Source organism: Strix aluco, chromosome 7 (assembly GCF_031877795.1).
Source record: "Strix aluco isolate bStrAlu1 chromosome 7, bStrAlu1.hap1, whole genome shotgun sequence".
NCBI lineage: Eukaryota > Metazoa > Chordata > Aves > Strigiformes > Strigidae > Strix > Strix aluco.
The window spans coordinates 9199849-9344027 of NC_133937.1; the positions used below are offsets into that span (position 1 = coordinate 9199849).

General features: G+C 38.2%; 1 protein-coding gene across 6 annotated transcripts; it reads left to right on the top strand.

The window, feature by feature from the left end:
- Window positions 1-31982: 31982 nt before the first annotated feature.
- CCSER2 (coiled-coil serine rich protein 2) lies at window positions 31983-106324 on the top strand. Of its 6 annotated transcripts, none has more exons than XM_074830416.1 (12): window positions 31983-32102; window positions 45793-47263; window positions 48137-48339; window positions 68991-69081; window positions 72248-72410; window positions 73028-73223; window positions 80487-80570; window positions 82406-82492; window positions 84000-84098; window positions 92682-92766; window positions 97273-97312; window positions 101128-101328. In XM_074830416.1, exons 2-12 carry the CDS (start codon window positions 45832-45834, stop codon window positions 101189-101191), a joined length of 2544 nt encoding a protein of 847 aa, XP_074686517.1. In that variant the 5' UTR covers window positions 31983-32102; window positions 45793-45831; the 3' UTR covers window positions 101192-101328. The 6 variants fall into 6 exon arrangements, with proteins under 6 accessions (XP_074686517.1, XP_074686520.1, XP_074686519.1 ...); XM_074830419.1 differs by having other exon boundaries at window positions 48140-48339; XM_074830418.1 differs by lacking the exon at window positions 97273-97312 and having other exon boundaries at window positions 101128-101416.
- The last annotated feature ends 37855 nt before the right edge of the window (window positions 106325-144179 follow it).

Here is a 144179-nt window from a genome sequence, read left to right on the forward strand (position 1 = left end):
CCAGTTTTCCAGAGCCTGGACAAAGCAACCACCATGTGTGCAGAGAGAGGTCAAGCCCTGTTCTCAGCCTTCAGTGTAGGGAGTCAATACTCAGACACCATATTATGCTATACAGCATCCCATATCACACTGTATTTCTCCCCCAGCATCAACCAGAACTCCTCACAGAAGAGCCCTGGGCTCTGGAGACCCTCAGTAAGAGCTAGCACCAAGAGCAGAGTGATGGAGACAGTGCTGCAGCTGAGGTCAGCCTCCACAGCACCCAGCAGTGCCCTTAGGAATGGGTCCTTTTTTCCCCTCAGGGACAGTTAACTTCCTTGCTGTCAACCACTCCATAAATTAGAGTAGGGTTGTTGATTTTTTTAGTTTTATTTTTTTTAATGGCTCCCTCTTGTTGATCTAGCAGCAGAGAGAGCATTTAGAAATAGCATAGTAACTATGCTATGGGGGAGGCATCCTGGAGCTGCAACTAAGGCAGTGGGTATCTCTCAGCCCGGCCTCAGCAAAGCAGAGTAGAAGATACAGGAGGGTGGAGGTCAGTACATTGAACTACTGCTGTTCTTTGCCCCTCAGTGGATATAAGGAGCAGAGTAGGTGCTGAGAATGCCCCAAGCTGGTTCCAGTTTGTACTGGCTGTGCAGAATCTGGATTATGACCAGGTTTGTAAAAACAACTTCAAAGCACAAAGGTTTTACATGGCAACCTCTTCTCCCTGCTCCTTTCCCCATGTGGAGCCTGGAGAACTGGGATCTTGCATGCTGTTTTTCTACAGTCTTTGATACATGTACATAAAATGCTTTAGCTCTGGTTAGTGCCTCACAGGCATGTAAGAAAACAAGGGAACAAAAGACTTTTCAATTCTGTATAAAACTCAATAGAATAACTAAATCTCATGCCGCTGAGATGTATAAATAAAAAATGTAGGCTGTCACCTGTACTTTACATTTATTTTAAAATGTAAAATTATTAAGTAGAGCATATCGGTTTGTTAAATTATTTTACTATAGACATCTATGTACAATGTGAATTCAAATCAAAACAACCAGCTACTAAAGAGCCAGAAACAATGCAGTTCCTGTATGAGCTTCTGAAAAAAGCTAACTTTCATTTTTAATTTTAGATATGGCCCTGGAAACATCATAAAACTTAAATTGAATAGTATATAATGTGTAATGTCAGTCACACTGTAACTTTATCTAAAATTGAGGAGTTGTTTAAATATCTTTCCAGAGAAGAACACCCCATTCTTTTGTGAAAATGGGGTTTCAACAATAGCAATACATTAATGAAGGCCCTTATTAAGAATTGAAATTAATTACTCAACTGCATAAAAAGACTTATGATGAAATTAATACAGTAGAAATTTTGTAATGTTAATTCAAATCTAAATTGACTAGAAAAACAAAACCTTCAACGGAACTACTCCAATGGGAATCTTCCACTGCCTTCAGGAGGCATGGGTAGGGCTTGTAATTTTAGAAGAGTTGTAAGAAACGACTGAAAAAGACAAGCAAGAAAGGAGTACATCAGTGTGTACATCTCAATAAGTAGATTTCCTGAAAGTAATGTGGGAACGGGCTCCAGATGTTGTTCTTGTGCAGTGGCTGCATGGCCACCTGCACAAATTTCCCAGCCCAAGGTCTATGTGAGGCTGATGTGTTTGGCTCTCCACTGGGCCCCACAGCAGCTTCTCACACAGCTCCTGCAGGGCAGAACTGTCCACACATCAGCAGTGAGTCCCATGTGCCCAGGGTGTAAAGTGTCTATGAAGCGCAGCCCAGGTTCTGCCCCTGCTGTTGCAGGTGCCGTCTCTGTCTCAGGATATGCAGATTATAAGACTGCTTTGGCACTCTACTGTCATCTGTGTGCCAAGGATTTATACATCCTAGCATCCTTCTGCAGGTGAAGCCCATGACAGTGCCAGGTTATTGATGCAACTCTGTTACTTGAGGCAAAAATCCCTGTCATTGGGGTGCTTGCAACTGGAATAGAAAGAAGTGACTCATCCAGAAATCTCCAAAAGCTGATGCATCCCATCAGTACCCCAGCAAATACACTAGAAAGCCAACAGTAGTAGAGCATTTCTTCCACAGCTCTGCAGTATTCCCATGTTTGTAAGGCAGTCCATAAAAATGCCTTACATCAGCTCCTGCTGTTTGAGATCCAGATGGTCATTTAGGACTGTGCTATAGACTGCCTGCGTGCAAGGGGAAAGGGCTTGGATGCAATGGGAAGTGTTAATCTCACATCTCTAGGTACTGCCATGAATAGGCTTATGAGCTGGGAAGAAGCAGAGCTGGGTTAGATGCACATACCAACAGGAGTCTGTGGCATGGGGTACTTTAAAATCAAACTTTTTTCACTCACCTAATTAAAAATGGTTACGCTGTTCATTTAGTATCTCTGAGCTAGAATTTACATAATCTACTTCGGGTTATTATACAGCTTGAGACAGTTATAAAAGGAAGAAAATAGCTATTCTGAATAGAAAAAGCTCCTAAATTACAATTACAGCATCACTGTTTAGATATGGCAATTTAGGTACAAATGTCATTGCAGTAACTCAAGAGCAGATGCACAGCATACTCCGTTCAGTGTGCTAACTGTTGAAACTCGTTTTTCCTTTTCTCTTGGAATCTTTTCTCCCTTTATTTAGGCTGGATTTCGGTTTTGGGTATTGTCGTGGATGAAAGTATCTGACACAGTTATGATTTAATAGCAATTTAAGATTTATTAATGGTGTAAGGTGGATCAAAAGGTTTGAATTTTAGCAACACTTAATGACTGACCAATTTAAAGATTAACAAGGTGATTTGCTAGAATATATTATGATTAAAATAGCAACTTAAGTACAGATTTGAGAATGACAAGATTCACACTAACTTACTAGAAGGTATTCTAAATAAAAAAAAAATCTATATATGTATAAACACACAAAACCACACACAGTGTGGAAATATTTGGATATCCAGTGAAATACAGAGACATTCACACTCATGAAGGCAAATGTGCATATTCAAGCACATAGGTAGGTAAAGAGGTGGATGGAAGAGGCTAGCCTATAGTTAAAATTTCCCTCTTCTCGAGTTTGGAGCAAATACAATGCATTGGTATTTCTCAACGGGCAATAATTGAGATTCAAGAAGTCTGACTTCACCCTGGCCTTCTGTCAGCTTTGTGGGCAGATGATCTTCAAACTTGGAGAATTCTCAGGCTGAGAGTCATCCCAGCTCAGGGGAGATGCTGGTCACAGCCCGCTGTGATCCAGGAGAGTTCAAAGGATCTTGCTTAGGGTCGCTATTTGTAGGGTCCAAGATAATTGACTTTTGCCAGTTACTTTTCCATTTCAGCCAAACCAAGATGATGGAATATTCTGGTACATTCTACCAGTTGCACAGGCCCAGAACTTGCTAGATCTTGGAACTCTGATATCACCTGATTTCGGCCAAACCCAAGTACAGATGTACTAGGCTGTCAGGAGGTATTGATTGTTCCTATTGCTCTTTAAGTGGTAAGAGAGGGGGGCAGAAACCAGGTGGGCTAAGGGAGTGCCTTCACCCTCTGGTCCCCTGCCTTTGACATTGTTCTTGAACAGTAGGAGAGGAGGGGGCAGAAACCAGGTGGGTGAAGGGGGCACCTTAACATTCTCATCTACTGCCTTTCCCAAGCCATGTGAGCTGGCATGTGGTCCGTTCCCAAGCAGCAGGGGAGGTAGGAACCAGGAGTGTTAAGGGAGTGCCTTTATGCTCTGGTTCCCTGCCTTTCCCTATTCATCTTGGATTGGCACATGACCCAAGGTAGGGGAAATTGCCCTAAGCACTGAGTTGTCTACGAGAGGGGGGCTCCACCACCACAGGTATTTACAAGCAACTCCCATAAACTGTCATACATCTATGCAGAATTAACCCTGAAATGTATTCACCATACTGCGTGTAGCGGGCTTAAACTAATAAATGCTGCTATAAAGAAACAGGTTAGCTGCAGCATTAATCTGCTTTGTAGCCTAGGTTGAAGCAACACTAATGCTCTGTGCTCCTCCAGCCCTCCAGAGTTGCACATCACCCTTCGGAAGCGATGTTTGAGACTCTGAGTACCTTCACAAGATAAGAGTACATTCAGTACACACCCAGTTCTTGGGGCTACTGGGCAGCAACTGCCCTCCTTCAGATGGCCAGAAGGAAACCTCAGTATCCACTCTGGGCTCTTCTGAACATGGTACCTCAGCAAGGAAACCCCTCCACCACAGCAAGGTGAAGAAAGTAACACATATAATATTCTGAAGTGGCTAGGATTAGGCTTCTAGAACAAGAAGCCTGTTTCTGTGCTGGCTTGGAAGCTGCTAGACTGATAACAAATGACTAAGACAAGAAAATAAATGACCCTTGCTGTTTGGCTGTGACATGCACATTCAGTGCAGCTGGTCAGGTCCCTGGAGGACAGCCGTGTCCTTGCCTTTCTGCAGCCTGCCTTGTGAGTACTCCCATTTGAGGCCAAGGAGATTTTTAGATGCCACAGGATAAAGGCTTTGAAGAAATGACTGTTATTACTGTTCTGATTGTTCTTATTACTGTCATATTTAGGATGACGGTAAGAGCTGAAAGACTGAGAGATTAACTCGTTGATACAAGTTTAGGTAGCTTCTCGAATTTTCAAGCTATTTATATACAACAGACAAAAGTCAGAGTGAAAAAGAGAAGCTGGTTTATGAATTGCATTGGGCAGGAGTTGAGCTGAATGCATTCCAGCCTGCAGCCCAGAAAGTGGTCACAGACTGAAGGGGGGAAAAAAAAAATAAAATAGGTTTGATTAATTTTCCATCAAGGTCTTGTAACTGTTGTCCATTGTATTAAGCATAAGGAAAATTCCATAGAGTTTGCAAGTTAAACTTATATATCACTTGTGTGGTAAACATTTTGTTTATTGATGCAGAATTTGCTGGATGCCCTTACACAGGTCCATTTCAGTCTCATGAACACATTAAAATGTATTTTAGACACCTATCTACAGTACTCAGATACCAGGAAAATTCTTCTTGGATCCCTCGGGGTATGACTCCCTCATTTTGCAGTGTCATCATGCGATGCATCATTCTGCTATACTGCTGTGAAAAAATCAATTCCCTGGCCCACTCAGTTAACTCATGCAGCTCCAATACCTAGCTCTTCCTTAGCATGTGGAGAATTTTTTCCACTCTCATGACACTACAAGAGGAACTTCTGCTAAGGAAAAGACATAATGATGGTGAACAATGCACAGGCAGCACTGCAGAGCTGGATGGTGTGACATGGCATGTGAGATGTAAAAAGTAAAGTGAAAGTAAATGTATATCATGAAAGTAAAAAGTACATCGCTTCAGAAATGGGACCAAAGTGAGATCGGCCCCTGCATCACCCCCGTTGACACCATGTAACCCCACTGCCAGTTGACTAACATGTACTATAACTATACTCTGATAAGTAGCATGGTTGTTTTAAATGTTTTCAATACCATTGTGAGTGAGAGAAACAGGTCTTTACACCACAATAAGAGAGATTGGGTCCTGGCCCAATATCTCCTGGTGAACATTTAGTGTAAATTTTCCACTGCTTGTCTTTTCACCTACACTTTCCTGGCTCTGAGGGTGGGAGAACACTTTTGAACTCAGGCCTTCTGCAAAAAAAGTGTGTGCTCATCAGAGGTGTGTTTACATGGGAGAGCGAGCTAGGTTTCGTACACGTTAAGAATTTGGGCTTGTATACTTAAACTGTGTTTTCACATGCATAAGCAAATAGTACTGTGAATAATAGTTTAGACCTTCAGTAAACATTCATTGCTGTGGCCTAGAAAGAAAAGTTTGTGCTCTGTTTGCACTTTAATATGCAGCTATGTTAATTGAAAAGTGTGAAAATAAAGAATCTTACTGGAACTGACATTGTGGGAAATGTCAGGAATATTTCTGAAGCTGATGGAGGAAAAGGCTTTTGCAGTATAAGTGTGCTCCTGGATTTCCTTGCAAAATGTTTGTCCATGCTTATCCTAGACGTAATTGCTAACACTTGCAGCTCCATAGTATGCTAACAGTGCTTTTTAAGGTTATACATCAAACTTTCTGGAAATTAGTAGGGGAGAAACTGGGATAGGTTTTCTTACTTTTGCAGGAAGCTTTTCCTGATCTCATCTGAAGTTTTGGTTTTCCAAGGAATTTCAGCAAGTGTTCATAGGCCTGTTCCACTATGTTTTAGTTTCACAGGCTCCTTTGAAAATTGCAGCTCAGTGGCTACATTTTAGATAAAACATTAGAGCAACTGCTGTTACTGGCATTCTAACACCATGAGGACATACCCTGAAAGCTATTTCCATTCTGCTTTGGCAGCTTGAAACAATGTATCATGCAAATCCCTACCTCAAGACTGGATTGTAATCAGCCTGTTCAGTTACTGGTGCCAGAATATTTGTCAAAAGCAACCTGAAGCTTTTTCTCAAGAGTGACTAACTGAATTGGATTTACTCCATTCTATATGGCATTGCTGTCAAGCATCCCATTGACTGAAAAGTGTTTACTGACTTGGAGCTTCTAATCACTAAAGGAATGCAAAGAATTTAATTAAGTTAGTACATTTACATGTCTGTCAAGATGAATCAGATATATAACATAAGCATAGGTGCGTTACCGTTGATAAACAAGGGTAAGTAATGTGTGTGATAATTCCTATTACAATTAAGGTGAAATAACTCATTAATATTTTTCCAAACTAAAATCTAGAGAAACCACACATTGCTGCAAAGCATTTATTTTAATTCTTGTTAATGAAAAATTGTTCAAGACTTTACATATTTTGCTTAGTCTTAGGGAAAAAGAAATTAGAAGAAAATCTAAACATCTTAGAAAAATACTTAATCACTTTTTCAATATTATTTCTGTTACTGTATCTATTGATATGAAGCTGTACTGGGTTTGCGTGGCAAGGTTTTGGTAATGGGGGTGCTACAGGGGTGGCTTCCATGAGAAGCTGCTAGAAGCTTCCCCCACGTCTGACAGAGCCAATGCCAGCCGGCTCCAAGAGGGACCTGCCGCTGGCCCAGGCCGAGCCCATCAGCGACAGTGGTAGCGCCTCTGGGATAACATATTTAAGAAGGGGGGGAAAATGCACAATGGCAACTTCAGCCAAAGAGAAGAGTGAGAATATGTGAGAGAAACAACTCTGCAGACCCCAAGATCAGTGAAGAAGGAGGGGCAGGAGGTGCTCCAGGCGCTGGAGCAGATTCCCCTGCAGCCTGTGTTGCAGCCCATGGTGAGGCAGCTGTGCTCCTGCAGCCTGTGGAGGTAACAGTGGAGCAGAGACCCACCTGCAGCCTGTGGAGGACCCCACATTGGAGCAGGGGGATGCCCAAAGGAGGCTGTGACCCCGTGGGAAGCCCACTCTGGAGCAGGCTCCTGGCAGGACCTGTGGCCCCGTGGAGAGAGGAGCCCACGCTGGAGCAGGTTCACTGCAGGACTTGTGACCCTGTGGGGGACCCACGCGGGAGCAGTTTGTGAAGAACTTCAGCCCATGGGAAGGACTCACATTGGAGAAGTCCATGGAGGACTGTCTCCTGTGGGGGACCCATGCTGGGGCAGGGGAAGAGTGTGAGGAGCCCTCCCCCTGAGGAGGAAGGAGCAGCAGAGACACTGTGTGATGAACTGACCACAACCCCCATTCCCTGCCCCCCTGCGCTGCTGTGGGGGAGGAGGTAGAGAAATCAGGAGAGAAGTTGAGCCCAATAAGAAAGGAAGGGTGGGGGGAAGGTGTTTTAAGATTTATTTCTCATTACCCTACTCTGATTTGATTTGTAATAAATTAATTTCCCTCAGTTGAGTTTGTTTTGCCCATGACGGTAATTGGTGAGTGATCTCTCCCTGTCCTTATCTTGACCCACCAGCCTTTTGTTAGATTTTCTGTCCTCTGTCCAGCTGATGAAGGGGGGTGACAGAGTGGCTTTGGTGGATGCCTGGTGCCCAGCCAGGGCCAACCCACCCCAGAAGCTCAGATCTTGGGGTTTTTTTTGATGGTATTGGTACCATGTGGTAATTCTCTGCCTGAATTTGTCCTAATTATGATATCAAATAGTCGATAGGAAAAAAGATTTTGTCCCTACACAAAAGGTTAATTTTATGTAGAAGTATGAGAAGTATAAATACATGGATGTACAAGTACAATGAGATTTCTGTTGTATGATTAACTGAGTATAGGTCAAATTTTATTTTAAATCATATGATAATTATTCTGTGAACACGAATGTACTTCCTTAAGGTGCATTTAACAGAACTGGGTTTTTATGTAGTTAATAGTTAAGCACAAGTTCTCAATTTTAAAATCTCAGAGAAGCCAAGAAAAGAAAAAAAGTAACATAATATTCAAGTCCCAGGCTAAGTGTTCTTTTCAGTCATGTAAGAAGCAAACAGGCATCACCAAATGCTGGCCTGAAGTTGTATCATGGGATGTAATGTCATAATGAGATGTCACATCGCATTTTCCCGTTTAGCAGGCTCATCCTGTAGATGAGCACTGTCTCCATGGATCAATCCGTTCAGATGGAGTAAGGTTGTCCCCGATACCATCTTTTGTATCTGAATACAGCTACTGTGGTCCTGATCCAAATTCCACAGACCCAGGTCCTCTCAGGATTACTTTAGATATCCTTTACCACTACCCCCCCACCCCCCCCCCAAACTGCTATATGACCTTTACAACCCTTTCTAGACCAGTTTTCTGTGAAGCTTTACATCTGTGCTTATGTTGCTTACGGAAGACTGCTTATGCTCTCTCGTAAGGTCTCCACTCTTACTCCTCCCACATGCAGATGGAATAATGAAATACTTGCATTAATGGACTATTAGACCCATTTAATCCTTTCTTTGATCAAGCAAAAGTTTGCTAACAGAGTATGATATTTCAGGCCAAAAGCAGGCTAGCATGTGATATGAGACCATGAGGCTAGAAGTGATCTTTCCACCTATTCTGTCTATTCCCTGGTACTGCAAGCAACCATGTCATACAATCCCTATCCTCAATTGATACAGCTCCACAGATACACAGCATGTAGTCTTGCTTTTCTGTCCAAGGTGGTAGTTGTTGTGCTAATTCCAGACTAGAAGGAAAATAGTATACCAAGCTGTTACAAAGAAACATGTTAGTTTGATAATTAAAACTAATGGGACACTGGTGTTCCTGAAGCCATTTGGCTAGGGGGACCCAGGAGACCCTCCAGGCCAGCTGACAGCGAGTAGCTGGACAATACTGATCTAACATCCCTCCCTATAGAAATTCATCCCTGGTGCATCCCTTCTGTGAGAACTTGGTATGGAATCTGTCATTATGGATTTCCAGTTCTTCTGCATCAGTTTTATGCTGAGAAAATCTCTGGGGTTTGTTGCTGTATCTTTATTTTATTGGCAGATCACTGACTGTCAGTGGAGGAATCCAGAAACAAGCCTTTTGTTCTTCATGCTCCAGAAACAAATATCTGAATTCAGAAATTAAATTTGAGTATCTTGCCAAAATCTAGCAATTCAAATTTGATTGGAAAATGTCTCGCATCTCAAGCCAAATTTTCCTAAGCCTTTCCCTTGGGAAATGATAGAAATATCTAGGGTGGATTATGCTGGACATAAAAAGCTAGAAGCATCTCTTTTCACTTTTAAGCTGTACGTGAAGTAAGAAAAAATGTGTTTTAGCCAGAAGAATGTAACAATTTAATCAGTCCTTCCTCTCAGCCACTGGTATAATTGCAGGCCAACTCAAAGCAGACAGTCTTGAGAGATCAACTCTTTCTGCCAGTGTAACTAGGCTGCGTGTCAAAGAACACGCTCGTGAAGAAAGAGGATATTCCTACAAAGGTCTTGTGGGGCTGATCAAAGCAGATTTTTTCTGCCACTGTTGATATGCACAACTAAGCAACTTCTGTGCAGCTCTGCTGCTCCACTGTAACTCATCCAGACACCTGGGATCTGTTGTGAGTTAATGGATAAGGATTAGTATTTGCCAGCCTAAATTGTCTCAATCTATGAATCCTTTTCCCAGTGCAGGTTGCTTCTGTGATGAGCTATGGCCACTGTACAGTTTAACAGTAAAATACTACTTATGGGCAAAAATTAAAAAGTGTCTGTTTGAAGGATGGGTATACTTCCTTTGCCATCCTTTAGGCAAGCAAATGCAGGGCCAGTGGCTTGGGTTAGAGAAACATGGCCATAGTCTCCGTATTCCCTAAAACTCTGTCATTGCTGGCTGCTGATTATGTTCTAGTTCAAAATAATGGGGGCAAGCAGATCTCTGCACAGGGAGTCTGACCTCCCAGGTGAATTCAGCCTCTTGTAGTAAGTTCATGTATCACATAAATTGTTCCTAGCAATTTTGAATTGATTTTGTTAGTTCCTGAGCTTTTTTCCACACCTTGTCTTACTAAAGTAACAGTCAGTTGGGCATGAAAGCGAGAAGAAAAGCATGAAGAGAAAAAATGTAAGGCAATAAAGTGTATTGAATGTGCAGAATTACAGGGGGGAAAAATAGCAAATCTGTTCTCCCCCAAACTGTAGAGCTGTGACAACTGTTTTTAAGCCTGGTGCAATGTTAGTAATCTAACTACTGTTGTCCTCTTTTTCCTGCAAAACATTCCCATCTATGGCAGAATGGGCTGGAATCAGTAGTTAAATCCTCTTTAAATAAGCAGCAGTTTCTAAATTGTTTTTGAGCTTAACACATGGCACGTGGGCCATCCACGGCCCTCCTGCCTGGAAGGCATCTTTGGTAAGATAAAATGAACCGTTGCACTGGCGTTCCAGGACATCAACAGATCTGTGAGGGCTCCAAATATCACTTTGTAGTAGCTGCCAGGATCACATCTGTTACCTGTTGGGGTGATGCTCAAATGCCTCGGATCTAAACCAGGTGTCAAAGTCAGCAGAATTCAATCTATAATGTATGAACTCCTACCGGAGCTTAAAATTTGGTGCTTAAATGGAATGCATCTGTTCAGTGCTCTTTATCCGTGTCCTTTGCAAAAGGCCATCAAATCTCAGCTGAAGAACAGTGTCCATGCTTTTGTATTTTGTGTTTGGCTCCGCAGGCTGTCAAAGGTTCTCATGGGAATCACCTTACAAACTCTTCAGTAATAAAATTCTGCAGAAAATCACAGTGCGACCTGGAATAACTACTCAATTTACACTGCAATACATGGAGCAGCACTTCTGATTCCTAGCTTGGGTGCCATGGTGAATTCTTTTGATTCTGAGAGGTGAAGTGGCTGAGTATAAGCACAGCAAGGCAGATGGGATTGATTCATTAGAGTTCAATAGGTTATCATTACTGTAGGAATAGGTAATGACATATATTCTAATTAGAATAAATACTCAGTGGTTAGGGTGAATTAAAGGCTAGAGCTGATTTGACCCCAATCAGTACAAATGAGGATACAGTGCTTCATCATGCAGACAGCGCCAATAGCATCAGGGTTCAAAACCCATCTGTTCTTTCCAGCCTTTAAAAGAAATGTGCCCCAGGGTGTTTCTAGGACTGTTGTGTTTCAAACTTTGGTCTTTTCATGCAAATGAAACCAAGTCGGGCTTCTTGAGGGCAATCACTTTTATTCTTATTTAAGTCATTGTAATGTTTGGGAAAATTTTAGCATGATTTTAGTAGAATTGGTGCCAAGATGATGCCTACCTACTACTGGTGTCTGGCCTCAGAGTTGTAGATTATATATTAAAATATGAACTTCATCTCTTGGTCAGACTTACTTTAGGGACATGCATGGATTTGCAAATCGTAGTACAAAGAACTAATAAGCAATCGGGTTACTGGGCTGTTGTTTTTACTGTTTCTAAGATTCTTACATAACTCAAAGGAAACTACATTGAATGAAACGTTAATAATAAAAGATATCCAAGCATATCTCCCAGCACTATGGTGGAATTCAGGTTGCTATCTAGCAATTGCTACCTATGACCTACATATTTTTATACTAAAACCACTCAAATATAGTGGAATTATCTGAGTAGCATTTTGGATATCTGCAAACGTGGGGCAGGAAGCTCAAAACTGTCATAAATGTTTTAGCTGGAAACTTTAGCTAAGCATTTTTTTATATTCACTGGCAAGTAATAGACCTAGCAGTTCATTCGGATTGAACACACCAGTTGTAATTTCTCAAACTAATTGATTGTTTTGCGTGGTCTCGGACTTGAACAGGTATCAACATATTCGTTTCCCCTTTGACCTCATACTTCCGGTCATTTTTGCAAGTCTGAGGACTAGAAAAGTGTGTTTAAGCCATTTAAAAGGAGATGCTTAGGTTTTGGAGCATAAGTTCAAGGCAGTGGAAAAGTGAATGGAGGCTTTTCACATCAACTACAGCAGATGCAGAAAAGGGGAAGGCATGTCTAAAACAGCTGGATAAATAAGAGAAAGGGTTCACAACAGACCAGAGAAAACAGGGTACTTAAATTTTTACTCACCTCTGAGTTTATCCCGTTCACAGCTTTCAGGGGACAGTGTACTATTGGCACTCTGGTTCTACTAGTCTTTTAACAAAGAATAAAGCAGCCTGGGGATTTTTGTGTCTAGCTGTGAGAGGATGTAAGATCAGGTACGTGGTGATGAACTGTCACTAGGTATTCACAGCTTGAGTCCCATAGGGTCCTGAAAAAATGAAAGCGAGTATTAAAGTGCATTACGGTCTTGCAGTAGCTTTTGCAAGTTGAGCTTAGAGTATTTAACTTTCTTTTATTAAAATGGGCAATTAGCAGTCAAGGTCTTAGAGATAATTATAGCCTTTGTATTTAAAATATTTCACTTAGGGATTAAGTCCTTCATTTCTAATGGAAGTTATTTCAGGAAGAATATATATACAAAAGCCCGACTTAAACCTACTGTAAATTACTTGAGAAAGAAACTTCCATATAAGCTGAAATATGGTTTCTTTTAGGAATTTATATCCTAGTCTGGAGTATCAGGAAGCTCAAAAATATCAATCTTGCCCCTACTTAGCTCAAAAAATATTAATTCAATTAGTAAAAACATAATTTTACCCAAGTAAATATAGCATCCTAATTACCATCTATCCAGAAAAAAACCCCAAACCACTAATTATTTTAGTTCTTGTAATTCTTTCAGAGTCTTGGCATTCCAAGTGGCAGAAGACAAATCCCCTGCGACAGACTGCAGGAACTTCAGTAATCCTTTTGCATAAACATGTCTTTCCCCATGGTACTTGACCCACAGAGGAAGCAAGACACACCTGAGGAAAGCTGTGGTGGTGCCAGAGGTTTGCTGGAACATGAGCATCACATTGAAAGAGAGCACTAGCAGCATGCGATTCTTAGATTCTTACAGTGGTTGAACTGTGCAACTTTTAATGTATACATTCAGATCTTCTTGCTTTCAGTATAGCTTTGGATTTCTGGGTATCATGTTTGCATTGCAATTGTGAAGTGAGGGCTTATGCAAAATATAAGCACCGTATTCCAAATAAAATTAAAATTTCTAGTTATTTCTCTCCTGAAAACTGATTTAAAAAGAGGAATATATTATTATGCATATCCTACTTGTGTTGGAATGGAAAAATTAAATCAGATAAGGAAGACTTTGTCGTAAAGTCTAAATATGGAAGAGAATTTCTCAGGTAATGTATCATATGATGTACAGAATATTAAATATTACTAACAGACTTACTAATATTACTAATAGAATATTACTAATTAGACTTTATATGTTAGGAAGAGAATATAATATTTAAATTTGTTAAATATGACAACTTTGTAATTTTTGCTATTTTATAGTTGAAGAAACCTAACAGAAATACAAATAAGTAAAAATAGAACCAATACTCCACTAAAGAAATGAGAAGGTCCAAAATGCAAACTGAACAATATTTGCTTATTCTGTGCAAGAGAAACCTCTCACTGGTACAACACTTGTGTGGCTTTGATTCCAAAAATAGGAAAATAAACTTGGAATAAGCTTTCCATATTAAAGAAGCTTTCTTTAGTTGATAAATATTGGCAAAAAAGCCTTATGACAACCACAGTTTTAAAATTTAATAATATATAAGAATGCATAATGTATCCAACTTCAAAGTACATTGTAAACACATTTTGGAAAGACAGAGGATTCTCTTTTCTTGTGTGTTTTGTTTTTTTTTTTTTTTTCTTATTCAATACTACACTGTGCAACAGTTTACTCCTAAAAGGACAGCTAAAATGAAGTTTAGATTCCTTACCACTTAGTTTAGTTTTTTAACTTTATGGATTGATGATGCTTACCTCTTTTTGGTAGAGAGGTCTCTCTTCCTCAGCCAATTATTTTTCATACCCTTGGTCCCTGCCTTGCCTAGGCAGCTGTACAGAAACTCTTAAGAATCTACAAACAGTTGCTAAAGTTGGATCTGGATCCCTTCCAGTGAGGAAAAAACATTAAATTGAACTGGTTCTGTTTACTACAGCTGTCCCAAGGTCAAAATGCTCAAGAGAAGGGATGTTTCAGTTACAGTCACAGTTTAAAATAGATTAGAAATAAATAATACAATCTTATGTTTGGTAACTGTTTAAATTCCATTGGCTTACAATGATGTGGAGAACTAAAAGTTTGATGGGGCAATAGCAGGTTTCCCCTTGGCTTCTTACTTCACTCCTTCACCTCTGACTTCTACTATCTTGAGTATTTTAATGAAATAAAATTAAAAAGTCACTGTCTGCTACGGGCTTCAAACGTTAAAATAAAAATGCCACAGTTCTGTCTCTTTTTGCCTTGTCTGCAAGCAACTCAGACAATGTGCTATTAGTATGTGTCTAATATTTGGTAGCAACAGAAGACAGGAGTCAGGATTTTGGTAGTTTAGTTTTTACATCACGTTTTACTTTTTATTCATTGACATCTCAGTTATACTAATAAATAGGGCCTCAACACTGGGGAATTAATGTATCAGCCACAAAACCTCTGTGAAATGGGACATCATATCTGTATTTTCAAGAGACGCTTTAATGCTAAATGCTTCTATTTTGGCGTAAGCAGCTTGATAGACCTTGGTCTAGGGCTTCTTGGGTATAAAACACTCACATGTTCCAGTCACTTCCATTATTGCTATGGGTGTACCAGGCTCTTCTGCAAGAAAAATCTGGTGTCTAAAATTGATCATCCAGAAATGTAGAATGCTTTTGAAGATTTGACTTTGTGTCTTCATCAAGTTCATATAGCAATTTTATAGGAATCAGAATGCAAAATTCAGGACCCCAACTCTGTGGTCTTAATGCCAATGCACCACTTAATTAATTAAATGGGTCATTACTTTTAATACAAAAAGAATTTTTTTTTTCAAAGTGAAAAGAAATGCAACTAAACAGCAGTATTCTGTGTGCTGCTCGATCATATCTTGTTAATGGAGTATTATGTTGACACAACAGCTTTTATCCAGGATAGTAATTACCATATCGCATAACTGGTGGTGTCAACTGAGCACTGCAGTGAGTTCAATTCAGAATTATTCTGTCTCTGCTCTGAGCTAAAGAATCAGACTTTTAGTCTTACTTTTAGCCTTTCTTGAACTGCTTGGATTAGGGGTTTGACAGGAGCCTGTTGGCCTTTCTGTTCTGCTCTCAGGAGCATTGAAGTCACACGTGAAAGGGAACCACAGATTAATTGAGGGTAATCTTTAGTGTACTCTTTTCTGCTAGTCCTCCTTAAAGGCTATTGTGAGAGCACAGAAGCATTAACTTACAAAGTCTCAGGATCATTTTACACAGAGCCTTTTGTCATGGTTGCTTTTTGATCATAAACTCCATGTTGTATTCCACCGATGGATCTGAACACATCGGGAATAGCTTTATTGGCAGTTAAACATGTGTTCATGCAACTTCTACATACTAAAACTGGGAGGGCAGGAGCAAGGCAGAGAGAAAATTTCTGTTGCTTTCAAAAAACAAGAGTGATTTAACATCTTGTCAGATGAACAGATCAACAAAAGAGCTTAGTCTTGGAGTTTTTCTGATCAGATTAAAGGGTTTCCATGGTGGTAGGGAACTTTACAAATAGAATCAAATATCAGAAACTCTGTGGAAGAAGAATTCACTCAGAGGGAATGTCTGTTAAATTACAACTATTTAATTAAATAGGTCTTCAACAGCAGATGTCACTGAAGCCTTAAAATTTGAGGGAGGATTTCAGAAAGCAGAGGAACTGAAACAAATGAGCCTTGGTGTTACTTTAACCTTGAACATAGTATGTACATTACTTCTATTACTCTGAGAGTCTCAGCTATAGAAGATGCAACAAATTGATATTCTTTATTGCACTCATTATTGTTGTTAGTGATATATTTGACTCCAGCTTCACTAATTTATGCCTGTGTTTATTTTTTTTTCCTTAAAATTGACTTTTATATCGACAACTCAACTTTATCAGCAATAATATGTGTAGAAGGTATTAGGATAAAGATTATTCATATTAGCCTTCAATCTTCAGCCCCTGATTAGACTTGGCCTATTCCATACAACCCTCAGAATCTGTTGTTGTAGCCTTTTTAATATATTCACTTAACTACCAGTAGTGGTGTTTTTCTGTTCAGAGATCCTAGTGACAAACGATGCTTAAAATGCCAACTGCTCTCAAAAAGACAGGATCACTGAGAAACTGTGTTTGTTTGTGGGCCTTGGGGCATCTGTACTGATGGCTGGCTCAGCTGTGAGTCTGTCTGGGTCTCCTCTCTCTCCAATGTGGGTCAGCCAGCCGCTGTGATTTTGTCAGCAATGGTAGGCTCAGATGCCTGTGGTTTGCAGCCTTGTGATTATATCACGGGGGCTGGCTGCCCCAGTGACCTCAATCGCTCCGGGACACAGATCATCCCTTGCTGAGACAGGGTTGAGAGAAAGGGTCAGGGCAGAGAACCCAGAGAAGGAGCGTCCTGAATAAGGATATTGGAGATTAGTCTTCACATTGTGTTAGAATGATATTAAGCTGCTAAAGTGTCCCACTTTTCAGGTCTTTTTAATAATGCTGCTTCAAATGGAAGAAAGCTTAATATCTGTGTTTGTATCAGCCCTGATTGGTACAGCCCAAGACAAGGAGGGCATGCATAAGCAGAGTCAGACTGATTTTTCTGTGCCAGATTTTAACCTTTCCTTATATTCTGCCTTTTTCTTCATCCTCTATTAATATAATGCAAATGCAATTCAATTTTCTAAAGAGAAATTGACCCAGGCTCTCTGACTGCTCTAAAATAAAGTGAGCGGACAGTCACAGTCAACTAGGGCCAGTATGGGTAAGTCCAAAAAATCCATGTGGATGCAGTTATAAAATATCTATATCTGGTTATGCATCTTGGAAGCTTGCATTTTTAAACATCTTTTGATTAGGGTGTCAGACACAGAGTTATCCAAGCTGGCACCTTCATGGAGTAAGCTTAGGAGAATGAATCTACAACTTTTTGTTTCATACCCCGTTGAGATGATTTGCATAAGAGAAATTAGATGATGTTACAAATGTCACACTCTTTCCTGTTAAAATGTGTAATGTGAAAAAGGCTAAATTTTTTCCATTGGTTTCATCTGCTGGTATTGAGCCACTGAAAAGAAATCAGTAATGTTTCCCAGGCTCTTCTGTATAGTTTCCTAATACAAAATGTCTGAAAGCACCATTACTCATTAGAGTAATTCATTCCTGATGTCTAAAAATAATCTGGAGCAAGGTCAGATGCTAAAGTCCTAACCTTAAAGTGTAAGAATTGCAAGCTGTCCCATGAGATAGCAATTATAGTCTGAATCAACAGATAAATATGCTGGATTTAGGTGAGGTGAAGAGGAAAGGAAAAAAAGCAACAGAGGAGGCATAGATTTCCCCTTCTCCCATGTGAGCACAGTTGGATGTGGCACAAAAACTCCCACATCCTGTGATCCGTTTGCCATCACATGGTTGAGCAGATCTTCCCTCCTCTCTCCCTCTTCTCATCACCTCGCATGGCAGGGTTGGCTCTGACTTTGCCGATAATCACAGATATGTTGCTTTCTTGCCCAATGCAACACAAGAAGGCTGAGCTATGCTCAGCTAACACGGATGAATAATGAATACTGTGCTGAAGATGTTCAGGCTCAATCCCTAAACGCTTTGTAAATCATTGGAAGAGTTAGTAATACTCCTGCTTTATAATAAGAATTCACAAAAGGATACTCTTCACGATTCACCTCAGAAATTTCAGAGCTGCTTTGCTTTGAGAGAGAAAATCTCCCTGCACTGAGCTGACAAGATTTCCTGGCACACATACAGGCTGTGTTTCATACCTTTGGTTTTGGCTAAATAATTCCAAATAATGAAATCTATAACTATGACCGCCTGTTGCTTGTGAACAGACACAGGTCGAGAAGACTTCTCCTAATTCTTAGCTATGCTCTCCAGGGGCCACTGGGAGCATTCCTAGACAGACTCCATATAAACAAACAAGCAAAAAAATGTTAGCATTATACTGTAATATTGTCACAGGTCCTATAAGACATTGTTGAAGAGTCTCACCATCTCAATTTGTAGCTGTTTGCTTAATTGCTTCAGCTCTGAATTGCTCCAGAGGAAGAACTCTCAGGCACAGACATAAATGGGGTGGTATACAGATGCTGACAAACTATTTAAATGCATCTGTGGAGTAAAATACAACTTACATAAAGAAGTAACAGTCAATAAAGAGGCAGTAGGTTATAGTGAAAATAGAATTACTAAGGGGAATAAAGACACATCACAGGCTATACTGTAGTCACTGTATAGGATAACAATAAAAAAATCATACTATTTGAGTAACAGTACATGATGGTAAGTAAGTAAAGATTGGAGCACAATGTATGTACCCAGAAGAAGGTATGTGCAATCATATGCTTGGAGTTTCCTGAATAACGAATGGTCGGCCATTTAACTAGAGAATGTCTCAAAACCATTTTCATATGCGATGCATGTTAACTGGTTGGCAGCTACTGAAGAAAGAGAATTTGAAAACATTGTTTTGCCTTGCTGCTCTTATTCTGCACCTGTTTTCGGCAAAAGGCAATTTCAAGAATTTATTGATGTTTTCCAAATAAACAAAACAGAGTATCAAATAAAACACATACATTAAAATATGTATTGATTACTGACAAAGTACATTTCAGAACTGATCTGAGTGGTGTTATGCACACCTGCAACAGTTGTGCTGTAATGAAGGATTGTACCAACTTGCTAACGGGCCAAGAAGAGAAGCTGCGGTGGCCAGGACAGCCAACAGGGTCTTTTATGTTTGTTTTGAGACTCGCCTCAGTTCCCAGCATTGCAGAACACTTCTCCAAAGCAAGGATGCTTTGCCTGTCCTAAATTTAATCTAGTGGAAAAAATCTTCTAGATTATTACTGTGTTCTTTACTGACCCTCAGCTCTTACCAGTAGGTCTTGGTGCCAATATCTTAATTTTTCATTTTATGCTGCTTGCTTTAACAATGTGTTCTTTGGCAGTCAGCCATGTCTACAGCACTCTGCTGTTAAAATGTCTGCTCTCTACTGCAGCTGTCCATTTACTTTATGGACTGATCAGCCAGTAGAATGTAATTTAAGAGAATAGGAATAAGTCATAGTTGAGGGCACAAAGTATCAGCTGATTTGCTGTATGCGTATCTGTCCTTCAGAGATTTTTGAACCTAATTTGTCATACTACATGCTTATTTTTTAATTAGTGCATAATGAGAAAAGAGTGACTCGACAAGCTGCACATAGTGGGTGAATAAAACCAATGCGGCCCTTGTGGAAATACTCTTGGTACCAGGAGCACCCAGGAATGACGCAGTTGTCAAAGTGAATACAAAGCATAATAGTTCTCTTACTTAAATGTTATTACAGGTCTACAGGGCAGAAAAATTTGAATTTGTAATGGCATTAGCTTTAACATTTAAATAGCGCAAAGATGATCAATTCTTAGGAGACATTCACATACTAGATTTTCTCTTGTAATTGCTGAGGTCTTATCGGGCCAAACCAAACTGTAAGCTGGATTTTTAAGTGAGAGACATTTCATAAAATGTCCTATTTGCCTGTAACAATGGTTGTTGAGAGAGATGGTGGAGACGGTGGCTTACTGAACTAATGAAAACATTGACTGATACAATGCAGGGACTGGGTTGACATCATGTCTGGTAAACAAGGGAGGAATGGAATGAGAAATTAATGGATCATAATTGATGTGCTGGCAATTAGAACTAACTAGCAGACAGGGTAACGGGGAGCTGACTCTGCTCCTTGTGTTTTCTGAAGTCATTAAAAAGTGTGGGAAGTGGCTCTGGGGAAAGGCTGGGAGGATGGAAGGAATTTCACTGTTATCTTTGCCATCTTTAATATCCCTGGGATTTGGAGAAGCCCACCTGCTTCCCCCCACACCCTCTTCAAAACTGCATCATTACTGGGCCTGATCCAGGGATATACATTGATTAGATAAGCCAGAGATAAGGAATATTGAGATTGCAGTCTCATCTCCACCAGCAAACAAAACTTGGAAGACCTCTTTTTCCTTCTCTGCCTTATTTTTATTCTCTCATGTTTTACTTAATTCCAGCACTAGCAAGACATGACTTACTCTGTCTCAATATTTCCATAAGCCGATGGCCTGTAAAGCAGTTAAAAGCAATGACTGAAATGGCTCAGCGATGGTGTATATTTGCCAAGTCTCTGAGCAGCCAGTGGGACTGAGTGCTTGAATTCATTCCTCTAAGAACAAGGTGGCAAGTTATAAATAAAAGTATATATGATATGTATTTTTATATATATAAATAGATGTACAAAATTGAGGCAGGAAAATGAATGATAAGAATAAGCATAAAACCAAAATATGACTCTAGTTTATATTCTTAAATTTAAGTAAAAACAAGAAAGAACCACACCTGTAATAAAGGTAATTTTTTCCCCTCGGTAAGAAAATAAACATCTTTGTAGACAAAAGATCTCCAGTATATTCCTTCCTTCTCATTTTTCCTCCAGTTTATTTGTAAGCTAACCAATACAGAATTTACTATGCTACTCAAAATATAGTCTCCTGCTGTTGACTGTATTTTGATATGGAAATGTATTCTGACTTGCATATATTATTTTACAGAACTCAGTGTTGCAGAGCAAATGTAAAAACTATTCTCACTAATCTGTTTTTATGCTTTCTGTTTACTATACACATTGATGAACTTTTAGTGTTAACTTCATTCCCTCTTGGCAGTGACCGAAGACTATCCAATATAGAGCTTTAAACAAATTATTAGCTTTTGAATGAGTAAATTTCACACGAAATTGCATGCTCTATAAAGACAAAGGTAATGGATAATAGGATCTTTATCTCAAAGGAGTAGTAAAGGGAATATAGTGAGATTCAATTTGCAGTCACCAACTGGGTCACATCTCAGTGAAGATGATGTGTTATTTCTGACAGACAATATGGTCTGACGACTATTAAAAGACCAACAGAGTAAGTTTTAGTCCTAGTCTAGTCCTCTGTGATGAAACTTCCAGTGAAAACTGGTACTCTCCGTGGTTATCAGTATTTCTGGCTTGTGACCATGTGCTCTTTATTCTATGAAGTCGACTGCTATGTTAGTAGTTTTGGCAAAAAAGCCATAGACTAGTTAGACATGAATCCTGTAGTGTCTTCTCCTCTGAAGAGGATTTCATAGCTTAGAGGAGGGATATGTTGGCAGTGCAATATATTCCTTAAAGCTGTTTCTAAGTCTTGTATAAATATAGGATTTTGGCTTTCAGGTTTCTTAATCTGGTACCTTTATCATCATAGCTTTCTAAATCTGTAAGAGGCCCAAATCCTCCTCTGCTGAATTATTAATCATGGAAAGATCTGAAAAGATCCACTGATATATCTGTGGGTTGCTTTACTTCCAAATTAACTTTTACTCTTAGAGTTGATGTTTGCAATCAGCTGTGGATCTCTTTAGTAAGTCTTGGTGCATGTAAGCTGGTATCAACATATTTTTGGGCAACAACTTGGTGAAGTACCAGGCAGCTGAGTGTTTTTTATGATCTTTAACAGTATTAAGAGATTAGGTACATTTTTTAAAAATAAAGACCTGTTGAGGATGCAGGAAAAATGATAATGTCTTCCAATATGCCCTTAACTAAAATACTAATGTTTAAAATTTATTTATGGGACCACATTAGTTTAAGCAATAATTCTGTAGGTTTATTGTGCTTAAGCCAGAAGTTTATGAGGATGGGAAATGTTTGTATATCCCTCATGAACCTACAGAAAATATGTGTATAGAATAATTTAATTTAAATTATAATTGAAATAAAATACTACCCAAGCTGATATTGAATTTACAATGTGTACCTGGAGGAGCAGGGCAGAACTAGAAGTGTCATGGGACTGCAGATCCTTGCTCAAGCTTTTTTTAAAAGCCTGTAACCTGGGCTACTAATGCACTAAAATTGCCAGGTAAGCATTTCTGCATTTAAAATGGCAACGAACTTCCATGACTCATGAAATGGTACCTATTCATTCAGTGACAGAGAGATTCACATGTACCTATAAACACTGATTTAGAAAACAGATCTAAAGATCATTGTGCTTCTATCGGATGCATAGATTTTAATTCATTCATTGATTATGCAAAATATATTTAGCTAAGTACTTAAAATTGGCCTCAGGTGTAAAATTTTACAGATTGCAATTGTGTCTCCCCAGTGAAACTCGTATGTATCTATCTATCTGCGAGATGTCCCTGTATTAGCATCAGTAATTAAAAGCAGCATGAAGTGAGTGCAAAATAGGCGCTTCCACCACCCCAGGGAAAAATAGCAGGCCTATTTTTTTTACTTCAATATTCCAAGAGACCTGATTTCTTGCTAACAGGGTTGCCTTCTCTTTCTGATTTGGAAAACCTTTTTCTGTCTCATTTTGTATTTTTCTGTTTCCTCTTCTTTCTAGTCTCTTATTCCCCTCTGTCTTCTCCCATTTTGGACCACTCTGGGTCATCATAATATTCTTATCTGCAGCTGCTTCTATGCTTTCCACAAGCAGAAGACATCCAGGACACTGGAACTATAAGAGAATAACAACTCTGGGGAGAACTAAGGTTCATTTCTCCTAGCTTGAGTCTGCAATACTGCTCATGATTTAGATGCATCAGCAGCACATGCTACTATTTTCTTAGTATTGAAATATGTCACTTTAAATGTACACTATTACACTACCTCTGCCAGGATGAAGGGTACAGTTATTTATTTAGGTGATTATACCTTTAAAGAACTCTGTCCTAAAGAAAAGGAACACAAAAACTTTTTTTTTCATCTAATTTCTCTCTTGTGAAGTATTTTGGAATCAGTAAGAGAAATTCAGTTGCTGAATTTTCACATTAACGATAGTCATCTTTGAAGATTTTCACAGGACTAGTAAGGTCTCTTTTATAACAAAAATTCCTCCAAACCCCTTTTCCCTCTGGATACTATAGTGTGTCTTGAGTTAATTATGATTAGAAATTCTGACTCCAAAAGGAAAACTTTTTTCCCCTTAAGTGCTTTCTGATGAACACGAAGAAAATGATATTCCATGCAATGGTGTGTACATTGTATGCCACTTACACAGCAGCAGAATCTGGAGTCTTGGTAGGAATTAAGTACTATAAACATACAAAAATGCATGTCACTGCATGCATTGGAAAAGCCATAGTTCCGGTAGTACCATTTTCACTTTAGTAAGTGAATTATTCAGAAGAAGATTCCCCTTTCACCAAGATCCTCCTTTACCCATAGACACCATATTCAAACCCAGCAGCTGTCATTATATTACTGATTGAATTGTCTAAAATATTTGTCCTCATTTTTTTTTTGCAACTTAGAGAGTCATGGAGAGTATCATAACGTTCTTGAAAAAGGATTGCAATGGATTATAAAAATGTAGCATAAAAAAACCCCAACTGATGTCTAAAAAATGTTTCCAATCAAATACACAGTTTATATCAAAGGATGGAAGAAAGCCAGACATTCCCTAAAATCTTATCCACCTCTCTGTGCATTCTTTGTAGGTTTGTCATTTTCTAAGTGGTTATCTAATACAACTTTCATTATGTCCACCACTGCAGTTTGAGTTGGTTCTGCACTTTAACTGCATTCTCAGTAAAGAGATATCCTTCAGCTACTTTGTGTTGTCCTCTTTTTCCTCACCTGAGACTCTCTCAACCTCTGTTCCGAAGTTCTGTTTTTAACCATCAACATTTAGGTGAATATCCACAAATATTTCTTAATTTACTCTCAGTTGTTACTGTCAAAGCTTTTTTACACTCAGTGTATTGGATTTTATGCTCTATCTCTACACCAGTTTGGTATGGGATAGAGTTTCATACAGGGTATTGCACAGTTCAGTACTAAACGTACTGATCTGACAGAGATCAGTGGTGGATTCCAGCTTTGTCCCTGCCAGTAGCTTGCCAGTTTGATCCTGGTGCCTTTCTGTACCTGTTTATTTAAAATGAATTAGAAATAGCCTTAACTCTGTTACAGCATATTCTGAGGATGCATTCACATTTGCAGAGCAGCAGAAGTTCACGATTTCAAAGACCTAGAGCAAAAAATATTTTTCATCGCTATCTTTATAGTAAGACTGAAAGAGCAGAAGTTTTATTCACTTATAATTTTGCATGTAACTTTTTGTCTGCCAGCATTTTCTGTTTCACAATGTAGATTGAAGACATATTTTTAGCCATTAAAATGCCAGAGTCATGCTGTTTAGAATTTGTCCTTGAGCCTTGTGACAACCATTAAAGCATACCCATTATTATTTATTGCATGCATTTCTAAAATGGTTCAGTCTCTTTCAAACTTACTCCTATCTACAGTTAGTAATTTTTAACTCAGAGAATAAACCTTCAACATCTCCTGGTTTAAAAGTACAGCAGAACCTTGCTCAGTGCCTTACTAGATAGAGCAGTGATTGAACCTCTGGTGCCAGTATTTCAGGAAACTGTCAGAATCTCTTGGGCTAATGTCTTCAGAAGTCCATAAATCAGAGTCAGGTGCCAGCTTGTAAGAATAAAATTTCTGTTTTGTCTTTGCAAGAATCCAGCTTTCTTACTTGACAGGAAAGCAAGCGCTTAACACTAATTGCATCTGAACTATGTCTGACTTTGAAAACAGTTTCCAGAAAGATTCAGTGTTAAGGAAGGACCTTGGAGACAGACTGATAGCTTATCCTCCAGCCTACGCTGAGATGGGCTAACCAGCCCCACTCGGAGGAGCAACCACTAGTGACCTGTATAAATTATATCTCCAACTGCCCAGGGTTGCTATTTAGGTATCGTATAATTACCCATTTACATTCTCGACATGATTCCCAATGACTAGAACAACTTTGTTTATACACACACACACATATACACAAACATACATATATACATATATATGTACACATACGTGTGTATCAGGGTATATGTAAAAGTTACATTTTATATATTTTTATTTACACACACATGCATAGATAAGCATTGCTTTCCTGGGTAACTAGAGCTAATAAAAAAGGAGGGAGGAAGTATAAAATTAAAAAAAATCCTTATAAAATATTTTCTGAGATAGTATTTGATGATTTTTCCAAGCAACTATGATTTTGAGCATATAGTGTTACTGTCCTTGATGTTCCTGTGGAGCTCTGAAACATTCAGTTAATTACTGATTGGTCATGTACATAATTTTGGATAAGGTCAATGCTTTTCTCAGTGCATATTACTGCCATGTGCACAAGAGGAAAAGCAATTGCATCCTTTAATCTGCATCTTTGAGCTCTTTGTTTTTCATTGCCATTTAATACTGAAAATGTAATCTAATCACTGAAAAATGGAATTTCAGCTTTCATTTTTTATCTTCTGATGCTTTCACATGTTCAGACAAGAAAGGTTAGGGTCAAACATATAAATGGAATAAAACTATTTTTAAAGTCCTGAACTGTATTTTGAAAGTGCTCTTTGCTACTGGAACAGTCTGCTTTAAGTCTCTAAGTTAACTAAAACTAATTATTTGCATATAAAAAAATATGATTGAATTAGTATTCATGAAAACCATATCACTTTATTTAATTCCTTTCCGCAGTCTGCTTCAGCTATGAATCAAGACTCAGAAAAATGTATGATTCCTCTTAAAAGGATCCTCTCTGGCGTGAAAGAATGAGAATGAATTAATGTTTCATCTGAGGAAGTGGGAAGTATCCCCTGTGGCCATTTCTGGTAAACTGGAATCCTGCACAAAGTATAGCTCTCCCTAAAGGAATGCTCAGGCAAGGACTGTCCTGTGGTGCAGAGCCAGCAGGGACAGTGAGTGGGCTGAGAGATGAACCAAGCTCAGGGAGGTGCAATACGGTCCCCATCTATCAGGCGAGAGTCTGAGCTGTTCTTTCACCTCTCCGGGAGCATCTGTAGCCTCACCAGTTCAGGCTGGTGTGGCCAAAATCTCTGTGAAGGACAGCTACAGCACAGGATCACTTCGTCGTCTTTTCTGTGACCTCTGTTATCTATCTGCACTGCTAAGTAGATAATTAAATTGATCAGAGGACATATTTTAATCATTCATGCCTCCTTATAGTATGCATAAGCATTTCATTTAATACTTTCAGTTACTATATACTTTTTCATATAATTCCCTAGTCAGTGGGAATTTTCCCTAAGAAAGGAAGGTGGGATTAATCTATAATTCTGTCTTAGGTTTCTTATATAGTCTCTCACCATATTACAGAATATCTGTCATTGGTAAAAACAGTATCTAAAGAAACAAAACTATTAGCTCATAATGGTAATTTCATACACTCCTTAAACCTTCTAAAGCAAAATAACAAGTGTTACAATGAAACGGATGACGAGATAATGCAGGAATTTTATTTTAAAAGGGTTTTGATGGAACATCATATAATCAAATTATTGTTAGGACTGGTTAAAATTATTGGCAATCCTAGCAGAGGGGATAACACTGAGTTTGCCTGGAATCAAACTGGTGTGCTTCAGCTGTCTTGTCAGTTCAACATACAGACTTATCAGTGGGAGCATAAATGAACAACTGCACTTTGTATTGCATTTATTTGTGTGCTAACAGCATGCAGAAATCACCACACAATCCAGGTGTCTTTTGTCATTTTTTGAACAAGGCTCAAAAGGATCACGTTTAGTTCTTTGCCTCTAACTGCTGAGTGATGCCGACAGTCTTCCCTGTGGATGAATGTTAACGTGAATGCCGCACATTGAGCAGTCAAATGAAAACAAACACATAAATGTGAGATGCTCTTACTGTGTGTATTCTTTTCCTATATGGTTTCTTTCCTTTTACATTTTATTTCTTAATATGTATAGCTCTGATGCTACATCATCCACTGCATTCTGTGCTGACTATAAATAGATTACTACTTCTGCAAAGTTTGGGATTAAAAACTGTAATGATATTGTAAAATGGAGCACACTAGCAACATAAACAAAACAGGTTTCATATCATCTTTGTTAAACATTTTAAGGATTTTAGTATTTGAAATTTTATTAAATAACGAAATTAGCAAAAATACAAATTATCCACATCAGTTTAGGATTAGCATTCATTTAAAACAGGATCCTTTGTAACAATGTTTACATAAAAAGAAGACATATGATGCCAAATATATTTTAATGTTTTTACTGAATTCTACTGAGAATTGAATTCCAGTCAACTTTTCTAATTCTGTTAAATTTTGGAGGCCATTTGGATGCCATTATTAGAAATATAAGTCTGTTAATTTTTGTTGTGTAAGTGAATGGTGACTTCACAGATTACATAAAAAAATCCCAAACACACTAGATAAATTTCCATAACAATGTCAGTAGCAGAAGGCTATTTTTTGAGTTCTGAGATTATCAGTCAACCATTCAGTTATAAACACGATAAAAATGTTTATCTGGCCTGATTTAGAATAATTTATAATTATACAAAAGGAAATAATTTCCATACCTGTAAATCAAGGTAAAATAAGAGGTTTTATTTATGTTTCAGAATCCTCAAAAATCCCACTGACTTACTGGAAATGTTAGGCATTTGTATTCCTTTGGATATCCAGCCTTTGGGAATACAAATTAAGTTGCAGTGAAAAATAAAGAAACTGTATCATACTTACATGAAATATATTATACACTAATTCATTTTAACGGTTAGATACTGAGGAGCAGATGTTTAAAAAGAAATGAAAGACAGCGCATTTGGATTTTAGAAATGTGTAATATGATTTTAATCACTGTCTGGAAATGCTCTTCTGTGTAAAAATGCTATGTATTGTAGGAATATGGCTACTGAAAACACACAGGAAAAAATTGACAGTATTTTACAAAGTAGCTTAACTAGACGGCTTAAATAGTTTAACTAGTTTGTTTAAATAATTTAGACCTAAGTAGGTCTAAATTCTTTTGACTAACGTAGTGTTTTGAAGCATCACCCATGGTCAGCCCTTGAGAAGAAAGGGCAACAGCAGCAGCAAGGTGTAGATTGCCCGAGGCAGGTTTTAATGGCAGATTTTACTGAACTGGTCCAGGCTACTTCTGCCATAGCTCTGCCAGAGTAAAGACAGGATAACATCAAGCATGTGATCTTCATCTATGGGAGTTTAACTTACATTTGGTACACCTGCCTTGAGAGAGAGGGACAGAGACGAAAGCTTTCTGCCCACTTGTTCATTCACATGAGACATACTAAAAATAAGAGAGTTGTTTAGGCCTGTGTAACTTCACTGTTTTTCACAGCATGAATAGACAGCGTAATGCATTCTGAGCATCTCTGAACATCGGCAGTGCTAGCCCCAGAGTAACACACTATCGAGTTTTAAAAACAGACATCTTGAACTAGTATTTAAATATACTTTAAGCAATGTTCAGAAGAAGAATTTGACTTAAAAAAGACCAAAAAAACCTTTGCTGAAAGGAGAAGGGTGAGAAGGGTCAGTTTGTCATTCATTTGCCCAAACCATAAATACAGCAACATTGTCTTTGCATGTCCAAAGCAGACATCTGAAGCAACTATATAAATAAGGAAGCAGCTGCCAACTGGTAATGAACGTTCTGCACTTCCAGTTTGCAGAAATACATGAAATGGAAACCAATCCAAAGTTAAAAGAATGAACAGGGTTTCCCTTCAAACCAGTCTATGATATGGATACTGACTGGAAAATATTCTTATTTACCATAATCCACAAGGTTCATACTGTATGGCCAGTTATTTATACCTGTCTCAGTAACTATCAGCAAGTCAGCTGAAACTAAAGAAGCCAGCAAGGTTTTACGGCTGGATACTCTCAAAATACCTGTTCAACTATTACTAGGAAAGCTAGGCCTCCCTAACGCTCCCTGCACTGAACCTGCTCATACTTCAGCAAATCTGTGGGAAAGTGTGTCCTTGACTCATAAAGTCCCTGGCCTGCAAACTGCTGAGGGCTGGGAGAGTATTTGTGTGAATATCGCTATCTGCTCCTCCAGCTCTTCAACTCTTCTCTGGGTGGCTGGTGATATCCACTGCTGTGTCCCTGCTTTTTGGAGGCAGCACAGTGGCAGGTCAGTGAGTGAAGTGGATAAAACAATCTTCTAGTCCAGCTCCTAGGTAATATAAAGTCCATTTAAACCAATTTAGAATAAAATCAATGGAATGTAAAGTCCTCAAGCTGAAAATGTATCAAACATTAAAATTATAAGATACTGCACTTAATCATGGCTAGATCTTAGCTAGATCTTACTCTGTCAGTACACATATCAAGTCTATCTTTTGAGTTAAATAGTCAGAAGCTGGAGTTGTGTATGTAATGATTCCCTTTTTTGAAGTTATTTTTCAAAAACTGTGAATTCTGCTTAAAGACTGGATCTTAATCTTTAGGCTATATAAGCACTGTGGAAATCTGTTAAATGTCTAACAGATAGTGGAGGCCCTCAAATCTGTCCTAAAATATCTCCAGGTTGTTTTCTTCTTTTATATATGTAGTTTTCTTTTAGAGTTTTGTTTCATAATAATTTTCAGATAATAAAAGTATGAGCTGGAGTTAAAAAGGGTGGTTATACCACCACTTCTAGGTCAGTACGTATAGGTACTGCGCCTCCTTTGTGTTGGTTATGAGTCCTCCTAGTCTTCTGATCTAGCTGAAAAGTATGATGACAGGGTACGATTTGTTCCTTGATCTCGTTCACTGTGCATTTGGGTACCTGCCTAAGAGATGCACCATGGAAGCTCCACAACAGCTTTGTGAGCCAACGCTTGAAGTGTTGGGGCTGAACGAATACCTGCTAGTGCCCACAGAAAGGCAGTGGAAAATTTAAGACTCTCCCAGTGAGTCTCTAATACTATTTCACTCTTCCAGTGACTCTGTAATATAATTTACTTTACTTTTGGGAAGGAAATGGAGAAGAAAGGTAGCTAGAGGAAATTTCACTGGGAACAGCTAAGTCATTCTGATGAACAAAGTAGCAAAAAATCCAATCTATGCTAATGCAATTGATGTTTACATTAATGCTCAGAAGCTGAGAATGACTGAAAGAAAGGATGGTTGTGTGGTTAAAGCAATGACGCCTGACTCAGGAAATCTGAGTTCATTTCCTGGCTTTGCTATCTCTTTAGTTTTGCGCAAGAGATTTAATCTCTTTGCTTGCCTTTTTTTTTTTTTTTTTTTTTCCTTCCTGTACCACAGGGAATTATGCTCCAGATTGTTCTAAGAATAAATGCATTAATGTGGCTGGTACATTTAAGTTCAGGCAAAGAGACATTCAAAAGCTTCAGTTCTTGTTCCTGGCTTCTTAAAAAAGGACCTTCTACTCTCTGTGGGGCAAATGTCCTGGAGCCTTCACACCCTGTGTCTAGAAAGGTGGAGGCACTTGTAGTGCCTGGGCTGACATCTGTAAGCAGGTCTTACACCCTGGCAGCATGCCCAACTCTTAGGCAAGAGGCTACGGCAAATGATGCTTATCAATTACAGGTGGTGTGTTCTTTTTCTACATGAACATAGCTTGAAGCTACTGCACAGTTTTCTTCCTCTGGGAGGCCTGGTGAAGCAGGCAGACAAAAAATTTATAAGTACTGGCAGTCAAAACTTTTGAAAAAGATGAAACGTTGAAAATCTGAAGTTGAAGCACAACCACAGAGATGCTGAAATGGTACAATACATACACGAAGATCCCAAATCATGGGAGATGCAGAAACACAAGCCCCCAAAAGCACGCAGGCAGCTAGGAAAAGCATTGAGTATAAACGCTGAGTCAGTTAAATGACCCTGAACCATCTCACGTAACCACAGGCAAAGAACTTCCTGACCTTGCAGAAATTTTTGATATTGTCAGTGCCTTCTGATTCCCGGCACAGGCTGAAAATTTGAAGAAATCAAATTCGCATGTCCTTCCGCAAGCACCAGCATGGAGAAAGCCTCGTCTCCTGTGGGTTTGCATCTCACTGTTGACTCCAAGAGTCCTTCCAGGCTTTCCACGTAGCTGGGAGATTTGCGAGGCCTCTTTTCCATTTTGACAACCACATTTGTATTTGATTCGGCCAACCCGCTCACTAATTGTCAGGGCAGACGGGAAACCGTGGCCAGCGGGCCCGCAGGCCTCATGGCCTCGAGCCCGGCGTGACCCTGTGCCACGGCAGCCCCGCAGCCAGCCCCGCAGCCAGCCCCGCCGTTACCGCGGGCGGAGGGGACGCGGGGGCCGTGGCGGATGGCGTGGGCAGCCCACGGCCCGGCTGGAGGGCGCTGCGTGCTGGCGGGGGGGTGAAGGGGCTGGGCCGCCGCCATGAGGAGCCGCCGCGCCACAGCGGCGGTGGCGAGCCGAGCGCGCGCGCACGGCGCCTGACGGGCGAGTGGGGGGGGGGGGGGGGGGGGGGGGGGGGGGGGGGGCGGGTCCCACCGCTGGGCGCGTGCCGGCCGCGCTGACGTCAGGGTGAGCCGAGGGGCGCGGAGGGGCGTGGGGAGGCGGCTCGCGCCGCTGCCGGGGCATGCGCGGCGGGGCTGCGCGCGCCGGCCCTCCCACCGCGGGCCGGGCCCGGGCCGGGCGAGGCGGGGCCGGGCGGGGCGGCCGGTACCTGGGAGCGCAGAGCGGCGCGGCCCTGCCCGAGGAGGGGACAGCGCCGGCCTGCGCCCGTCCCGGCGGTGAGTGCGGTGGCGGCGGGGGTACCGCTGCTGCCATCCCCTTCCTCTCCCGCCTTCTCCCGGTGGGGCCCGCTGCTGGGGGTCTCCTTGCTGGCGGCGAGGGGGGAGCGGCCGGTGCCCCCTCCCTGTGCCGCCCCCGCCCTCCCGCCGGGGCTGGGGTCGTCGCCTCGTGCGGGGGATGCTGCGGCGTTACCGGCCGCGCAGGCCGCGGGAGGCCGGGGCAGGGCGGCGGAGGGCCCGGCGGGTGGGGCGGCCGCCTCCTGCGCGTCCCTGCCGGGCGCAGCCTCACCTCTGGGGCGGCCTGAATGTCGCGGAGGCTTCCGCAGCGCCGCTGGCTGCCGGCCGGGCCACCGGGGTGGCCCCGCAGCTGGCGGGGCGTTCGCAGCCGTGCCAGCTCGGCTGGCGGCGTCCGGGGCTTGCGCTCGGCTTAGTCAGCTGCGCGGCGCCCAGGGGTTAAAGGCAGTCTGGCACGGCAGGCCTGTCGCTCTGTTCCTCCGTCGGCTCCTGCTCAGCAGTGGTTTATGCGTCTTTTAATTCAGTGTTTGTTGAGATGTATCTGCAGGTATATTAGGAAACAGCTGCTGAAGGCCCTGGTCGCAAAAAGGGGAAGAAGCAGAAGTATCCAGTATGTGGTTGTTCAAAGACAACAGTTTAAAAAAAAAAAAATGTATGGTGGAATATCTACTTTAGCTATAATCAGATTTTGCTTACAACAACAAGGGAATATGATGCAGGTTATGGCAATTTTGCTTTAATGTCACTAGGACTTTGCTTTCATCATCCAGAGCCTGCTGTTAACACTGTGTTCTGTCAAATGTACTTTGACACACAATGAAACGTAGGCAACTTCAGCCTTTAACTTTGAGTTGGAGCAAGTCGAGGTGTTTATCTTCAGTTAAAGAAAGCAAATCTGAGTGGGAACTTGATGCTGTAGCAGAGCATTAGTGTCTAGGCCAGACACCAAATTAAGGTAAGGATTGTAGATCTGGTACGTCATATAAAGATGTTTACTGCTTTTCAGGGGAATTGGTTCACCTTGTAGGACTGGTGCTTCATATTTGTAGCAGGTTTGTGCCTGGTGTGTGTGGGCTCTGAGCCTTGATTTAATGCAGAATGGAATTTTTCATTATGAAGATATTAAAAGCGAAATGAAGTTGGATCTAAGGGCTTGTTATGTTCTTATAATTTGAGAACTACTTTACATATTCTCTGAAACTTTAAAAATATCTCTTCTGGAGTAGTCAAAAATACAAAACTCTTCATCATGTTAGTGTGAGGCAGTAAATATTTACATCTCTTGGTGATACTGAATGAAATTGGACAGGTATTTTCTCATTTATGTAATGATCACATAACTCCAAATTCTCTGGGCCCATTTTGAATTTAATGCCTCCAAGCTGAAGAGGTGAATGACTAACAAACAGAATATTAATAATAACCAGTTACCTAACTGATAACCAAGGATCTACATGAATATCCAATTTGCAGTAGAAAAAATGTTTTTAAAGTCAAAGTTTAATCTTTTCTTGCAGTTAGTACTTTTATAAAAATTTCAGTGTTTGGGCTCCAAAAACTCCTGAGTATTGTCTTCTAATTGTCAAGCTATTTAAACAATAGAAGTGTTTCAGGTTTAGAAGACTTCTGTATTTGATATTTTTGACCACTCTAACACCTTGGGTTTTTGAACTGAAGTAATAATATGTATGAATATAGAAAAAATTATTAGTAATGATCTCAACTAACAATGATCTTATTTAATGTATTGTTACACTAATGAGTTATCCCGTTTAATGGAACTGTTCATTTAAAAGTTTGCTGGAGTAAAACCTATTACTTTTGGACCTGATCATCGTTTAAGAGGGATTGGTTATTTGGAATAAACCACTTACAAACAAGTGTTGGCACTGGCTCTCTAGATAAAAACCCATCATGTCATCAGTCTTCAGATGAACATTGCTCGCCTAAAATTGTTAGAAAGTGTGGATCTCTGAAATTGGAAGAGATATGAAGGAATAAAAGGTAGCCAGTTGCAGCAGTGGTTGTGGTTTTCTCTTTTAGCCACTATTTGGAAGTGTAAACAGCAACACCATCTTAATTAGAAGCTTTTAGGCAGGGTTAAATTCTGTGCCAACAGGGATACTAAGAAGATCAAAATACTAATGGTGTTTTTGATAATTAGGTTTAAAATCCTATATTATATTTCAATTGAAGCAATTAAAAAAGCTTATGTAAATCTCTGGATACCTTAACACATGTATGTTACAATAAATTCCCAACAGCATTAAAATAATTACTCCGAAGTTGAAGTTTAGCTAGTCAGCGTAGGTCTTTGCATTTCTTTGTACCTCCGGGACACATAGTCCAGCTCACTTTTAAACTAATATCAAATAGGTGCTTTTTGGAGGACATTCTGAGAATATTGTTTCCTCGCTGATCACAAGTAGCTTGATTTGTAGAGATCTGGACTTTGCTCGCTAGCTATTCTGTATTCTAAAGGGAGGATTCAGCTGGAGCAAGTTCTGTGGGTAATATCCTACAGTAAGTGGAGCAAGAGAAGACTTTGTCAGGGTGGGGGATGCTTATCCCTGGTCACATGGGGAACTGGTGTCACAAGTTCTGAGTAAAATGCTTTTTTCACTACAGATTGTTGGGATTTTCATCAGCACTTAGTCTGTGATAAGCTGAGGTAGTTTTCTGCAGAGTGCATTCTAATGGCTTTGATTGAAGCAGAAGTATGGTTCATGTTGGCAAGATTCTCACTCCAAGGAAGCTTGGCTTCTTAGCCAGAGGAAAATGGCTGATAAGATTTTACTTTTATGTGGTGGTTGAATGAGTTATAGATCTGGAATAATCCTTAAATTGCAACCAATTTCTGAATTTATTCCCTGAAGCAAAAGAACTCCTATGCTTTTAGCCTAATTAGCTCAGATGGCTTGTGACACACACAGCACAAGTTATGGGAAGTGTCAAGGGAGAACCAAATATCCTGGGTTGTCCTGACTCAATAATATCATGTGTACTTTGAGCTGGAGATTCAAGAATCTCTTCTAGATGGATATAGAGATTCTTTCTCACTACAGTGTGAATTTGCATGATACTTCAACTCATGTTCTTTCTGTGAATCATATTAAAGATAGGTTTTATTTAAGTGCATTTTTTCTCGTATGCTGAAATTATTATACAGACATGTTGATCAGTATTTGTGGTGATGATTTGGGGGAAGCTATGGCTTTTAACTAACCATCGCAGTAAGGCAAACTTGCATAGATGGAACCTTGGCAAGCCAAAGCTACTGCTGTTAGTAGCAGGAGACTTGAGGATAGGACCAGAATCTTTCATCCTGCATAGCCTTGTCCATCAGTAAAGAGAGTTTAAAAAAAAAAAATCCTAATTCCTCTCTGTAATCTTTCAGTCTTGAAAGCTCTGTGAAATGCTAGTTTATAAAAATAACACTTTACCATGACTAAATTTGAGATCTTGATTAAGCAGAACAAATGATATGTATCAGCTTCCTTTATATTCAAGTAAAATATCAGCGTAGATGACTGTCTCTGTGTAACTCTGTAAACTAATGTGGGAGAAACTGCTCCTGTGGATAAACTGTCACTGGTAACTGAAGTTACACATGTCAGTTTCAGTTTCTTTGAGAATCTTTTTTTTTTTTTTTCCCCAGTTTCAAATGTATGAGATGTAACAAGTATCTGTAGAAAACTGACCTTGGTAGGTACCTTCAGAGATAACTGTGTTAGTGTATCGGATCGATACAAGTGGTATGTTTGGTAGCAAGGAGGGCAGAAATCAGTGACTGGTTCTTGCAGTTTAGGGAGTTTACAAGTAGTTTTCCTCAGGAGTCTGTACAAGGTGATGAATTAACCCTTAAAACAGTTATTAGTAGGTCTCTGGAACTCCTTACTTAAGGCAGTCATGGATGGAAAAAGTTTGGGGGCTCAAGGACAGGTTGGACAAAATACTGGAGGAGAGATCCGTGGAGGGTTCCTAAACAAACTACATCAAATTCAAGAAATCCTATGAATTGAAAGTAGTTGAAAGTTGAGGAAGTCCCATTCTATGCTTGCCCTGTTCATCCTGTTCCTGGTGCATTTCTTTAAGGCTACCACAGGAGACAATGTGACTTTTTATTCTTCACCTTTAAAATAAGATTGACTGCTGGAACTGTATGGCTGAGCTGGAGAATTGAATCTGGACATTGAATTGCCATGATCCAAACCCAGAGAAACATTATGATTTATATAATATTTCAAGCTTATCTGGGGTTCACTTGCTGTCTTTCATGGGAGAAGTTTTAAAGGTTTTCTTTGTCAGTCCTTTTTCTAGTGTGTTTTTTTAATCTATCAGTGACTGATTTAACAATATGTTTTTTTAAAAATCTGTAGCAATGGTTTGACATGTTCTTGATTCAGGATCGTGATTTTGTGGGGAAAAAAACCTATGTTGAAACAGCATTGGCAACATGTAGAAAAGAAATTCCCAGAACTATTTTCTTCTATCTTCCTTCTGCTTCATCTTGTCTAGTCTTGCTCAGTTATCACCTGTGAACCTCTTCATGCTTACTGAAGATATCTCAGTACCTATGAGTCTATGCATTACATGCAGTCTCCTTCAGTTATCTCTGCTTGTCATTCAGCTTAACCTATAAGTAGAATTCTTACTCAGGCAGCAGTAGGAAGAATGAGCATGTGTGGCTGGAGGGGAAAAAAAGATCTTATGTATTGGTGGTAAACACAATCTTGTCGCAGATTTAAACTAATGGGAATTCTTAAGGTACCTATGTAGATAAACTCTTCAGCAGTGGTTTGGATGGGTAGTATTGTTCCTGTCATTAGTCATCATATAATTGATACAAAAATATATTGAACAATATCTGTTTGTATCACCGTAACAGGATTTTAGCTCAAGATGGCTCAGTGTTCTTATATGGAGAAGATGCACCAGTTGAGTAAACAAGCTAGAGGAGTAGGATGGACAAGGAGGCAGTCTAAAAAGGGGTATTTCCATTTATAATCAGTTGTATTCAAAGTTTCACTTAGCTTCCAGCCTGCCTATTCTTATCAGCAAGAAAATCCTGCTCCAGGTAGCGTGCATTACGAAATAAGTAGCAGAAGAAAGTAACTGGAAGCTGACTCCTTAGGTTGTTACTGGTAGAGATTAGGTTGTTAATGGTAGAGTAAATCTTTCCTAGTGGAGTTAGAGATGGGAGTGGTGGTGTCAGTGGGTAGTTCTGAGGGAAAAGGGAGGCTCCTCTGTTTTTAAGTGAAATATGTGCCAGGCAACCGCAGGTAATCCTACTTGTTTGCAGAATGACATTGCTTTTGTGTCTGAACTTGGAGACAGATTAATCTGTTTTGTAAGAATAAATTCAGAAAGATTGAAATTACGAGCATGAAATGCTGTTGCTGAAGCAGTAATACCTTCAGCAAAACAGTGGCCTGTTTCTGCTATCAGTTGTTTCGTTACTGACATAATCACAACATTTTTGAAAGGAGAGACTGAGATGCACCATTTCACTTCTAGAAAGCTTGGATTCTAGACTGTGATTGATGTTTGGGGTTATTCAGTTGATTTTAACTACAGTACAAAATTTAATTTGCTGTATAAACTTTAATATAAACAGTGATGTCAGCTTTAAAACTTTTCTGAAAGGCAGCTGTCTACATCAAATGGGGAAGATCAGAGTCTTTCAAATATGTATGTACACGCGCAGATACATATACACAATTACGGGTTATCTTCCAGGATGGAAATCTTGGCAAATACAAGCAAGTGTTAAGACAGCATAGGAGAGTAACCTAGATATAGATGCCCTTTATAGTCACAGTACTTTTGCAGGGACAGTGCTTGAATAATATGATAGTTTCATTCTTTCTCTGTAGCTGTATGACTTTGTCTTTAGGTTGCAGAACAGCAGATCTTTAAGGCAGACAGATAGTGTATGTCTCTTCTCAGTTTGGTCCCCTTCGTGTTTATTATTCTTGCAAATTTGGTAACAATTTAAACTGAATAATGTCATCAAATAACTGAAGCAAATAAAGACTCTCATCTCCTCGTCAACAAAGGTTTTGAGAACAATGCATCTTTTGCAGTGCTGGTAAGCTACCGTACTGAAGAAGCGTGGTCTGTATGACTTGCTCACTAAGGTTGAATCTGTTGAATTGGTTCTGTTCACAGAAGGCTGTTCCTTGTGTAACATAAATGGAGTAATCCACATAATTTAATTCCTTCTAGCAGGAGTGTTTCTGCGTTGGAGCTAGGTATATCAGTCATGATTGTGTCAATTGTTTCTGCTTCTGATTTATTACAGTGTATCCCACCCATCTTTTACAATGCTTTGAAAGCTGTTCTTGGGGTCAGCACACCTAAACCACACCTTTTATCAGCTGCACCTTGTGTTCTCTGGGTTTCCAGCAAAAGCCTTGCTGTGTTCTGGATCTTTCAAGAGTAGGCTATGCAGGAAGTGCGTGGTGTTTACGTCTGCAGGTACGGAGTTGACATCATTAGTTCAGAGTTAACAAGGTATGAATCTGCTACATTTGGATGAGGGATTGGAAGAGTGTACAAAAGCAAACTTAAGGATAACCCAGTGTCTGAGCCACCTCTAGTTCTTACTAAAGGTGTTTTCCAAAATTCTGGAAAAGTCAGAATAGACCTATGTTTTGTCTCTGCTGTGGCAGGAAGAGATCTTTTGAAGAAGGGAATTGATGACTTCTTCCAAGAGGATGCATCAGATGATAGCTTAAGAGAGAAAATGTGCTTCTGCAATGCTTTATTCCAGTTGCACTAATGCAGAAGAGTAAGTGTCATTGCATTTCACGTCTCGTTTATGAATGAACTAAAATAACCTGTATCAACATTTAAGAGGAATGTGCAAGTGCACTGTTTCAAGTCCAGTTCTTCCTTTTTGCAGGACCTGATATTCTCCTTTATTGGGACTAATATATCCCTACGCCCAAGTATCTTATTCTGTCATCTTTTCTTTGTCCTGAAGCTGCTCCCTTACTGCAGCTGGCTAAGCATCTGGACCTTGACTGCCTTCTGCCTTATTAGTCACGTAAGAATGCGAAAAATCAGGGCAAATTTATCTATTTGAGAAACCTTAGCAAAGGTCTTACTTGTAGCTAAAATTCGCATGACTTTTTTTCCACTAAAGTCTTAAGGGTTTTATGATAACTCAAATCCTGTTTTATTTTAACCTGTTGATAAGGTTTGATGTAAAAATTTGGGGTTTAAAATGTATAGTCTCTATTTTACTAATATGCAAAGCACAAGTGGGCAAACTATTACAAAGCACATTTCTGGGCAGATAGCACTTAGCCCTGTTTTTTCCCTTCCTTGAGGTGCCTGATACTCAATGTAAATAGCATTAATGGCAGAGTGGATTGAGAGTGTGGCCCTGAGGGATATGAATGGAGGTTTTGATTCTTGAAGTATTCTGGTAGCTACAAAATAGAGCTGCATTTCCCTGTTTCTCTTTCTCCAGTAAGGGCTTGTGTCCTCTAGCCTTACAAAGCATTAAGAAACTGTATTCTGATGAATAACAATAACGCTTCTAAAGATTGCAAGGAATGTCATATCTTTTTACTGTATTGACTAAGATACTCTTCAGTTTAGAAATACAGAAGCCCTGCTCTCTTCGTGATATCCTTCTTCTGCTCTCCCTTTATCTCTATTCGTTATCATGCTCTGCTTATATTCCTTGACCTAGTGCATTCTGACCAACAGTAAATAAAATTAATCACAACAGCAGCTTGGCTAACTGATTTGCTTGGTGTTTGATAGATGAGACTTTCCAAGTGGATAGAACATCAGCACACCTGAGCATGAGGGAGGAAGAGTAGAAAAGGACTTAACTCTAAGCTCTCTGAGATCTGGGAACAGAGTCTCAACTTCGAACACAGAAGAACAAAATGATTTCAGAGAAATGGAACAATAAGCATTAAGTGTCTTGGAATTTCTTACCGTACTTCATGACTCTGGTACCTTCAAAAGGCAGACTGTCAAGGATGATAGTATTCATCACTATGCAGTTTGGACACAGGAGAGACAGTAAAATTCATGGATGCCTTCATAAAGCATTGGGAATTGATTCAAGGACAGATGTTTTGGAAACACTGAAGATAAGGAGGGAAGGCTTGGAGGGTTTTACTGCAGAGCTGATAAATCTTACTGGACCTTGGAGTTGAGAGAAGGTGGCTTTTTTGACTGAACTGGAGTCAGTCTGTGCAGGGTAAATAATACAAAAGAATATGTGACAGTTGTAAATAAATACTCAGAAGTTCCATCTTGGAGCCATCAGAATTTCTAGTTATGTTATGATTCAGTTCAATTCATACAACATGTACAATTTCCTTAGGATTCACCGCTGATTCCTCAGGGCTTGTCCTGCCCAGAGCAGGTGTTTGCTAGCTAGATCTCCTGCCTGTTTCTTTCATTCTGTTAAGCTCCCATGGTCCTCTTAAATCTGAAAATTGGCTTGCAGCCATGCTACCCATCATGGAGTGTTCCAAAGTACTTGCTAAAGAAGCCTTTTGTTGCATCTGTTGCAGGGGCCTCATGATTTTTCCCTTATGTCATTCAATACCTCCCTACGCTGATGGAAATAAGATATTTTCACATAACTGCCCTGATGCATTTTTAATTACATTCTTAAGAAAAATAGTTCTTAAGTTATGCCTAAGTTTCACCACAGATCAGTGGTGAAGAGATCTGCATACTGGGTGTCCTGAATAGAAAAATAAATAAGCAGAAGTTGTAGTGTTAAAACAGAGGTGTACAGAGGTTGTTTTTATAAGCTATGCACAGTGGACAGAGTTGAAATACACATGCACTTCAATTCACAAAGGCCATGTGGTGTATCTAGATTCAGCAGATGATAATTAGAAGTAAACTACAATCTTGTTTCAAATTGGCAAGTTTCTTTTGTGTGGAGGGCATCTTGGTTATCATGAAAACCAGTGGGAAGTTAGGGGCAGCTACCTTGAGGCATGTCCATAGCACCTTGAAGAGCTGGTCTTGTGTCTCAGGTTTCAGCAGGGCTCTCCTGTTAGAAGTGTGGTGCAGAAAACAGGATATAATTGTTACTTAAGGTAGTAGATTGTGCTTGCCTCAAGCCATCTGCTCCTTGCCTGCCGTTTGCTCTTCAGTTCCCAAGGGTGGGCTTCACTCATTTTCTGCATTGCTTGGGCAGTAGTTAACAGTTCTTTTCTCTGCCATAATGTAATGCTGCGGCCAAGTAAGCTTTTTGCTAGAGGAGATAATATAGGTTACCATTGAAGAAATGTTCTCACCTTCCTGTTCAAGCTGTTTGTATACTAGAAATGTGCTTCTGTTACCTAGGAAAAAGAATGAAGGTCCTTAGAAATTCTAGCACCGTAGAATTGGCAAGACCAATATACATGAATATTGGTAAACTGCTGCTTCAGATCACCTGTCACTGAGATAAACAAGTAGAATAAACAGATAGATTCTGAAGAAGGCAAATAATAGGAGTATAAGGTCTGGCTTGGCAAACGTCATCATTAAACTTCATTGGCTTCAGTATCATCCAGCACATGATGGCAGAAATATGAACAAGTCATTTATTCAGAGCTTCATAGCAGTTGTTCTGTCAGTCTGCTCACACTAATTACCAAAAAAATTGGCAGATTAATAATTGGTGTTTGCTGATATACGGACACTGATGGACATAATGTTTCTGGATAGGTAAGGAAGCTTGTGTACCGCTATAGCTTCCTGGCTTGTTACAGACCCAAAGGAAAGTACCATTTTTGTTATGTAGAAGCAGCAAGGAGGTGTTGACTGTCTTGGTTTTCCAGCACAATCCTGTTACACAAACTTGTGTGTGTTTCTGCCTCAAGAAAAAAGTTCTTCATGCTGGGAAGGAAGTTACTCTAAGAAAAGCATCTTAAGTTAGCTACTCAGTATTCCTGTTTAGGTGGTCTTCAAATTGAGAAGACTGCAGCTTGGCATAGCAATAGTTCTGCAGAATTGCTCTTGTCTGTCACCAGTCTGTCAGACATATTTCATCTGGCAGCTGTTTATTCCACACTGCTGTGACAGTGGGAGGGGAACTCTGTCCCCTCATAGTAATCTGTTTGGAACTTGAAAAGACTACTAGCTCTATGATGGCATGGATCATAGGAATTACAGTATTTTAAGGTGCCCAAATGTTGATATGTATGAACCTTAAACTGTCTTCTGCTGTAATAATCATTCCACAAGATGTAATGCAGAGTCTCAGATGCAAAACTGAACTTTGTTGAGAATCTAATATATAGGAAACTGCCTTCTTGGTGCTGTTGAAATGGACTGAATGAAGTTTAAAAGTGAATGTTGTGTTTGCTGGTTGAAACTAACACTGAAGAATCTTGTTGAGGTGTAAATAATCCTATACAGAAAGCACAAAGGAGAGTGAGAATGAATACCCTTTTGCTTATCACCAGGATCTTGAATATCCGTGAAGGTAAGGATGTAGCAGCTTTTCAGTTAATTCAGATTATACTTCAGAGAGGGTCTGTAAGTTTTAATTCCTTTTCCCTGGATCATTATGTATGACTAGGCTCTTTATAATTAGCTTACTTCACCATTAGGCTTGTGTGCAGTAGATAATGTATTTCCCAAGGTAAAGCATATAAGACTTGTTTGCCCAAATGTCTGTTTTAAAAAAATCCATAGATTGCTGAAGTCTTAAAAATACTTTGGCTTTCTTTACAGTACAGGAGAATACGACTTAAATTGTATTGAACCTGGGTTTTGTGGGATGCAGAAATCATACTATAGCTTGTAGGTACTGTTCTTCTTGATAAGGGAATTTCATTGTTAGGCTAATGTAATTTCTAGTAGTAAATATATGTCAAAATTAAGGATGCTTAAGAGAACTAAATAAGAAAATTTTCTGGGAAAAGTAACATCTGCCAGACATGATACTGTTAAGTTTTGGGTGGTTTTTTGATGGCATTGTTTTTCAACTAAACAAATGCAACCTGGAATTGAAAAGGTGACACAGTAGTTACAGTTATGTAGCTAATAAAACACAGGCAGGTATTGCTTGTCTTTTAATTATCTGAAGTGTTTTAAGCAATCAGTACAATTTTCTTGAAGATAATGTTTTGTCTTTCCCTAACTAAGGATAAATGAGCAAGCACCCTTCCTAGAGAACTGAAAGGTCTTCCTTTCAAGTTTAATTTGCAGCACTTGGTGGAGGATTAAAGTAATCTAATTAAATGGCTTCATTTAAATTTTGCAGTCACCTAAGAGATGGAGGACAGATGTGTAAGGGGAATTATCCATAAAGCATGAAAGTTAAATTAGCAGGTTTCTAATTTATAATTTAGAAGATTTCTTTGAGACTTAAACCTTTCTGTTAGAGTTGGGATATCTTTTGATGGATCTGCAGTATGATGCTTGCTGTGAATGAATTCATCATGATGTTAAAGGCCACTTTTTATGCATGGAGTTATTTTTTAAGAAAAAGTGTACTTTATTGCCTTTATATATGTGACATAAAGTAAATATCTTTGATGTTAACATTTGATATTAAAACATAATGATCTTTTCATTTCCAAGGTATACAGGTACACTGTAGGCAAGTTCCTTGTTTATGTGTACAGATACATGAATGAGATGCTGTGAATGCTTTTCTTAATAGATGATGTTGGTCAGAGTGTTTTTGAGATAAGTCTAACATGAGACACCTGAATCCACATACAGGCACATACTGTATACATAATGAGTTAAATGTTTTGCTGTTGCTGGGGGGAAATACCTGTGTGTTTCTTTACATGCCTAGGTGAGGATTATGTCTCTGGTGTGCAGGAATTCACTTAGTATTTGAAAACTCTGGATTTGTGTGTTTCTAAATGGAAATGCGCCCTACCAGTTGTAGGATGTGGATTCTGATACTTTCACTATGTTGAGAGCCCCTAAAAAGCCATGTCTCTGAGTATATTTCTCTGTATCTTCTTAATGTAGATCTACTTCCAGAAGTACAGCTCTGGGGCATCCTATTCATTTACAAAATCCTAAGGGTACTTTGGTTTGCATGAATTTAATGCCACTTTGATTTTTATCTTAAGTGTTTCTTAGTGAGGTCTTGTAGCTTGGGGAGTGACTCACTTTAATGCTTGCTGTGGTTACACAAGATATTTTCTGTACCTTGGATAGGTATAATGTTACTTGCTGTGTGTTGATTCTCATCATGATTGCCGTGGTTTAAAAATTTTCATGGGTTTTTCAGTCCTGCCAGCTATGTGTAAGTCTGTGAAAAGAGAAACGCAGGTAATAGTTTCAGGGAATAGCATATGAACAACTGCAATTCTGTGTCTTTACACCGTTGTAAGACCATTGGGTGGAACTGATGAAAACGTAAAATCCAGGCTAGCAAAAGCAAGATACCCTTTTACAACTGTCTTGGAAAAAAGAGAAACCTACTCTTGCAAATACAGAATTTAACACAAGAGTAAAACTTGTTTTAAGATACAACATTGAAAATTGGAGACTTCTCAAGGCCTTACTGTTTGTATTGCGAGTCTTTAATAATAGAATTTAGACAACTTGTTCATATTGTATAGCCAGGCAAAACAACAGACTAAGTGTGTACAAAAGGGTGATACAGACATAGTTGTCCAAATAGTAGGATGGATATGTAGATGAGTGTGGAAGAAACAGAAGACAGTATATAAAAGCAAGGAGACTGGAATTCTCAAGGCAAAAATTTCTGAGGCAAAGGTGTATCTCTAATGCAGATATGTCTTTATAAAATAAATGTGATATAAAATAGACCAAAGTGACATGACTGTAAATTGGGATACAACAAATCTTCATTAAAGACTGTAGTGGAGTGCCCGTATTCCAAATCAGGTGGATGGGAGCAAATTCAAGATACAAGGGAATGCATGAATGCTGTAATTATCTTTTTATCTCATGCTTCTGTAACTAGAGTGATGTGTTCATGTATCACTGCACAGAAGTAAAACTTCTGAATTCACTTAGTAATACTGGCCTGTACCTCAAGTCTTGTACATGAATAAGAAGATGACCAAAGTAGACTACAGTTTCCATAAAAAGAGGAAAAAGTGCCTGGGAATGTTCATCTTGAATTGGGGATATCTTATTGATCTGGAAAAAATGCTATGGTGAAGGTGAATGATGAGTGGTTATTTTGTATGTCATAACAGACATTGGGGAAACTGAAAAAACATTTTTGAAAAGTTAACTTTTAGTCAGACTTTACATTATAGTTTTTGCAGTTTTACATTGCTGACCACAGGTGTGTGCTATGTTCTATTTGTGGGATTTCTTAAATATAAAGTTTTAAGTATGTAATGTAATAATTGTAACACAGTTGAAAAATTCAGTTTGCTGCTCAAAATAGGTAAATAGAAAAAACCCAACCCCTTTTTGAGCTTATTTTCTAGAGTTCAAAAGGAAGTTAAAGGCAGTTTATCTAGAGAACAAAAATTGGTGGAGGAACATGTGACATGAATGACATATTACTGCCAAATAACTGCTGGCAATGGGTATTTCTCTGGAGTTTACAAAATTTGCATGGGTTACTTCGTATCACCACGCTATATTTACACACAGGAACGTAGTAAACGTATAGATGCAAATGTATATAAAATTATTGTTTAAGGTGTGGTTGATCCAGGTCTAACTTTTTTTTTCTTTTCCTTAGATTCAAGCACCATTTAAGGACCAATGTACCCAATAGCTCATGGAAGAAAAAAATCAAATCAGGACATCCTTGGTTTCCAGGCTACCGAAATATGGAACGAAAACTTTAGGAAGTGTTTTGCAACCTATGCCAAATGGGACAGCTGTTAGTTTAGCAGGGAATAATGGTGGCAAAAATTTCGGCAAGCACAATGGCACTGTTCGCATGTCTTCCTTTTCTTTCAACTGGAAAAAATCAAATCAATATCAACTTCATGATCAAAATGGGAAAGAGACCAACTCTAAACATAACTCTAATGAAAAATTAATTGATTCTGAGAAGTATTCTCAAGGAGCATTGGGTAATGATGTGCTCAGGGTGGGTTTGAACAATACTGCTTCAGTTGCATCAAAAGCAGCAAAGCAAACCAATATGTTTGTATCTTCTACTGAGGAATTAAACCCAAAGTCTTTGCCTGGACTTTCTAGTTCAGCAAAATTCGCCAAAGGTACCCTGTCAGGAAGGACCTCATACTCTGGACTCAGTGCTCCAAAATCACATTTAAATGGGTTTTATGGAAATAGGCCAGTGGTAGGTTTGCAGAGACCTAGAGCTAATTCCAGTGCCACAAGGACAAGTTCAGGAGAAAGCCTGGCACAATCTACAGACAATAGCAAGGCTTTTTCCTGTGAAAAAATGGTAAGATCACAAAGTTTTTCACATTCCATTCAGAATTCTTTCCTTCCCACTGCATCTTTAACCAGGTCACATTCCTTTAATAAAGCTGTGGATCTTACAGGGCCTTACCATAGTCAAAACCTAGCTGCCAGGACATCTCAGAGGTCGACTTTGTTGTCAAGAAATGCTCGTCAGTTGGATGTACCCAATGGAAATGAACCTATGAAGTATGGATTTACCAGGCCCTACTCTGGTATGTCGGCTCCTTGTTCAAAGAAGCCCCCACTGTCAAATGGATCTGGGTCAGCCCCTTCTTTTGGATATAGATTAAGTCGGCCTTCTCTGCTGAAGCCTACCAGGCAGCGATTTGCTGGAAATATCATTGTGGATGGCAGCAAAAGTACAACTTCTGACACGTGCATTGTGGAGAACTCTGAAATTTCAACAAATATTAATAGAGCAATTGAGAAAAACAGTATTATAGAGAGCAATGCTCAAAGAACAGAATCTGATGAGAGCCTACATGAAAGTGTGGGAAAACATGGGTCAAAAGTCATGTGTATGAGTGATGATGGAGATGAAATATCTATATCTTCTTTGTCATCCTCTGAAAAAAATGATTTGAGTGAAGACTTCAGTGATGATTTCATAGATATAGAAGACCCAAACAGAACTATACAAATACAGCAAAAGGAGAGCTGCCTTCAAGAATTGGAGCATGGGAGTATAACATCGATTGAGCCGTTCAGTTCTTTCAAGGGAAGTGAAGGATCTTGCTGTAATGCTGACGACTGGCTTGATATAAACGTGTCTGGTAAATACTTTCTGTTTAAAATTTTACGTACTAAATCAAGATTCTGTAACTGTAATTGAGTTGTTTTATATAATTGCCCATTGCTTGAGAATTGTTTCAGAATGGAACTTGGCTCTGTGCTGGACCATTTGTTTTCTTACAGTACTTTGCTGCATGATAGCTATCTTTCCTAAGCATGACTTTGAAGAGCTCTTTTTCTTTGGGATAAGAATAAATGATACCTAATTTAACCACGCTTGCAGTATGGTTGTAGGATTCCTCATATCCTTGCTTTTCCATGCATTTCTCTGGACTAGTGATCTTTTAAAATATTTTTCTCCCCCCCTTCCACCTGTGTAGGCAGAGAACAGCTATAACTGCTTCTAAGCAGTGGGAATATGTGTGGGGTGTCTAAATCAGTTAAATTATAAATAGGAATACCATTGTTCTTTTTGTTTCTTGTTTCTCCTGATGCATGATATAAGTTCTTTTAAAAGCCATATTATCAAGTCTCTGATGGGCTTCTCATATTACACACTTGTTTTGAGAGAAGAGGCAGTTGAAAGATTGGATCCAAAGGATATACTTTTGGACTCACCTTCTAATACGTTAAAAAACTACAGAATTCTAGAAAGTAGCTTCATGATGGGTGAATTAGTGCAGTATAAAAGGCTAGCAAAGATGAAGGTTGGAAGGGTACTTTAGTTGTAGCTACCAAACAAGCTTGAGCTTTTTTCCCCTCTAGGATGAGTGAACAATACTGTAGAAGGCTTTCAGATATTTCTGTTACAGTACACTTTCAGAAAAGTTAACACCCAATAATACACATCTTAATATTTATATTTGGAATATTGGATTGCTTTTGGAGTGTTAACTATTCCTGTTTTCTTTAAGCAGTGGATGACAACAGTGAAAGCACAAAGCATACTGCCGAGAACGTGATTTCTCCGGAGATGAATTACAGAGCTGGGTCCTCTTTTGAGCTTTCCCCATCTGACAGCTCTGATGGCACGTATATGTGGGATGAAGAAGGGTTGGAACCTATTGGAAGTGTCCATCCCTGTGGAAGTTACGAATCTTCAGAAATGAACAGCATAGTATGTATTTATATGCATAACTTGCATAATTATAGTGTTTTGCATTTACTGCTTAATAAGTATATTTTAAAAAGAATTAATGTATTTTTTTACTTCATAATTGTTTCTTCTTTCCTCTGTAGTTCATAGCTTTTTGAAACTTCTTGTTTAGGAACTCCTGTTTCTGGACAGGTGACCTTGATTAGACTGTTTACATTTTTTTTTTTTAAATTATTATCAAGCTAGGACAGAACAGATCTTTCCTTATGCGGTCTCATGGTAGTGCTCACAAAGAATAAAGGAATGAATTTCTGCAAATGATAGGTTAAATATCTCCTACCAATCTAAACCTGGGAGTGAAAATAGCTATTGCCTACCTGATACTTCCCATCGTTTTGTTTCTCTACTGTATATTTATAAGACCCTTTTGAACTGAAGTTTATTTTGATTTCTCAGTTTGTTCAAGCATAGAATCTTTAAGGTAGATACCTGACTGTAGCTCACTGTAGCGGGACTCTTTGTATGTCTCAAATGTGATACACAAGATGCATAACTACCTTTTTCTTGTTGCTAAACTTGTAACTGATCTGCAAGAAACATCGTTCAGTCTGAGGAATGGATGGCGAGTTGTTGCAGTGCGGTGATCCTCCACTGAGGTCAGGGAGCCAACCTTGGGATTGTCCGTTCTTCATTGCTTTTCACTGTTCATATTCTTTTATCCAAACAAACTTTTGAATTAAGCAACTCAGATGTTATTAACATGATAGTAGCAATCAGAACTTCTAACGAAAAGAATGTGGTGTAGTTGATGTGTCATGCTTCAGGTGTTTCAGGTGTATTGGATACTGTGTCACCACTGCCAATTTAGTAAGGTAGATACCAGTTTTGGACTTGGACAGGGTTTGTGGCACCTACTCAGACTTTGATTTGTAATTTTAGTAGGGTTGTCTGCTGTAGTCCAAGAGAAGAACAGCAGAGATTTCTCCTGAAAATTAGGTATAGCTGTGTAATTATGCTTTTATATGTAACTACACACAAATTCCTGATGTGTTTTCAGCTACTTGTGGTATTGTTTGCTTTCTGTCTTAAACTATGATGTTGGGATGTAGTGCTTAAAAGTTTAGAAATGTTTATTAACTTTTCATGGTAATTGTGGCCAGCTTGGAAAAGCAGTTTGAGACTTTTCTGGTACGTACCTTGTAGCTTTATTGCTGTTTATAGGGGACAAAAAAGTTTAACGGAGGCCACTGCAAAAACAAACACCCTTTTCCCCGGGCACATGCATGTACATGCCAGGAAAAAAAGTTATAAAACTTTGATCAATTTTACATATTTTTTGATACATACAGTATAATTTATCAAACAAATGAAAAACATTACTTTCCCATGCTTTTGGGCTGTGTATCTAGGTTTTCTATAAGTGTGACCTCCATGCATTAATTTGTGCACGTGTATGAATTGATAGTCAATCAGTGTTCTGACTGACAGAAGCTGTTGTAAGCCTTGTGGAGCAGAGGTACATTAGGAGCTTTTGATATTTTTGTTCACTATTTTGGTTTATTCCTTTATTGAAAGTAAATAGCTTTTAGAGAGGGCTTGAAAATGGCAGAATGTACTTCCTAGGTTTTGAGGATGTGGAGAAAGAGGGGGTTGTAAGTAATACTGTCGAATCTAGAAAATTTTATGTTTGTTCCACCATTTTGATTTTTATCCTGTTAGTGTTCCAGAATTACAGTGCTTACTCTACTGTGGATTTTTATCTTAAATGAGAGAAACATCAATAATACATCTTATTTTTACAAGGCAGAAATGTATTTTCAGTCAGCTTTGTTTTTGAGGGCAAATTGTAGCTCTCAAATATTTGTTGAATTGCCTTTTAGTGGTGGCTTTCTCCCCCTGTGCTTGTTGTTTTTTGTAGAAAACATGATATATTTGACTTCTTTAGCCTAAAGATTAAACACCAATTGTTTTTAATCTGAAGGTGCAGAAGAATTACTGATACAGTTTTTCATTATTTCTGAAGAATTATGTTCTTGAGTACGTTAGTGTAAGCTTTTGTTCCATGTTATTCCTTTTCTCTGCAGGCAATGAGTGTGAAGACAAGTTTAAAAAAAAAATAGAACTGAAGGCGTTGAGAATAATCATTGTGATTAGTCAGCATATCAGATGTTTTGATTGCTGGGAGATAGGTGATCAAATTATGCGGTTTCTATCCTTCAGTGTGGTGAGGGTAAAAGCAGTTAATATCTGTGTGTCAAAATCCAGTTGATAAGAGTCAGATTTAAGAATTTGGAGTGCTTGAGCTAATGCCAGCATGACAGCCCCTTGGAATTAATATTTCCAGGGAAATCTCCAAAGCAGCTAATCAGGTCTGGAGTTTCTGTGGCATCAGATTGGGGTGAGTAGAAGCAATGTAGCCAAATAACAATTCAGATAATTAGATGGTGAGTAATTGGTAGTGTTTAGTGGAATTCACCTTTTCTTTTAATTTCCATCCTGCTGTTGTATTGTTTGTCTTTTAAGCTGTATCACCCTTAGCATCAGCAAATATTAAACGTTTTTCCTAAACTTTTCTATAGATGGCAGCATAGCTCTTAATGGGTAATCTTAGATTAGAAGTGTTTTGACCATCTTTGAAAAGGCAATTTTTGCAGAGGGGATTTTAACTAGGCTTCTGAAATAGTGACCAGAGTAGGAAGATAATGGAAGGTGATTGCTGGCTACTAAATCATATTGTTCCTTTTTTGGGAGAAGAAAAGCAGATATCTTTGCTATTCTTGGTAGAGTTTAGTTTTAAGCATATAGTGGGAAAAAAAATAAAATAAATTTGGCCTCCTTCAGGACAATCCCTCTGTTCCTCACTGAGCCAACAGCTATGGAAGAAATGTGCAATCCAGTGTTGACGGTTTAAAAGTTATACAAATCTAAATAACCTCTCATAAGATGATGCCATGGGAGCTTACAGCTAAGTAGGACATGCATGGGGGTTTTGAGACGACGTCAGGATGAAAATAGGCTTATTCTTTAATTGTGTAACAGAAGATAACTTATTCCACTATCCCTACTTTTGTTTCATTTCCAGTTTTGAAGGCAACAAATCAATTGGTTAACATTCCAAGAATTGAACTCCCTTCAAGTTTTAGGAGCATTCATTTAATTGGTATTCTTTATACTCCTTTCAACAACTGGATTTTGCTGCTGAGAACCAGATCACTGATGCTATTTCTGCTCCATTCTGTGTGAGAAGACTGATGCTTAGCAGAGCAGTTGTGGTGGCTCTGTAAATTAGCAACATAGATAATACTTGTCCATATGTATTCTCAGTTAACGTTTAGCTGTACTGTTTGCTCATATCCTGCGTTTCAGCTACCTACTTCAATACCTAGCTGCTTTACCATTTCATGGCAGAAAACTGCTCAACAATGTGAGATACAACTTCTGCTGTGTTTTGTTTGTGGGTTTTTTGTTTTGGTGGGGTTTCTTTGTGTTTTTTAATACAGGCTTTCATCAATTCTGTTGCTAGCTAACTTTAGTCAGGGACCAAGTTAAGCGTTATAATGAAAATGTCTCTTCACTGCCACTGAGTGAGTAGTTATAATGAAGTTTAGATTACAATTATTTAAAAACAAAAAAGGCTTGCAAATGAAATTAAGAGTACAGAAAGGGGAAAAAAGCCAAAAAACCCCCTAACAAACCATAATGTGGATCTACACATTTGCTGTGTCTCTAGCTTTGAATTGTGCTTATGATCATAATGTACCAGTCTTCATTAAATAAAAAAACCTTACAGTTTACAGAGCAAAGCTGAAACCAAGATTTTTAAGAGTTCTTAGTTCCTGTAGATGAATTCTGTTTCATTGGAGGGTGAGACTGTGTTAGTATTTTGTTTGCTTGTGCCTACTCAGCAGCTGAGAGGGTTAGCATTCCCTCAGTAGAAGTCTGGTAGTTACACAACTGAAAGACTGAGTGTCTGATTTCTGTGATGATCTTTGAAATAGCTGCTTGGGACTGAAGTGATTTACTTCAGAGTGCAGGAAACAAATGGTTTTTCCTGTTTCTTGGAATGAGAACTTGGACTATAGTACATCAACCTTGCTGCACTTTTGCTTTCCTGAATTTTTGTCTGGAAATACTGTTCAACATAACATATAAGTAATGTAGCCTAAAACATGCATCCTACTGGAGTCTCATTGCTCCTTTGCTTAACTGATAATAAAGCACCCTTGCTGTAGCAAGGTTTCAGCTGTTTAGTTTTCTCCTGTCCATTGTATTAAGTAGACATACGAGAAACATAAGCTTTAATATGTGTTTGTTCAGAGTGAAGCTTTAAATATTTTTGGAAAGTCAAAGTGCTTATTTACATTAAGAAGAGGATAGATAATACAGTTGTTATTGTGTGTATTGTTCTGAGGTATGTGCTTTTTTTTAAAGACACTATGATATTCTAATGCACAATAGTCTGCAAGAAGTAGAAAGGCGAACTGAAAATATTCCACTAGCTTTGTCTTCTTTCTTTAGTACTCTAGAGAATAACTTAATGTGGTGTGTTTTTTTTTTTTTTTCTTTTAAAGCAATTTCATTTAGGCAAATAGGAAACTTTTATGAGCATTCTCTGATTATCAGGTCATATCAAGACTCTATCTTAAAGATAAGAGATTGAGTCCTCTGACCCCTTGTTACTGTAGGCTCTAGTAACAATATGAATGTTTGTGCTATGTTAATTTTTACTGAAATAAATAAAGCCAGTATTTTGGGTGTATATATAGAGTGGCTATCAATGTAATTATAAGGATATAGGATTATGGAATAATAATTGAAATCTGGCTTGAAGAGACAGATGGGTTTTAGCTGCTTTGCTGAGAATTTAATTGCTCTTGGGATGAAATCTGGTTCTCATTGTATGAATCTGTTTTGTCATTTATTGACATGTGGCCAGAATTTTAGCCAGAGTGTGAAATAGTTACATTTTTCTCTTCTTCCTAGGCAATTTTTTAAATCTCATAATTTCTTTTTTACTTTTGTTATGTTTTTTTCCCTTTGTGATTGAAATTTGGGAAAAGGCAATTCTGAATTAGGTTTTGAGACTGGGCAGAATGCTTTCTGGTTCGAGAGGCATAGGTACTCACAGTGAAATATGCTGAAATATGCTCTACTTAAAGAAAATAAGCTTGCTAAAATGGCATTGTTTAGTTAAATCACTAATTTCTTCCAGTAATTTAGGTATTTACAAGTAATTTAGTGTTAATTACCTTATTTTTTTAATAATTCACTTCTCAAAATGACTTTATAATAAGTAAGCTTTAAATTGCCAGTTTGATTTCTCAAATCAGTAATTTATTACGTGAATTCTGACTTGTGTGTATTTCTAACACATTTCCTTCTCTAGAGTGAAGTGTTCTGGGTATTGTCTTCTACCCATCTTTCTCTAGTTGTACATTCTCTTCAGGAGGTTAATGCCAAAGCCATAGCTCTTGTTCTATGAGAAACCAGGCTTTCTAAATTTTAGGCTGTTTTGTTACAAGCTATAGTAAAAATACAAGTGCAAGTAAGTTTATGATAATGTGAAAGTATGGAATAAAACAGCTATTTGGAAATGTAAGAATTGTTTCTAAAGTAGTGTTTTGGAGACTTATGAAGTGTGAATCCCTTAGAGGTTACCATTTGAGATAAGCTATCTCTTGCCCAGTGTGGTTTTTTGATGGAACTATGTTATGCTATGATAGAAGCATTGAAATTATTTTGGAAACAGTGTAATGCTAATTCCAAGCAGGTAAATATTGAGTCTCCATACTGTGCTAGCAGTGCTTATATAACAGCCATTGGAAGCATTTTCAGCACAAAATTTTTCTGAATTAAAAGCAGTGTTTACAGACTTGAACACAAGTTTAGTATACTGAAAATGAGTTGTATACTCATGAAGTTTTTCATAAGAAACAGTGGTTGATTTATTGAGGCATTCTGTACAGAATATTCAGAAGGTCTTGTGCTTTGTTTTCAACCATTTAATGGGGTGTATTGAAACTATCTTTTCTTGACATAGACATTTCCTTGGTTTTGCTAAAAAGAGCAGCCTTGAAATGAGCCCTTAGTGCAAGCTAGGTTCAAGAAACACAAAAAAAGCAGTTTCCATCTAATGAGCTAGTTGAAATTTGATTCCTTTTTCCGCTCTTCATGTTGCAATTAAAGTGTCATAAGACTTTAGGATGCTGAAGGTAAATGTAAAAGAAAAGTTAAAAATAATTGTTTTGATGTAAAATCTGCATTTTCATATGAAAATATATATACATATAATTTTATTAATGAAAGAAAATATCTTAAATTTATTTAGATTTTCACGATATCTTTAAGCCATTACTGAAACCCCTAGACTTCCAACATCTAAGGCTTTTTTCCTCCCTATTCTTGTATTTGCTTATCTGTCTGCAAGTTGATATTAAAATCTTCCATTAGCAAAGATGTTCCAGTCAGGAAAGACTTTCATGCCGTCCAGCTCTTTCCCCCCTGCCCCCCCCCCAGTAAGAGACAGAATCAACAGAATATTTTTGGTCACCAATAGATCGAGTGCATAGAAAATAGGTCACTGTTCTATGAGTAAAGATGTCCCAACTGGTGATCTGCCACACTTTGTGACCTTGAGAGGGTCTTAGGGAGTCTGCCTTATTTGTCTATTTTTAGAATGATGGATGAATTAACACCAAGTATTGCTATTCATTTTTATCATGAGTATGTATTAATTGATATATTTTTGATTCAGTGAAGAACAATAAAGAACTTTATCAAAGCAGAGGACAGCATTAAAAAGACACTTGTATTTCTTTTTCAGTCTGTACTCAGATGAACAGTGTTGACTAATTGCATTTCCTCCTTTGTTAGAATGGATGTCTTTTGGCTAACCAAAGGGTAAGCTGATACAGAGGATTAATTGCATTGTGTGCTCCTATGGTGCTTCCTTAAAGTAGTTTGTGTACTTCAACTGGGCACTTTCTTAAGAAGGGTCTGAATTTGTTCTGTGCCTGAAACCAAAGGATGGTTTCACCTCAGTCAGTGCCATTCTGACTTGAATTCATTATGACACTAATATAAATACACACTTCTAATTTTGTCTCTGGTTAGATAATTTTAAAAAAATTATTTCTTTGCTAGAGAATTTGGTACAGGGACAGCTGATTACATGACTAGATGCCCAGTACTTTAGTGGACAGAGTGAGGTTGAAAGGAAGGAGAAGTCATTATTCTTGTGGTATAACAAGAATAAGTATAATGGCTCTAGTCTTGGGGAATCTTGTCATACCTGTATTAGAGTAATTTGGATTTTGAAGTAGCTGGTCCTTTTTTGGCACCTGAAGGTGCTGCCTAAGAAGCCCCTGAGACCCCACACATTTTAGTCTTTCTTGCTGCTGCCAAGTTTATCTGGCCACTGTTGTGATATAACTGGACTACAGGAAGAAACTTGGTGGCAATCTCTCCCTATAGGTATGTGAATTGATGTTAGAATTCGTTAGTACATTAGAGTAGTGAGACTGAGAATGCAGTACCAGTGTAGGGGGAGATTTTTATCTACCTATTACCTAGAAAGTATTCAAACAAACCAATGATAAAGGCACATCAGAAATCATCTGATGCGGATGTGTAGATATCTATGGGCAATAACTAAAATTCTAGAGGTGTCTAATCAGGTGTGGACACACTAGAAAACACAAAAGTATCTGTGAACATCCTGGGAAGTGACTAAGAGCAAACCTAGAGGGTGTCAGATACTTTGCTGTTTGTATGGTTTTTTCTACATTTCCCTGTGTGCCCAGCATACTGGAGACCATTTGTACGGACGGAGCTGTATAGCACATAGCATCACTAATGTGGAATGGCAGTGTGGAGTTCTGTGTGTTCTGCTTCTGCTCAGAGAACTTTCATTTGTTGCCTTCATCACCAAAGAAATCCTGTCCTGCAGGACAGAGTGAATAATTCATTGGTTCTTCACACCCCTTTACCTGAAAGCCTGACTTCTGGGTTTGTAAGCCAGTATTTTTCTTGGCAAGAGACATTGGTGCAGCCCTGGAAGTGGTCTGTGAGTTTTTTAACTTTAACTGATGCATTGTAGAAAATAGCAAACACTGTGTCTGAATTTTACTTGTGATATAAAAGGATTTCTTGGGAATATATTTTCTTGGTAAGCTGCCATTTCTGCTTTGGAAGTCTGTATGAAAGTTTTGTCTTACTCTGTTTTCTAAAATTTATAAAGTTCAAACTTTCTGCTCAGAAATGCAGTGATTCTGTGATTGGAATCTAATACAGATGTCAGCCTTGAAAGGTGCTTTTCATTGGCATGCATCTTGTGCTAGCATCTGTGTGCCACTTACCTGAAGCTGGTGTTGCTGGTAAACTCTGTTTAAACTCATAAGGTCACGTCCAAGTTCCACCCTTGTTTGTCCCAACATCTTCATGCCATGCTCCAGAATCTGACAAAAATGATGCTGACTCACCTGAATTGTAGTGATCTAACTTCATAGTTTTCATTAGGTTGATATAATTGATTTCATTTTTCCAATATTACAAGTATAGGAATCTCTAGCATTTGTTTTTCATATCCTCAGTTTCTAAAAATCTTTGTTATGCCTAAAAATTTGTATCTGGAAAACCATTGAATTGCTTGTTTCTGATTTCAGAGCCTCAAAAGTCAGTGTCACCTTCTTGCATTTAGCCTCCATTATGAACAGGTAATATTTGTGGACATATTAAATTAGTGGGAGACCATTCTTGATCAACATATCCGCAGTTATGGTTTTAGTAGAAAACTGCAACTGCTATGTAAAACTCAGTCTCTATTATTACTTGTCTTAATACAGAATAAGGGTACAAGCTTGATTCAGTATGTTCTGTTAGCAGGGTTCCTCAGTCATTCTTTCGGCAGAGTTTGCAAGCAGACGGTTTTCTGCTCGTGGCAGAGAAAGGAAATGTTGTGAAAATAGAGACTGATTTCAGAGGTGTACTGCGCTCAGAGTGAAAATAGCCACTGTCTACCCTCCCACCATTGCTCTAGTCTTCAGCTTCAGAGCTCAACTATTAGAGCAATGGGAGGTAGTAAGAAACTGAATTACTTAATGAGATGGCATTTCTGTCTGCGTCTTGTGTAGTGTACGTGTCCCTGCTGTCAAATATTATCAAGAGGTTATATGACTATTACAGTGCACAAAACCTCTTGTGATGTTGGTTTGAGAGGCATGATGTTTTGCGAACAAGCTTGTATGGCAAATTACCTTTTTTCCTTTGGGATGAGAAAGTACATATATGCCTTTCAGAGCTGCTTGATTCAGAACTGACACAGTAAATCTTCTCATGCTGTTTTGGCTGGTAAAATCAAGTAAGGCATGTTCACTTGTACTCCTTCGTTTCATTTGTGGGAGCCGTTAATGACAGCTTTGAATTTGTATGGTGGAGGGAGAGCAGCAGTTGATATATTGTGTGAAATATGAGAATAAATACTGGTAGAAATTAGCACTTCTTTTATTTCATAAGTTTGAAAGTGACATTTCCTGTATGACTTGGTAACTGCATATCCAGTGTTACATTTTAATAGCTATTCTTTTCAATTTTTTTCTTTATTCTACCAAGTAGCATAACTTTTTGCTTAGCATAGTTATGCTTTCTACCAAGTAGCATAATTTTTTTCTTTATTCTACCAAGTAGCATAACTTTTCAATAACAGGAGGACTTAAGTGTACTTCATCTAACTGTATTGCTGAATTTAAGTCTTGTTTTGCCTACTCCTTGGAATTTAAGTGTTTTCCTTACTCCTAGGAAATCTTCAAACCATAGTGAGCAAATAAACATGTGCCCAAAGAGATCAGAAATCTTAAAGTTGGAGTATTTTTCAAAGTTATCAGTATAAACAAGAAAAGCGTTTTAAAAAAAAAATACCAAATTGAGACAGACATTGAACCCATCTAACTGGGTTTCTGAATGATTTACAGATAATTTGATTAAAAACACCTAGATTGGTGCACAGTCTCCTTTCTCTTTTTACCTAAAACTGTGTCCTAATAAATTATAGGAACATTGGTGTTGAATCTTCTTCCAAATTACTTTCTGTTGTGAGGCATCAGAAATGTAGGGGAGAAGCAGTTTCTTATACATGTTGGGGTCAATTGTTTTTGTAGTACATGCAGCTCTGGTCCCTCGGTGTGAAACGTGAACACCCAATTTCCGTTTTACTGTCCCCATAGTTCTAAATACGAGATGCACTTCAACGTCTTTTCAAGAATGCTTAACGTTACATTCGGGCCATATTGATGCCAACTGCAATCTGTCATCCTTCTTGAGACTGGAAATTTAACAAAGCGCCATATGAGGTGGCTCTTAGTAAACAGCGTTTCAGTGGTTTTGTGTTCTTGGTTCACACTGAAATGTATCAGGATAAAGTAGTGAGAATATACTTCTGTAGCAGTGCAAGTAAGTGACAGGACTATTCCTGTATTAGCAGTTCATTTAGAGATTGGTCAAAATAAAATTACTTGAAAATAGTTAGGAGGTATTTGAGGATTGTTTTGTTTTTAATTAGAAGCAAGCACATTAAGCTTACTATAAGAATAGAACACATTAGTGCTGCGTAACAAGTCATATTCAGATTACCCCAAAAATCTAGCTAGGGTATAATTAAAATTTACTACATAGAGGAAACTTAATTGATCTTCTGGTAGCAACACTGCCCATGGTGTTCCTCTGAATTTTGAGGTTATGGTTTGGTTCCCTTCTCAGCTGGGAGTTACTTGAAGCCTCTCTGTTTTCCTTTAAGCTGAACCTCACACTAATACAAATGCAAGTCAGTGGAGTGAGAATCATTTACAATTATTTTTGCCAGTTAAGAGTATTTGTAATAATTACGTATTGCTTTATAGTGTAATATGCTCCATTATTTGTAGGTAAACTGTAAAAGTAATGCTGAACTGATATCGGGAGACTTCTGAAAACAGACTGGAAGCAATGAGTGGAAAGGATTGCTTTTCCTTGGCCTCTGCTACTTATATGTTACTATTTACGCTTACTGCTGATGGCTTTCTATTATTAGGCTCAATAGTAAAATGGAAACTTTATACTTAAAAGCATCTGCCTATTTAAAAAAAAAATTAGAGAACGTTCTTAATTTTTGCTGGAATTCTGCAGAAAGATGGTCAAAACGCTTCCCCCTTGTTCAGTTTCATTTTTGTAGGTTCACTACCGAAGGCTAGATGGCAGTCGAGGAATGTTTTTTGTGGCTGTGGGATTTAACTTGTGCTGCATGTTTGGAAAATGCTGTTGCTTAGGAATTGATGAAGTCTCAACAGAATGGTTAATACTGCTGGTTTTCTTGTTTGTCTCCCTTCATCATGCTGTTGAATTTCAGATTTCTTACAGTCTGACATGTGATTTTATAATTAAAAAAGTAGCAAGCACAGCTGCTTCTTGAGGTATAGTGGGTAATAACCTAATAATTATTTCCTATCTACTTTTAGTAAACCTAGGTAGAACATACAATGCCTCTGTAAAAATGTGTTCAAGAGCAGTAAATCTTTATATCTGTTGTATCTAATAGTTAAACATAAAATGTCTTGGTTTTTCAAAACAAAGTGCTTGTTGCATTTGTTGTCATGGCAGCCTTCCATTACAGAGCATGAACCAAATGATGGAATACTAGTTTGGATGTTGGACTTAATTATCTTTAATGTGTCTTGCAATGTATAGCATTTAAAATAAATCTCTTCCTCTCCTATTTTTTGGTATCTGGCAGAATTCTGCCTTTTCTCTTGCCTGTGTGGTTTTCTCTGTTCTTACGACTTTGTTTACAATGGGTTTTTCTCTTCAGTGCTATAGCATGGTATGTTCCTTCCTGTGTCTGTACCCTCTGTCTCTGTTTTCTGCCTTCACTTAACAGTTCTGTTCAGTTCTTATTTAACACTGCCTTTTTGGAGACTTGTATTGAATTCCTGTTTCTTTACTTCTCTCTTCTCTATCTGGGGTGTTGTCGAATGCTGAAAACAGCATTGAAAAAGACCCTGGAAGTCTCTCTCTACTGTCAGCCTTGAATTGTATTTGACTTTAGCAGTTATCCTTTAGCTGCCCTCCAGTTGACAGATTTACACAGTCTGTTTAGTGTTTGTTTTTAAAAGCTACCTCCTTTTTTTCATGCTTCAAGTACCTGAAATGATACTTTGTTAGTTTCTGTACTACTCTTAAACTCTTAACTTCCTTTTTTTGGACAGATTCCTCCATAGTTATCTCGTTTTTCTAATGCTTACCTTCTGCTTGTTGAACTTTTCTGTGGTCTTTTTTCAGGCTTTTTTTTCTCCTTAATCTCTTTTCAATGGAAAATTCCAAATCTTTAATTTTTAGCATCTCACCAGAAGAGATGCAGCATGTGTAACTGCACAGAAAATGAGTGTGAAAATGTCTGTGGAATTGCATGCATCTAAAGCTGCTAGTTCAAAAGAATGAAATAGAAAACAGTGCCTGTCTCTTAGTATAGCATAAGACTTGCAATACACTTTGACACTATAGATACATGAATCACTTTCAGATGCAAAATCGTACAATATCTTCTCATTTCAGATATTAAAGCACAGAGAATCATATAAACACAGTATATTTTTGTTGTTCTGCAATGATCCCTACTTTCAGTCAGCTGAATGAACTCTTGTAGACAATAAAAGGCATTCTGTTTTGAAAGTAGACCACATGTTGATTGTAGTGTTGAAATGTCACACCAGAAGCATCCGGCTGGGAGATCTTAACTGCAGAGACATGAAAAAGTAATAGTACATTTCATCTGGGATGCTCTGATGCCTTAATACTTTCTTCATGTTAGCTGCAGATCATACAAAGAGAATCGATATGAATAACTAATACAAAGGTTTAAAATAGTGTTCTCTACGTTAATGTAAGATTTCTTTGTGGGTATTTCTGCCATACTGGGGCTGTTGATGGATTTTTTTTTTTTTTAAATAAAAATATTTATATGCACTGTTCTATGTAATGAAAATGTAATCTAAGAAAACCTGTTGTATTACGACTAAAATGAAAAGTAGTATGTATTTTTATATATGTGGAAAAGATAACTTTTCACATTTTTCCGGTGATGCTTTTTGTCAACAAGAATTCAAATTGTGGAGAAATGACTGCAGGGGCTTTAGTTCTCCTTCTCAGTTAGATTTTTGGAGTACTTGCCCTTCTGATGCATTGCAGCTAAACCCTCCAGTTTAGACAAAACAAAAGCATATAAGGCAGGTTCAGTTTGAGAGTAGGTATTTTTTGATGTTCTAAGGAGACTTACTCAGCACTTAACAGAGCTAGTTTGAAAGCTGTCTCTTACTTTGTGGTGGTTTTCTGTTGTTCAGAACTAGTGTCCTGTGAATCAGTTTCTCTTTGTTTTTGTAATCTTCATGCTCTTTTTAATACTTTTTTCCAGTAAATCCTGGAAGCTAGGTATCTCTAGCTGGCCTCATACTCAGTTCCATCTTTGCTGCTTCATATAGTGATAGGACTTTACTATGCAGTTGGGCTGCTGAGATGAGTATCAAGGCTGTATTGTGATGCTTTTCTTAACTTCAGAAATAACGAAGTTTGCTTACTCTGTAGAGACACTTGGACTTGAAGTCTTTGGCAAAAGCTACGATGTCTGTTCAGCTATCTTATCAACACTTTTGTGGATAACGATCTCAGAAGGAGCTTTGCCTTTTTGTTGCTAAGTGATAGGATGGGGAATTTCTGAAACTGAGTTTGTTACAATAAAATACAACTAGGTGTACAATGCACTACCATAGTCCTGTTCTAAAGGGTCCTCTTGTGCATCAGAAGGATGTTTTGAATTGTCCTTATGTACAGGAATTGTTCGGTGCTTTTGGTGCTGCAGGCATGAAGACTCACACTGCTGGGTGAATCAACTGAGTAACTGGCTTGAAATATGAGGTAGTACTTAGAGCCTTAACCATTGGACTACAAATTGAGCTTTGTATCCCAGTGTCAATCCTTTCATCCTCTGTTGTTTCAAGGTTGTTTTCCTTTTTTTTTTTTTTTTTGAGGAGGACTTACTTTATGATTACTCTTTTCTCCTGTGTGGTATTAGGCAAAATCAATATTGCTAAATTTGTAGTAGTATATTCATTGCCATAGCATCAGACTCATGTAAACACAGTATCGTGGCTTCATTGTCATGCTAACATAGACACCAAGTGGTTTATTTAAACAGGATCTCTTTGGTAGTAGTAAAAGAATGGTGACATCTGACCAGGATGTTTGACTTTTTTTTTCTCTTTATTTAATGGAATGTCACAAGGACGTGTCTGTTATAAATGATTTAGTGACTTTGACTACTGCTTTTCTAAGTTTACGGAGAAGTCTATTGTAATACAGAGATGCTGGTTTTTCTAAGACTTGGTTTTTTTAATGTGAAATTATATTTTAAAAATGTCTTTCTCATAGTAATTATCCAAAAGACGTATAAAAGTAATTCTTGTATTTTGAAGATTCTGATAGAATTCTTTTCAGGGGGCTTTTTATTTATGCATATTATTTTTCTTTTTAGGATGATTTACATGTCATTCTTTAAGCCACTGCTTAAATTGCTCTATGTTAATTAGTTTTTCAGTAGCTTCTAAGTTTGTTATCCATGCCCAAATTTGGCTCAAACTGAGATCTCAATTTAAGAGAACTGTCAGAGAAATTTAAATGTCAAGCTTTCTTCTAGTATGTGTCCATGAGATCTTTTTAACCTAAAAAGTGGAGAAAAAAATTTACGCAGACAAATGACATTGCTTCATCTTTCAGCGGTTTTTGAGAAACTATTTCCTCTCTTAGTAAAAACCAGAAATCAGCTTGAGATAGGCATAGAAAAATTGAGCCTAAAATTTGGCTATAAAGGCTAACAACGTTCAAAATAAGTAAAGCACCTTTAATTAATGGAAGTCATAAAATAACCTTGATTTCATAGTGGTCATTACTGATACTTGCTATAATACATTTTCATCAAAAGGAATACCTCATGGTACTGTAAGAATAAGTACAAGTGTGAAGTCTGTTTCTAACCTACTGACGATTGTACAAAGAGATTAAAGCATAACTAAATAAATGGAGCATGTCATTAATGTGCTGTCATTCAACAAAGTGACCTGTAAAGTACTGCTGTGTTCTTTAAGTAAACAACTTTGAAAATATATACTGGAAATAGCCTGGCATGTTTACCGTTCCTAATATTCAACCATATTTAACAGTAAGGTTTTTATTAGATTACCTTAATGTCAGATAAAGCTTCTACAGATGCATTGTCAGTAACCTGGGGAAGTATTATGTGAATACTAACATCAAAACTAGTTATGCCAGAAAGTTATTTATATACTGGTGCTATAGATGACACATGATCTTTTGCTGCCAAATTTTGAGCTTGTAAACATGCTTTCAATAATTGCATTTGTCTCCTCAAAGTAGTGATATCTATCCTTTAATATTTTTCTTGTTTGAAGTTTTTAAGGAGTTGTAATATTTTGCATTAAATGATCTATATGCATTGCTCTTACAGTCTTTTTTGAGCAAGAATGTAAAAGATCAAAGAAATTGTGCATATAGGCTTAAAAATCAGGATGTAAAGCAAATCAAACTGAAGAAATTTGTATGTGTATTCAATTTAAGTATAATCACTGTGGAATACTTAAATTGCATGTGAGTTTTACTTCTATTTTCTGCTGACTTCAGAAGTGCATGGTATTATTGGAAGCAAGACCTAACACACTAAATCAGTAACAAAAATAATGATTTTCCTTTAACAGCCTACTTTCTAAAGGCAGAACAAATGAATGAGGTCTGAGACTCTGAATTGTGGAAAAAGGTATTATATTGGTCCTAATATTCACCAACACTTTGACTACCTCAGTGCAATTGCTTTTCAAAGAAGGTAGCATACCTTGGCATGAAGAGAAGGGTACTGAATTTGTATTTTGAGCTCAGGCTCTTCTCAATTCTGTGAATGCTCTCTGAAATGCTTTGTTTGAGGGTTGCTTATCTGGAGTTGCTTTGTTTTTCTGCACTAACCCCAATGCCCAACTTGTTCCTTTTTTTCTTTTTTTGTTTCCATTGTAATATACATTGTCATAAACTTTCACTGGTCCAGATCTTTTATGTTCAATAGGGAGAAAATGTAGACATCTATCCTTCTAGTTTGGGCACATTGTAATTTATTTTTAGTTGCATACTTAGCTCAAGAAATGAGAAAGCTGAGAGTCAGGCCTCTTGCCTAGGTCTAATGGTTAAGCTAAACTGAACTTAAGTTGGTAGACTGAAAAATAGTGCTGTTCAGTGGAAGAGAGCTTATGATGTAGCATGAGGAATTTTTAGAAACTGAACTTTGTAAAAAGAATATTTTGCTACTCCAGTTCAATATAAGTTCATGTCCATCATAATGAACTTTAAACTTGTTCAGCTTCAGCAAAAGTAGTTGCTCTACAGTACCCCAGTCTTCAAAGCATTGGTCTCAAGAACTTAATACTGTTATGCTTCTTGAAACTCTGAATTTTGCACATTCAAGAAATTAAGCAAAAAAACCTGAGCGGTTGGTGTATGCTTGATTAACCTTTGGTAAGACATAGGACCCGAGGGCAATCACTACAGAAAGAATTTGCAGAACATTGACGTAAACTTGCTAAATGTGGTGTAATTGTTCTCCAGCTTTACCCTTGTCTGTTTAGTCTTTTCCCATCTCCTCGTGCAATATGAATGTTCCCTGCTGTTGGGGTTCTCAACTTACTCGCTTCTTATACCAGTAGTCATAGATCATCTGTGTCTCACCTAATGCTTTTCCTGTTCTATTGCAGTAAGAAAACAAAGCGCTACTGCCTGTGTTCAGCTGAAAGCCTTTCTGGAGGGAGAGCTTGGGGACAGCATTGTAGTTTGATTTGGGATTTTGTAGTCCCAAACTTAATCTCCTTCTAGGTTGTACCGTATCGAAAATCTAGTGCTAAATCAGCCTTGTGAAGTTACATGCCCCTTTTAAAATGCATTATTCTTTTCAACTATACAAATAAAATAGGATTCTTATCTTACTGTAACTTTTAATAATTGCTGAAATGCATGCTGGGTTTCTTTGTGGTGGGGTTTTTGGTAGCGGGGGAGGGGGCTACAGCAGTGGCCCCCTGTGAGAAGCTGCTTGAAGCTCCCCCGGCTCCTAGTTGGATCTGCCTCTGGCCAAGGCTGAGACAATTAGTGACTGTGACTGTGCCTCTGTGATAACATATTTAAGAAGGGGAATCTGAGAGGAGGAGTTGGAGTTGCGAGGAAGACACCTATGCAAACAGCGAGGTCAGTGGAAGAAAGGAGGAGGGGGGGAGGTGTGCTGGAGCAGAGACCTCTCTGCAGCCCATGATGAGAGAGTAGGGCCACCTACCTGCCACCCATGGAGGTCACTGGTGAAGCAGATGCCCACCTGCAACCTGTGGAGGACCCCATGCCAGAGGAGGTGACTGTGCCCAAAGATGGCTGGGACTCTGTGGGAAGAAGCCCCAGCTGTTGAAGTTCGGTGCTGGGAGGATTGTAGCATGCAGGAGGGACCTGCACCGGAGCAGTTTGGGAAGCACTGCGGCCTGGGGGAAGGACTCACGTTGGAGAAAGTTTGTGGAATACTGTCTCCTGTGAGAGGGGCACCACACTGGAACAGGGGAAGAGTGTGAGGAGTCCTCTCCCTGAGGAGGAAGGAGTGGCAGGACTGGCTGTAATCCCCCCCCATTCCCTGCCCACTGCACTGCTGGTTTTTAAGATGTAGTAATGCTTCTCACTGTTCGACTGTCTGTTAAGTGTTGCTGCTGTTAGTGTCTGAATTAAATTGATGTTCTTTTTCTTCCCCTAAGGAGTCTGTCTTTTGCCCATGACTGTAATGGGTGAATCATTCCTCCATGTCCTTATCTCGATTCCCAAGCCTTTTGCTTTATTTTCTCCTTCCCATTCCTGAGGGGGAAGGGGTGAGTGAGCGGCTGCGTGGTGCTCAGTTCCCCTCTGGGCAAACCATACAACATGTAATATCTGGAGCTGATCCACTTTTGAAGAATTTTGTTTCCTGTTTTGTTGGAGCTCGTTGCCCAGAATCACTTTGATAATTGCTGTTAAGCACACATTATTAACAGTAATAGTGCCATGTAGTTAACTTCAGTTCATTATACAGTAGTAAGAATAACAATGGAAGTCTGTAAATACAGGTTTTATCTGTACTAATGTGTTGATGAAACCTGCACTTTATCTTATGACTATTTCAAGATGATGCTGCTGACATCTACTTTTATATTACGTTTACCAAGTAGATAGCATTGGTAAATACTCAAAGTGAATTCACATATGGCCCTGCTATTTCAAAGCCTTCATATTCACAGTTTTGTTTTCTAGCATGGAGTTACCTCAGTGTGGTACAGGAATGTATAATTAGGGAATAGCAATGAAATGTGCTGTTGATGGAAAAGTATGTTTGGCATCTCAAATGCTGGCCTTCTCTGACATCATTAGACTTCTGAAGTTCTGATACAAAGATAGTAAAATGGTTTATCTAGGTTTATTAGTTAACATTGACATGCTGTGTTTTTATACTGTGTTTTTTTAAATGCTTTTGCACAGCAATGACAGATGTCTTCAACTTTCTTATATGTTTGTGGCCACTATTTGTAATGTATTTGTCATGATCATTAAGGTTCCTGCAGTAGAAGTAAATAATGCTTGTCCATGCTAATTTGGAAGATCAAAGCATGGCACAGAAACAATTTGTCAACTAACAAACCAAAGCTACCTCTCACACACCTATGTTTTGCAGAATTGTTTGAAAAATACATGTTAATAATCTTCTAGTTCCTGGAAAAATGTAAATTAATGAAAACAAAAAGAAGTAAAGATAAACAGGCAGTTTGTTCTCCCAAATGTTAAATCCACATTTTATTTAAATGTCTTCTATTTCTCTGTGAAGCTTTTCCATGGTTGGTTTTATTATTATTCACAATGCCATGATATGTAGGTTTTTCTATTTTTTCCTGTAAATACTTAGAATACTATATATAAACAAAATAATTCTGGCAGGACTTTGAAATATAACAAAACCAGGTGCTGCTTCTGTCTCAGGTATTCCATCTTTCCTTTATATTGCTCATGTTTTACAAAGTATATATTAACTATTTTCATCTTATATCTTCTCTCCTAAGTCAATAACTTTCCCTGCAGAAATGTGGAATGTTTAATCTCTGGGTCACAAAAACATAAGCTTAAAATATATTTGGCTCTTTCCACCATTTGTAATAAAATACAGTAGTCCGTTCGGAATACTATAGGAAGATTGCTGAAGAGCAGTTGGAACAGCAGTTTAGACAAATGCCTATTAATGGTCTTCATTTTCACCGATGTATCTCTGACAAAGCAAATCTATTAAATGCTAGCCAGCAAAGGGATAGCTTTCCAAGTAAATATTGTTTTGCAGTGTATTGATAGTCTGCATGCAAGTATTTCATTAAGTATTTAATGATCACTTTATTGTCTAGTGAGAAATAATTAGTAAAACACTTAATATTTGGTAATTTTTTTAATATTGGCCCCATGAATCATCATTAGGTGTAGCTGTTAGACCTAAGAAAAATCTGCATTTCTGCTCTTAGAAAAGAGCCAGATGTGAAGTGCCTGAGTCTGATCTTGGATCTTAAAGCTATGGCTTTTATTTGTGGGGTATGGGAAAATAGAGCTTGAAACATAAAGCTGTATAACCATTAACAGTTTCCTTAGACCTACTTTGTGTTATAATCACTTGGTATTAATAAGTTTAGCTTTCTTTGAATAATGAAATAAAATTGAGTCTGGATTCTCTCTCTGATCAAGTACTGCCCTTTGTTGCCTGATGTGGCTTTTTACCTGATGCTGAATATGCTGTAGCCTGGGTCTCTTGAGTTTTTCCTGCTGTTGATATTCTTAAAGGAAGAGGGGTCAGTTAGTCTTTTTAACACTGACTTGACTTGCCCACACTACAATCCTTTTTCTTTAATATATCTGTCTGACTATAGAGAATATGTATAGTTCCATTTAGCACTAACTCTTTATTGCATTTTTTGTACTATTAGCACACCCATGCAACAGGACAGTTTTAGTCTCTTTAGAAACAGGTTAATGTGAACCACAGCCTTAAAGACAAAAGGCAGCAGAGCGTAGTGCTAATAGTAGCATATTTTAAGTTTTGTTGGCCCAAAAAGTCAAGATAAGATAGGTTTCCCCTCTCTTCCTTTTCAATGATACACAGTAGTATATGAGAGCTAAAATAAAGTGTTCTAACCTCTTCACAAAGTTGTTTTTGAATTCTAAGTAAGCAAAGTAATTTAGTTCTAAAATGCTTCCAATTGCATAGAAGGCAGGAGATTAATGAATAGAAAAATCTTTGGAGTACTCCATAGGCATCAGGGAGAAAAATGTTTTAATCCATCCTTGTTTAATCTAGCACTGTTACTGTATCATATTACTAGAGGTGTGAGGATTGTTGTTTGTATAGATGGTCTCAGGTAAGGTTGATCTTGGCCTCTGGAGAGGAGACTGCTGATAACATATGTATACAATACAGATGTAACAGAGCTTTGAAATAAACTTTTTATGATGGTAAGGTAAACAAAGTATTATGAAAGCAGCTGTATCTGACATTTTTTTTCTTACAGGATATCTTGAATAATCTTGATTCATGTGATCTTGAAGATGATGATCTTATGCTTGATGTGGACCTGCCTGAGGACTCACCTCATGACAAAGGTTGGTAAATTAGCCAATCAATCTTATTGTGAAACTGCATTATGGGCTTAAGAAATTTTTGAGTTGCTTTGTTCTGACTTCTTCTTTAATAAGCCAATGCACTCCTCAAATTTGTTTTTTCAAGTAACAACTCTTTCTTTTCCGAAATCAGGAAATGTGATATTTATGTTTGCCCAAATAAAACCCTTGTGTTTGAAGAATTCTAAAGTTAGAAATTTACTGTCTCTTATAAAAATGCAACCTTGTTGCACACTGTTTCTTTAAATTATTTTAGTAGAATAAATTTCAAACTTTTAAGTTAGTCCTTCAGTCTCATGCTTCAGCTATATTTGAAAATGTTGGAACAACATTTTTTTCAGCTTTGGTGAATGGCAGTATAATTCTTTCTGAGATGATAGTTTTTCTTCTATAAAATGCCAATATTTCCTAATACATTTTACACAATTCAGGGTAACAGAAGCCTTAAGATTTAAGATGTGTTTTTTTCAAGATGTCTTTTATGCACTCTTGTTGTTGGTGAGGGTGCTGGCACACCTTTCACAGGGAGGGTAGTGGTACCTAGATGTGGCTAAAATAATACAAGTCCAGACTAGAGTGAACTGGCTAAGCAGATCACTGCCGCACTTTCCCACATCCTGGCCTGGAAAAGTTTGAGGCATTGCTTTTGGTCATTCCTGACCTACTCATAAGGATTGTCGCTGTCATTTGAATATGAGTACTAGCTTTCCTTCCAGGTTCAGTGGGAGCTAAGAGATCTTCAAATGAACAGAAACTTTGAATGTGGGGCACTGTAATGCCCTACCCTGTACAAACAGGCACTGAAAGGAAAAAAGGCTTTCCTTATTTTGTGTACTCTTCATCTGCCTACTGAAGTTTGGGGAAATTCACTTTCTTTGAGTACCTTTGGGTTTAGACTCCTGTGTGTGTCTTTAGATATGAAGCCATATTAACAGTAAATAAATGCATAGACTTCCATCTACTGCAATGGAGGCACATCATGTTTTAACAGTGTGCATATATGAAGTGCAGTACTTAATCTTGTGTAAATGTCAGAATAAGTTTTCCACAGTACTTTTGTGAACAGGGTTTTATTGACAATAGTAGTAGTATTCAACTTTTCAGTCCAGATAGGTGTACAATTTTTATTTTTTGCTTTTTCAGAATGGGTAACAATCCAAGCTTAGGGGATGTTCTTTCAATAAGGGTGATTCTAATTCTGGGAAAACTTAAGAAACAATTTTAAAGGGTAGATCAATTTCTCGTAAGTTTCCTTGTGTATAAAACATACACTACATCTGCATCAGTAATTCCTTTTCAAATTATTAATGTAAAAACTGTTAAAAATACCTGCATTTTAAAGGTGAATGTTTGCCATAAAACCATAAAAAGTTAATGTTTGCCATTTAATCTAGACATGAAATACAATTTTTAATTCACTACTTTCTTAATTGCATCAGTATAATAAACTTAAATTACTTCCACTTCTACGGCTAAGTATCAGTAATGTTTGTGTAGTTAGAATATGTTTTGTGACTATGACAATCTGCTGTGTAAGCTGCTGATTCGGGAGGAGGAACTTACTATTTGAGATAAATATTAGTTAATTACTATTATTTTTGGCATTTTTTAGAAGCTGGGTTTCCATATAAAATTAATGTGGCATAAACTGGGTATCTCTGTTATAATCACTTCTTATCTGAAATCACTGAAAGAGGATCTGAAAAGAATTGAAAAGCTACTTCCAGGCTTTCCCTTAAGTAAACATGAAAAAGCAAAATTTGTTCCTCAATATTCATGTGTCTTTACTCAGTGTCTCAATTTCATTTTCCAGAGCTGAAAATCATCATGAAATTACTTATAAACTTATTGAGGGCTTATTTTGAATAGACACACTTGAATTTTCATGTGTTATGAGCTGTAGAAGGATGCTTCCAAAGGAAAATAAGTTTTCTGTTACTTTAGGTGAACAAGTTTATTTTCTTATTTTTTTGGTTACTGAACTAGCTGATAAAAACTGAACTGTAGATATGAATATTTGTTATAGTAATATTTGACAGTACATTTGCCAACATATTTTTTCGTAATTATGTGTGACTCCACTGACGTCAGCCTCTTAAGACTTTTCAGGTCCTCAGAAACTCTGCTTGTTTCACTTTGGAGTCCGGGATGCCGCTCGGACACTATTTATAGAAACAGTTCTTGCTCAACAAGTATGCAGCGAGTGAGGATGGCAGTTTTAAATCACAGGGTAAAACTGGGCTTACGTCCCAACAACACGCAGGCTGGGAACTAAGCAGGAAGGAAGGCCTGTTTATGAGAGTCTTATGCGCAACTATGTCTGAGTAGGCAGCCGAATAAAACAATGTTCTCTTGTGTAGAGTTATTCTCCTAGCAAAGGACTGACAATGTGAGGAAAAACTCTTTGGGTAAGTGAAGGAGAAAGTGTAATGGCAGAATAGCAGTTTATGACTTTTTTTTGCTGTGTCTGACCGCATGGGTAGCAGTTGTTTTGGCTTTGTTTCTAGTGGTTTACAAGCTGTTGCCAAATATAGCTTTTGTTCCCTTAAGAAGTTTGTGGAATCTGCTTTGCTTTGCAGAAGTTAGTGTTTTAAAGAGATTATTTTGTTTGCTTGTTTTAAATCATGCTGCTTTCCCAGGTAAATAAAGGTTAAATGTGTCTCAAATTGAAAAACAAACAAGATGTGACTAGGTTGAGATGTATATGTATTTTAAATAATGAAACTGTTCTGTTTTGGAATTAAGTACTGGCCTTTTTCTAAAAAGTCGTCTTTCTGTGTTTGTGTGTTTGAACTTTTTAAAGGCCTGAAGATACTGTTGGTAAGAAAGACAGGAAAATGTTACTTTTGGATTTTTTCCCTCATAGCTCTACCCCCTTCAAATGATTTTATACTTAAACCAGAAATACTGTTAAGGCTGAATTCTGTAGTTTCTGATACAGGTTACTCTTATTCTTGTAATAAGTTTATATGCTAGTAAAAACGTCTGTTTGACAGTTCTGAAATGCATACTTTTTTGGATCAGTTCAAAAAGAAATAAAACCCCACAGATTTTACACTACATCTGTTACCAGCACATAATAAATATTTTATTTAAAAGGTCTTAGGAATGAATTTTATAATTTTTTTTTACTTTATGCTCTCTGTAGAGGAGTGTGAAAATATGAGCCGTTATGATAGACAAGACAGAAATGCTAGGCAACATCAGGAAGGATTCTGGAAAAGAGCACCACAGCAGCGATGGAATACACAGGATCACTATCATCTTGGCCATACTGATCACTATATCCATGGTAAAAATGATTTGAACAGGTAAAGAACTTGTCTCTTTTTTTTCCCAAACAATTATAATAGTGTGATAAGAAATGTCTTTTGGCACTAAAGGGTCTCGAGTGATACTGAGTGCAAGACATTTTCAGAATAGTTGCATGTCTATAGTATGTCTGAGTGGAAGCATCACTAAGATCTATAACAATTTGTTTTCAAAACTTTTTTTCTGTCAGGGTCTTTAATCCACATATTTGTTACATTATAAATGCCTGACTAAATTACCATATATATTCTATGGAAGAACATTACACTGTCGTCTTACTTACATTTTGTACGTTTGGACAGCTTCTTACTTATTTGTTTTTAAATAAAATGTAATCCTATAGTTCTTATGGGCTAGCTTGAATTAGAGAGTTTATAGAAGTCCTGATGAGCAAACTGGTTTTAGGGTATTGTACTGATTAGTCTGAGAGATTTATGCAAGTGGGAAGGAAAGCCTAGTATTTCAGTGAAGTAGCACTGATGTTTTCTGATTTATTTATTTTCTGCTTTATGCCATAGTGTGTGAATATAGCCCATGTTACATGACACTTTCTTTTTTACTAAATGCTCTCTACCTCTAGTTTGTCATGACTGTGTTTTTTTAAATTTTTTTTTAGGGGATCAAACTACCTAGAATCTCCTATTGGTCACTTTGAAAGCTATGGAGCACCAAATTTTTACCAGGCTCCTAGACAACTGGTGGGTTTACCGGAGAATACTGTGATGCTTGATGAAATGACACTTCGGCACATGGTCCAAGACTGCACGGCTGTAAAAACTCAGTTACTGAAACTGAAGAGATTACTGCACCAGGTGAGCTGTTTAAATGGAACAAAAGCAGTAAAATATATTGGAGAGTGAGCCTAGATGAGCTAATGTTCTGTTTGGCCTTATTAGGCTATTGCCATTTCCTTTATACATTGAATTATGGTGTTCAAGAAACACTTTTTATTGCCATTTAGAATGGTATCTTTTCTGCTTTTTCAGCACTTACTGCAAAAAATACTAAATATTGTTCTGCTTCTCTGAGAAAATAATGCTAAATTTAAAAAAAAAAAGACTGGATGTGAAGACAAGTTTTTATTTAATAACATCCTAAAAAGCTGGAGTAAAAAAACCATATCAAAATCAATGTCATTGATCAAACTTGCATTCAGCAAGTCAATGCTAATAGCTTTTTCTTAAGACTTTGTTTTCCTCATTCTTTTCATCTTTTCTTTGTATTTTGACAAAAAGCTTAGCAAATCCTACTGGGTCATCTCTATTGGAAGTGCTCAAATTTGACCTTTCTAGTGTATGAAATCATTGAATTGTTGTAAGCTGTTAAGGAGTTTTTTCATTTCACCTCAAAACTTGGCCAATTGTGGGAGTTGGTAAACTGTTGGATGACTCAGCAGAAATATGGCATTTCAGCTACAAAAATTCCTTTGCTACCTTAAAGAAAAGTCCATGAGACTTTCTTTGGAGGCATGTACAAATTGGCATTGAAAAGTATCTGTATGATGTTCTCTTTAATACTAGATTTACTGCTTTTCTAACAGATAATGTAATGGAAATAAGTTTGTGCACTAAGACACTAAAAAAGCAGGAAAACAAAAAGCAAATTAACCCTGAGGCTAATTCAGGGGTATGACTGTGCCTTTTAGAAATGTGAGCATTTGCTTCCTGTGGTAACTGAGAATACTGAAGATGTTTTTCCACTGACAAAATTGGAAATACAATTATAACAAAAAGAACATAGTGTCAGAGAGGGAAGGTGTGTTCTGGGAACCTGATGTCTGAGTAGTGGACTGCATAAACTGCGCCTCTCAACAGCCTCACGCGTGCAATTAGACATGAACTGGCAGGGGATTTTTTTATCCAGAGCTTTTAATATGTTTAACACAAGGACAAATAAGGAACTAGATAGATGATCTGTGTAGGTGTAGTTCATTGTGTATAAAGCTGTGCATGTTATAGCCAGAGAGTGTGTGGCCCTGCAGAGTATTGTATTTTAAATCTGGATCTAGTTTATAATAGCCAACTTTTCCTAAAGGTTACAGAACACAAACCTTGCCTCAAGTATCTCCAATTAAGTTTTTAAAAAAGACTTGAACTCACAGAAGAAACAGCTACTCCTAATATGTACATTCTTCAAAACTTGCTGCTTCTCTTGCCAAAAGCTTGATCTTCTCCCCCTCCCTCCCTGTAATAGTGAGTTTTGTAGTAACAAGTGTTATTCTTCCCTTCAAACTTTGTCAGGTATACTTCTCCATATTTTACTGACTTAACCGCCTTCTGTTTTGACTTGCTGCTTCCAAAACCTGCTGGACTTCAAAATGTTTATTCTACTCTCCTGGGTATTATCCAGCCTTTTAATCAAACTTGCTACAGAGGGGAAAACTTTAGACCTTTACTATCTTTATTTACTACACGATTAGAATAAAACTTGTATGAAATATTTTACTATTTTTAACTATTAAACCTTCCCTGAAAATATTGAGCTTTATACTTGTGGTTTAAATCTGGTAAGCGTCATGCAGCTGCTCGCTCACCCTCCTTCACCTTGGGGAGTGAGGGATAGAATTGGAGGGGTAAAGGTAAGGAGACTTGTAGGTGGAGATAAAAACAATTTAATTGAAATAAAATAAAATAATAAAGATAATAATAGAAAATACAAATGACTAATGCACAGTGCAGTTGTTCACCACCTGCTGACTGATACCCAGCCTGTTCCCAACTAGTGATCCCAGAGAAGCGAGAATCCTGAAACCACAATCCTGGAAGTGAGAGTGAGTTTCCCCATCAACCCTCCCCTATATACTGGGTGTGACACTGCATGATATAGATTATTTCATTGGCCAGTCTAGGTCCTGTGCTCTGGCCGTGCTCTCTCCCAGTTTCTTGTGTACCTGCACACTAGTAGGATGTGGGAAGTTGAAAAGTCTTTGATTTCTTAGCAACAGCTGAAAACATCAGTGTATTATCAGCATTCTTCTCATACCAAATCCCATACTGAATCCAAAACACAGCACTATTCTAGCTACTAAGAACAGAAAAAAAAAAATTAGCTCTATCCCTGCCAAAAAACAGGACAATACTAACAGAAATGAGTAAAAATATTGCAGTTCTTTTTACTTACTATAAAGAACAGAAATATAATTTTGAAAACAAGTACATGAACTTCAGCAGTCTGAACACTGAGCTAGAACTTGATCTCAGTCTGGGTCATATGAGAGGCCTCTTATTGCAAAACATGAAAAAGCGAGAGGCAAAGTCAGCTCCTTTAGAAGACTAGCTTTAGTAAAGGAAGCAGAAGTTCTTATATTTGCTTCACCTGTATTATACATTCAAATGTGTGTTACCTTTTTCCAGTTATGACTTTTAACAATATTATTTAATTTGGCTAGGTAGAAACAAAGCTGTAGTCAGGTCTTAGGCATGAGGTCTCACAGGAACAGTTATAGTAAGATAGTAAGATATAGTAATTAAATTCAATTTCATACGATGATCTAATCAACTGTGGTGTGACTTACTGTAGAGCATAGCATGTAATGAATGTATACCTAGGGAGACTTAATGTGCTATCCTGGATTCATTGCTGTGATTGTAGCTCATATACGGTATATAAATTACCTTGAATATTGCTAGCAGCATAGCTGCAACAGCACGGGTTTGGTGGTGTGTTCCCAGTTCTGCTTGGAAAAATAAGTAGCTATTTGAGTAGTGTAGCCTTTTCTGACCTCTGTGTGACCAGGATAACAATGCCAGCAGGACACATGCTCTCTGCTTACTCCTCACATACTGCCATCTTTCTGTATCGTCAAACAATGAAATCAGGAATAGGAGTCCATCTCATGCAGTGTTTTTTTAAAATTTTCACTGTAGTAAGTATAACCTTCTCTGATTTTGCAATAATGTGTACCTGTGACAGCCATGATGGAGCATTATTCCCATAACCTTTAGCTCATGTTCTTCAGATGGATTAAAAATGGCAGATGCAGACTTGAGAAGATAATCAAGTGCTTCAGTTAGTGTAACGTTTGGTAGTGGGTATGTAAAAATGTTCAACTTCTGGAAAACTAATTGTCCAGCAAAATAAGGTGCATGATGGTGTTAACACTTCGGGAAGAAAGGATTGTTCCATATTTTATCTAAATGTACACTTAAAAATTGTATCTGTAACTGAGTTTGTCCTAAAACAATAAAATCAGCTATTTGTGGAAAACAAAGGGTGTTAATCTTCTCAGCATGTACCCTTTGCAAAGGAATATGAAGCTAAAATAATATTCAGCATAAAATCAGGCTACTTAGTCACAGTTGTAAAGCTTTAGGCATTCCTCTGGATTTATTGTATAGGCACTATGCTGATAATACTAAAATGTTGTTAGAGAGGCGGTGAATTATACCTCTTTACACTTGTCTTCAAGAAGTTTAAAGTTTTTTTCAGAGCAACCTTTTAGTCGAGTATTCTAAAAGTGTTTGAAAGCAATTTGTGAGTGGATTTTTTTTTCCACCACAGCCACCTGTTCCCTTTATGTAGCTATTAGTAAATTTAGGATGATTTTCTAAGTCTTACTTGGGGTATTTTGTAATGGTTTCTGACTGCAGGTTTGCTGTAATGTTATAAACCACCTTAAAACATATCTTAAGGCATGCGATTACCTCAGTTTATTATGTAGGGATCGCCCAAAACTGGCCAGAAGCTGAAGTATATGCTGTTGATCAGCAAAAACTTTCCAGTAAATGTGATGAGTTGAAAATCACTGTAGACAGGTAGTGATTCAAATGGGTTGCTGATACTCATAGCAACAAGGACTACCATATTACTTGACTGTTTCTTAAATGAACATATTCTTGATTAAACATTGCATGCAAATATATATATATGAATTTATTTCATGTTAAAATAGTCAATCTATAGCTGAAAACTGTCCCTACATAACTAATTAAATGTAAATGTGTGCAACATTAGTCCTCTGTCAGTTTACATACTGCAGGTTATTTTCATGCCTAAACTGCCAGTAATGTTAAAAACAACTGTACCAGGATTGCCAGAATGTATGAGGTTTGAGTTGTTTGTTGCAATGTTTTAAATTTAGGAAATAGTTACAAATATTAACAACTATTTTTTCTTTCTAATGCTGCTGTTTTTCAAAAGCAGTCTTCTGCTAAGGAAATTAGATTGCAATGTTTTGGTGCTGCTATGTTTATAAGTAAAACTTATGTTTCAATGCATTTGTTTTTATATGGCTAACAAACTACCCAGAGTTCTTGTTTTTGCAAACATCTTTTACATTTGGCACAAATGAGGCTAGTGCAACTGCTCTGAAGACGTGATTATACTGTAATAAATAATGTATTCTACTATTGTAAAAACGTTAGATAAAAACCAAGAGGTAGTAGCTTTTTATATAGCCTGTTGCAATGTGATGATATCTTTATAAAGTTTACTGTACTTTTACCTAAAGGGTAAAAGTGTACATTCTCTCCAAGTTTCTGAAATCTAGTGATATTTTAGCATATAATTTCTAGGATACCAAAAATAGCATGTGTGTGTAACCAGTTACATTTGTTTTGCGAATTCTATTGTCTCTTTGCTTTTTTTTTGTACACGAATGAGCCTTATTCTGCTGGTTTTTCCCTTCTCTAATCTCAATCTAGCAATATGATGAGCAAGAAAGCAAAAGCAAACCAAGTTTCATAGCATATGTTAACAATGGGATGCTTAAGTTCCCACTGATAGTGTTAGAAGTGATTTTTTTTTCATTTGCCCTGTGTTCATTATATGTATCAAGATAATAAAGACAGTGGTAAGGGAATTGATGCAAATTACCTTAGTTCTTGCTTTGCTAGTGAATATTATTCAGGTGTAACATAGTGCTAGAATACTTGATTAAATCACCAGAGAGCATGGACATACTAACTTTCTTTGTAATTAGGTTGTAATCTGCTGTTGTAGAATGTTTTATTGCTCCACTTATGTGCCCTTTAATGGGAATAAAAGGTATACCAGAGGTATCAGTGATAGAGCTTTTAAAAGCCAGGCAAGATACTTTTGCTTGAAATCGTTTGTCTCATTTTCTGTTTCCCATTCCCATGATTAATCCTTCACAATTATAACAGTGACTGTAGCTTTTCTTCTGAGTACACATATTTGTTTGAATAGTTAAAATAACAAATGTTGATGAAATTTTAATTGTAGAATATAAGACATATAAAATACAAAATATGCAAAATATAATCTGTAAATGACTCTGTGATTCTAATTAGCGTTCATTTCCTCCAGTATTTTAGAGATGTTTTAGATGAAGTAATGTTTGTTTCTTTAAGATATTATTGTGCAAATTATTTCAAAACACTCTATTAGAACTTGTTCATGACAGACTCTGAACTGCTGCTTCATCAGCCTGTCACTGGCAATCTGCCCAGAAGGGACAAGCAGTTACTTGTGAATTGAATACAACTGTGTTGGACAGTGTAAGCTGAAATACTTGTTAAGTTAAGGAGTCAGAAACCTTGAAATGTGACTGTTCTCACAATTAATAATCATCTCCAAAAATAAAAAAAATTCCAAGAAGTTTAGGAAAAAGACCCCAACAAAACAACACCAAAAAACTGCAAGACATAAAATTACATCTAAGTGATAGAAATGAAATTTAACTGTCTGTAGTATGGTAGAAGCATTTTGGAATTGTATGGTAGTTCTTATATTTTTATCTTTTAAATCTGGTGATGGTTGTATATGTTTTAGCTGCAAGTAATTGGTGACTATAGGAAAAAGTAGAAATTTAATTAAATGTTCATCAGTTTTAATTTTTTGCTTTTTTGCATCTGGACAATCTTGATGTTTCTCTGCAGTTTAGTTAACAAGAAATATTTCTTATGGATTAATAAGATACCTCATGGACATAAAGAACATAAATAGGTGTATTGTGGGTTTTTTCTCTTAATTGATCTTTATAGCATTTGAGCTGCAGTTTTACTCTTGTGGTTTTGGGGAGTTGCTGGCCTCAGGTTTTGAGACATGCTACTCTTATATTCTACAAATGCAATCTTAGGCAGTGAGGCCATTGGGTAAAGAAACTCCCCTCTAAGAACCCTAAAAAATAAAGAAGGATACTGTAGAGTAGAAGATTAATTTTTTTTTTCTTTAAGAAAGTAGCAAATGGAAGAGATCAAGAAAAAAAGATGGAGGGAGTGGAGAATAAATCTTTTTACACCAAGGAAATGGGGGTTATGATCTTCCATGACCATGTAATTGTCCTGTAGTTTTTTGTCGCACTAAGAGTGGACGCAACATGACGGCACGAACCTGGGAACATACAACAAGACTACACCCTCAGTTCAGTCTGTGACTTTGTAACCTAACTGAACCTTTTTGGGATTGAACGCCATGGGTTAAGAGTACTGCACATAATGGCTGCCTGTATTTTTGTCATGAGAATGTGAGTGCTTCAGGACACGTCGAGGCAATCGTCTTTTGGCATCTTTGGTTATTTCCTTTTCTACCTACTGTGCTTAATTTCAGAATCCATGGCTGTCATAGTGGGGGAAAGAATATTCCTGTGTGGTTCCAGTTTTTATAATTGATATTTAGTTCTGTGAATTAATTTTGTATTGGTCTGCCCAGTAGAAAATGTTGGTTTTTCAGTTAAGAATTCCTAGCTGAAATACTTTGGCTATATATTTTGGTATTGCTAAGATATTTTTTTTTAATGGATATTGAAGGAAATGAAGCTTTTAAGATCACATAGCATCACCATTCCTTCCTGATACAAACCTTTGAACACAATGGCCAGTTTTTAACAGATTTTTGTGCACTTTGACATAGCTGCAGCTGTTCCTACAGCTTTGAAGAGAGGGAGGCTGTTCATGGCCCTTATTTGGGTGCTGTACACATGCTGCAGCAAGGGAGGCTTTTCTATCAGGGGAAAAAGGGAAGAATCACAGTGAGAGGTCAGACATTGTAACAAGTTCCACAGAGGGGTGATGTGTCTCCATCCTTGAAAGCAAGTTTGCAAGGGAGATGTTTCAGCAAGGGAGATGTTTCAGCAAGTAATTCGAGCTTTTGTTCTTGTTTTTGTTCTCTGATAGAATGATGAAAACGTGTCACTCCAGGACATCCCACTCTCAGTTCCATCAAGTCCAGAACCACAAGAACCTGAGTCAACTTTTAAGGTAAATGATGCTGATTTACTCTACTTGTTGTTAAACTTGTTTGTGTTTTTTAAACACAAATCAAAAGCTTCTGTGTTGGTTTGAAGTAGTTCTGCTTGCTTCTTTCTTCTATTTAAATGCAAACCTAGCAAATGTTTATATACTTCATTGTTTCAGTTTTATTAAAATAGAAGGGTTTGACTTTTTAAAATACATACTTAACAACTGCTACCACGGTTTAAATAATTAAAGTAACTTTGCCTTTTGGTACTTGTAGCAGTCGTGTGGGAATTACCAGCTGTAGAGTAACTTCTTCCAAAAATTTTCTGCCTGCTTGATAAGTGTTAGAATTTGAAAAGACAATTTTTGCTTCGAAATGTAATCATGCCATGCTTATTCAATTACTTGCTCTGTTTCATTACATTTATTGTTGACTTCAGTTTAAAATATTTTTCACCTAAAGTAAGTTTTCCCTGAGATAATGCAGGTATTGCAGATGTAACTTAGAAACAACATGAACCCCACAAAGTCAAAGATGAGTTTGTTTTAGAATGGGTGTTAAAGGAAGAAGCAATCACAATGGATATTCCAAAAAGCATCATCTTTATGGTCTCAGACTTCTAATGTTGTACTTTCTACAGTGGTAAGGTTTTATAGCATTGCTTGAGGCTCTTACTGTAAAATCAGTATAGAAAGATCACTAATTCTGCACTTACGGAAGGGGAACAATACTTGCCGAAGATATAATGAAATTAGAAATACCTTGAAAGGGAAGAACACTTACAGTCTTATTTCTGTTTGAAGGTCAGCTGTCCAAATCCTGGTTTCAGGGTTTAAGAGGTTTACCAAAGCTGTAGATAATCCTTTAGCAACCCTGGTTTCTACACTGTTAACTTTTAGGCCTTTTCTCTTTAATTGTTGTCTGATGTATTTGTTGTGCTTGTCCTTCTACACTCTTCTCCCTCAAAATCTTAGAATCTTAGTCTTAATTCCTAGAGGAAATACTATTGCTTTTTAACTTAAAAAAAATGCTAGGTTGAACTGACATTTTGAATTGCCAATTCTTTAATTGATACTGTTGTATGGTTTGAAAAATTGCACAACAGATCGGTCTGGGTGTTGTCCTAAAGCAGTAACTAATAACATCTTCAGTGAAACTGAAATAGCAGATATATGCTACTAAACGGAAGTGTGCCCCCTAATTTATGGTCTAGCTATAATGACAGATTTATAAAGTACATTAAAATAACTTACTGATGAAAAAGTATTTTAAAAAAAACCTCACTCTTGCCTACTTACCAATTTTTTTAGTCTCTGAACTTTGCGTAATTATTTTAAGTCTTCAGTTTTTAATAGGATGTATTCAAATTGGTCATGCTGTTTGCATTCAGTATATGAAGTTATGTTTGGTTCTAAATTATTTTCTTCTTGTTTCTATCACTTCGTTAATGATTTTTAAATAGCAGTTCACTTAACTTTGAAGCATCAGTATTTTCTGATGTTGGTAAGGAGAAGTATAGGTAGTGTTTGACTAGAGATGTTCATCTACATGATGTCAGTTGCTTGTATAACAGATGACTTGCTGCATCAAAAATGCAACTGATTTACTTGTGTATTCTGAAAATTTAGTGGGTCACCTCAACTCAGCCTCTTAAAGAGACTTCTAGTCAAGTTTCTTCACTCTTCAGGTTGTATGCCTACAGCCCATCTCACCATGCGAATAAGAGGAGGAAAGCATGTTGCAATGTTACTGCCAGCCCTCCATGAACATCTGATGTAATACATCCCATAGATGCATTGATTTAGATTGTGTAACCCTTACAGAAAACCTTGTATTGCCTACTGTTCTATTGCAGATGGATGATCTGCTGAATGAGATCAGGCAGCTTAAAGATGAACTGAAGAAAAAGGATGAAACAATCAACCAATTAGAGCATCAACTTGTAAGTATAATACTAAATGTTTAACAAAATCCAAAGTGTGCGCTGCAGAGTGTAACTTCAATAGGTAATTCTTATGAAGGCTTTAAGAGGGTTAGACATCTAATGTTTTTCCTAGACTTTCTTTATAACAAGGGTAAATCTGGGTTCTGTTTAGGCCTACTGGACTCATGGACCTGTAAAGGTTCTGTTAGCAGTCTGATTCTACATGTTCCAGTGTGTTTGTAGCTATGCACCTGGGATCTTATACTTCTGTAGGACAGTCATGATTTGTATGTGAGACACTAAGCAAGGATGTTTATATGATTGGTAAATATATTTCATTTCCAAAACAAATGTAAAATTCTAAACGCTGTTCAGAAATAACAGTGAGCAAAGACAAGGCACTTAAAGCATAAAGTATTTTAAAAATTCTATCATTCTGCTTGAAGATTATTGGTTTTTTCCTCCTTTTCCTTACTGTCTTTGATAAAGAATTCCACCATAGAATTTAAAGATGAGCAAGGTAATATTCAAAGTTGATTCTTTTTTAAGAAAACAAAACAAAGCATGCTGAATAGTAAGATTAGATTAAATGAAAGTTACGGGAGCACTTCCATCATAAGACAGGTTCAGGCAGACACATAAGTCCTTAAGCAAAAGTAATGTATACCTTTTTGCTTTTTCCTCTTGTTCTAACTTAACTTTGGATTTTGCCATGCATATCTCTGCATTTAGTTCTGGGGAACTTGCCTGCTGTGTCAATTCTTGTAAAATAGTGCTATGTTTTCAAGCCATTTCAAGCCATGACAAGATGCCAAGACGTGCACACTGTGTGTATTTGTTATGGCTGGAGATAGTCTTGTGTGACTAATCTCTAATTAAATGTTTAGCATGTGCTTTTTACATACATGCACATAAACTGACCTGTGATCTTCATTCTCTCCCTGTCTAGCATGTGATCATTCCCTCTAAAACAAAATTGAAAGGTTAAGATTTGACTTTCTGTTCTGCTGCTTAAACAGAATTCCAGATCACAGTATGCCAAAACAAATTGTCTTGTCTATCAGTACTCTGCAATAAGTGTTGATATTTCAGTATGCTTAGTCTCGCTCTTACCATCAGCCTTCAAAGATTTTGTCAAGAAAATCTCCTTTCCTGCTAGTTTTGTGTACCTAATTACTGCTGAAAACTTTGTTACAGCTAAGGAACTCTGCCATAAAGATGGGTAAAACTTAGATTTGTAATTATTGAAAGGTGACTTAATGGGGTACTTCAGAAATTTAAGTGAATCAAAAATCCTTTCCAGAAGTCAATGTTTATTCTAGATTATTTATAAATATACATTGGGAAAAAGATGTGGTTGTGCAGCACTGTAAATACTGGTTTCTACAGTTTATTCATATTGTGCTGTACTGTGAAGTAATGCATAATATTTGAACACTGGACCTTGACTGTGCTTTTCAAGAGGCTTAGTTAGTTATTTTCTAACAAATTCTCCTTCCTTTTTCTCTTTTTGGTGCTGATCAAGGCCACTAGATGTAACTGCCAGAAAGACAGTCAAAAACCTACAGGGGCAACGTGCGCATATGCTGATAAATTTACGCAAACCTCCTGGAGGAGGAGTTCTGTGAGTAAAGTGTGCCATGCCTGCTCAGTTATGTCCTCCTGCATTTCATTTCCCAGTTCTATTACTTTTGTCACTTGCTGTCACACAAGTTAGCCTTGTTTAAGAGATTCTGTGCTGTATGTGAGTGGTATGCTTCCTGCTGTGCATCATTGCGTTCTTTTGCAACCCTTTTATTTAAACATTTATTACAAACATTTCTTTTAAAATAAGTAATTAAACTTTGTAAGTCTCCTCTTAAAATAATCACCCTTTGCACTATTTAAGTTACAGTCAGTGCAAGCTGTGTATCTTAACACATGAGATATTTTCCTATATCCTGACTTTAAAGACATAGGTATCTGGATTTAGTTATTTTCCTGTTCTCATATTTGTTGAGGAAAAGCAACAATGTATTCTAAGTTTCAGTCCATAAGTGTAAACCAAAAGTGAATCTTTATTTTTTGAAAAAAATTAATTTTATCATTGATTTGAATAACTTGTCATTCAAAAAATTATTGGGTGAAAATCACTTTGACAAAGGACATCTTCATTCACATATATTATTGCATTGGCTTCCATTATATAAAACGTACATTCTTCATGGAACACTAATAGAATACTTAAGATGGGGGAGGAAGAACGTATTTGATGTTATATAATAATAAGGAATTACCTTTGAACGATAAACAAGATTTTTGTCAATCACCAGCAAATAGTCTTTTGATCCTGAAGCTGCTGCTCTAGCTAGAGAATAAAAGATTTCTTTGAAAAGTTAAAAATGGGTTAGATTTTTTGTTTCTGTTTTTACCCTGACTTGAGTTATTTGATGTAAGATTGTACTAAAGATAAATCAAACTTGCTATCCTTCTCAAATTCCTCTTTTCAGTCAAATTCCTCTTCTCATAGACTCATAGAACAGTTCGGGTTGGAAGGGATCTTAAAGATCATCTGGTTCCAACCCCCCTGCCATGGGCAGGGACACCTTCCACTAGACCAGGTTGCTCAAAGCCCTGTCCAACCTGGTCTTATCTTTTAAATATACAGTGCTAGGATAGTAATACCACCATGCCGTATGTTCGCCAGCTGCTAGCTTTATCCTGTTGAGACCATGCTTTCCAACTGTCTTCTGTCTGATAAGAACCCAGTGTAAAAAGTTCATAACCTTGAGTAGCTTTCAGTTTGCTCCAATACCTCTGTTCCAGAATGTATGTGTAATGTCTTTGTTTACCCCATACATTTCTATTTTCCTGTTACTTTGGAGCTTTTGAGCTCTTGTATTGTTTCTTTTTCCCATGTTTTAATTTAATATGTGATGTTCATTTGATGTTTTTATGTGTTGATACTATTACTAGGTTAGTGGCTATTGTTGTTTCCATGTTCCTTTTTTTCCTATCTCATTTTCTACATAAATTCAGAAACAGGTTAGTAACCATTGAAAGTTAGTTGCTAACTACAGAAGCTTTAGTTTGAGCAACTGCGACATTAATTGATAAGGCAAAGGTATTGGAGAAGATGGGAAATGTGAGCTGATATCTCAGGTGGAGGGAGTCATTTAGCTCAATTGTCTGTTTGCATCAGGTCAGTCGGTATATTTCTTTTAAGCTATTCAATAGTTTTGTTCAAAAAGACGCTTTTGTCACAAGGAAGTTCAGGTTAAGGGAGTGTATCTTTTTAAAAACAAAACAACAAAACAAAACAACAGAAAAAAGACCTCTACTGTATTCGTGGTTGAGTGTATGTATGTGTGTGGATAAATGTATACATACGTGTTTGATACACGTACATGTGTGTGTAGGCATATGATACTTTGATGCACATTTATAATCTCAGTATTTTTATCTACGTGTAAAATTTCTCATGAAAGTTGATAAATTAAATTTCATGAAGTATTGAGAAACTTTTGATATACTGTTTTTCAAGCGCTTTTTTTTGTAAATGATAACTGAAGAGTTTTTGGTGGAATGTGTGGGGTTTGGTTTTTTTATGTCTTCTCACTTGCATATTTTTAAGTTATAGACTTTCTGTAAGCAAACACAAATTGATAGGAGCTCCTTAATGTGGCATTTCTTAAAGGAAGATGATAGTCTTGCTGTTGTAGCCAAGTTTCAGTTCTAATGATCAGACCTCAACTTTCTGCTTTAATAGTTCCTCTGCTAACATGCATTTGTATGCTTCCTTGCATGGCTTAATAGAAATATAAATGTAGAAAAAAAACCTTGACATGAAATCATTGTTGATCTGGAACCCAATGATGTGAAATATCTCTTGCAATAGAGAGACAATTGACTCTATTTTCTTGAGGTAGGAATACAATGAATGGAAACAGAAAGAGTGAAATGTATTCTCACTTTCTCACTAAAAAAAAAAAAGTCTTAAAGTAATTGTTTTGCTTTATTTCCATTCCTGTTTAGTTTAATATCATGGTCTTGAACTGAGTGTGCAGGCTGGGAGAAATCAGGTTTATTGGTTCTAAATGTGGTGTGAATCATGAAATGTAGTTAATGTTTATGAAATTATGAAGTTTTTATATAGACTACATGTTTTAAAAATGAATTATAATTAAAGTCTTGGCAATGAGAGAATAGTTCCTTTGAGGCATATAAGCTTTTTCTTCAAGCTTGGTAATAGTTATCAAAGTTGATGAATATTTAACTCTTTCATTTTTTCCTATAAGTGTTGACCTGCCAGTCACGTTAAATGATGGTGAATATCAGGAAGATACTTTAGTTTGGTTATCACAACTTTCAAGATTATTCTGACAGTTTACAAATTCTAGCAGAACTGATAATTTCTGTTGATTCCTGAAGTGTAAATAATGGTCTAGGAACACACAGTAATTTACTGTTTCAAGAAATACTTTAAAAGATTCCAGAAATGTGCTTAACAAACGTTGTTAATGTAGTGTTTCATGAAGAATAGGTGCTAGAATAAACTAGGAAATGGTGAGAGTGAAAATCAGCTAATAAAATATTTCAGTTAGGAATTTAAGACCATATGAATTGCAGCAATTTATTGCAGTTCTTCTGTCCATTTGAAATAGCAAATATTTCTGATCACTTCATGGTTCTCCCAGTAAACAGACAAGTGAGTATCATCAAACATATTCTTTTTAAGAAGGCATATTCTAATCTGTTTGTTTCTTTATTACCAAGTGTTTCTAGAAAATGGCCCATACTGATGTGATACACTTGTCTGAGGTTATTCTCTTTAGGGACTGCAGTTTTTGAAAGTACTTTTAGGGTTTTTTCCTATTTAAAGGTAAATATGTACATAAATGGAATCTGTATAACTTCAAGTTAATCCTTGGAATTTCATACTCACGTAATAAAACATAGTGGCTGAAATGTTTTGAAAATTGGACCTATTAAGAATTAATAGGTATCTACCTACTGCCTAGCTACTGTGTCTGTTACATGGTATTTCTTGTAAGTAGTGTCCTGACAGTATGCTCAAAACTTTGATTTCTGACTGTATAGACAATGGTGACTTACAGGGAAACACTATTTTTGGTTAGCCATCCTCAGGATAAAGGCTTGTACAAGTATTCACCTACAGGGTAGACCATGATGTCTCTAGATGGATTGCTTATAGATCTCTTACATGGAACTTGCTTCCAGTTAATTTATGTCCATAACTTAACTATCATGGAAGAAAAAAACCCCACAAAACTAAAACCTGGAAGAAGATATTGAACATAAACTTACCTGAAGAAATTAATGTTGATGGACAGAATTTACAAAGAAGAAAAATGTGAGCATCTATTGCCACAGTTGTTTTGCAGGCTTTGCAGCATTGATTCTGCAATACTACATATTGATATTATTTTTAAGATTTTGAGGGTAGAGGGGTTAGATGTCAAGTTTATGTTGACAAATTGTTTGGCTTCTTGAACTGGGAAAGGTTGTTTGCAGATGCTGAGAAGTAAAAGACAAACAAGCAAACTACAAAGCCCTGAATTTGTTTGAAGATGTTTGTAAAAGATTCTGACCCCTGAGGTCCGCTTCCTTAGGTTAACCCAGCTCCTCTTAGTTCATGTCTGCTCTCCCATGCCATGCAGCAATAGATAGTGTACAGTAAAAGCTGATTTTTCTCCTTGGTATCAGAGCAGTACACAGTGATGAGAATAAGCTTTGCTTCCTAAACGTGTATACAAGCTCACTCTTGTCTCTGGTAAAAGGACAACAAAAAACCCCTCAGTTTGCATGGGAGCTTGTATGTTTTTGTTCTTTGCTACATCTCTTCTCTACTTCTGCACTGACATGTTCTTTGCCTTCCATTTGAGTATTGTTCCAGTTTGTCATTCCAAAGCCTTTCACATCAACTGTTTTGATGAACCTTTGTAATACTTAGGCTGTCTCTGTACTGTTGTCTGTCTTGTTTTTAGTATCTCCTTCCACCTTAGCCTTTGAACTTCCTAGATGCTTTGACTCTGCAACTATGAATCTAAACTTGCAGGTGTTGAAGCCTAGTCACTATATTAGCGTTCATCTTCACATTCAGCCTAGGTTTCTGTTGTTGCCCAGTACTCTGCTGTTGGCTTGCTGATCCGTTATAACGTACATTCTTGGTGAGACAGAACCATAGCTGGACTAAATAGATAGTCATGCTGTGCACATGTTTCTTGTGCTTTTACAGTGACAGTGTATAGCATGTAGGCACATACACAGAAGATAGGTCCTTTAAACTTTCACAGGCAATTTTTGTTGGTTTAGTGTAAACCAGCACATAAGACTGTTTTGACTTGGGTTGGTTTTTTTGACATGAATACTTCCAAAAGGACTGTTGCATGTCAGAACTGCGCATTCATAATATCTCTGTGTGCTAGGCTAGCAAGAGGAGATTGCTGCAAAGACATTTTGTTTGCATTGATACTTGAAGTATGTCATTCTAGGTTTGTTCATGACGTTGAGCTCTGAGTTTGTATGAGACAACTGGCAAATGCTAGGTGAGATGCAGCAAAAAATCATCTCTTCTTGTAAGTGCTTGAAGTCTCCAGCTGTATGGATAAAAGTGGATCTTTCCTGTATTTGTGTTTCTGCAGCAGAAAAGACTTTTTAAAGCAGTAGCAGGTTTGGATATTGGTGTATCCTTGGGAAAAGAGCCAAAATATTTGGCTGTTGACCTAAAGTTACTGTGCAGCAATAGCTTAGAAATATTTCTCATGTCCTTTTCTGGCAGACGCAATTGCTTTTGTTCATGTGACTGCTTATTCTAAGGTTGAGGTCTCTTCATAGCAATGGGAAACTCTGGCCTTAATATCTTCATAGTAGCCTTTAAAAAAACCAACCAAACAGGTTTTCCAGTGCAGTTAGGGTCAGAACTTCATAAAGCATTTAGCAGCATTTGCACAGTTGATCAGGATCTCTGAAGAACATTCATCATTTTGTTCTAGTTTTTAGGGTGCTTTATTTCAGCTGCTGTTATTTTTCACTCCTGAGTCTCCTGTTTTGCCTCATGTTTAAAATTTTGAATCACTTCTCTTTTGAGATCTTTTTGCTATTTCACAATTCCAGTATCAGGGAAAAGAGAGAAATGGGATTTAAGTTTAGTGGCTGGATGCACAATAACGGCTGGGGGGAGGAACTGTTCTGACGGCTGTCTAACATTAAAGTGCAAGTGGAAGGACTTGCATCAGACTAGGCTTCAGACCCCAGAAGAACCCCATCAAATGTGTTTTGTTTATTTATAGAAGCTGAGGTAAGTCACGTTCTCATCTTTCGATTCTAGCATTGTTTGCTTATGTGTTTAATAGACTTTTTAATAATCAAGCATAAAATAAATTGTGATTCAGGTTTTACTTCTTCCCTATATTTAGTAGGAAACTACAGCATTTTCTTTGTGTTTTGAAGAGGTACCATCATCTGAGGAGGTGTGCTTATTAGTGTGTGTTTCTTTTCTCCTGTTCTTTGGATTTCTTGGGAACCTCAGCACACATTTGACTAATAGGAGGGGGTGGATGTGAGTTGTTGTTTAAAGGAGAAAGCTTTGCAAATTTGCTGGAATTTTGTAAAATACTACTAAAAGAAAAGTCATCTTTTCATAAGACGGGCTTATTTTCAGATACTTATCTCTTAGCTTCTATATCTACGGGATCACTACAAACATTATAATCTGTAAAATCAGTGTAAGTCATAACACCCATCTTCATAAATTCCCAGGGCTGTATTTCCTGGTCCTTGGTTCAATTCATGTTGATTTTAATTACCTTACTCGATGTACAATTAAACAATGCTTGTTATGATTTTTTTACAAATAAGAAATCTGGCATTTATTTGACATTTGCCTCTATGGAGCAGTGTAAACTCTGAAGACTGCCGCCAGAGGAAGAGCTCTTTCTTCTGCTTCTCAGATGATAGGATGTTCTCCAGCACTTGGGAGGATTGAGCCGTGCCTGGAGAGCAGTTCCATTTAGCAGGCAAAACACTGAAGGAAGTTAATGGCACTTTCTTCATTTACTTCTCCAGAGTAATGATTAAATACCATGAAGAATTATTGAGAAGACTCTACTTAATGCTGTGCTTTGAAGTGCTAATATGGATGCCTAAAAATTACTGGAATGTATCAAGACATCTAAATATTTCTTTGCTTTTACAATAGTATTATAACTGTTATTTAGCTCAGCTGGTTTGTACTTTATCTTTTTAGAGAGAGGAAGGGAGAGGATATAAAATTTTCACCTCCTTTCTTAATGCGTTAATTTCAAAGAAGTCTGGAAAAAGCCCACTGCCAACTCGAAGTCTCTGCAAGATGAGACTTATGCCTGACAATACTGTGCTTTTTGCTAACTGGAGATTCAGTTACGTTTAGAGAATGGAAATAATTTGTTGCTGTTGCTCCACCACCCTGATACAATCTAGTATGAAATGTGAACAAGCCTGAAAAATGAAGTGTTCTCTTGTACAGCGCTGTGAAAATCCAAAGCTTTTGTTAATGTCTCATCAACCATTGATTGATTAATCTTGTTCCCAGGAATATTTCTGTATTTAATGCCTACTCGGCTGATGCAACATATTATATTAATTTGTCATATTGTTTGACTGAAGCTAGTACTCTTGTTCTTTCATGCAGCAGTCTAAAAATTATGTTGATGTTAATGGCTACTGATGGAGGACTGTAAGAACATGTTAGGTAATCAATATCTCTATCTAGAGATAATCAGATTGAAGAACTTGTTTCATTTTTTTCCTTGGGTTTTGCTCCAGTAATTGTTTTATCTTGGCTTCTGAAGAAGAATAAAGAAGTCTTGTCAGATTTTTTATTGCCTCCTCTAGTTTAAAAGTGTTCTGGCTAGCAAATTCTAGTGCTTGATTAAATACATATGTTATTAAGTTACATCTTGGCAGTACTGAAACTTGGTATAGTGGTGGATAAAATCTTAACTAGATCAGGCTAACTGGAAGATCAGGGAAGTTTTAAAATGCTGCTAGTATAAATAAAAGCAGAATATATCTTTATAGAAATAATGTCATGTTTAAGATTTGTTTTAAAAGGAGCATGGAAATAAAATACTACTTTATTGTTTGTCCATCCCTGGCACTATGATCTGTAGCAGCCAGCAGAGAAGCTAGAGAGGAGTGGCAATCTGTGTTCGTGTTTTCTTTGATACAGATGTTCATTCAGGTATCTTATGCCTGCTGTCTGAAAAAGTAGCTACAACTGGTTGCTGTTGATATCTGCTGGTTACTGGTAGCCAGGAGGCAATGGCAGTCTTTATTGTTAGCACCAGTATTCCAGAACTTATGAAAACAGAAGTTTTCACTGCTAAATGGTGACGGCGTTGTAAAGACATAAACCCGTCTTGCTGAAATAGGAAATCAAGATGATGTGATTTAAGGGGGAGGGCAGTTCCAGCTTGGATAGTTTTCTTTTGAAGGTAAGGGTATGGAGAAAATGATAGACTGCATAAAATTACTTTTTCTTGTTTTGAAAATGCAGCAACCACAGTGTGTCACTTTTGCGGTGATCTGAAACATTTGACAGGCAAACCCTGCATGGCATTGATGTGTGCAGTTCTCTGATCCTGTAATGGAAGACTCAAGCTCCAAGAGCAAAGTGCAAGGAAAACAGTTATATGTCACCTCTCCTGTTTCACATTCAGTAACACTATCAAAATATGAGTGAAGTGGACTTTAAAGCACCAGGATTTGCTAGAAAATCTGTTTTTCTCTGCATTAGAAATTTTTTGTTGTAAACTAAAGCTGACTGGTTTTCCAGTAGATTAGTGTTAAGCATCTTACTGATTGGTGAGGCATTTTAAAAACATTTTTGAAACCTGTAAAAATACAACTTTTAGCATGTATTTTTAACATGAAAAGCTTAGCTCCTGTACTTTTCCCTTAGAAACACCTTTAACAGAAATGTGTGCATATGTATTGAATAAAAATGGAGGTATTTTGAAAGATTTCTGACTAGTTTAGGGCATCATAATGTTGTTTTTCCTCTGTGCTTTAGCAGCATGTAGCATTTGCTTTTACTAAGTAGAACAACTGGGAAATATAATACCTTTCTGGGGGAAAAAGAAAAAGAATGGTGTGGCTTTTTGGTGTCTTGTTTTTCCCTGTTCTCTTTTTTATTATACTTCTCCCCCTCTCTCTTTCTGCACAGGGTGGGTATTCTGCTCCCTCCTTCTCTCCCTGGCAGGGCTCATTCCAGGGCATCCCTCGGACTGTTCCACCGCACCGCAGACAGAGTGAGTCTGTACCTCTCACTCATCTCCCTCACCGTGTTCCAGTAGAAGCTTCCCCTTTGCACGCACTGTTCATCTCGTAGTATCCTCCTTTCTCAGGCAGATTTACAGGCATACACAATAGTCTGTGGCTAACCAAAATGCTTCCTTCAGCCAGCATATAAGCAGCTACAACTTACAGCTTTATAACAGTTATTAAACGCTGATTTACTTCAGCGGTTCTTCAGGCAAACCTGAGCCAGGCCCTTGTTTCCAGTCTTGTCTTAACATAAATCTTGCTTGCTGCATTTTCCCTTTCTTTTTCATGGCTGCAATATACTATCCTGTTTGTGTATGTGTTCTGTTTGCTCGTAAGTCCGCACGTGTTCATATGTGGGTGCATTTACATAAATATGTTGTGGATGTACATAAAAGTCTTGGTGAGAAAGTGTCGTTTTCATTGCCTCTCATGAGAAGTTTTCTTAACTTTTCAGAATGGCTTCCCTGAAACTAATTTTTTTTTTTCCTCTTGGTATTTGTTGTAAAAAGGCTTCTAATGCATTGAAGTGGCTGTTGCAAAACTTGCATGATTTATTAACATTCCTTATGTGCTAGCTACAATGTGGGCTGATATAAGATGCATTTGTTCTCTTGGCTTGGATCTGCAAAACAAAAGACAATTGCTGATTTTAAAACTGTTTGCTTACGTAGACATAGAGAAATGGTAAGTCTTATTTTGTGCTTTGGTATTGCATTATAAACAGATAATTGTTCGAAGAAATATAACTGGTTCATAATGCTAAAGTTATATTTTTTTAAATGTACTGTAATTTGAGAATTACAGTGTGTTTGACTGCCTAGCAAAGCCCAAGAGTGTATTTGGACAGGAAACAAAGGAAAAAGTAAAATTATGGAAAAGATTTCCAGGGCCAGTGGAGATCTGAAGAGTAAGCTGCACCTTGAAAAACTAAGCTTACATGTATTTTAGATTGCAATAATCCTAACTTATTTCCATTACAAGAAAAAAGTATCTTGTAAAATATTTTGTAAACTGTGTTTCAAATACTCTCTTGACATTTCTGTGACAATGTTCATTTAAACAACTCATTGGGAATGCACAGCCTGTTTCATAGGCTTGTCTCTATGCAATGAAGGGATGTGCTTCACTATCCTGTGGTGTTTGATGTGGGGCTCTGTGTGTGCGTGTGTGTAATGCACATAGAACCCCTAAAACTGATCATCACATCTTCTGTTTCTGGGTAGAGGGCCAGCAGTAGCACAGTCTGGCTGTTTTGCTGTCCTGTCAGCAGAGAGTCTGAGTTCCATAGGATCAGTTTTAGACCTGAGGAAGATACAAATGTCATGGTTTTGGGACTTAGAGATTGAAGAGTCAGAATGGGAGGCTGGTGTCTGAGCTGCCAGATGTGTGCCTCTGGTGTCACATTGTTCACATTGACTGCTTAACTGAAGAAGAAAACTTTGTAAGCTCTTAGCAGTTCTCTGAGCCCTCACCTCATTCCTCCACTAACGGCAGCAACTTCTTACTCAAGGGATTCTGTAGCATAAACTTCCGTTACTAAAGCAGGTTGGATTTTTTAGTATACATCTTATATTAAATTCTATCAACTACTAGTAAAGGAAATAAAGTAGGTGAAAACTGACCCTTGACTAATTAACTTCAACAATTAACCTATTGCTTAGGAAACTAAAGGTTTCCTATAACTGAGTGTTCCTAGCCTTTTTCTTTAAGTCTTAGGTTTGATCAAAAGATACCGAGAATAAAAATACAGTATAAATTAGGAGGTGTCTTTAGACATTTTTACTGACACTTGCAAAATTAATGATTTATTGCTGTGTGAAGAGTCCCATAAAGTAGAGCATTACTGGAATTATCAGTAGCATCCTTCTTTCCTCACATTACCTCTTCCCTTGGTTCAGTGGTTTTTGGTCGGCTGGTTTTTGAGCTAGTATGGAGTGCCAGATGTGGGCTTTCCAGACAAGTGACGAGCTGGGTATCACCACTGAGAAAAAGAGAACAGCCTTAATGTCAATGTCGGTGTTCTTTTGCAATAATATAGAGAAGGTGATGGGAACATGAAGTAGTTTCAGTTTTTGTTTGACTGTGTTTTCTGTCTGGAGATCTTGGAATTCAAGCATTTATTTTCCAATTTCCGGATCCTGAACCTAAAATATCATCCGTGCTTGTGAATGCTGCAGGTTTCTTCACTGTGTTGTTGATAGCTGATGGATGTGTAGATCACTTACAAGCACTGTAGATTGAGGGTATAAATCTGTAAACTGTTCATTTTTAGTTGCTTATATACTGTAATATAACTTTACTGCTGCTGTACAGGACAGGTAATATATCCTGGCTACGTAATATTACAATACTGTCATATGCTTACAGTTCTTCTCTATTAGTACCAGCTCCAGCGCTAGAATACCTACTGCTGAACTTGCCCTATCAACTATCATTGCACTTTGTTAACACACTTTAGGGTTGGATGTATGTTTTGCACTTCTAATAATTCATTTTTAATACTTTCACATTTCTTAACTTCATGTTGTTTCAACAGCCTTGGAAACAGTTGAGCATTTTGTATTTCATAAACACTTTCATAACAGTACATGATTTTTGTCATTTTATGAACAAAATTATATGGTTTTTATTCCTATAACTGCCATATGTGTCTTGAACTCAACTCTTATGTGGCCCTTTATTTTTCTCTTGGCTATAGGATAAAACTTGATGACATAGTAAACTTTCTTTGATACAATTTAAAACTTTTGCATTTGTGTTCCTGGAGCTTTAATGATGCAGCTCTAGAAACACAGCGTTTAGAATACACATTGTCAATGAACCAGTTATGAACTCTTGTAATACAAGAATATTATACCACCTTCTCAAGGCTCCTAGCCCCAAGTTCTTCTCCACACAGAAACACTGATGAAAACTGGTTTGCTACTCAAGCATTGCAGTTGTTCACATCTCTGCTTACTGTGCACTTCATGGAAAAAGTATTTAGACTTTTTGTATGTAAGCATTACAAATAAAGATAATGTAAGCAATTCTAGCAGTTGACACACAGTTATTTATCATCAGCAAGAAAGCTGCTGTATGCACATTGACTATAAATCAGGTCCAGGCTTTGATTTTTTTTCAGGCATTTTTTTTAAACAAAGGTATGTTGCTTCAGGTCCAGGCTTTGATTTTTTTTCATGCATTTTTTTAAACAAAGGTATGTTGCTTAACACTATGAAATGTTTCCAAGCCTTTATTGACCAATTCAGGTTCTTTGTAGGGTGTACAAAGTGTTGGTGTTAGCAGAACAAAGTTGCTTCAGAATATTATCTTGGAAGTTCTATGACTTATGTTGAGGGTGACAAATTATTAAAAATGTCCTGGAATCATTACTTTACTATCCTTTATATATAATTTTTTGCTCTGAGAAAGGAGTGTTCAGCTATATGAAGCTTTCTTTTAAGAAAAACTCCGTTCTCCCAAGTTGGGTAGTTGCTGATTGGACTACAAGAGAAATGTCTCTTGTACCCAACAAAGTAAATATTTGTAGACAATGCTTAATTTTACATGTGGTCATATTTCTCTGTTGCACACACCTGTATTTATGGATGAAATGCCTTTATACCATATTACCAATTATTTTACTACCTTCATGCTGTGGTGAATGTGTTTAAAAAAAAAATTAGGATGTTTTTGTATCATTATTTGAAGTCATACTCCATACTATGGAATCCTATTTTACAGTGTTGAAATATGGGTATAATATAGCTAACTAAGAGAGGGGGAAAAAAATAAGTAAATCCAAAATGAAGGTGTTGGCTAATGCTACAGATATAAGGTGTGAAATCTTGATGTTTTCCAGAGGTAGAAAATGAGAGCTTTCCAGTTAGCCGTTCAGCAAGGCTGTGTCTTCAAGTGAAGACCTGTGAAATGACAGCTTATCCTTTGCCAAGTCAGTGAGATAAGGAATGTCAAACCTGATCAGAAAATGAAAAACTTACCTAGCAGGGTTTGTGTCCCTTCACCCCCACCCCTCCTCCAAAAAGAAACCGTAAGAGTTTGGAGTTGCTTCAAGCTCAAGTGAGCTGCTAGGAAGATGGGTTATTAAACAGCGTGGGCAATATGGTCAAAATATGTAATGCCGTGTATCTTATGACGGTCTTCATTGTTAGATATCTAACATGTATGTGCATGGATGCAAATATTTTTGATATATACAGTTGTAATCGTACACAAATTCTAGTTACAGCTTTAAACAGTGTTTGAAGTGTAAGAGATTAACTGTTAAGACTTTGTTGTAAGAGCAAAGGTATTCTGTGCAGGTCTTGCTATAAAACGTTGTTTCTGGAAGGTGGATTAAAAACCAGTGGGGGACATGGTAATTGCAATTTAAATGGTGAAAAGTTGCAGTTCTGTCATGGCAATTGCTCATTGTTTTGTCTTGGTCCTCTGACATCATTGTCCTTGTCTTTTTCTTGTCTCTGCTTTCCCATTATGCCATTGGCAAGGAGTTGAGAAGTTAGTCCATTACTTCTGTGATAAAGCGTGGTACAGTACAACTTCAGATTTCTTCCCATCTCCTCCTCATGCATTTTCACTGTTGTTTTGTTGGGGTTTTTTTTCCTATGCATGATGCATGTCTATCGGAGATGTGCATGCAGTTTCTCATTGCTTCACTTCCCTTCGTTCCTCAAAATACTGCAGGGAGAAAATGCCTTTATTTCATTCTACAGAGGTATTATATAAGGAATCAAGATGGGGATTGAGGTTAGAGATGCAGAAAAACCAAAGCGAAACTGAAGGGAATTTTAAAATAGTGATACTGCAATGAATATTGCTGTCATGACCACATTGATTTAACTTCTTAATCAATATAACATGCTTGTCTCAGTTTTCCAGTACAAAGCTAATACAATCTCAGTGGTTTGATAGCCATGTAGTCCTGGTAATCCTCTTTGTGGATATGTTGTAATTTTTCTCTGGATGATGTAACAGCCAGTTTTACTGGAGAGAAATAAGAGAAAAATCTCTTAAGCTAATGTGGCAGGGTATTTTTGATTGGTGCATCAATACGTGCAAGTCTCTGAAGCTATTGCTGGTACAGAAAAGCCTGTTTCTTTGTTGTGCAAAACGGAGCATATGCACAAAGCATTTTGTCTAACATGCTTTCAATTTGGGGAGGACTAATTTTCTTCAGTTACACTGTACTCAAAATGTTTTAGAGTCCGTCTTTTCGTTTCAGGAGTATCCCAAAAGAATGCAGATGTTTGTCCCTCTGAATATTTTCTTTATGAGACAAAACCAGAAGTCTGGTTAGCATGACAGTTGACACCAAGTTATAGTCTGTCCCACCCTGAAATATTATCAAAAGTGCACTCAAAGCAATGCAGATGACAAATTTTTTTTTAAAAAAAGATTTCTGTTAAATAAAATACTATGCCTAGAGGGTGGAATGCTTCTTTATCTTTCTGTTCCCCCTTCCTTCTTGTGATGGAATTCACCAAGTACTAGTCCTTCTGCTGGCTGGTTTTGTTTTTTGACTAATAACATGGTCATAATTTATTAAGACTTTCCTAACAAAAGGAAAACTTGTGTATAAGACAAAGATGTAAGCTGTGGATGAAGATAATGAAGTTTTCAGTGTTAGATACCTTGTGAACTGCTACGTCTATATTTTGGAAGTGGTGTTTTTCAGCTTTCAGTGTCATCTTGAATGTTAATGCATATAGCAATTTGAGTAGATTAAAATTTATAATCGTAATAATTGGACAAACTTTGACTAAGTAGAAACACAAAATTAGAAAACAGTACAGTATTTAAAACAACTTAGCAAAGATCATAACAGAGCTTTAGTGTCCTTATAATTCTGAGCATGTAGCTGTCTTCTACCTTTGAATTGCTAACTTTCTGGATATTAAGCTGCATAGACCTTTTTAGGTCATGAAGGATAATGATACATATTTGGCTATTTTTATATGTAAAAATGCAAAATTGTCCAAATGGAAAAGCTCAAATATTACCTAGTTTTTGTCAAAAGAATTCCAGATAGCATTATCAAAAGCTTGCTGCTTTCACATATTTCAGATGTTTTTGTGTTTAACTCAACTTTCCATACAAATGTAGTTTCTTCTGTAATTTACAAATTTTTTGCTTTGCTGATTAGTACAATGAGAACTTTTTGATTTAGAGTTAGGATTTGTAATGCTCAGATATCTATGCATTTCTGAAGACTGGCATTTAGAAACCCTTTCTAGGTGAGGGGAAGTTTTCTGACAATTATTTTTACATACTAGAATTTGATACAGTTCTGTTTGCTATAAATGTACTAAGTTTTGACTTCAAATAGGATTAGAAAATTTGAATTATTGAAGTATTTATATGGGAATTGGGTATATATTGCTTTGGATTCTGCACTCATTTTTAGCAATTTTGTTTTTGCAGGTGAGATCTCAAATCAATTTTGGCTAACATCTGTCTGTTAGCTCCTAAGCTGGAAGGATAATAACTTCTGTAACCCATTACATAAACACTGAAAAATGACAAAAATATCTGGAGGATTCATTTTTCTTTAATCTGTAACTCTCTTAATATACCAAATTGTTAATTGTGTTTAGTACTTCCTTCCTGTAAGATTACTCAGCTAAGAAGGATTCACAAAGTTATGCTAGTTTTGGTCACATAAGGAATAACATTTTGATACTCATTTGACACCATTTCAAAGGCTTTTTTTTCTTTTCTTCTTCTCCCTTTTTCTAAAACAATCGTATTCAGACTGCTCAACATATTTGCACTTACCTGTCTATCACTTGCAGATGTCTCTGGTCCAGCTTTGTTTGCCTTTGTTTACAGGTAGAACTGGTATATTCTAAAGGGAAAAACTGCTAGGAAGTTCTCAATTAGATTGAGACATCTTGATATTTCTCTCATTACTCTTAAATTTTTTTTCTTGATGAGGAATTCTGAGGAATCAGTTTTCAGTAGTAATCCTGCCAGGCAAAACATGAAAACCTTAAAGAATCCCGAGATGTGCTATTGTCCTAGAAATGTAACAGGACTATGGCATGCACAGCTATCATTTTCTTCCTGATGATTCTAAGAGCTAAAAAGACCAGACAAATAATTGGCTTCAATTTGAACTCACAACTTCAACTTAGAAGTTGTCAATAATTCAAGAGAGTGACTGAAGTGACATTTTTAGTCAAATCTCTTAAAGAAAAACATTACTTCTTTTTTACTATGACTATTTCATTAGTAAACAAATATTGTAAGCGTGTTTACTATGTACATGCAGTCTATCAACTGGTAAGAATTCAAGTATTTTAGGGATAAGACTAGCTTGTAGTAGTTCAGTTCTTCTCCTTTATAAAGAAAATGAGAAAATCATCCAAATCTGAAACTTACTAAAACTATAGTTTAAGTTTAAATAGGTTTTGGGTTTTGCCATGACTTGCAGAATTTTTAGTATTTCTTCCAAGATCTGTATACAAGTTGCAGGTCTAGGATGTGTTTGTAAAGCTAGTGCACAGATTGATCTTTGAAGTCTTTTTACAGGGAAGAGCAAAGAGGAAACGAGAAATGACCCAGAAGATGTACCGGCAATTCTCTTGTATGATACGTGTCTGATTAGAGTGTATTTTCTTTAAAAAGTAAAATCTTCATTAAGTTAATTTTATCCCTTGGTTATCAGTGTAGTAGTATATGATCTCTAGCTTGATATGTACTCCGTTCTGCTGCTTTGTTGAAGATTTTCTTTGTCAGTCCATTTGAAATCCATTCAAGATAAAACAATTACTTAAGTCTAGTCAGTAGGAGAATTACAACATACCTGTATCACATTTTCTAACCTCAGTAAGGCAAGGAAAATGCACTGTAAATTCATGTGGTCCGTTAAACTCCTTTCCTGCCTGTACAGTATAGAACATTGATAAGAGTTTTGGGATAGTTAACTTGAGTATGCAGTGATAGAAATTAAAAGATGGATACAGTCTGATAGCTGTTGCATTTGTTTATTAAGCACTTGAATCAGAATTGATCAGTACTTTTGTGCCATTTTTACGCTGTCCTGCAGATTTAGGTGAAACCATCAACCATGCCTTTCTCATGTTTTTTTTAAGGTAACTGGTTTCTTTTTTGTCTTTATGTTGTTGTGTATTTCAGTGCTGGTATAATTTTTTCCACCTAAGTTACAAGTCACATTTGTACACGTCCCATGAACCATCCTGTTTTGCCAAAGTCAAAGTTTTGATTTTTCAAAAACAGATATACAGCCCTTATCAAGCATCCAGTCAGCACACGTTGGATTCAGAATGCTATCTGGCCTTTTCTTTGCCTAATATATTATTGTATTCTTTTCTCTTCAACAGCCTCAAGTACTACAGCCTTCCAGCAGCCTTCCCAGTTCCACAGACCTCGCCCAGGGAAAACTAATAAAAATGCCACATATCGAGGTCCACAGTGAATATCCTAAACATGGTCTGCATGAAAATAGCAATCATCAGAATCAAAATGCTGCAAATGTCTCTCTCACAAATAGCCTGAATGATGTAAACTCTTTAGTGAGCATACAATTAAACATAAAAGATGAGAATACATCATATTTGGAAAATGTGAAAAATAAAAATACTGAAGGCCCTGGAGAGGTGGCTAGTAATAAAGAAGGTACATTACCATCTCATTCCTGTGTTCAGACCTCTACACGAGCTGATGCTAGAGAGGTGCAGACTGAATTAGCTGTGAAAAGTCAACCGTCATTCAAAAACCAGGCTTCTCGGCCAAAGACTCTCAGAATTGCAAAGCCCCCAAATGCTTTAGTGCCTCCTACAACGGCCATTCTTGCACGATCTGCAAATCATTCCGCTGCTTCCAAGGAACGTGAGCTGCTACCATTAAGTAGTTCGACTCAGCTACAGCCAACATCTGGTCAGGATAACCTAAAGGCTAAACAGAATCAGAAAGTGTCTAAACTTCGCCCACCAACTATGTCCTTTGTTAAATCTAAGCAAATGAGCAGTCAGAAATCCACACCAGTATCTCCAGAGCCTCAAAACACCTGTTTGAAGACTAACATCCCAAAGCCACTGGTACAGAGAAAAGAAAATGTGCAAACACAGAATACTGGTGTGCATTCTGCGGATAGTTTGCCCTCTAATCGGTATTCCCGCCTCCCTAAGCCAAAGACACATTGAGAACGTACCTACATCTCATTGAATGATGCCATACATGAATCTTCTTCCTATGTTTTGACTGCCTTTGAGGCTGCTTTATCTACAGCCTGCAAATCCTGAGTGAATATTAAAAATAGCATCTTTCTTTAGTGTTCGCATGCTCCATCCTGTTATGTTCTGAGGCTCGTGTTATGAGCTGTGCAGCTTCTCTTGAGAGTGTTTTATTACATCGTAGGTTTGTATTAAAAATCGTATTGCCCAATGATCTTAGTAATTAAGCAAATACTGAAGTCTGTGGTGACCAGGAATCCTAGAGTGCTGCACTGTGCATTTCAGGATGGCAGAAATAATTTCTTGCCTCTGTTTGAGTTATTAGACAATGAAATTATTATTCATTTTAACTTCTTGGTTCTGAGTACCCGTTAGGTTAGAGTGGTGGAAAATTAGGCTTACTAGCAAATGTTTTATTGGCCATAATTCTGACTCTGTATTCCAGAGGCCTATGCAAAATTCCTTGTATTTATCATTATCTCAAGACTGACATATTTAATGTTATTTAATCTGATGGGTTGGGTGGGTTGTGTTGTTTTGTTTTGCTGTAATCTGAAGTTGCTCTGTTCTTTATTTATCCCATTTTCACTGTTCACAGACAATAAGCAGATTTCACAGGGTGAAACAAAGCTTTTCTCTTAAACATCATAATTTGTTAAAAGATTGTGGTATGTTTTTATTGTGTTGAATAGACACGTTATTGGGTAGATTCTTGAAACGCAGTGCTAAGGATACTTGTGCAAAACTTTCCGATACAGGCTCTTATGAATTGGTAAGTAGGGAGCCTGTGGGAATAAGGGGTCCGTAACACCGATGTCGAGGTTGCACAACATGCATTTTAATTAATATTTTTTAACTTTTATTGTACTACTTGTATTTATTGATTTGTTTAATGTTGAAAGACTCTGAAGTACCTGACTTGAAATTTTGCACAAACTTTGACCTATGTGTAAGGATTTGAAACTATTTTACAGAATAAAGCTTGTATTAAAAAAGGAACTATTTAAAAAAAAAAAGAATTAACCCCACTTACTTGCTTTGAGCAATCCTGTTATGTCCTAATCCAGAGCTGGTACTCTTAAGAGTTTTTCAGAGATGTTTATTGTTTTTGGGTTTTTTGTAATTTTTTTTGTAATTTCTGAAGTAGTGCATGATAACTGGGAAGGAGCTTTTTGGGGAAATAAACCAAAAATAATAATAAAAAAAAAATCCTGCTCTCTAGGAGAAGTATTTTTTTTCTGAAAGTGGTCTGGAAATATATGCCCATCATGTTGCAACTATGGGACCATGACACATGTGCAGTGAGTTAAATATATGCATATCCAGTGAAGCTTTTCAGAAACTTAATGTTATGTCCCATCTTCAGTTCTTCCCTTCTTTCCCATCACTGTCTCTTGGATATTTCCAATTGGGTTTTTTTTCTGTTCTTGAGGTGGTTTTAAAATCAGCAGCAGAAGGCTGTTACAGTACCTCTGCTCAAAATCTGTTCCTGAACAGCATTAAAATGGAGCACAGTAATAGTTTGTTCTAGGCTTTGGCTATAGGACATTGACATATTACAGTATTTTCTTTGAGAGAATTAAAGTGAATAAGTATAGACATTTCATAAATAAGTTCAATAATTAACTTCTGTAATATAAGCCCCTTAACTAGGGGTATCCTGATGGATACCTTAGTTGGGTGGGAGAAGGAAAAAAATATAATCATGTCACCTGCATTTCTCAGTAAATAATTAATATCCAAGAAAGTTTTTGGATTTGTCACACTAAATTCTTTTAACTGACAATGAAGTGGAAAAATGAAAAGCTTGGGGGGAAAATGGGCAGGGGGGAGGTTCTATTTCAGAACTGCTTATATCAATCTGCAATAAGAGACCTGCAGGATTTCCTGTTAACTGGGGTGAAGACAGCGTAAGCAAGAAGTAACAAGGGTAACATTGTTACAGTTGATACAGGATCAAAATAGCTACAATTCAAGATTGCTGTAACAATTATTCTCCCAGAAAAATTCCTTCTTTCCTTGAAAAGCATTGAATTAGATGGCCGTCAGTGTAGGCATTTACTTTCGATAAGAAAATAAAACTGACTTTGTATTCCCCAAAACTAGCTCCTGGCAGCTAACTGTGTTTCTCAGGAGTTTAAAAACTGCTGAGGGAATGATCAGATTCCTGGTTTGTTTTCCGGTCCATATAGATTTCTGTGGAAGGTGGTTTTTTTAAGTTTGCCTTCCTTGAATAGAAGCTGATTTTGTTCTTAGTTGTATATGATTTTGTGTAAAAAGATGATTTTTCACTTAATGCTATTGACACAGATTTCACCGCGAGTTCTTTTGCTTCTTATTCTGGAGGTATCACCAGCTTGATTTAGTGATGTTAAAATTTTTATGTTTACATTTAAAAGTATAGATATCTATCTGTCTGCACCTTTACTGAAAACTAAGGAATGAAGCAAAGAGATAATCAGGGTTTTCATAAAAAAGATCATTCTTTATTTTTTTCTAGAAGAACGAAAATATATTTATTGTGGGGTGTTTTTCTGTGTTAAAGGAGCAGAAGTAAATTGTATTCTTTGTTATAGCATTTCCCCATTTTGTTCTGACAGATTAGTGAGACACTGACCTGGAAACAGCAGGATTTGATCATGGATGAGACAGATGCTAGCCTGAATTTTATTTGAATTCAGCTGCTAACCTCGCATCTCTCTCAAGACAACTACATATTTTGGCTTTTCAGACTTTACCAGGGAAGGCTCTGTTGCATGTATAGTAAGTCCAGAGTATGAGCAAAGCCTGTCAGCAGATGGGCAACTGGAAGAGAAGTAGTGAAGCTTGAAGCTTCACTTTAGTGAAGGACAGGGATTAGGGTGTGATGGACAAGAGGGTACTGTGTAGAGTTTGTCAGATGGGATTAAGTAAGTATTTTCAGGTAACATATCTAATTTATGGAAGGTGCAGATATATCATCAGTATTGGTGCAGATTATCCTATATATGTAAATTAAAGGATTTGATATCTTCAGGGGTTTTTTTAGGTTTCTAAAACTGGTTTATTGCAATTTTTTTTTTGATTTCTCATTCTTTTGTGCAATATTCACAAAAGTATTAAACTACTGTTCAGTATGTGTGTACAGAGGCAATTACGCATTTTAACAAGTGAATAAACACAAAAGAAAAAAACAGAATTGCACTTTAAATGAGCTTTATTGCTTGGAGTTGTGCCTAAAATAATCTAGATGCCTCCTGCTGTGTGTGGCTTTTGTTTGAAACTAATTTCCCTGCTAGTGTTGCTGTTTCCAAGGTATCTTCACATCACTTTCACAGAATCAATATGCACTCTAGCATGTTTAAAAATATTCATATAGCATACTGACTTTTTGTTGTGCAATGACTTTAATTTAAGTGTGGGATTTTAACACTGATGATGCAGCCAGATTATTGCCTTCCCCTTCCCTGAAGCTAGCACTTCCTACTGCCAGTCAAGGCCAATGGCAAAACGTCCCTAGGACTAGCATAGCCCTTGAAGAATAATGTGCCCAGCATATGTTTTTGTTTGAGAAAAGAAGTGCAATATTATCTCTTACACTTTCTCAAAATAATTACAATGAAAATCCAAAACGGCACTGAATTTTTCATATAGTTCCAAAAAAAGTGGGTTCCTCAACTTTACATTTCATAGCAGTGAGACTAGACATAGCAACTAGGCTGCATCATAGGTCAGTAAAATTCATTTCATCCTTGATCTAAGTGCTGCTTTGTTGTAACAGTGCTAGAAAACTGAATACCATTTGCGTGATTTACTTTGTTTGCATGTCATGACCACATGCACATTCTAAAGTGTCATACTCGTGTAGGTTGCATGTTGGGGGGGAAGTATTTCTGGTTTTGCACAGCGCATAATCCTCTCAATACGGACATGTTTCTTGCCGTACAAATAGAAATCCGTTCTTGAATTGGGCTTCCGTAGCTATTCCTTATCTCATTACAGTGGCTTTTTCTGAGCAGAGTGGATTTAATACATGATCCTGGTGGTAGGACTGTATAGTCATCTTACAACTATGCTATCAAGGAGATTCAGTCACTGTCGTCGTAAAGCTGCTCACTGCCTACTTAATTGTAAAAGCACCACAATAAAAACAATGTAATTCCAGTGTCAGTGAAATCTTAAATTCAATACTAGCTGAAACAAGAGGTACCCTTACTATCTGCTTTGTCGTTTTTGTTTTTTAATCCAGGCCAGAGTAAATACTGTATATTGGAATTTGCTTGTAAAGTTGATTAAAAAAACCTGTATGTAAAAATTCTTTCCTTAATGTTGCTCTAGTGAATAAAAGTCATAATTCTAATAAGTATCTCTTTCTCCTGACTGTTCACTTGTATGTTTAAGTCATTGACTCTGCAGAATTATAGGACTGTAGATAAGAAGTTCTGGGGAAGGGGGAGACTATGCTTATGCTTACAGTGTTTTCTCATAGAATTATCTTTCTCCAACAGAGCTGCAGGCTTTTAGCATGAGACTTTTTTATTAAAGAAAAAAGAAAAAACACATAGAAGAGCTAAACATTTTAATGTATTGTTTCCAGATGAACAAGGACTTATGTGGCTAGTTTTTAAATGTATATTATTTCACTTATAGTCACAGTTGAGAATAGTATTTCATAGCATTTTCTTATGTAATTAACTAGTTAGAATTATTATCAGAAGATACTATGTTGCGAAGGCTATTTCCCCACAGGAGTCCACATCAATACAATGTATACATACATGTAAACATTCATAAATGGCTCTGAATTGCACAACTGTATTTTGCCCGATTTGAATGGTTTATGGGTCTTGAGAGAAAAGGAAATCTGCTCCACTAATTGCATCTGGCCTGTTTCAGTAGATGGAAGTTCAAGTTTGAAATTTCAATCAAAATTTGAGAATTAGTAAAGGGAGAATCCTGTAGTTTGAAGTAAGAACATTTAAAAAATGCTGCAGGCAGACTTGTCATACTTAAGGTTTTATTTTGAGCTTCAATATGATCTTTGAAGACTTCCCCAGGTTTTATGGGTGAGGGCAACTCCTGTGTAGGGTTTTGGAGTTCAAACACATGGTTTAGGTACCTTCCTCAACTGAGGCCCAAGAATGTAGTTACATACCGTGGATCCTTCTGCCTTCTTGTTCTGCTGGATAAGTGTGCTCTTTGTTACCTGGTGGACAAGGCTGTGTTACAGGGATGTCTAATCCTATCAGTGTGATCATCAGATGTTAAACAGCTGATGCAATGACTATGTAAAGAGTGCTTCTAAAAGCTGTAATTCACTGCTTCCTTATCTTCCCTGCTTCTCCTATCCAGAGGCCTTGTGGCAGTGATGAGCAATGTTCTGCTGACTGCACTGAGAGCAATGGTCTGACACTGCTTTATTGTCACCGGGCAGAATATTACATGTGAGGGGAAAGTGTTAGATGATAAGAAACTCCTGACGTTTCCCTCCTTTTGCGACCCAGAATCAACGCCCTTGGCACCTTTCCTTGCACAGAAATGGTTTATTTTTAATAAGCATGTTTGAATGCAGCTGAACTACAAGACCAGTTAATATCAAAGCATATGTAACATCAACCAGATCTATGCAGTTGCTGCTTTCCCTAGGTTATGAATATTAGCTGATGTTTCAAGTAAGAATTGGCTTTTAGCAGAGGTCACTGAACACAAATGCCACGGCTCTAAAACTGAGTTAAAGTATCTAGTGCTAATCAGTCAATCTGAAAGATAAGAGGAGGATTTTCTGTTAGGAGTTCTAGTTGTTTTCTGTGAAACCACAGGCAGTAAGAGTGCAGGTCTAGTGCAATACATGGGATAGTCCTGCATGATTGCTCGAAGTCCTCACTGAATATAGTGGGAGTTCTTGGTATGAAGCTAAAGGCAGAAGTAATTGCCTTACATAACAGACCAGAAACTCTTTTAAGAACGATTTTGAATTTGTTTATTCCAAAGCGGAGCCAAATCTGAAAACTTCAAAGCTCTTTGAAATGCTCCCCTCCATCGCAGCCTCTGAAAATCACTTCAATTGTTGGAAAGCATTTCATGACAGAGGTTGGCTTTTGAATGCCTATTACAATGCAAGCCTCTGAAATAGCCCAAACTGGCAGATGTTTAAAAACAGTTGTAGAGATGGGACACTCCAGCAGTTACTTTACTTGGTTTGAGTTGTTTTTTTCAGAAAATTCCATAGAAATGCAGCAACTTGGGAGAAACATCAGATTTCAATGGAGCTTCGCATTCTGTCAGAATGTGGTTTTAATACCTCTCCAATCAAAACAATTGTTTAGATTTTACTCTGAAGAGACTTGATACATCATTATCTTGGGTGCTAGTTAGAAAGAGAGGCACCCTTGAAATTCAGGCTGTGAAAATGTCCCTGATTTCCTCACGATCATCAGTATAGAATAGCTTTTGTGTACACACAGTGGTAAGTCTAGGGATGGTAAATACCACTAGTTTAGCTATATCAGAAGTGCATACATATAAAATTTATGAGCCTTTAAAGACTCAGATCACTTAGTTTGATAGATTTCAGTGCTTAATAATACAAAAGTCTAGTGATTCCTACACTTCTTTACTCTATTTCAGTTTCTATTCAGTTTGCCAAACCATGCTAATTATCCTATGCCACCTTGGTTTCCTCATATATAAAATGAGAATAATACCACTGTTAGCAAAGTCAAGGCTTGCAAGATTCTTTGCTGACAGCATGATAGAAATTCCCTCAGGAAACATATCCTCCCTTATTTTCTTGAACATTATATTAATCTCCCTGTATTTGCCTGCTTGGGAGTCTTCAAAAGCCTGAGCTCTGTACAAAGCTTAGTTTTAAAATAAAATTTTTAAAAATTCTTAAAGTAATTCCTTGCAAGGCAAGTTTTGTGTACCTTATTGGAATTGTTTTATTACTACCCGATCCAGTAAATTTTTATCTTATTAGGATTCCACAGCAGTTATTTGCAGGAATTTATTAAATGTAAATGAGAGGGAGTAATTTCTCTCTTCAAGTTACATGCAGCACATCAGACAAGTTCTCTGAAGCCCTGTAAGGATGTTCTCATGGGAACATGTACCCCAGACAGTACACTGATAGTATCATGGGGTAGTAGGAATCTGTATCCCCATCTTCCTGGAGGATCCCAAAGGTGTACGTTATGTTTATACAAAAAGTGAGTTTGTGGAATACTTTTTTTTTTTTTTGTAATTCCACTCACCTTTGGCAAAGTGATTTGAGCAACCAAGTTCTGTGTTATTCAGACTACTACAGGTAACTCTCAGAGTTCAGTCCTGGTTTATAAACCCTCTCAATTTCTGCTCAATAATTTCTGTGCGTTGCTGCTGTGTTAATTTTTTTTGTACTATGGTATCAACCTAGAAGCCCCTAATCACAGGTGAGAGCCCTGTGTGTGAGATTTTGTATCAAACAGTAGCAGCGAAGCAGTTATTGCTGCAAGATACATGGCAGAAGGTTGTCAAGCTGAGTTGATCCTGCCAGGATCTGAACTTATGTTTCTAGAAAGTCTATGATGTTCAAACCATATGCTTATAAGCTGTCACAGATTTGCTATTAGCATGCAGGGAAGCTCAATGATACACAAGCTCTCTGCTAATAATACTCCTGTGCATTTTATACTGGCATTCGATTTCTTACTTCAAAAGAGTTAAGATCTCTGTGTGTGCATTATATTAATGGCTGTTGAAAGCTCTGTGTGTGGCATTTCTGGGACATGCAGGGTACTGAAAAAATACTGTGTACTTGTAGTTTGTGTTTATACATGCAAAATACATATTTCCTTTAAAATAGGCTTCTAATGACACTTATTTTTGAGCTACTTTGAGGGTGTTAGTTTTCAAGGGATTATCTTTGACAGTTATTATTCTGTTATGTAATATTATCTGATTTCATACAAATGTATTTCTTTTAAAGGAGGAAAAGGGTCATGGAGGTTGTTTTCACATGGCAGTATTACATCTTTTATACTGCTGGCACGGAACACTGCATCACCTCTGTTTTGTATGTTTTCTAGAGTCTTATCCTGGAATGTGACTAGTACAGGTACAAACTAAGGCTAAGAAATTTGAGGAGGGGCGTTAGAAATATACTAATGGTCACAGGATAAATGTTATAGAAGGGCTTCTCAACTGTTACTGTAAGAGTGAGTATGGGTCTCCACATTGTGCTATCTGCTTTGAGTACCAGTTGCACATGCCTTAGCAAATGTGTTTTAGTCAGCATCTGCAGGGTAAACAACAAGGTTGAATAACATGCACTTTCTTGGTAAAGCACTTGGAGCTCTATTGAGAAAAAGGGAGAAAAATTACATATTATATTAATTGTAAATGGATAGAAAGCAGGTGGATAAGAGCAAGAAAAATGGCATGGTTTTGGAAAAATCCCTTGGAAAAATACTTCAATCTGCTCACTTTCCTTCTTCAGATTAGCTTAAAAGAGAAATCATATTTTCATGTGTTTCGACAGGAAAAACTTCTTGCCCTTCCTCCCCCCTACTTTAATACAGACAGAAGGCTGGACTTTTGCTCCTGTAAACAGCAGAGGGCAGTGCAATGCAAGCAGCCGAACTACTGCACGTTTACAACCATCTAATTTCTGCATGTGCCAAAACACCTTCCTAGGCATAGGTGGGTTATGTCTTTTTGACTAGCATACAGACCGTGCGTCTCCTCGCCCTGTCCTGTTTGCTTTGATGGGTCAGCCCCAAGCTGAGCAATACAGATTTACTATTTTCAGTGAGCGGGAGCAGTATAGCGCAGTGGAAAGGAGCAATCATCTATTTGGAGGTGGAGGAAGTAAACCAGACACTGATAACCCCAACTGACGAATCTGTATAACTTGAGCTGGAATAATTTAGTTTTCCCCACTTGGTCTCTGTGACAGGCTTGTTTTGTTTCAGCTGGCTGTATTTATCATTCAGTTCACTGACTGCTCAGGTTGGAAATCCGTAAGGGATATGGGAGATAAAGACTAAATGCACAAATGTGTTTGCAACTCCAAGGCCTTGTAGAAATCTTTAACTGCTCTTTCAGTGCACAAACATACCCTGCGGAGAAAATCCTCCCTTCCTGGCAAGAGGCGTTCTCTTCGCTGTACTGCAACAATTGCTGGTGGTCACTCCTGGAAAATTACTCAAGGAGAGCATATGTGTGTGCTCTTTCCTGTCTAATTGTACATAAACTTTACTGTATATAGCATAGATTAAATAATCAGAAATCACGATTGCCATTGGGTCGGTCTCAGTTTCAGTGTGCTTTAAATAAGCCTGATTTCTTCGCATACTTTTGTTATATCTTTTAAAAAAATAATTACTCACTCCTAAGGTTCCTCGAATTTAGTATCCAGTAGGAAACACCTCCTTCTCAGATCTTCAGCAATGGAAGTTATCACTTGTGTTGCCTGCTTATACAACCATATTTCATTTCTCAGCAGTCTTGATTGTCTGTTGATTTGTTAGGATTTGCACTTTGGTATGCAGAGGTGATAGCAGTGCTGCAGTAAGCCTTCCATTCTGCAGAGGAGGAGGTTTTTACATATGAACATGTTTGAGAACTTGTTTTAATTTGCTTGCTACTGAGAATGCACTGAAATCCTGTAAGAATATTTAATGTGGAACAAACTCAGGGACAAAACTTAATTATTTGAATTTCATTTTTATGAAACATGAGGCCTATTGTAGTCATATTAATTTAATGATAATATTTCTACAAGTAGAGCAAGTATGAATTAAGGTTAGATGAATTTATGAATTACATGTTACTGCCCTGAATTAGTATAGATACAAGCAAGCAATTTTTCAGGGAATTAAATTAGTGATGTATTAGACCTGGGGATTTACATTGTGATTCGCTTGTTTGTTTGATTTGTAGCTCAGGGAAACCTTGGACTCAACTGTTTTTTCTAGCAGTTCTGTTCCAGTACGCAATGAAAAGATTATTAATGACCCCTAAAAATGTTTGAAAATTTCCCTTTGAACCTTCAAGTAAATGAAGTCCGTGTTAGCCTGTCACCATATTCTCATACAACTTTTGCTTTTCAGTGCTTATTCAGAAAATTTTTCCTGGTCTCTCTTCTCTGACAAACTGGTATTCTTATTTTGACCGATAGCAAACAAATCATTCTTAAATGACAATTTACATTGATTTTAACAGTAAGTAATCACGGCTTTATACCTTGGGTGTAAGCTCTGTAGAGATACAAGATGATACTCAGCAAACATGGCTTCTATTGCTAGATCTGTGTGATTTTCTCAGGATAGTAGTGCTTTACACCATTACTGAAGAATAATTCATTTTTTCAGACTGAATCCAGCAGAGGGAGTGGTTTTGTCTTTTTTTTTTTAAACTAATGATGTCTTTCTCTCCTATGCTCCACAGATGCTATAATATGAGTTATTGTGGGTATGTACTGTTTAAGCACGAAGAACAGGAAGGTAGTGCTGACTTATGCCATTATAAAAGGTTTGCCAGTAGATGTCGTAGGCTGGAAGGAAGCTGCATTACTGAAGCTGTATGAGAAAGCTGTAACATCAAATCTGGTAAGATCTCTTGGAGAAAGGACTGTCCATGCAATCCACATGTTTGCTGTGCAGCAGAATACAGTGCAGACTTGCCTGAGACTGCAGTAACTTCAAGACCATAAGCAGAAAAACTATGTTAATAACTATGACTGTCTGATCTAAATGACAATGCATGGTAGCTGAAAAAATAAATCACCTCAGTGCTAGTTTAGGCACCTGTTAACCACATCATATTCTGGCATGTATGTGCCTCTCGATTCCATTTCCCTTTTCTGCCCTTGCAAAACAAATTGCAGACAATAGGGCAGAACTTGCAAAGACAATTCTTTTTGAACTTCTGAAAGAAGCATATGGATGCAGAAGGTACCTAGCCAAGCTGGAGCATCACTGTATGTATGTGTGTGACTTTTCTAACAAAAAAGAAAACGGGGCAGTGGAAGATTCATTTTAATATTTTCTGTCTTGCCAGCTGTAACATACTCAAAGTGATACTGGTGCAGCGTCTGGAAGAAAAGATTCAGTTCTATCCTACTGAAGTATTCTGACTCCATTTCTAGAAGGTTGACACTTCTCCTTTGACATCTTCATTTCCACTACAGACCTGATTTGCCCTGTCCAAGTTGGGAGAATAGAGGAGTGAAACAGCTGGGATTCTGCAGCTCTGCAGACACGACTGTACCAGTTTTATCCTCTTTCCCCTAGAATGTTATCATACATGTACTCTCACCTGCCATGACTGTCCACAGTCCCCCTAGCTGTTTACATACATGGATTCCTTTTATTTGTAATTATATATAAGTGTATCAGCCCAGTAGCAAAGCATTCTGAATCTTTTTCCTTCCTTTTTTTTTTTTTTTTAAAGCTATCTGCAGACAATTTACTTAGCCTAACTTTTGATCTCCACATAATTTTACCTGCTTTTCCTCTCAGTCCCAGATTACATTTGGTCTTGGCACTTATATATTTTATTATTGGTAACTACTTCCTTGTAACTTTCTTCCATAGTGACCCGAGGACACTAATGAGTTTCTTTTCACCACATAACTACAGAGGACACAAGCCTTTCAACAGCAGAGTGCGAATGCATTAATCTCTTACTACTCTTACTTACAAGGAAATAACTTTTCAGTCCTGAGTCTGCTCCTCAGAGATGCTTTTTTGCTGTCTAAAGCCATGTTGTCAGCCTCTGTGCTATCAAAGGTATGGGAATAATTAATTATCCTTAGCTTTGGGGTTTGGGTCATTTTGTGGAGAAACGAAACACTGTCTGATTTAATTTTAAGTCAGCTATTTACAAGTCTCTTCAAAGCTGCAGCTTTGATAAGGATTCCACCTTTGTTTTCTTCCTTTAATTTGCTCTATTAAAACATGTATGATCTCTCATCACACCTTTGGCACTTGCCTGTGTTCTGCCTGGCTGCAGCTGAGCCTGCTGCCATGGTGGGGAGCCTGAGTGAGCTCTGCTGGAAATGCACAGCCCTCAGTCCAAGAGCAGCTGGACCAGCTTCTGATAGTGATGTGCAGAGCTGTGGCTTTTTGTCTGTCTCTTCTTTTGGAAAGTAACAGCCATGGTTCAAACAGACCATTTCCCAGAATGGACCATTTATTCAGACATGTTTTGTTTGGTTTGTTGGGTTCCTTGGGTTCTTTTGTTGGTGTTTTTTTGGTGTGTTTTTTTTTTTTTTTTTTTCTGCACAAAGCTAAGAAGCCTTCCTACCATGATGGAAGGTATGTGGAAATCTCTGGCCGTTTGCCCAGGTGTTGAATGTCCTGAAGACTTTCTTCTTTGCCTGTTCAGCAGTTATTAAGTTTAGGTTGGATACACGCCAGTGCTTTGGCTTTCTGTTGGTTGCAGCGACCAACTGTCATGATTGACCTGACAAATCTTGTGATGATGAACATGACCAGTGGTGCCAGGGATTACAGGAAACCTGCTCCCACAACCCAGGGGTCTCACTTAATTTTACGCTTCTGTGACTCTTTTTGTGGTCTGTGGGCTGATGCTTTGCAGAGGCTGTGGCTTTGCCTAAGGCAATCCTGAGACTCCTGTGATCCTTAGGAGCATGCTAGGCCTTGTCAGACCAGGAGGGAACTGAGCATCATAGTGAGGTCAAGGCAGCACCATTCTGGTGCAAATTTCCACACTTCTGGAGACTTCTGAAGGGGAATTGTCATTTGGTAGGCATTATGCTGGTGGGGGATGGACCCCAACCCCAACCCCACTCCCTCTGGGTGCCGAGCCAGCCCAGCTGTGCTCTGGCCAGGGGTTTTACCTCCTGGGCTGCCTGGGGGGTGGCTAGCAGGATGGCTGCTCCTGGGTAAGCAGACCTTGTGCTTCTCCCACTGGGCCAGGCGGCTGGGAGCAGGATCTGCCACAGGGCAGGGCAGAACCAGGGGAGCTGGCTGGGCCCCTCGTGTGCCCTCGCCATGCAGCAGCGTGGTGGTAGGGAACAGCCGCTGTCCCCGTGGCCCTTTTGTGTGTGTGCCATCAGCCATTTGAGACAGCTGGACCGTACACTGGGGCGTATCTGAGGGCGAGAGTCAGAACTCTTGGGGTTCTCAAGAGAAGGCGGGGAAACCAACCTGCACTGTGGAAAGGGCTGTAAATGAAAAAGCTGCTGCAGGCCCATGGCCTTAAGGTGCATAGTGCTTTGTGCAGTTTTTAATTTTAAAAGTACAGCTGAAGCACCTGGTGTTAAACCCATCTTGGACAATCAGATTCTTGAAAAGGATTAGCAGTGTGTGTTGCTGTACGTGGGTGTAATTCTTGCAGGGTTTGAAAGGTACAAAAGGTTTCTTGGCACTTTTAAATGGCTGCTATTTTCCCCTTCTAAGTAATGGGAATGAAAAAAAGAGTTGCTCTGTTCTGAAAAAGAAAATGGTTTCATTTTCTTGTCCTGGTGCTTCAGATGAAAGACATGGAAGACAGTTCATCTTCCTTTTACTTTTAACAGCATCAATCGTTCAGGTGACATTTGTATTTATTTCACCAGCAGCTAAATAGGACCTTATGGACTCTTGAAGATCTTACCAACATGAGTGCCCTGATCAAAAGATGCTACTTTTCCCCATTTGGGTGCCATCACTTTGTTTGAGCCAAGCAGACTGCTAAATGTCAGACTTGGTGGCAGACTTGGAGTTTTTGTTGGTGTATCTCTGGGGATGGAGCTGGAGATAAAAGTCTGACCCAGCGTCAGCCACCTGGGCTTTAGTAGATTTAATTCTGCAAACAAGTGATCTGGTGTATGCAATATAGCTGATGTTGGGTGTCCTAAACCAGAAGGCAGAATGATTCCTGCCTAATGTGAGCATTCAATGGACCTTCACTCTGTATTTGTGTGTAAATGTTTTTGTGCGTAAATGTGCTGTGCATGTTATTTGCTCAGGCAATGGCCTCATTTTTTTTTTTTCCTCCTTTCCAAAAGATTCTGTCACAGATATACAAATGCATTTTATTTTTCAGCTACAATGAACTTGCCCACTACTGTCTGAGAGCTTATTATCAAGTTGTGGCTGTTAAACTTATGGATGCAATCACTTTTAAGTAGTTTCATGGGCTATGGTACCAAGTGCTTTGCTAAAACCCAAAAAGGTGGTTTTTTTGACAATGCTGGTGATATTATTGATGAACATCGAAGACAATTAATGCATCTTTTGTAAACACTATCACTTATTAATCTCTTTGTGCTTCTGTTTCTGGCTGAAAAGTTGCCCACTGAGATTCCTGCTTCAGCTGGTGCTCCTTCAGGGTCTGATAAGTATGAGGATCCTGAGCTATTGCTCATTATTATTAATTAAGGACCAGCTCTATTCTTGGCAACCTGAGGCACAGCTTCATGAATCAAATGCTAACTGTGCCGAGATGATCAATGACGAGAGGGGTCTCTTGTTTTGTAAAACCAGAACCAATGGTTTATAATATAGTGACTTTTGGGTTATTTTATTTGTCAGTTAATTGGTGTAATAATATGGTGCCATAAAAAGTGGTGGAGGAAGATCTGCTTTCTGTTGATAACTGTTGCACTATGATTGTCCTTCACTTCCCATTTGAATGATTGGGAGACAGATACATGGTCTTTAATTGTTTTTTAATTCCCCTCAGCTCTGGGAGGTAGTGACTGAACAGATCTCCAATTTATTTATTGATCTCTGTTCACAGCTCCAAATTATTCTTTTAGCAGCCTTTATTGCTGGTTCATCTCCTCTCTTATGCAGGTGGCTAACATTTTTTATTTTTGTTAAAGAATCAATAGAAAACAGCAAGTAAAACAGCAACCGAGAGTTTTCAGCTGAGTTCCCTTCTGTATCTTCCAAAAGCCCCATTCAGGAATGAGCACAACTTGTATGAAGAAGCTAGTCACTTCTGGAGGAGAGAACTGAAGGATCAGGTTGTAAATTCAGACTGACTAAGCGTTTATTGAAGTTCCTCTACCAGAAGATCTTAATATTCTTTCTGATAGACTGTAGTGGCTTCTGTACATGCTGTTTATCAGTGTTGCAGTTTGAGACCCATAAAGCTGCTACCTGAAGCTCATTTTGAATGTTTGCAGAGCAGTATTTTCTCAACAGAACTGCAGCTGGACTGGATGCACTGTTCAGAGGGGCTGAGCAGTGTTGGCTTGCTTTTTCAATCCATATTATTTTCTGCCTTTTTTTGGGCGTTGTAATTGCTAGCTGGTCTTGTAGAGTGCAGGCTGTGCAAGAGCATGCTGTAGAGATGAAAATGAAATTATTTGCATTGCTTCTGGTTTCTGGAAGCATTGCTATGTTTGACGTGGACTGAGTTGGTCCTCCACCTCCACTCTTTAGCATTTTTATAGTCTGTGTGTGGAGTCAGGGCAGCTGGACCCACCAGGGCTACTAATTCTACCTCAGGACTCTGGGCCTGATCATCTATAGCAAAATGTCTGCTGGCCTGGAGATGGCATGGGTTCCTGTGTGTCACCCTCCCAAGTATAACTGGTTTCAGGGTGCTGAGCTTCTATCCGTGTCTCTGTTCTTGCCCACGTCCACTTTAGACAGCAGCCGTGGGTGTATTTCAGGAGGGAAAAAAAAAAAGCATGCTGCTGGAAGTCAGGCTTGTATATGAGTCATTTGAGAGCCTTTTGAACATTGTACCCTACCTGTTGGGGGAGTTACAAGGAGAGAATCAATATGGACATTGCTAATCCAGAAGGTTGTAAAGATTTTCCTTGCCGTCAACAGCACTCTAGTTGTGTGGGTGATCAGGTGTGCCTACCTCCTGCTTGAATGGGAAGAGGAGAAGGCAGATCTCCCCACTTCCACCAGTAATTGATTTCCTGGTTGAGTGCAGCAGGAAGATGCTGCTGTGTTAGAGACTGGCTGTGTTAGTGAACAGAATTCTGTGAGAGCGAGCAGCCCCTGCTGCACTGGGCCAAGCTGGGTCACTGATGGTGTGAGCTTGGTAATTAAATCTTGGAGGAGCAGCTAAGTTGTTTCCACCCCTCATGTGCATGTAGTAATTAAAAGACCTTGTAATTAATGGAGACTGGGGAGGGAAATCAACTGGAACCTGTCAATTTGAGCTCTGGGTTGATGGTGAAGATTTACACAGCAAAGCAGCTAGTTTCCTTTTACAGCTTCCGTAGATCAGAGCTTTACATGACCCTATGAATAGCCAGTGAGGCTTTGCAGCTGTGCTAGACATAGTCTCCCTGCCTAGCCAGGGGGGAAAAACCTGAACTCATTAAGTATGTTGAATGATCCTAGATCTTTATTTTTACCTATAAGTATCTGAGATTGCCACTCTAGTGATATAAGAACCTATGTGTTTGTGGAGGGGAGGGAATCCTTGATTTAAATATATGGATATATTTCCTTGGCAATGATAAAAGCCTACTAAAATAATAATTAAAATAAATGCAGTAAATTCCTCCCCTCATTGTTAAGACTGCAATGCAGAGCACTCAGAATAGGAAGCTGCTGCAGTTGGTTGCCTGTGTAGTCTAAGTGATCTCACACATTTTTTCCTCTGGTGTGGAGATACTGCAAAGCTAGTCTCACTGAACAAATTTCAGCACTTCTTTAACACTGAGAGTTCAGGTCTTGCTTACCTCATGCTTTTCCACCCCTGTGCAGAATATGAAATTATTGACTGCCTCCTGGGCTTTATATGGAGCCTGTTGCCAGGGTCTCATCTTGGAACATTTTTGGGGACCTTGAGAATCCAGTATGAGGAGAGTTGCAGAATCAGTGATACAGTTATTTTTCTGTACAGTCTGGCCAGTGCCAATAGAAGTATTATGTTATCCTTCCTCTCTTACTGATTGTGTTAAGTGTACCTGCTTTGAGAGAACTACATCTGAAGCGAAGCCAAAGTCCCCTTTTTTCACTGTTAGACTATAGCGAGTGAGTAAATTGTTTCCATTCTCTGAAGTCCTTCCAAAGTTGAGCAGGCCTTGAAGTACAGAACCATAGCAGAGACTGGGAGCCAGGATCCTGCAAGCACTTCTGGGAAGCTACTTTACATCTGTGTGAAAATTTGCAGATGAAGTAGGTTTAAGGGGACAAGAGTCTGAAGTTTGTGCACTTGTATGCATGTGCGCATTCTCAAAGGGATATATACATACGTGACACCGAAAGGAGCCAAGAGTAAACTCATACAAATAGGTGGAAAGTGTTGTCATCAAAGAGAAAAGGTTTTTTTGAGTGACATAAGGATGTTGAAATTAAGAAAAACTGTCAGGATCATCAACCAAGATATTGATTTGACTGTGAATTGGAGTAATACACAAAGTGGAATTCTCTTACAAATACTTGTTTCTACCTGTATCTTCAGCAACAGTTTAACTGCCAGGTGACCAGGTGGCTTTTTGTTGACCTTTACTAGTTGTCATTAGAAGTTTTATGCTGGAAACTGATAATACGCTAACAAGCACGTACACGTACTTTTAGTCCTCTGGCCAAGACTCCTGGTCAGTACTGGTGTGTGTGCATTGAGCAAAAGCTGAAGGTGGTGCAGAACATTGTGTTGTCCCTTGTCTTGTAATATCTGCAGGAGCTATGAGCTGGGAGGAGCAGCTACTATGGCTAGTCATCACTCGGGACAGAAATTCCAGATCCTGCTCCTTGGTGACTTCTGCAACAGTAAATTTGGAGAGAGATCAAATGTAGCTTACAAGTGCCCTATACCTTCCATTTCTTTGTGAGAAGCCCACTGCACTGCAAAGGATAATTACTGTCATCTGATACCTGGGGAAGTGATGGGGGGAATCATCCCTTACCTACAGCCCATCAGCCCATGCTGAGCCAGGCTCACTTACTGAGATACATCAGCAAATCCTCAGACTGCCTCATAAACTGGCTTGGTCTAGTCACTGTGTGTATTGTGCTGGCTGGTAATTCTGTGGGAGCAGGAGCGATTAATCTTTATTACTGTTCAAACAGAAATTTGCTTTTAGTCGCACAGTTTGTGTTGAACAAAAACATGTATAAATGGGTTCTGATCAGTGACATCTGCACTGGCAGTATTAGGGCAAAATGAGTATATTTATTGAGGCAGTGCTGCTTAGGTCTTAGATCTCTAATTCTTCCCTTTTTGACTGGATTTCCTTTACCTGTACTCTAAGCAAAGCTCTATACTGTACTTCCTTTGGCTTGCATAGCCATTATGTCAACAGGTATGAGTTTGTTTCCTGTATTTCAGGTAAATCTGGTCTTTCACAGGGACAGTAATTTCATTAACCAGAGATCCTCCTTCTTTTTATAGAGCACACAAATGTTTTCTTTTTTGTGATAAAAGCATTGAAGTGAAAATGCTTTTTTGAGGTTACTAATCACAGTCTGTCTTTTACAGATGTTCTCTGTTGCATGGCTGGGAGAATGTGTTCCATCAGGCCTTTCTGTTGTTTGGATAGTCTCTTCCTGTCCAGTCCTCCTCAACCAGAGTGGAGTAGTCTGAACTAGTTTTTCAGAGGAGGCCAGACTTCTTGCCATTAGCCATTTGTGTTGATTACTGTCCCCTTGACCTTCAGTTAGACAGAAAACTTGCCATTTGATTCAGAAATGCAGATGTATTTTAAACTGTTGCTGCCCTGATTAAATTGCTTCTACAGCTCCATAGTGTCTGTCATACTTCAGAGTGATTATTTGCTTTCAAACACCTGTTACAATCCTACTGATAAGGTTGGCAGAGAATCCGTGGAGTCCCTATTCCAGAAATTCTCTTTCTTCAAAGAGACGTCTGTCGTCTTCCACTTGTGTTCAAACTAGACTAGAAATCACTGTAAAAAACTCTAAGAATTTTTTTTTCTGTAAAATGATTGTGAAACTTGCATCTCATTTTGCATATTTTGGTGAGTTTCGTTCCTTCTTGCAACAGAGGCAAACAAATTCGCTATGTCTGTAGGACCTGTAGCTTTCTACTTCAAATTGCTACTGTATTGTTAGGAATCATTACTGGCCTTCACAGCAGGTGCTTGAACAACTGAGAGAATAATGGACCACCTTTGCAGCAGTGGCCATGGTAGGATCTCTGTTATGATATTTCTGGGGACCTGCTTCTATAACAATGAACCTGAATTCATCCTTCAATGCAAATTTTTGAAGTTTGTTCCCAGCATCCAGAAGTCTACATCAATCAGGAGAATTGATCTACAAACAGGTTAAGAAAATAATTGAGCTGTACTGACCAGAGACAAATGAGGCTCCAAGGCAGTGAGGGGAAGAATATAGGCATTGCCCAAGACTGTATAGATGTGTCTGTATTTGCAATAAAAACCTTATTAAAATGGCATGTCACCTCTCTGGGATTTAAGAAGTGTTGTATTGGAACATTCCTCCCTGCTCTTAACTGACACTGTGAAGCAAGATCCCAGAATGGTTTTAGTCAAGATACGTGTTGCAGGACTCCCAGCTGCTGATTTGCTGCCAGAGATATTTGGAGGATCCACCCTGCTTTGGCAGCTGCTTAGGCAGTTTCACAGGCCAAGCGTAAAAATGCATGATGCAGTGGGCAAAAAACTGGCAAAACAACCCCAAATCAACCTGTCATTGAAGAACAGAATAATCTGCTGCTTTGGAAGTTTCAGTACCTTTTCCCACATCTGGGAAACTTAGCAGAATTAGGGCCCTGTGTAATGAAGCATGAAGGGGAGCTGTCAGACTCTTCCTCGAGGTCTTTTTTGAGCTGCTGATTTTGTAACAGTAAAACTTTGCTCTTGTATTCCTCCTGTCCTGCTCTAACAGCTCCCCCATTCCTCAGCCTCCCCTCCCTCCTGCCAGTTGCTGAATTGCAGAGAGGCACTGGAACATTTCACAAGTAGCTTTCAAAACCTTTTTAGGGATTTTAACTGCTCATTTCCTGCTGTTCCTAATGGAGCCAAGCTGCTAAATCCTGAACTTGAAAACCTGAAAAGGTCAAGGGAAGTTAAATTCCAGGTATGTGGTGTTTCAGGATTGTCCCCGTGCACGGTAGGAGCAACTGTGACGGTGTGTTTAACACACAAACTGCCTGTCTACTGAGCCTTTAAGTGCCTCTGTGGTGCTAATGTACTAGCATGGCCATCATTCATCGTGCTACTGAAAACAGCAAATTTGCTGGGCCAGCATTGGTGCATTCACTGTGGAACGATAGTGCATGACACAAGGTTACCCAGGTAGACACAGTCCTAACAACTACTTGTTGGGCAATCTTTGATCTCCACTTTTGAAAACAACTGAATATGGATTTGCTTTCTGTTTGGTTTTCAAACTGAAAAGTGTCTTAGCCAAATACAAAGTGAACTGGAGAGACCTCAGCTACTGGATGTACGGCAGAGAGACTGTTTCTTGGTATAAGCTGGAAGAAAAGTTTTCTAAAGGAAGAAAGTTTATAGGCAAAATCTGTGCCTTGTTAGAATGGAGTAACTTGATTGCAGCAGCACTTGACTAGATCCACTAGGATTTTATGTGAAAGAGTCAAGTAAAACAGAGAATTTCACTGAAGAGTTTGTATCTCTAAATATTTTAATTTGCTAAGTGTTTTTAAAAGAATTACCATAAAATTCCAGGTTGAAATGCTTCCTATGGGATTTTTCTCCAAGTTGTTAAAAAAAAGTAATGCCATCTGTTTCAGCCAGCTACTGCTTTTAGCTGACTGAGATTTATATTACATTGTGATGTATGTCTTGTTTTGCAATTCTATAATTAGACTATTGAAAGAGTTAACAGATGTCCATTTCAGAGGCTGCTTTCAACATCTTAAATGCAATATAATTAAGTTAAACCTATGTACTTATCAACATAAGGTAACAAAAGCAGTCTGCAAAGTACTAGTAAGTGTTCATAGGATTTTTTCTTGTGCTTGATATTATGAATCTTTTGATGTTTGTGATTCATCAGTGGTCAGTTCTGTTTTGAGAGTCTGAATCTTGTGATTGACACTGCATGATCTCATTTCCAAAAGCTACTCGTGTGCTTCTAGTGATGTCTGTGTTTGAGTTTGTTATTGTTCTCAGCCCTAGAGTGAAAACAGGAGCTAGAAGCTTTTTCATCTTACTTGATGGTATATTTTTATGTGTATACAGTTCTGTTCATGGACTTCACAGAACTTAATGGAAGTAAGATATTATATCCTGTCAAGGATGGGGACAATTAGAGGAGAGGATGTTGAGGCACTTTAGTTACTACCAGATAAAAAGTTAGCAGTATTTCTGGACTACAACTCAGACCTTTTCAGATATATTTCCTATGGAGTACATTGCATATTTGTTGCCATTCTGAAATAATGAGGAGGACTTTTTATAAAGAATGATAAGACAGGAGATCGTAGCTTTTTTTTGGTCTTTCTTAAGAGAAAAAATGTGTTGTTGCTGTTCTTAGGTTTCACATAGCTTGATTGTCATTACAAACAAGATAGAGATTTAATAATGTGTCAAAGTAATATGCCTGAACAAGGTTAAAGTGTCAGAACAGGAAATGTTCATTTCTAAGTGTTCAACTAATCACTCCTTAACAGCAAGCTACTGATGATGATGTGCTCTTCCCTTCACAAGAAGAAATTGTTATTCAGTCTTCATGGGAGGGAGTTGAGAGACTTAGAGCTGAGCATCCAACCAAACAAGAGGGCAGGGCTTTACAACTCGGCCATTATCACTGCATCACCCTGTGGAACAATTAGATATCACTTTCCATGTGAGCTGCGTACATATGTTTCTCATTTGCCTCTGCTATTTAGTCCTAGATGTGGTGCAAGATACTGACTATGGCATAAATTGGCTGTTCTCCAGTATGGGAATTACCTGTTACCGTGCTTTTAGCTGCTGCCACCGTTGTCATGGCTGACAGCACATATGGGCATTGTCAGACACATCTCTGAAATGGCTTCAGATTCGTGGGTCTACTTTCCCTTTACCGGAGGTTATTTTACTAGTCCTCAACCAGCACTCTCTATTTTCCCCGAGTTTTGTTTCTGTAAACTAAACTGACCAAATTATGCTCAGGGACCCAGACTTCCCGATTAGTTTTAGATTGTGAAAAGCCTTAACAGCATTTTGGATCATTTCCTTGAAGTTAAATCTTAACTGTGGAGTGGCTGCCTTTAGAGGATTATGACTGTGATACACCAAACTTATCACCTTTAGATTACTGTCTTAAGTGATTAAGAACTGAGCCTGGGTTAGTAATGAATCTGCTTTGTGTATGAGACTCAGGTCCATCTGCTGCTTTGACCTATGACCTGTGCCGATCCTTTCATGGACAGTTGTTTGCAGCTTAAACCTGTCTTTCTGATCAGTGCAAATATTGCCTAATGCACAATTTATCTCGCTCTCTAGCATTTATGCTGCTGTGATGAACAATGTCCTTAGTTCCAAGTTAATGAATCGATATTAATGAGTACTCATTGTCCACAGATGCCCACACTCCTATGGCAGGTGGAGAGAACAGTCACTTAACATCCCAGTGGCCGCAGGAGGCACGAGGGAGCTTTGCTTGTCTATGGCTTTTTGTTGGAAGCTTCCCAAAATACTCTTTCCTTGCCTTGAGTTGACTCTTCAGCATGTCTTTGTTGTGTCTGTCTTGAAACAGCTTTCAGCTCACATGTGCTGTTAAAGCATGTGGGCATCTAACACGCATTCAGCAATGGCCCCTGTTTGCTTTGTGAGTTTCTTTTGTCTGTGAAACTGCTCTGTGCCTGAGGTTGGCTTTCTGTCTCTTACCATAGTCTGATGATCATAGTGGGGAACTGCTGCAAGGGAATTCTGGGTCTGCTGAAGTGTGAGAGCTTAAGGCTATTTTCATAGCTTTGGAAATGGGGCTGTGTGGGAGATACTGCCAAGAAAGATGAGAAATCTGTACCTAGCTGTGTCTAAAGTGCCCCAGCAAGACATGGGCTTGTGGGACTGAAGGTTTAGGTGCAATATGAGACAGCGTGGCAGGGAGAGAACCTTAGCATGTTTGAAACAACCTTTTACAGCCTAATAGGTTATATAGGAAGGCACTTTGGAGAAGTTGAAAATAAAGTATATAAAAACAGCGCGCTCTATTTCTGGGTAGTATGAAACATCATTCACAATCCTCATCTCATGCTTTGCATGAAGGTTTAGCACACATGTGTCTTAGTCTGTGGTGCTAGGACTAATAGTGCTAACTGTTCTAAACACTCGCCTCTCCTTGTTTTAGCAGTGACCACTTCCTGGAGTACAGGGTCATTTCCCTCTACAGAAACAACACTTTTTTCAACAACACTAAACAATACTTTGGAGTTCTGGGTGCCTGTTTAAAAAAGGTAAATCTCTCTGGGTTTTATTTTGAGAGATTTTAGTTTGTGTGCTTTTCTGTCCTAACATCCTGGTCTAGGCTTGAAGAGTGGATGTTCATGATCTGGTCCCTCTGACTTGCAGAGAAAGAACTGCTACCTGGGCCAATTTACCAGGTTTTAAAAAAAATAGAGCTGTGAAGATTTTGCTCTCCTTACTGAGCTGCATTAGCAATTATCTGAGTAATTCTGCAGTTTTTGCCTCATCCTCTGTGTCACCCGATCTTCTCAAATCAGCTTAGAGGAGACTTCAGAGAGGCAATGTTAAGAACTGCCTTGTAAATGAAAGTGTGTAGTCAAAGGCTGCCTCAGTCTTTTCACCCTTCCTTACCTTTTGGGGAAAGAGAATGGAGCTGAGCAGCAGCAGTGATGGAAGTGAACACTTCTAAATGAAGAGCAGTTTTGAACATCAGTGCTTAAAGGAAGATGGGCAGTGGGACTTGACTGACTACCTCTTATATACCACAGTTTTATAGGTCATTCAGGGAGTATTGATTGCCAAAAAGTAGTCTCTGAGCTGAGTGGATTTTTCTTTTCCTTTCTCATTTTCATCTTCATATTTATTATTGCAGTAACAAAGATTGTGGGAACAGCTTATACACGTGTCACTCCATCAGAGTGAAGCCAGAAGGGGTCTTTATATTACTTTATTACTTTTTCTATGTGTTAATGTGGCAGGGAGATTGTTTCAGGTTCTTGAGGGCTCCCTGCAGTTGTGCAACAACTGGGACTGGACCCAGAGTCCTCAGCTTTTAAATCAGCCATACGGCAAGGGAACTGTCAGCTCTGTGCCTGGCAGGGACTACATGGCACTGCCTACCTCTCATCGCACCGAGGACTGACAGCAGGGTCAAAGCAACCAAAAGCAGTGTTCCCTGGGCTGTCATTCTTGTTTGCATACAAACACAGTCTAGCTGTAACAGTCTTTTCCTAAATGCTGCCCCTCCAGTGTTTTTTTAGGGTGGTTATTTACTTATTTTGACCTACAGCGCATAAGAAACAGTATTGTCTTGAGAGAGAAATGCATCACAGAAAGCTCTATTGGCTGGTAGATCTGAAACCTTTCTCTACTGGTTGCTTTAAATTTTTGATTTATTTTTTTTACTGGCAGTGTTAGGAAGAGTTATTTAGAAATAATTTGGTGCTTTGAAAGTGGGATGAGATAAGTCCTGTACGGTTAGGTGTTGTTTTAACAACTTTCTGGGTTTTTCTGCTCTGATGTAACTTTGTTTAGTAGTGCTCTTTTTCCATGCGACATATCTTTGAAATGTATAAGCAATACTAGTGGCATTGTGTATTGGTGGTGTGTTGGGATGCTGTCAAGAGACTCTGGCTGTTAGATATCCTGAAAATACCCTTACTTGTGATTTGAACTAAAGTTGATACTAAGAAGAATGGATTAAAATCTTTCACTTCTACATATTTATTTAGATTTTCATGGTGGGGAAGCTCACTGTAATAACATTTGCTTCCTGTTCTCCCTAAGCTTTTCTTGTCCAAATATGTGGATGACAACTTGTGTTTTAGACTTTATCAAACTATAATTTTTTATTTGCTGTGGGAGGTGAAATGAGAATCAAACATAATTTTAAACTTTACTTGATACATCTTAACCACACTTGTGGTTTATCATGAGGCAATGAAAATAAATGAAAAGTTGTCTTCGTATGGGGCAACAGGGGTGGGTGTATAGTGCAGTATTTTTCATCCGTTTTGCAGGCTTCTCAGCACTCAGTCACACTGATTTGGAATACTGCTCAGTATTGTGTTGTGTGGGGTTTTTTTCCCCCCATAATTTTCGTAATGACGCCTAACATTGTTTGACAACAGCATTTATCTTCAAGCATCCTGCTTTTGTCCTATCATTGTGCTGATAGGCTCAACTCATGTTTAAGTTCCCTCTGCTAATATTATTGACAGGTTTCAGTTCTGTGGAACTGCTCTGGATGCTGGAAGAAATAAGGGTGGGATATGGCAAAATTGATGTTCCCAGCTATGTTTTGCTGGGATGTGCTCAAATTGCTTCTGTAACACTTGGAACCAGTAGAAGAGAAAAAGAAGAAAAAGGTGTGTGCACACATGTAGCTACGAGGGTGGGCCAGAATCTGAGGATAGAAGGAGTTAAACATATTTGCAGAGTGCGGTCGGGCTTTGCTTCTAGATGTTGCCTATTTTGGTAAGTTTTTTGGCCTTTGCCTCAGGGAGTGGTGAAAGACAGATTTCTTGTTACTTGAGAGGAATTAGTTTTGTCTTAATTTTATCAGCATAAGAATAGCATCCAGCTAGAGACAGTGTATCTGTGATACAGCCTATCTGTGAATGAATAAATAATTAGCAGAAGTATGTGGGCTGTGCCCTTACAAAGCTCATTTGAATTTCAGACTAGGATAGGAGCAAGTTCACAATTGTTCTTGCACCGCAGCTGTCTTGTCTCCCTGTCAACAAAATTCTTGTGTCTTATTTTGGCCCTTCCTCTGTTGTGTCTCTACAAATGTTCCTCTGCTGGGGAAAGAAACCTTGGACTTGTGTTTACACTGAATGTTTTGTTTTACATTTGCACCAGCCTTTCTGTATGGAATTCTTTACCCTGTCCGCTCTAAAATGCCAGCATTTTCTTTTTCTTGAAATTGTCTCTTCTGAAGAGCATTTTGCAATTGTTAGATATAAGAATGCTACATAAAATTAAATGGTATTGTATTGTCTCAGCCTATTGTTTGTCTTGCAGCTCAGGCCAGGTTATATTCTGACTGGGAACAAGGCAATTACATGAGAATCTAGTGCTGACTGTACAGTGTTATTTCTTATTATAGGCCAAATAATAGGCTCAACCTTCTGCCAAATGCCCTTTCTTTACCACACCCTTCTTACCTTCTTCTGTTTGTATAAGATTAGTGAAGTATAGAGAATGTTTAATTAAGTTTAATTGCATGACAGCTTAAAAGTGGGAAGGTAATTACTCATTTAATTATTGTGCTGCTTCTTGCTTAAAGTGTGTGTATAATTGCTCTTTTTATAAGGACACTCAACTTTGCAAGCTTGCATGAAATTATAACAGCCTTATACCTTTTTGTTCCTGTTTAAAGTGAAACTAAGCAAGTAACATCCGTAAAACAAGAGAAGTGCATTCTGTTATCCCAGGCATTCTCCCTTCTCTGTTCAGTTTTGATGGTGTCATCCTCCCTTCATGACATTTCTGTACTGGGAAGGACTGTAACATTAATCATACTTAAACACATAACCCATTATCTTTTGCGTATTTTTCATTAACAGTTGTAGAACACATTGAGAACTTGGGACTGCAGACGTGCCAGTGTAAATTATTATTTCCTATACTGTATTCCTTAATTATTTCCACAGTGGCAACCAAATAAATCGTGGAATTTGATTGTGTGAAACAGTCAAAGGTTAAGTGACTCCTAGTTATGAGTGCTGATAAAGGAGGCTTTTCCAGTGTGCATAAGGGCTCTCAAAGTCATCTAAACAACTGCCCTTCTTTGCAACAGTCCATTTCTTTTCTGCCCTTACTAGTACTAGCTGTAAGGCTGAGATACTGAGTTTTTGACAATACAATAACTTCTGGAGCAGCTAACCGTGATGTCCAAAAGATGATTTCCCTGTAGAAGTCACTAGAGTCGAGAGAAGCAGAGCAGTGAAGGAGAAAGTCAGCTATTCAAACACAATCACTTTTGTAATTGCAAAGGGACTCAGCCTGAGGTAGTTGCAGGCTCTATAAGATTATTTTTTGTTTAAATAGCAAACAGATTATGAGAAATCCCAATGTAAAAAGTCCCTCTGTAGTCATTAGGCAAGCAAAAGAATTTCCCTATTTCTCTCAAGGTTACTGCCAAATTAATTTCTGTTTTGATGAGTCCCCTTCCGTTTCCCGAGTGAGAGGGAATAGGTTTGTGTGGCAGGGGGTCATTATGGTAAGTTAGTGCTTTTCTTTGGTAACCCTGATGTGACACATCCGAATTAAGCCAATGCCAGTACTGTGTGATGCCTCCCTGTCAGACAACTAAAGGGCTCAAGCTGCACAGGCCCAGAGGACTGCATATGTCTGGATTGGGACCCCTCTCCAGTCTGCAACTATCCTGGTTACTGCCTGTGGGCGTCCGGACAATTTTCCTCCTTCTGAGGGTAAGGAAATGTAGAGTAATTCAGGCCTGTTCTCTTGGGGTAGCCCAGAGCTGCTGTGGAATCTCTCTCCTGTGCAAGGGAGACTACTCCTTGTCACTGTGAGCAGCTTTCAGCCTTCCCTTCCTCTCGGTATCCATGTCCCTGTTATCTCTTCTCATGTCCTCCCAGACTTGGATGCTCCCAGATCTTCTCCACCTTTTCAGCATTCTTTCTGCAGTTCAGGCTTTTATTTCCAAGTTGGTACTTGATGATCTGGCCTTTCAGTAACCCTTTAGGAACTGCTGTCATTCAGACCATGTACTTCCCACTGTGTATCCTATGACTGTTATGGATTTTTTTGTTAGCAAGATAAGGTTTAGTGGTAAGGCAGCAGGAACATTTGTGGCTAGAACACTGAGTAAGACAATTGTAGTTAAAATACATGCCATTTTCTTAGCTAGTCTTGTGCTGGTGGATAAGGGAAGAGCAGCTGACGTCATCTATCTGCAAAGTATTTGACCCCATCCTGCATGACATCCTTGTCTCTAAATTGGAGAGACATGAATTTGATGGATGGACCACACGGTGGATAAGGAATTGGCTGGATGGTCGCACTGAAAGAGTTGTGGTCAACAGCTCGATGTCCCAGTGGAGAGCAGTGACAAGTGCCATTCCTCAGGGGTCAGTGTTGGGATCGGCGCTGTTTAACATCTTTGTTGGCAACACGGACAGTGGGATTGAGTGGGATTGACACCAAGCTGTGTTGTGGGGTTGACACGCTGGAGGGAAGGGATGTGCCATCCAGAGGGACCTGGACAGGCTGGAGAGGTGGGACCGTGCAAACATCATGAAGTGCAACAAGGCCAAGTGCAAGGTCCTGCACATGGGTCGGGGCAATCCCAAGCACAAATACAGGCTGGGCAATGAGTGGATTGAGAGCAGCCCTGTGGAGAAGGACTTGGGGATAGTAGTGGATGAAAAACTGACTGTGAGCCAGTAATGTGCGCTTGCAGCCCGGAAAGCCAACTGTGTCCTGGGCTGCATCAAGAGAAGTGTGGCCAGCAGGGTGAGGGAGGGGATTCTCCCCCTCTACTCTGCTCTCGTGAGACCAGCCCTGCAGTGCTGTGTCCAGCTCTGGGGCCCCCAACATAAGAAGGACACGGACCTGCTCGAGCAGGTCTAGAGGAGGCCACGAAGATGATGAGGGGCTGGAGCACCTCCCCTGTGAGGACAGGCTGAGAGAGTTGGGGGTGTTCAGCCTGGAGAAGAGAAGGCTCTGGGGAGACCTTATAGCGGCCTTCCAGTACTTAAAGGGGCTACAGGAAAGCTGGGGAGGGACTCTTTGGCAGGGGGTGTAGGAACAGTATGAAGGGTAATGGTTTTAACTGAAAGAGGGTAGATTTAGATTAGATATAAGGAAGGAATTCTTCATTCTGAGCGTGGTGAGACACTGTAACAGGTTGCTCAGAGCAGCTGTGGCTGCCCCCTCCCTGGCAGTGTTCAAGGCCAGGTTGGACGGGGCTTTGAGCAACCTGGTCTAGTGGAAGGTGTCTCTGCCCATGGTAGGGGGGCTGGAACTAGATGATCTTTAAGGTCCTTTCCAATCCAAACCATGCTATGATTCTATGAATAGACTGGAGCAGAACAGAGAGACTCAGCTGAGTAAAAATGAATTTCGTACTTTATTTTTAATCACCTGGGAAAAAGCATAGCCACAGGGCATGCAGATGTGGGAGCACAAGAAGTTGTGATTAACTTATATCAAGGGAATGATATATATCAGGCAGTATTGACCGAAATGAGTGAAATACAAATATGTTGACATTAATGCTGAATTAACCTTATATAAAAGACTGTTTTGGGAATAACAGAGTCTTCATTTGCTGAGTGCCAAATGAGCTTGATTTTCTTCTACTGGCTGCCACCTGAACTTCCTCTGCTGATTTGATTGTTGATTTAAAAAAGCAGATGATGAAGTGCTGATTTCATTAGCTGTGTGACCTGTGGATTTGTAGTCTCTAGAAAGTTCTTTTGACCATCCAGCGGCTGTAGTTCTCCAAATTTGGATGTTTTATTGGTATGTAGGTGCTCTCTGCTGTATTTAAAAGGAGCTTCTCTCTTGGGGTACAGCCATTTATTGAAAAAGTAGCTATGGGAAATAGACGTTGCCTGATATGAGCTGATACAGCGTTACTGCAGAACCAATTATAGGTAAAGAGCAGTAGTTGGAAATATGCTTGAAAGCTTTGCTAAATAAAGGCCTGAACCTCAATTTGACTTGTTTGAACAAATGGATTTTATTTTTTTTACAGAGGAAAAATAATTAAAATCTTTCTTAATTGGTGTTTTGCAGATAATAATAATGTCACAGTGTCAATAAAGCTAATAAGGGTGTTCTACTCCTGAGATGCTTTTTGATCAGATGTTCTGTTGGCAATTGTGGTTTTTTGATAAAATGTGCTAATCTTAGGAGCTTTTTCTCCCCATTCAGTTTTTTTGTGCTTAGTGTGAGGAACAGCTGCTGACTGCAGTCTAAGTAGCAACAGGGCAATAATGATTTTTATTTCTTTTTCCCAGGAAATTAAAATCTTCTCTTATGCTTCATGTTGAAAGTACAAAAATAAGTTGATAAATCCAATGCCAGTGACTTTCTTCCTTGGAAATGTTGCATAGCCTTACTAAAAATCTCAAGCTGAAATACCTATAGAAATAGGTATTAACAAATGTTTTTATCATGATTATATATGGTTTCTTCAAAAATGTAGAAATAGTGTGTTGGAAAAGGAGAGGTCAATGGAAAATGGTTTCATGTAATTTTGGTCTTGGAAAGTATGAGCGTAACTGAAACTTCTAGCACTCTTCTGGAGGTAGGTCCAGTTATCTATGGGTCTGAAAGAGCATAAGAGATATAGGATGTATTTGATGACAGGCTTACTTTCCTCGAGAAAAGGGATTAAACTTGAATGAGTAACCAAGACTCTTATTTTTGAGATGTGAATTATCTTTATAATTTCTGGTTTTATTTTACTTTTTATTCTGAAAGATTTCAGGGGCACCTGATGCTCTGAAGTTTTCTGTTGAACAATTCTCTTATATTTCTATGATTCTCCCATACATTAGAAGCTGAAAACAAATCAATTTATCCTAAAACTTATTGGATACAGTAACTTGGCAAAATTGAACGTGAAGAGATATTAGCCTTCTCAGATGTTGCTAGCCTAAAGGATAAACATAGTTCCAGTGTGGTCACTGGTGCTTGCCATGTGATTAAGTGTAGGTTTATTAAAGTGAGGTGGTGCTAACTTTGCCTTTCTCTAGGAACAAAGTAGCTCTAGATCTCCTGAAGTGGCTTGTGTGCTTCTAGGCTGGTGCATGTGTTGTTTTGATCTCAACAGCTCTTTGGGCACTTTACTTTGTCTTTAATGATAGTTACACAATTCTGCTGGGCAAATTCTCGTTGTTTTTCTAGTCGCAGTGGCCACCAGTAGCAGTGTGGCCATGACTGCCCTGGCCTCCCAGGGTTCTTATTTGTCAGGATAAAGCTGATATCCCCAACACTAGTGTGGGACCCTAGGAAGGAAAAACTACAAAGTGGGGAGAGGGATTAAGAAAGAGAACTACCCAGCTCTCTCTGTGGGGACTACTCAGGGAGAGCCTGGCAGAAACTGCTGTGCAGCATGAGCAGAGGAGGCAATTTGTTGAAAGAAAGATGAGGGAAAGCAAGGTTTTCAAAGGGCAAGTACTTACAAAGATTAAATGTTACAGAGCTTGATCTGCAGCTGGTAAACAGGCAAATGCCAGGGTGATATTTCTGGTGTGAATGTCTCTGCAGATTAACAGTAATTAAAGCTGGGCATAGTCTGCTTGAGGCTTTCTTTTCCCTCAGTGTCCACATGCTTACCCATTAGTGTTAAGAATCAAGTATATTAATACCATTTTTAAATGTCTGTGTTTTCATATAAAGCTGTAGTAGATTACGGACAAAGTATGTACTGTGTAATCCCAGTTGCTCCAGAGTGACTGTGTGGTTTCCTCTGTATGTTATGGTACTCCTTTTTAACTGTATCGCTCATTTGTAATCACATATTTATGATATATCATGTTTAAACCACCCCACACAAGCCACTCCGAAGTCACTAACATTGGTTAGAGTAGTAACATGAGTGGCAAACAAGTTGGGTATCAGCTGACAAAATTCTCTTTTGCTGTAGACCTGCTTTGGAGCATATTTTTTTCTGTTTTGTTTTGCCGTTTGTTTGGGTTTTTCCCCTTCTCTTGCTTCTTCTTCTGTTTTTCTTTTTCCAAGAATGTTTGCCTTGAGAAAGAACCCGACGGTGTCTGGAAGATGCTCTTCTTATGCAGGATGGCTTGCACTTGGCAATATAGAACTCATATAGTTGCATGCTTGCTTTATGTGTGTGTAGAGTTGTGACCTGCACACTCTCACTGGGTAGTGTACGGGTCAGTTCATCTCCTTGACTTGGGCCCTGATGTGATTACAGCTGAGTCTGTACACTTTTCCCCTCCCTGCCAGACTCCGCTATCTCGGACACAGATTTCTGGCTTATGTACAACAAGCAATCACAAGACGATTGCATCAGAAGACTAAATCTAAGGATGAAGAGTTGTAGCCTAAACCACTGTATTAGCATGATATTGCATATGTATATATTCTAGCACCATCTAGGAGTTTTGCAACGTAACATCTATAATAATAAAATATAAAATGTGATTTTCATGTAACAAGCGGTAAAGCAATGAGTTAGAAGGAAAAAGAGGAGAAAAGAGAAATACAGAAGTAAGAAAATTATCCTGGTGGTAGCCTGGCTTTATTCAGAAGAGTAAACCATTCTGGAATGGTTTCCTGAAGTGGCAGCCATTCCGTGATTCATGAGAGCAGGGTATAACCACTATTTAGTGCTTTCACTGTGCAAATGGCTTTAAGAAATGTTTTATGATGACACCCGCAATCACTGGTGCTTTGTCTGCTAATGCGTTAGCAACAGTAACTCCATTGGTGTCTCCTCATGTCAACCCTTTCCCAGTTTGCTCTTAGAGAAGCTTAGACTTAAGATTTTAATTTGCTTAAGCAAAGCTCATATCTAGCTTATAAAGAAAACCCCACTGTGTTTTCTCTCATGCCAAGCCTTATATGCAAATGTGATCTTATGAGACTGTTATATCCCATTTATTTCCCATTCCTGCTGGTACAAGTTGCATCTGGAATCAGGCAGTTACAGTCTGTCTGTTAAGTTCTACTGATAAGCAAGGTCATACCACCAAAGTATTTGTGCTTTTCAGGGCATCTCTTTGGCCACTTTGCTGTCTTCCATGTGATGACTGTGACACATCAAACAGAAGGAAGGTGACATTCTGAACCGCAACAGTGCAAAGCTAAAGTTTCAGTGACCAGATCCCTTCAGGAGGTGCAGTGGAGTCTTTCTGAGACCTTGTGCCTCTAGTAAAGCTGTTGTGAGAGATGCAGATTGATGACACACTTGGTCTAATGAATAGCTACCTGCTTCTTCCCCTCTTCCCCCAGGTGATATCCTGTCCTACATGTGCAGTGGTGCTCGGTTCCAAGAGCTAAACTGGCATAAAACTAACCTCATAGAAACCATTTTTCCCTGTGAAGAACATCAGCGTGCTCAGCAGGTATGCTCTGTGTATTAGACCCTTTAGACTATAATTATCTGGTAGCAGGGAGGAACATCAGTGTATTGACTTTAGGCAGTTTCAAATCAAAAAATAAGAAATGCACAAACCATTGCACGTGACATGAGATGAGAAAATGAGACCCATGACAAATAAAAAGACTGTGATTTTTTACTTTTTTTACTGAGCATATAATACCTCTGGGATCCACCCTATTCTCACTGCATGTAATACAGTCAAGTAAAGGGTAGAGAGATATCTCAACAGTTGCTGGTATAAAAGGTCAGGATATAAATGCTATAAATATTAGGTTTCAAGACAAGGCTGTGTAAAGTATAGGGTATGGCTGTCATTTTGGAGGCAAGAAATAAACACAATCAAAGAAATAAAAAAACCCCAGTCACATAGTATCAGATTTTTAAAAAAGCCCAAAACATTATTTTATCATAACTAATAAAACTAAATTCCTACAAACTTTAAAAAACAAACAAAACAAAGCCCCAACCCCAAATAGCAAACCACCAAAACAAAAAAAACAAACCCCAAACAGGCAAGTTTTGGGATCTCTGTAAATCACAGCTTCCTTAACTTATTTCTAAACAGGCAATTCAAGACCTCAGTGGTTGTCCTTCTGATGAGCGTTTAAATCACTAAGCCCTATCAGCGCAGAGTAGAATAACTTTTCTTTCAGCAGATTTATCCTGCCATTTCATTTGGATTCAGCAAAACCCATTAGCACAGTGTCATTTTCCCCAGAGTTAGTGTAGCTGTAGTATATTCTCTGTCTCTCCTCCTGGGGTGGGAAAGGCTTCACTCTGGGGCAGTCCTTCATAAAACTTAACCTAATTGTTTTGCAGTAGACCGTAGCCTATCACTTAGCTGTGCTGTTGGCCAGAGGCTGGAGTGCCTAGCACTCTGCTTTTGATGATCTTGTCTGTCATGGTGCCCCCATTCTTACAGGCTTATCCAAGAAAGCACATGATATAGCTACTGTGCTCTGATTTTGTTGTCTATTGGCTGTTTTATATGAGTGTTAATAGGATTTTTGGTTTTTGAAGGAAACTATTATTTTAGGTGTTTTTCTGTATTATCCCTGTCAGTGTCTTGGATGAGGCTGCAAGCTCAGAAAAAACATGGTAATGTGTGTTTTGACAGAAGGTGGGTGTTAGGTACAGGGCATTAGGTTTTACTTATCCATGCATCTATGTTCCTGGGTAGTTCGGGGCATCTTGTCATTGTTATCTGTAGTGATTTCTGTTATTTCTGTAACTGAACACAGACGGGGCATGTTCTTTTCTTGCAAAGTGCTAGAAATGGTAGCAGCAGACAAAGGAACTGCATTGGTCTGCTTTGTCTTTTAGGCCAGGGTAGGAGCACCCAAGTGATGGCTCTGAACTCTTTCTCAGGCTGAATTGTGGTAACTTTTGGGACATGGACTTTAGAACCTTGAGCCTATCCCAAAACAAGGGCTTGCAATCCCATTCATCACTCCAGAAAGGGAGAGAACTTCTCAAACTTGACCTGATTATGCTACTCTCTGTGTCTCTGTAGTCCCTACAGGTATCTGAGTTGCCTTTTCTAACACATTGTCTGCCATAAAGCAGTATTTTACCAACAGTAATGAATGAAAGTCAAAACCTTTTGCTTCAAAACCATGATCATTGCTTGTGCTTTTACAATCTCATGTCTGACCAATGTCCAAAGATCTCCTTACCTACTTCATCTTCCAAAATTGCTCAAACATGCTAGATGTTATCTTACTGTTACTTCTCTTAGTGCAAATGAAAATGTGGCAGGCTTCCAATTCCTAAATTTAAATAGGGTGTGAGAGAGACTTTATTTTTTCCTGTGGAATCTTATTCTGCATGGGAAAATAAAAAAATATGTGTGTTAAAACTGAACAGGAATTGGAAACAGATTGTCATCTTAAAGTGTTCTTGCCTTTGTGACTAGCTGTTTTTGTCACACCTGTGGTTAAATTCTGACATCAAGTATAATTGGATGTTTGGACCTTACAAGATTACAAGAGGAGGAAAATACATTTCTCTCCATGAATTGTGAAATGATATCATGAAGCCTTTCTAGATATTCTTGACTGGAAAGGGAGTAGATTCAAAGGTCTTCAGGTATACAGGAGAACCAAACTGACTTGACCAATAAACCTGCACCCAGGCATCGGATTAACCCAGGGTCTACAATCAGCTCTAAATATTCCTCCACTATCTTAGTCTGGGGAAAACAAATGCAATTTACTTGGCACATTCTGATTCACTGTACGCATTTGTGCTCTCTCTCTTGTGGAAAAGATTTATTACATTAAGGGAAATTATCTGAGTCTGCATTGTTTATATAGTCTTGAGTTCTGTTTCAAGTGACTTCCAAAAACCTAATGACTCTTTCCCAATACATCAGTTCCACATATTCTGCCCCTTGTGTGGAATTGCAGTGACTTGCTGTAATTCACAGGCCAAAGCTTGTGAGGCAGAAGAAGTCCTGTGCTGTGAGGCACTGGATTGGGGCCCCCAGGAATCTGGAATCAGTTTCCACATTTCTGGTGGACCCTGTATGATGTGATGGTGATAGATATATTACATCCCCTCACCTGGCCCTCATTGCCATAGTGAGGAGAACTTTTTTTTTTTGTTTTGACTACTGAATTTATCAAAAAGTTTGGAACATGAAAGAAACATTGGAGTAAATAGCTCCAACATTAAGCAATTTCATGTTGGTGAATGGCTAGTAGTTATATGGAGTGACAATATGCACTTGCAGCCCAGAAAGTCAACAGTCTTCTGGGCTGCATCAGTAGAAGTGTGGCCAACAGGGTGAGGGAGGGGATTCTCCCCCTCTACTCCACCTTCATGAGACCCCACCTGCAGTGCTGTGTCCAGCTCTGGGGCCCCCAACGTAAGGAGGACATGGACCTGCTTGAGTGGGTCCAGAGGAGGGCCACAAAAATGATCAGAGGGATGGAACACCTCTCCTAAGAGGACAGGCTGAGAGAGTTGGGGGTGTTCAGCCTGGAGAAAAGAAGGCTGCGGGGAGACCTTATAGTGACCTTCTAGTACTTAAAGGGGGTTACAGGAAAGGTGGGGAGGGACTCAGGGATTGTAGGGATAGGATGAAGAAAAATGGTTTTAAACTTTTAGTTTAGGGTAGATTTAGACTAGATACAAGGAAGAGATTTTTTTATGATGAAAGTGGTTAAACACTGGCACAGGTTGCCCAGAGCAGCTGTGGCTGCCCCCTCCCTGGCAGTGTTCAAGGCCAGGTTGGACGGGGCTTTGAGCAACCTGGTCTAGTGGAAGGTGTCCCTGCCCGTGGCAGAGGGGTTGGACTAGATGATCTTTAAAGGTCCCTTTCAACCCAAACTGTTGTATGATTCTATTATGGCCTGAGCCATTAAAGGTAACCAGACATGAATGGCAACCACTTTGCTCCCTTGCATACCACCTGGCTTGAGTAGCTGACATACTTTAACCTCTCTGATCAAGTGAACCATTCCTGTTGAGGGGTATCATGCTTGACTGGCACCTCTTTCTAGATATTTTCACATTATTGAGCACAAATAGGCTCTGTTTTTAGCTGGGACCTTAAGACCTGATAAGAAACAAATTCTGAATATTAATTAAACAGGCCATCTGAATAGAAAGTGAGGATTGGTGGAGCATACTGTAAGTTTCAGAGCTCCTTTTGCAACTCTGATGTGGTTACCAGAAATGGATCCATGTATGGATTTTTAGCCTTTCACAGGTTTTTACTCTCCAGATGGAAAAGTGGATTGTGAGGGTCTGGGAAGGTGTTTGGAACTGCCTTGCTGAGGAAGAATGCTATTTATTTCTTCTGATGGTGTGGCTTCTTGTATCCACAGGAGAACAGAGAGGTTTAAGACTAGTGTTTGGAGATTTTAATTGCAAATTCATGTTTGTAGCTGTTCTATTTTATCTCTTGTCCTATTTGAGCTTTTGAGTGCAAGACAGTTCTGTGTCTATCTTCAGTGCAAGTCAAGGAATTGCTTGATTTTTGTCAGAAAGCACTAGGTTTCATTTACAGATGGAATTCCTTGGAATCCTTTGAAAGACACTCTTGAGATGCTCAAGAAAATAAAATTAAAAAAAAAGCTCTAAGGCTCTGTCTCAACTCTCTTCATCCCTCTCTGGCAGGGGAGTGCAGGAAGGCCTGTCTAAACAGGTTGGTTGCAAAAAGATGTTTTTTTAGCCAGCTGGATGGGTTGTTCTTATCTGGAACAGGTACTTGCCATTAAGCTGTTGATAGATGAGTACTAGACTGTAATTGGCATTCTCCATGGCTGCCAGTACTCAGTTTGAGCTCTTCCCTTATGTATTTACTTTCAGTCTGTGCAGTGGCATATGGTTGTTCCTCTCTGCACTGAAAATTACCTCTGTTGTTGGAGTCATGACACTGGCTGTTTCGAAGCTCCACAAGGTATAGGTAAACATCATGTAAATGAGGTAAATGCTCCCTGGGGGGTTTCCACATGCTGTTGAACTCTACTGATTTGCTATTCCTCATGCCTCTGTAGTCCAATTTTCTTAATTTTACCGTCCAACTCCTGCAAAACACTCCTCTAGAGCCTCTACTGCCTTTCTAGATAAAGAAGGAAGTCTAAAACTAGACATAGCATCCTTTTGTTGATGTCTAAACTGCAAATTTCTAGCGTTCAGGTAGATAACCCATTTATGTCTAGTTGCACAACTTCTTTTTTTACTCCACAATTAAAAGGAAAACCAAAGAATCAGAGCAAACTGAGGTTTAGAGGAAGTAGGAAGAGTAAGTGGAGTGAAAATGAATGAATAAAATATTTCATAAAATGGAGTCTCACTGTGCAAACTAATCACCTGCTTGTGATGATGTGAACTCCTTTGCCATCTTTCCCAGCTCTTTTTGCTCTCCATAGTTTCTGGTTTAGCTGCTGCCTGGTTTACCTTTGCTCTCCTCCAGCTTAACAGTCTCTAGGGTGAGTTTATAACAATCAGCTCAGTGAAGAGGAGGAATAGGAGAACCACTGACCTGTATCACTGGAATAACAGCCCGGAAATTGGCATCATTACACTTGCATTAACCACTTAGATAGACACACAATTACATGCGATAGGAAGATAAGTATGTACATGAGAATAAAATTGTTCAGGCAATTCTGTTTTCAGGAGAGAACAGAAATGTCAGTTAGTGAAACAGTGACTTCCTGTGAAAGCTTTCTTTTTTTTCCAGATAGCACATTAACAAGATCAGCTTTGGAAGCTGGGAGGGACAGAGGGAAAGAGGGAAGAGGAGGTGGCAGGTAACAATACAGGCATTTTCCAATGCAGACAGAAAATTCACTCTTAAAATAAGCAAAATGACCTGTGGCATGAAGATTCCTTGGAGATTTATGAATAACCTTGTAGTAGCTTAGTGTTAGGGAGTGAGTAGAAGGAGCCACACAGCAAATGCCATGGCAGCTAACAGATGGGTGAAATGATCCATTGCAAAGGGTAGTTTTTATTAATTCTCACTCTAAAATTAAATCAAAATAAAAGCAATGTATTTAGTGTCCCACACATCTGGGCCACAGCCTGGGGTAAAATGCTCTTTTTTCACCTACTGAGCAGAAGTGAAAAGACTCATCAGTGTTGCATTCTGAAGACATTAGATGAACAGTTGTTGTGAGGCTGCACAGATGGTTTCACAGTATACTAGTGTTACAGCTGCAACTTCAGCCTGTGCCTTCAGACACTCAGGCTCCAGGGGAGTCCAAGGGCTGTCAGTGTAGGATGAACACGAATCCCATCAGAGGGACTGATGATTAAAAGCTTAGGAAGTCAGGCTGATTTGGCACGTGGGCAACTGGAAGATCCATTAGAGTATTACCCTGTGGCACAGAACTGTTAAAAACTGCTCTCCAGTAGGATCTGGACATACTTGTTTCTCTTTCATTAAAAAACTGATCTTCGGCATTTAGTTTTTTTCGGGTTCACGTTCCTCATTGAGTTAGATACATTTTAAAGGTATGAATATTTGACTGTGCTCTCGAGCTTTGCAAAATCAAAGGGAGTTGAAGATATTTTGGTACTTTCTCTGTTGCTCAAAATGCACATGCTTGTTTCCTCTGGGTTCTAACAGATCTTTATTTAATGGAAGAGTTTAAGGAAGGCTATATCCTTACTGGAGGGCAGCTGCCATCAGTTTGGCTGGTTATTTAAATGGAAATCTCTGATTAAAACAATAACTGCTTTTCAGCAATTTTCTGGAGATTTGAGGCCAGAAGGGGTGGATGCAAGGGTCTAAAACATGGACCAAAGGATATCAACTACTAATCTCTGCCTGAAACCATAATTTCTGTTTTGACTAGAACATTTTTCTTACAAGGATGGGTTTTTGAGTGTGCTGGTAATAACATAAGATATGAATAGTGTTCCCTAGGCTGGAAGACTTAAATACACAGCTACATTACTCTAGTTTCTTTGAATACTAATGTAGAAGTTCCTGTTGCCAAGGGGAGGAGAAAGATATGCAAAATAAGCATAAGGCCTAATTTTGCTCATTTAGAGGTGAACACCTTTAAGCTTGTAAGTGGGGTTATTGGACTTGATGGAAGTATTTGTGTTTCAAAAGCATATGTTCTTAAAAGTCTAGCTGAGTGGGGATAGGGTGGTTTATTTATAAATGGCTTTTTCATGTGGGTAGGACACAAACAAAAGGGAATAATCTGAATTACCTTCTGGAGTGGAATAGTTACTTGACAACAATCCTTTTATGGAGGCTCTCACACATAATTAACTGAACTTTAATTCAGTTTCTCTCTATTCACTTCCAAAGCTAGTTAAGCTAAGTTAGAGATATACATTTACTAATGACTGTAGCTCAGACATATGTTTGTTTAGCAAATGCCAGTGTTGCCAAAGGCTACACTTCCAATCCTGGTGCAGAGAAGATAAGTGCCTTGCAGCTGTATCAGTCCAGCAGCCCAAACTGTAAGATGGGGTGGTTTGACTAACCTGGTAAGATATGCTGAAACCTCAGGTGAAACTCCAGGCCATTGAGATAAGACCATTATCAGAGGCTCACTTTCTCTCCAGCATCTGTTTTACAAAAACTCTTCTGCAACAGTTTATATGCATCTTTCAGTTGGTGCTATTAAAAAGATGAGTCATGCATTTTAAACATTGAGGGAATTACTCAGAAGTGGGGAAAAAACTGAGACATATTTAAAGGATATTGGAAAACTTTACTGGGACTTCAGATGTGTCTCTGGTATTTGGGAGAAGGAAGAACAATCAGTTTTTCAGAGCTCCTTATCTGGCTGGTATTGTACCCCAGAAAAAAACAAAACCCATGTATCTTCTCTGAGAGTGTCTAATTGTCTGAATTTTGATATGCAGGCATGAATATTTTGAGTTATATATTGAGTTAAAAATCTAAGCACTAGTTAAATGGAGACACAAACAATCTGCTCTGTGCATTCTCTGTTGCATCTTGAAGTGGACACTTCCTCTTTTATGTAATCTTTAACTGGGGCTGTATTACTTGGGTGAGATAATAAGATGCATCATCCTTAACCAGTTAAATAATTTAAAACTAACAGCAAAATAAATAAAATTAACTACTTATGCAGTTCCACTTCCATACCACTGCAACAGCTGAGAAGAATAACCTCTCTAAACATTCTTTGAACAGCTGTTTGCCAAAGATTTGTGAGCAAGTACTAGCAAACTGAGGCTACTTAGTCATGTCATAAAAATCTAGGGATAGTTTCTAGACGTGTTTGAGAAACATGCTTTTGCAGATAAATATGTAATTTTGACCATGCTCATTAAAGTATCAATCTCGGAAGAGTAAATTTCTTCAATCTCTTGTTCCTGTGAAATTGTCCTGCATGATGGTCATTGTCAGATATTTTGCAAATATTGGTTGTTGATAGCATGCAGTGTATTTGGGTGAAATATTATTTCCAAGTATTATTTCCAACTATTATTGTCAACTCAGTTTCTATGGTAATAGAGGGACAAATGTCATCACCAGTACTACAGGGATGCCAACTGGATCCTTTAAATACTCTGCTGTTCTATGCCTTTGTCTATTAGCACAGACTTGTCATGACTAATGAATGTGTAGTACACAAAAGTGGAGCTGGGTTTAAGCTATAGTAGAAAGAAAAAACATTATTGATTTACCTTTTTTTTTTTTTTTTTTTTTTTTTTCCTTGTATCTCATTTGGAAGACTCTCATGTTTGTTTTTTCTCTTTAAGTGCTTGCAGTGTTTTCTCTTTCGTAGTTTTGTGGCTCTTGGGGTCTCATGAGCAAACTGAAACTGTATCAGTGAACATCAACCATTGACCCTGTGACCAGGAGAAGCACTGACAATGCTCTATAGGCGATCACTCTGCAGAAATGGGTCCAAAAGGAGGAAGAATTAGCATATTTTTTGTGAAGGAAGTTCTGACTCACAAATTTATCAAATTTTTTTTGAGTAGCTGACAAGCAAGTGGGTAAGGGCCATCTCAATGATGCAGATACCTTAATATTGAAAAGATGCTTGAGAGTTAATCTTCACTAAAGGGTCTTCACATAATGAAGATGCTCAATAAGTTCCCAAAAGTTGCATATCCTTGTCCTTGCATGGATAAATAATTGGTTAAAAAGTGGAAAGAACATAGAAATGGATGATCAGTTTTCAAAGTGGAATAGTACTGGTGGTGTTAGAAGTTTGTATTTGAGTCAGTGCTGATCAACATATCTTGAAAATAATCATGGTCAAAATAATCTTGAAAATGGAGTGAATATGCAGGTGGTAGTTTATTGACAGTCCAAAGAATGTCAAGATATTAATGACAAAGGACAACTTCAAATAATTGCAGAGAACTCTTATAAGCTGAAGTCACTGATTGAAAGAAATGGCAGATGAAACTGTGTAGATAAATGTAAAATGATGCATGCAAGAGAAAAAAAAAACCTATTTGTACATATAAAATCATGGTTTCTGAGCTGTTTGTTTCCGAGTAGGAATTGGATTTTAGCATCCTGACGGATGGTGTGGTAAAAATATTAGGTCAATTCTCAGTACTATCCTAAAAAGCAAATAATATGCTAGGTATATTATGGAAGAAATAAAGCAAATCAAA

What these genes read in the sequence shown, in the direction of transcription:
- CCSER2 (XM_074830414.1), top strand. Translation starts at nt 45,832, where the DNA reads ATGGAAGAAAAAAATCAAATCAGGACATCCTTGGTTTCCAGGCTACCG. An exon ending in CTTCAGAAATGAACAGCATA is followed by an intron (nt 48,340 to 68,990) that starts GTATGTATTTAT and finishes TTTTTCTTACAG; the next exon opens with GATATCTTGAATAATCTTGA. An exon ending in AACCTGAGTCAACTTTTAAG is followed by an intron (nt 80,571 to 82,405) that starts GTAAATGATGCT and finishes GTTCTATTGCAG; the next exon opens with ATGGATGATCTGCTGAATGA.